General features: G+C 36.6%; 1 protein-coding gene across 1 annotated transcript; it reads left to right on the top strand.

Annotated features, from left to right (window-relative positions):
- The first annotated feature begins 46388 nt into the window (after window positions 1-46388).
- PCDH10 (protocadherin 10) lies at window positions 46389-86891 on the top strand. Its single transcript, XM_036241976.1, has 5 exons — window positions 46389-49840; window positions 51409-51467; window positions 52029-52135; window positions 59948-60253; window positions 85424-86891. Exons 1-5 carry the CDS (start codon window positions 47210-47212, stop codon window positions 85441-85443), a joined length of 3123 nt encoding a protein of 1040 aa, XP_036097869.1. The 5' UTR covers window positions 46389-47209; the 3' UTR covers window positions 85444-86891.
- The last annotated feature ends 57288 nt before the right edge of the window (window positions 86892-144179 follow it).

The raw sequence follows: 144179 nt of genomic DNA, 5'->3' as shown, positions 1-144179 counted from the left end.
CATCCTCTTTTCTGGCTCCTCTTCCTCCCTCTTCCACATTTAAACAACCCTAATGATCTCATAAGGCCCATCAGAATAATCAGGACAATCGTATTTTAAGGTCAACTGATTAGCAACCTTAATTTCATCTGCAATTTTCATTCCCCTTTGCCACATAACCTAACATATCCAGAGTTTCCAGGGATTTGGACATAGACATCTTGGCGGCTGGGGCGGGGGTGGGGGTGCATTATTTCGCCTACCACAAGCAGTATAGCATTGCTTTCTGGAAACTATTACAAAATTCAGTAATGGACTTAATGCTGGAAGGAGTTATTTGTGCAGACTGTATTTTTTTTTTTTTTATCCTCACCCGAGGATATTTTTCCATTTTTTGTACAGATAGAGTGGGAGGGAGAGAGAGGAAGGGAGAGAGAGAGACAGAAAGATCGACGTGAAGGGACACATCGAGTGACTGCCACCCGCATGACCAACCAGGGCCGACCAACCAGGGCCGGGGACAAACTGCAACCGAGGTACGCGCCCTTAGCGGGAACCGAACCCGGGTCTCTCGGGACCACAGGCCGACGCTCTAACCACTGAGCCAAACTGGGCCAAGGCCAGACTGTATTTTTTATGCCCTCTAACTGTGTTGTAGAAGTAGTATAGCTGAAGTACAAGGAACCTACCTCAGGCCTGCAAAGCCACATGATGCCAAATAACTACTGAAATGAAATTGTACATGAGACTTCCATCAACATGGTATACTGAACTAACCGGAAAAGCCCCTTCCCCAGACCCCCGCAATCTAAATGCAGATATTCTGAATAAAATTTGATATGAAATGTTTTAAAATACATAGGTAAATTAGGGGGAGGGGGAAGGAAAAAGAAAAACAAAAAACACAATTAAAGGATAAAAATTACAAAGAAATAAATTAGCAAGGGTCCAAGTAGGGGGCTCTTCAAAGCATCTACAGTGAGAAGGAACTGACCCCATGGTTGCTAAGGAAGACTTGACTTCACCTAGAAGCCTTAGGAGACACTGAATTGTGCTTTAATTGTTCAGAAAGATGGAGACAGTATCTAGAACAGCCATGAGGCTGCAAACTGAATCTGAAAGATTTACACAAAGGCAATAGTGATGTTCTCCCTATTTAAAAAACAAAATAAAAAACTACTCAGTGCCCTCTTTTGGCTTCTACATAGGCCAGTAGGTATTTAAAAAATATCTGAGTAAAAGTGAGATAAGTCTTGACCCATGCACAAATGTGAGGTCTGCATTTCAATATACTTTGAAGCTAAAATATTAATTCATAAAATTAACATAAAATGGGTCTGGGAAAGGGAGAAACCAAGAACATTGGCAATAAATATAATGCTTTTTACCAAAGGTCTTAGTATCCAAATAAAGTATGTACGACCAGAAACAAGACCCCAAATGAAAAGCATACAAAGAAATCATCAATATTCACTTAAGAAAAATAATTACTCTAAGTATCATTAGACATACCCATCAGTTTATTTAGAAATCTCATAATTGTAAATAAAGAATATGAGACTTGCCCTGGCTTGTTTGGTTCAGCGGTTAGAGCATCAGCCCGCAGACCAGTGAGACCCGGGTTCGGTTCCCGCTAAGGGCGTGTACCTCGGTTGCAGTTTGTCCCCCGCTTTGGTTGGGGTTGTGTGGGTGGCAGCCACTCCTCTCACATCAATGTTTCTCTCTCTTTCTTCCTCCCTCTCTCCCTCCTGCTCTATCTAAAGATAAATGCAAAAATATCTTCAGGTGAGGATAAAAAAAAGAAGAATATGAGACTTTACAAAAAGTAGGTTTTTAGTGATTGGAGAATAAGAAATGAATACCTTATTTTTAAAAAATATATAATTTCTAAAAATAAAAAATAGATTTTGTATTAAAAATATAGCCCAGTCCTGGCCAGTTTGGTTCAGCCGTTAGAGCATCAGCCCATGGCCAATGAGTTGCGGGTCAGATTCCAATCAAGGGCACGTATCTCGGTTACAATAGGACCCCGGACCTGGCTGGGTCATGTGGGAGGCAGCCACTCGATGTGTCCCTTTCACATCAGTGTTTCTCTCCCTCTCCCTCCCACTCTATCTGAACTAAAAAATATATATATATATACACACACACACACACACACATATCTACACACACACACACACACACACACACCCCTCAATAAATAAGTAAAATAAGTTTAACTGTATAAAAGAAAAAAATTGAAGAACTGGTGCTTCCAAAATGATATAATCACCCAGAATGAATTGGGGAAGATTAGGTAGCGTTGAGGAGACAAAGATTTAATGTTAGGGCTCACCAAGAAAAAGGTCCCAAGGAACATTCCAGACGGTTGAAATCCCTGGCTAGGTCCACCCAAGGAGAATGGATGAACAAAGATAAGAAAGCTTTACAAAAACTTCAACCTTGCCTCGAGCCAGCTCCGTCCCTGATACGCTCAAGGCAATGTTTCTTAAAGGGTGTACTACATAGGTGGAAAAGTTTTTCACAGTAACACTCAAGTGCCATCTATTTTTTGCATTGTGTCAGCATTTGCTCCGTGGTGCAAAGGCACGGGTAGTTAGGAGCGTGGGCGCCTCAGCTCCAGTAGGGCAGTAGCGGCCCCAGCACCCATCACACCGCAGTCATTGTCCCCTCGCAGCTTGCCTTCGCCATTAAAATGCAATCACAATTCTTAATTGACATTTTTATTTATGATGAAGCAGTAAAAAGTCATAGAGTTATTAATTGACCCTTAAAACCACATTTCTTTGTGATAATAACATAACTATTCAAAAAGCAATTCTGCTCTCTTTTAAAATATATTAACTCGAGGACAGAAAAACAGCTATGTGATTTGTTTTTCAGTTGTAAGTTGAACGGGCTGATTTTTTCATGGGAAGTCATTTTTAATGGAATCACAAAAATGGAGAGCAGAGAGAAAATGAGAAGCAGCAACGTCGAAAGGAATGATGGCCAAAAATTTTTCAAGACGAATGCAAAAAATAATATAACACTAGAATGCTAATACAGAGAAAATGAATTATTTTAAAAATGCAATTAATCCAAAGAAAGAAATTGAAAAATTTCATAAAAGTAGAATAAGCAAACAACATTTAGTAAAATGATAAATATACACCTAATTATATCACTTCTTACATTTAATATAAAGGGAATAAGAGTTTAAATATTATTTTCAAACAGGGATTAAAAAATCCCATATATGGGATGCTTGAAAAAGACATGATTTATAAGGACACAGAAAGATTGAAGGTAAAATTATCCAATTTATATAACATGCTAAGAAGAGTGTGGTTTTGTATCTTCAGTTTTGGGTCTCCTAATGAAGTTCTTCCTTCTGTACCTGATGTATCCCTTAACTCAGCACCATGTCTATTATTCTTCATGAAAATTTTCATAATTTCTCATTGTTTTCTCTCTCTCCTCTCTCTCTCTCTCTCTCTCTCTCTCTCTCTCTCTCTCTCTCTCTTTCATTCCTTCCTTTTTCTCTCAATTTATTCAAAAACACCAATTTCCTGCACCAGGCTATAATCTATAATCTAAGAATAGGTGTCTGTCTGTCTTTCTTGATTCTCTGAACCCAATTTGGCACATCGTATCAATTAGTAACTTCATGTATGTATATAATGAACTTTTTTATTGTGTTTACTCTGCATGCCAGACACAATTTTTAGTGTTTTAAGAAAAAAATTTTTTTAAAATAACTTCTCTCATTACAACCTAATGATGTTGTATGATTTTTATCCCCATTTTACAGTTGAAGAAATTGAAGCAAAGAGAAATAAAGTAACTTGATCAAAGTCACAGGTAGTAGCCACAGAATTATAAACCTGGGCTATGTGGCTGGAAAAAACCTGCTCGTTTTTGTTTTTTTAATTTAATTTAATTTAATTTAATTTATTTATTTTTGTTACAGATGTTTCTCCTTTTTCCCCCACTGACACCACTGTGCTTCCATTTCTTGCAAACAGATTAACTTCCCAGAACTACTTTGACAGAAACTGTCATTTCAGGAGAGGCTTCTACTTGCTATTTGCTTAATTTAAAGGCTTACTTAAAAGATTTCAGAGAGAGAGAGAGAAGAGTAATTAAGATTGTCCACCATGGTACTTTTACATAGCTACCTGTAGAAAAAATATTTGCTGTGCCTGGTCGGTGTGGCTCAGTGGTTGAGCATCGGTCCATGCACCAAGAGGTCGCTGGTTCGATTCCTGGTCAGGACACATGCCCAGGTTGTGGGCCTGATCCCCAGTGAGGGGTATGCAGGAGGCAGCCAATTGCTGTTCTCTCTATCGATGTTTCTATCTCTCTCTCCCTTTCCCTTCCTCTCTCTCTCTCAAATCAATAAGAAAAATATTTGCTGATTTAAAATGGAAACACATAACGGCAGCCATCTTCTGGACTTGAGGTTTTAAAAATGATTGCTGTTTTCATAGAGCTGAAGACAGTGTAACACAGCTCTAATTGCATTAATTAATGGGAATTTTAATGACTAGCTCACTACACTTTCTGAATATAACATTTATATCTTGAAAAATTTTTACTTGCTAGTGAAATATTTTTCATTCGGAGTAGTTGAGAGACCTGTCTTTTGAATAATAGTAAACACAGCTCACATTTATTTTAGAATGTCAGAAAACAGTCCAGTTGACAATATTAATAGAGTGGAAAATCCATGATCATCAAAGCCTTCCTGTCAAATATGACAACCTTCTAAATTACTTGTCAGAGTTGACCTGCACACAGCTGAGATGCACTAAGTTAGGCAAGTTAACCATGAGCGTGAAAGTGATAAATCTCAGAATCTCAGTGATATCACTGAGCAAATCTGGGAATTGAATAGAGAAAGTAGAGGACAAACTTACCTCCTTTCTTGAACCATCTAAGAATAAAAAGTATATTTATACCAAGTGCAGAAAAAGGAGACTTTTACCACATGTTTAATGTAACCACGCAAACAAAATCAATAGAAATTTATTTTGATTTATCATCAAATGAAAGAAATTGTTAATAAGGATGTCAAATGAATAATGTTATGGTAATATCAAGCTATAAAGATGGCATTTACAATTAGGAATATTGACTTCTTTTCTAAATTCACACTTTAATTTCTGATATCTTGGACTAAAAATAAGTGAGGAGTATCTTCATGAGATAATCCATAATTTTCCAGCACATTTCTAGATACAAGATGAAAGTAATTCTTAAAACTTAAATAATATTTCATACAAGGTATAAGAATACATTCTGAAGAGAGACATAAGAAGTTAATTTATTGTTATGACTAATATTCCATGAACACTTACAATCCGATAGGCATTCTTTGGTCATTTTATATGAATTAGTCACTTTTTAATCACAGTCAATCCATGAAAAGGTCCTATTCCAATTCCGTTTTTTCAGATGTGGAGATGGGGAAATGTAGGAATTTGCTCACATTGTCAAATGTAGAGCAAAGATTAAAATAGAGAAGTTAAATACCACATTCCAAGGCACCAAGGAAGCTTCTCATGGTAAGGATTTTATATTATTGGACTTCTGATTTGACACAATTTTCCAAACATATTCCCGGTCTACAAATCCACCTAATGCCTACAGAAGTTTTATAGTGAATTGTAAATTTCTCTTAAGTCCTTTCTAAAATGTTTATTAAAAAGGTCAGTGCAATTCTCCTTTCATTACATAATGAAGACTAATTTTTAAGCTCTGTTGACGTAAGAAACATCCAAACCTATAGGGTTTGAGCCAAACTGATGACAATTGCTAGGGATGAAAATCTCAACGAATTGAGAAAATGCTCCAGAAAATGGCAGTTTAGCACCTTATTTTATACATTAGAATTAAAATAGAATAAGGGGGTTACATGAAATTCACTGGTGCTGATAAGATTAGGGAGGCGGGAGAAAGTGAAGCAGGAAATGTCTGAGGTTGGATAAAAAGTAAACAGAGAGATATATGCTCCTTTTACACTGGTGAGTACAGGAGAGTTAACAACTAACATTTCCAGCACAGAGAGATGGTATTGGGGAACAAGACTGTGTTCTGAGGCAGATTGTGCCCTGAGGGGTCTGGAAAAGGGGGATTCCTCTGACATTACCAAGGTGTGTTATTGCAGATGCCACAAACGGACAATAGACAGACTGAGTTAAGGTAACCACTGACCTTGTCAAGGAAGAAACTGGCCTAGGGCATGACTACCCGCCACGACCCGTCTTTACTTAGGAAGTTTTCATTTGAGACCATCCTGTGCGGTTCTTTGGGTCTCTGAGCTTGCAAGGCCGCCGTGCAGGCCCCTCGTGAGCATTAGTACCGTGCTCCTGTTCACTGCTGGATAAGATCGTATGCTCTTTGTGAGAATGTACTTTAAGACACTGAGGATCGTGTGTCAAGGGAACACATGCTTCAGGTTTATCAACACTCAGCAAAACTGAGCATGAAATAAATCACAGGAAAAGAAAGAAGTCAGAAAATACATTTCAAATTACTGGTATATTGCGATTTCTCCCCATTGTCTCCTATGAAGCACATTTCTAAGACGTTAGAGAATCATTCTGGCCCTTCATTTTCTGCTACTATAGTAGTTACTTCACTATGCATATGAATTAAGAAAGAAAATTCTAGACTCCCTCTCAGTGCAAAAATAATTCATCGGCAGAAGAAGAAACTCATATTCCTGATCACTGCACGGTAGCTGTGCTGGAGACCCACTAGGTTCTAGTTAGAGAAAAATGAAAAACCAAACAAATACCTGCCATTTACGGAGCAGCACCTAACATCTATGACATAATACACTTGTTGTTTTGTTGTTTTTTTTTGTTTGTTTGTTTTTCTTTATTGATTTTAGAGAGAGAAGAAGGGAGAGGGAGAGAGAGAGAGACACACCAATGAGAGAGAACATTGACTGGCCGCCTCCTGCATGCCCCTCACTGGGGATCGGACCCACAACCTGGGCCTGTGTCCTGACCGAGAATCGAAATGGACCCTGGTGTGTGGGTCTGCGCTCAACCACTGAGCCACACGAACCGGGCAGTACTAGCTGTTTTAAAACATCATTTCATGCAGTGCTCACAGAGCTTCCTGCAGACAAGCAGGTCAGTGTGTGCACTTCAGTGTACTCGATGGCCATTGTCTTCCAGCACTGGAAAGGACATTTTAGTTTAGAAACAATTCTGGGTCATAAGACATATCGTCCAGTTACCGCGCCCTTCCATTCAGTGCATCGGATGGAGTTTTGCATGGCACTGATGTTCAGTAAATATTCTCAGTATACTAGGAACTTGTTTTAGTATTGTAATACCCAAAGAGGGGTTTTGATATTTTACCTGTGGTCTCTTAAAACTGACTCAACAAATACACTTAAATTCCTTATGACCATAAATACATTCATTCATATCATAATTGAAGTAAACATAGCGATCAATTGTTCAAATAATTGTATCATAATAAAAATCTTTCCAGAAAGAAAACTGCAGACTTGGATTTCTTTACGAAAGATTTTTGTTAAAACTTCCCTTTAAGATTGGAAGCAAGGGACGGGAACCCTAAGATGACTTCTAATAGACACTGTACTGGAATCTGCTATCAGTGTAGCAAGGAAAGAAGGAGTAAATTTATACAAATTTTAAACAAGATGATATGATTGCATTAAAAGAAAATGCCCAATAATTGACAGTTTATTTGAATTAACAAGAACTTAGAATTTTGAATCAGCAAGAAAGTCATTTTTAATGTCATTCATATGAGAATAAAATACTGTCAAATTCCTAGTACACCGAAACTGTGTGCAAGAACTTCAAAATATTTATTGCTACATGAAAAAAGTAAGTATATCCAGGCATAGAGTAATTTCATGGACTAGACAAAAACAATACTGTATACATGTCAATTCTTCCCCAAATATGTAAACAAATTTAATGTAATACGAAAACAAAATTTTTTCAAGTGTATGTATGTGTGGAATCTGACAAATTAATTCAAATATTTATGTGGAAATCAAAGAGCCAAGATATTTTAAGATAATAAAAAGATTGTGCCGGCCAGTTTGGCTCAGCGGTTAGAGTGTCGGCCTGAGGACCAGAGAGACCCGGGTTCGGTTCCCGCTAAGGGCACGTACCTCGGTTGCGGTTTGTTCCCGGTCCTTGTTGAGGTCATGTGGATGGCAGCCAGGCAATGTGTCTCTCTCAAGTCAATATTTCTCTCTTTCTCTCTTCCTTCCTCTCTCCCTCCCACTCTATCTGAAGATGAATGCAAAAATAAAAATAAAAATGTCCTCAGGTGAGGATTAAAAAAAAAGGTTGAGCAATTTCTCTACCAGATATTAAGGTGTATAAGAAAGCCACACTAATTAAGACAGTTTGGTTCTGGCAAAGAAATAGACAAGGACTGGAAACAGAATGGAGAGCCCAGAAATAGACCCATGCATAGATGAATATTTTACTTATGTAAAAGACTCATTGTGGATTTGTGGGAAAGGATTATAGAGAAACATCAGACTTTTCAAGAAATAGGATAACTAGGTATCTACATGGGAAAAAAAAAATGGACCATACTTACCACACTAGGTAAACTATAACACTAGGTAGATTATAGACATATGTTAAAACAAAACAAATCACACACACACACAAACTACAAAGCATTAAGAAATTAATGTAGTAACCTAAAAGAGTATCTTTACTATCTTAGAAAATACTTTAAACACACACACACACACACACACACACACACACACACACACAAAACCACTACCCCTAAAGGAAAAATAAGCTCATCCATTAAAAGTGGTCATCAAAGACAACGTGGAGAAAGTGAAGGGGCATTAAAGAATAGTAAAGGCTTTTGCAATATGTACAACTGATAAAGGGCTTATATGTAGAATATAAAATAAACCCGATATGTCAATAAGAAAACCACAGCCAATACAATTTTTAAAAATGGTCAAAACACATCACAGACACTTCACAGCAGAGAAAATGCAAATGGCCTATAAATACACAGTGTTCAAACTCATTAGGAAGGAACACCAAACTGAAATCACAATGCCACTAGACAGCTGTAAGTTCTACAACAATCATAGAGTGTGGAACTATCACCTAGCTCTGCTGTGTGGGCAACCAGAATCATCCTAACTAGTGATGGACGTGTACATTTCTGCAAAAACTTTTTAAATGTGTTTTCCTTTACCGATGTTAGAGAGAAAGGGAGAGAGAGAGAGATAGAAAACACCGATTAGAGAGAACATGGGTTGGCCGCCTCCTGCTGGCCCCGCACTGAAAATCAGGCCCACAACCTGGGCATGTGCCCTGACTGGGTTGACGCTCATCCACTGAGCCACACTGGCCGGGCAGCAATCACTTTTGAATGATGCACTGTGACTCAGCAATCGAACTTCTGTGAATACACAGTGGAGAATAGTTTGCAAATGTGCCCTAGAAGACCCTGGGAGAGAGGACCAAGCAACACTGCTACAACCTCCACCCAGCAACTGTCAAACTAAAAATCTTTAACTTCCATGACTAAAGTTTTGTGGTTTTTTAATTAAGATTTTACTGAACCAAAATGCTAGCCAAAAAACTGGTATTGGGGTATGGAGTCTAAATCCCCAGTAGCATGGCGAGGTAAAAGACAGCATGCCCATTGTCCCAGAGTTTGCAAGCATTTTTATACGTCAAGTAGGGGTCAGGGGACAATGCAATGTACAGATCATGTATCATGGAAATGTACACTTGAAACCTATACGATCTTATTAACCAATGTCACCCCAATAAATTTAACAAAAAATACAATAAAAATAAATAAATACATACACTTAAAAAATGTAGGGGAACGAGGTAGTCTGAAAGAATTTACTTGAGCTCTGGGCAAAGGGGTGGGAGAAGATAAGGTGAGGCCAGCTCTGTTATAGCAGAGTCCCCCTACAGAGTGTCCCCAGCTGTGGACTGGTTGAGGGCAACAGTGGGAAAGCCCTCATGGAGAGTGGAGCCCCCTGAAGTTAGGTGGCCCCTGGCTAACATAATCTGCGGAAATAGCTACTTGGAAATTAATCTGATGTTGCAAAGGCAAACAGGGATGTGAGAAGTCCTTTGTTAGCCTTGTCCCTACGTCTGCAGGGCTACAAGTCCACCAGCCGACATGGACGCAGGGCCTGATACGTGGTGTTTAGTTCATAGAAAAAAGTCATGTCCCTTTGCTGTCGTCAACCCGGAACAAGGCCCACAGCTCAGTCTGGGAACCTTCATATTAATCTCCCTTTCCTTATGCTCACATGTATCATTTATTGTTTGCAGGGGTAACCGTTTGCCTGCTTCACCAGTGGGAAGTTTATGTTTCGTGACGTATGGACTGAATGCTGATTTGAAAGCTCAAAAAATTGACTCTTCAAAAATAAAAGAAAAATTACCCTGAAAATAACCTTGTAAATGCACTTCAAACCTTTCTTTTAGTTGACAAACAAAACAAAACAGAATGTATTTTTCTTTCTTCCTCTGTACTCAGTCAGATCATAGAAAAAAATAAATATAGCAAGGAAAGAAAAATTACCAAAAGTGATATTTTTCTTTTTTGGCAGCTAAGAAAATCGGAAGTCTCTAGGTGTTTCTCTCCTCTCTCTCCTTGGTTGCTTCTGTCATATTTTATAATAAAATATGTCACAAAAGTGGAAAAAAAAATACATCCTGTTTCTTCTGAATTTTGAGAAAAGAAATACCTAAACAAGGTGATGCTTCAAGAGTTACTTAGCATATATAATTTAATTGCTATTTAAAGAAAATCTGGTACAAGACTACACTGAATAGAGATGGTTCATAATTGCAGAGATTTTGACTTAATTTGATTTTACATTTTGTTCAAGGATGCTTAGTAACCAAGAAAAACCTACCAATCACCAGGAGTAAAGGCTTTGACCCCAAAAACAAAAGTCTCAAAGGCTGCGTTACATCTTCTTTCTTGCTATTCAATGTAGTTAGATTGTCTATTTGAACTCCTTGATTTTCCTGTATTTACACAAGATCTTCCCACTTTGTTTTCCCTTTGAAAACATTATTTTTTATTTCCATTTGCCTTCATTTCACATGGGGAGCATTTGTGGAAAAAAAAAAAAAAGAATCTGAAAAACCAAAGATTAGGACTCAAAAAGCATTCAAGCATTTTTCCTTTATTTTTTTATATGAAAACTAAAGTACTTCTTTAAAAGCACTACTTTGACACACAATTGATTTTTCTTTCCTTATAATAATATATGCTTGTCCATAAATTTCATTATATGAAAACTCATTCCAAAATTGACCTTTAATTTTGGCATTCTGTTGGTAAACCTACACTTGCAAAAAATGAGTATTTTCCTGTTGGTTGAACTCTATGTGTTTTAATACACTCTTTAGCCACACTGTTTTTTTAGAGCTTAATAGTATACTCAGGCTTGCCATGAGAGTACCATTAGCCTGAGAATGGCAGAAAAAATACATGATGCAAAATTTAGGACAATCCAAACACATGTCATTTGTGGGCAAAACTGTTCTAGAATATTTTCCTTGATAGAAATAATGCACACATTTTTGATGAAATACTATTTTTTATGACCATGTGTATTCAATTACTTGTGTAAATTTCCTTTAAAATATTGAAAGTGCTTATTATTCTGTATCTTCAAGTATAGTAAATAGTCTACATATATTCCATTGGCTTAAGGATATACTACAATTAAGGGATAAAGACTAAACTAATCAGACACAGTTCACATCCAAAAAGAAACCATAAAGGGCACATTTTGGAACCACAAAATGCATTTTAAATGCTTGGACAGAATGTTTTATTTCCAAAAGAATTATTTTATTCATTTAAGATATTTAATCACGGACATGTTAAAGAGGAGTGGGTGTCTATTATATGGGAAGGGTGTCCACAAAAGAAAGCTCTCTTGATTTAACAAGAAAATAATCTCTGTCCCCAAAATTATAGAGCAAATCCTATAATCTGATATATATTCTCAGTAGCTACAGTTCCATGTTCGAATTCACTGTTTTTAAAATTAGCAAAGATGCACCTTATGAGCTGACTGCATTGACAATGTAGTAAGTGTGACAAAATTATATTACTAAGCTACTAAACTGGAGGAATGTGCCACAAAGGTTGCATTCCATATAGGAGAGGATCCTTAGCCCTTACCTACCAAAGATGAGTGGAAGACTTCTAATCCCTTAGGGATGATCTAGAAAATGTACTATTAAACCACCCTCAGTGTAAATGCTTACAGCCATTCCTCAGGATTTCATTGGGAAAATAAAGCCATAATGCAATTAAAATGATTTCATGCTATTTTGCAACAGACAAAAAGACATTAGGGGGTTTGTGTATGTGTGTGTGATGTCACAATGCTGAAAATACATTTTACAGTATCAGGAAACTAAAATTTAGAAGATATCTACATGTAGAAATCATTGCAAATAAGTTTCTGAATGATAAATCAGATAGATTCTGCAAATGTAAAGAGAAAAACAAATGGTTCATTTAAAACATCAACGAAATTCCGAACAAAGGTAGAATAAATGCAATAGGTTTTTAAAAATTCTTAAGAGTTTCAAGACTTCCTCATTTGAATCTCTTCCAGTAGGTCCTCACTTAACATGGTCAATAAGTTCTGCAACTTCACGTAAACCAACATATAGGAAACCAATTTTAGCACAATCTAATTAATATAAACAAGAGTTAAGTTCCTATGGCACCTCATGAACATTATAGCAAAACAGTGTTGAATGAAACATTTTGAGAGGACCTGCTGTACTAAGAAAAATCAGTCCGAAATAGGACAACAGTAAAAGCCAGAAAACCAGGGTTCTACTTGCCATTTTTACCACTGATTCACTTTGTCGCTTCAAACAAATCAGTTAACCTCTCTACATCTTACCTACCTCCTCCTTAAAATTGGCAAATAGATGAGATGATTTCTATAGTAGCCTCTAGCTCTGTGATTCTGATCACATTCTGGCTGGAGACCAAAAATCTTTAGAGCAAGATAAGATCTACCACTTAAAGACACTGTGAGCTTTATAAATGATATTCCCACAGATGGAAGAGGGCCAAAGCTTAAAGGCAGTAGAATGAAAGGCTCTACCTCCCCACAGAGCTGCACGGTTCATGTCCTCACTTCGGTCAGGGCTCTGTGAAATATCCCCTCATCAATAAGACCTTTCCTGGAACAATCCCTGTAACCACTCACTCATCTCTCTCTGCACGTTATGATTTAAATTTTTTCCCTAGGACTCTTGCCACCAAATATTTTAAATTTTTTAAATATTTTGGATGTTTATCAACCCCCCCATGAATATTAACTCCATTAACAGCAGTCTTGCCTTGTTTTAATTCATGGAAGTGCTTCCAACAGAATGGAGCCTGCATCCAGAAGGAGCTCAGTGCAAGGCTGTTGACTGAACGACCCATGCTTTTGACAAGTCGGTCCCGTGACGGGACCACAGAGGTGTGTTGACACTGTGTAGAAGAAAATGAGGCTAGAAAAGTCAGCAGGAACGTGGTCGTGGAAGGGTTGCTGTAGCATTCGAGGTAGAGTTGTCCAATAGAACTTTCTGTGATGATGGATATATGCTTGATTGGTACCGTCCAATTTTGTAGGCAGGCACTAGCCTTAGAATGAGGCTGTGATTGAGGAACCCGATTTTTTTTATTTACTTTTAATTAATTTTATATGTAAGTGTAAAGGGCCTCATATGGCTAGTGGCTGCTGTATTTAGTTGTGTAGTGTTTAAGGAATTTGAAATGTATTCCAAAAACAAGAAGCCATGGAATTTTTGTTGCCAAAAATAAATAAATAAATAAATACATAAATACATAAATAAATAAATAAAGACATAAAAACTATATTTTTTTTAAATGATGCTGCAAGTAATTTTTAGAATGAATTGGAGTAGAGAAAATCCAGAAAGCAAAATGGCTAGATAGAAGCTTATAAGAACTTAGATATTCGGAACTGAGGGCCTTACTGAAGACAGTGACAGTCTGGCTGGAAGGAGGAGAAATCATTGGGAAACATCAGAGGCAAAATCCACGGGATTTTGATGTTTTTAACTGTGAACGACCCCACGTTTGCGGCTGTAGATGGTTTGATAGATATTACCGTGGCTCACCAAAGGCCCAGGTGGTGGAGGAAAGGCACACTCCTGTTAACATTCACTGATAAAAATTCAGCTCATTTGGAATACTTTTTAAATCCAGATACCTAAATCCCGAGTATGATCCAAAAAACAAATGCACATATTTAAAAAAACAAAAACAAAAACACTTCACTTACTTTCCTAGTTGGTTCAAACACAAGTACAAAGAGCGTTTGTATTCAATTGCAAGTCGACATTAAATTGAGACTTTTAACATTGGATATACATATGTGTGTGTGTGTGTGTGTGTGTGTGTGTGTGTAAAAGCATGCACATATATCGTTTGAAAAATAGTTTAAGATTTCAGATGTTATCTAATGAATCCCCTCTCCTCATCTCTCACACCAAGCCCCCGGGACAGGCAGGCACGTGTTTGTTTTGTTTTTTAATGGAGGAATACATATTTATTTTAAGTCCACTTCTAAACAGTGAAACCCTTTCTATCACAACACAAGGAAGACTTCTCCCATACTGGCAACTGTTTTTATATAGTTGGCAGGTTTCCATGGGTCTGAACATGAATAAAATCTAGCTACTCCACTGGATGAAAAGCTCACAAACTTCCTCTTTTAAAGATGCAGTAGAAAATAACTGTCAAATGTAAGAAAGCCAAAGAGTGATTTAATATTTCATCAACAAAGAAGCCTTGACCCTTATTTGCACCATTGAAATCTTAATATAACAAAGTCATATAATGGGACAGTCAGAATTTAGAAGCAAATAAAATTCCTTGGCAGACTAGGGACTTTTGCCATCTGTATCTCAAAGCAGATGGAAACATTCTCTGCGTTCAGACTCCAGAATAAGCATATTAAAGTCAAAGGTGTGTTTATATACCCCAAGCTAAGTAAAAATGAAAAGAAATGTTTGCAGGGCTCATGTCCTGAATAAAACTATCTTTTGAGAAACTCCACTCCCTATGGACTTCTAATGATTACAACAGCAGGAACTGCAGACAGACTCAAAATGAATGGAAAAGCATGATTTTTAAGGGAATCTCCCAACACCCAATAAAATAATAACATAGTTTACACAGATGTTAATGTATATCAACTTGTAGGACTTCCATTTAAACAATAGTGACAAGAAAGAATATAATTCATCTGACAGACTGGCACATAATAGCCACCTTTTCTATTCTTCTTCTGAAAGAGATAGGATTATAACTACAAAGCATGTGAAATTATTTAAGAGAAGTATGTATATTTAGAATTTCAAATTTAAGAACTACTGAAAATTTTCAAAATGAGAAATAATACCAAGAGGCAACCATAGGTCGCAGCCTGTTGCAGACGACGGGTTCTAGTCTGATACGTTCAGTCTTATTTTGAGTAACTAAATTTTCATTACAATTCAGTATTATATGGATAATATTACGATTTCTAAGAATTAATTGAACAATAAATTGTTCATAGCCTTAAGCTAGAAGGTAGATGGGGATCAGAAAAATCTCACAACTGTAGGCTTAGGTATCGGACACTACTATATTAGTCTACACATTAAAGTTTTTAAATTTTCCTCAAAATTTATCAGTTCATTACTACATGTTCCTCTCTTTCTGCAAATAGAATCAAAAGGTCCATGTTGCCACTTTTCCCCCACTTCCCTTGCCCATACCACGGCCTCAGAGATATAGCCTTCATCATTGGTTTGGATTTAGTAGAAGTGTTTGGAACAACCAAGTCTGTTTTTAAAGACTAATTCCTGAGATATAAGATTGGAAGCTATCCCATTATAAACATATACATCTGAATCTCAAGGTTTTAAAGCAATAAAACTTAATGTATTCTAAAACTGTATTAGCTTCACGGAAAATAAATATCTTCTTAGGAATGAATTCTCAAAAGGGCAACCATGGTCTAATCTGTTGCAGACAAATGGTGAATGAACTTCCTCAACTAGATCTTTTTTCTTGTCTTGCTCCTATTGCCCTCTTCTCACTCAAAGACCAAGTTTCAAAACAAACAAGGGAGAAAGTCCACTTGTCCAAGCAATTTGTCCTCCAAAGATCCTGGTGCTGTACCCGAAAGTTCCACAAAGGGACAGAAAATACATTACATTTAACTAACATGTAAAACAACAGGAATAACTTTAGAAAGGATAATAAATGTAAATAATTTTATTTGAATATGAATAAGGCAAGAATACTCATAGGAAGAAATTTAGAATTAGTGTAAAAGAGAGGAGAGCTATTTCACTTATTTTTAAATTGGTACTATCATTGAAAAGAAGTGAATTTGTAACTTGAAAGTCTGAAATTGCATTTAAGGAAAGACATCAAAGGAATATGAAAAAAAATGCTTGAGTACCTATTTTAACTTTTAACTTCCTAGCTTATCCCTGAGCACATTATTTAATGCCCCTGAATCTCATAAGCTTCATCAATAAAATGATCATAGTGATATCTGTATTTATAGCTTTTATGACATACTTGTACTGTCATATGTAAAGTATTTGGTAAAGAGTAAATTTTTCATGTAGTCAGATACCTAACTAATAGAAAGTATGACCAACATTGAATAATTGGAGAGATTCTTCATCCAAAGCATTCAGAGTAAAACTAATTTCAAAGAGAACCCTCTTTTGTCCATATTGTTGGATAGCTAAGACCCAGCATAAATAAATTTCCCAAGAAGATGAAAATGAGACAAATTAAGATTGGTCTGCAAGTTAACCTGGGGGAAAAAAAAAAGAGGGATATTTAAGTAAAAACTACCATAGAATTTGACTGCACACCTATGAAATGATCAGATAACTAAAATTTCAACCAAGTGTGATGAAATATGTGAAAGCAATGGGACCCATAAACTTCTGATGAGAGGTGCATTGCTACAATCATTTTGGAAAACTGTCATCATCTAGCAAGCGTATATCTCACATAAAACTGCAGAGTTATACTCGCATAAATATACAAAAATGCTCATAGCAACAGTGTTTGTAATAGCCAATAAAAAAAGAGTATAACAAACACATGCAATAAAAGGAAAATTTATAACTAGGTTGTAAAGAAAACAAATTAACTACAGCCAACCTCAATGAAATATAAGAATCTTATAAATATAATATTTATTTTAAAAACCATAACAAAATAAAATACATAATAATGTTTAATTTATATGAAATTCAAAAACATGTAAATTTGCATTCTTCTGCTACATGAGTAGCAAATTTTTAAAGAAAAGTAATTCCCCCATAAAGTCAGGATAATTCTAGTGAACAGGGATAGGGGGATGATCATTAATGAAAATGATGCATTTTCAGAATGCCGAGGATGCCTTGATATGGGTGGTGATTACTCAGGTGATCATTTTATAATTATGAACACTACTATACATTATGTATAATGTATTTTCATTACTTTTGTTATATTTCACAGTTTTAACATGTTTTTAAAAATGTGGTTATGCCTATTGCAGTGGGGTGGGTCCTCCCAAAAGATTTGTCCACCCAGAACCTCAGAATGTGAACTTATTTGGAATAAGGGTTTTGCAAATGTAATTAAGATAAGGATCTCTAGAGACCATACTAGATTAAGGCAGCTTCAACTCCAGTGACAAGTTTCTTTATAAGGAGAAGTGACACAGAAGCACAGGGCACAAAGCCATGAGTAGATGGAGGTGGCAGACTGGGGTTATGTTGGCATATGCCAAGAAAAACCATGATAGGCAAGGAAGGATTCTTCCCTTAGAACCTTGGACAGATATCTGATTTTGAACATCTGGTCTCCACGGCTGTGAGAGAACAAATGTATGTTGTTTAAAGCCACCAAGTTTGTGGTGGTTGTTACAGCAGCACTAAGACTCTAATACACACTCCATAGACAATAGTATACAGAGTATATTTTGGGTTGAGGAATTGGCCTTGGTTACAATTCTCACTCAACCCTTTACAAGCCTTGGGTGATGCATAATACTTTTTAATATCAGTTTTCTCATGTGTGGAATGAGAATAATGATATCAACCTGAAAATGTTGCAGTAAAATATAAATAAAAGCATTCAAAGACTGCAATACACTAGTATACGTATATTAAGGGCCTAGAGAATTACACACCTTTATACTTTCTTCTCACAAATGAACTACAAATAACAAACCATTGTTCAGGTAAGACCATCATATACAGAGATAAAGACATTAAATAATTTCAGGGATACTGTAAAATAAAAATAAATTAACTTGCTTTGGTCTCATTTCAGGAATACCAAGAAATTGGACCCCGCAGGGGCTTAACTACATGAAGTAAAGAGACTTCGCTAGTCACACAGGTCTTTACAACTCTGGTATCTGTTAGTTATAATTGTATTTAAACGCATTCTGCTACAACATGTCTTACATTGTTGGTCAATGAGAAATGATACCAGAGAAACAGAAATAATGTCAATATAGTCAAAGAATCAGATTCTTAAAGGAAACTCTGGACCATAATAAAATCCACTTAAATAAAAATGTTGGGGGGGGAACAATCTATTGACTTTTCACCAAGAAGAAATCATATCCTTTTTTCTACTCTTATTTGAACATCTAGTATAATAGCGTGGGTTTAAAAAATTAAATTACCTAAAAATGTAGTCACCAGCTACACAGAAGTCCATGATATCTTTTCCATATAAACAAAATTAACTCTAATTAAAACATATAGTCCTGTCCAGCTGGTGTAGCTCAGTGGTGGAGCATAAACCCATGCATCAAGAGGTCACCAGCTCAATTCCTGGTCAGGACATATGCCCAGGTTGTGGGACCGATCCCCCGTGTGGGGCATGCAGGAAGCGGCCAGTCGATATTCTCTTTCATCAATGTTTCTATCTCTCTCTCTCTCTCTCCCTATCACTTTCTCTTTCTCTAAAATCAATAAAGAAAAAAAATATATATATATCTAGTCCTTACAGTTGTACTTTAGTTAGAGAGAACAAACAAAACTGAAAAGAATAAAATGTAAGACCTAAACACCAATTCCCTCTTTTTTTATTTTAAGCAATATTTATATTTAATGAAGATTAGTAGTATTAATTTTACTTAACATGTGATGATCAGCTTCTGCTTTGGAAACGATTAGAATATGTACCTTAGGCATCTGATCCAGTTTTCCGGTGAAGTTGTTTTGAAATTTTTTATTACTAAAAAGTTCTTTTTTCCACTGAATGCTTACTCACATATTGTTCGTCCTGACTAAAACCTTGCATTCACTTTCAGTGAGATCCTTAAATTCCTAACTAAAAAAGGTAATAAATCGAATGGTCATTAAGAGTTGTGAGTCTTCCTAATTAAGAAGGCCAACAGATATATGAAAAGATGCTCAACTTGCTGGCGGTTTTTGAATGGTTATTATCAACAAGATAAGTATAACAAGTGTTGGCAAGGTTGCAGAGAAAAAGGACTCTCATTTGCTGCTGGTAGGAATGTAAACTGGTACGGCCACTATGAAAAACAGTATGGTGGTTCCTCAAAAAATTAAGAATGTAGTTACCACATGACCCAGCAACCCCTCTTGTGGGTACCTACATGAAAAATGTAAAACATTTATTCACAATGATGTACACACCACTATGTTTCTTGCAGCATTATTCACGGTGGCCAAGACATGAAAAGAACTGAAGTATCCTTCAGTAGATGAGTGGATAGAGATGTGGTACATGTATATAATGGAATACTCCTCAGCCATAAAAAAGATGGCATACTGCCCTTTGCCACAACATGGCTGGATCTTGAGAAAATTATACTAAACAAAATGAGTCAGACAGAAAAAGTCAAAAACCATATGATTTCACTCATGTGTGGGATATAAAACTGAAAGCAACAAATGAACAAGCAAGACAAACAATAAAAAACTCACAGACACAGACAACAGTTATGGTGGTTACCAGAGGGCAGGGAGGTAGGGGTGTAGTAAAGGGGACAGGGGGTCTAATATATGATCATGATGGAAGATTTGACTTTGGGCAGTGAACACACAATACAATATACAAAGCATGTATCATACAACTGTACATTGAAACCTACATAATTTTATTAACCAATGTCACCCCAATAAATTTAATTTTTTAAAAAGAAGAGATAATAAAGTAGATTGTTCAGTTGGCATATGGGTTTAGGGTGAAAGTCTCAGCTCTAATACTTAGCAACTTTGTGTCTCCATTTAAGTTACACGCTTAAGTTTATTCAATTATAAAACAAAGCTAATACCTGCATCAAAGGGTTAGTGCATATAAAATCATTCAGTACAGCATCAATAGATAGTTTCGCAATAAATATTTATTGGTCATCAGCCTTATCATGTCCTCCTTTTTGACTCAACTTTTTCTGAAAAAATTCACTTTACTCTCTCATAAGTGCTACACTTTTGGACTACTGCCCAATCTCTCTCATCTTTCATCAGTGTTTCTTAACTGGTTTCCATTTCTCTTTCATTCCTTGGTTAATTTCATTAACCATTCATTGCTCAATACACAAAAATATGACTAAAATATAAGGATTTTAATAGGCATGTTATGATTCACACACATACACTTTTCAAAATATAACCTGCATGTATATCTGTCTGCCACAGTACCATACAGAACAAAGACCACACTCCCAGGGCTGGACTGTGGTGGACAGTTTACTCCAGAAATTCTGGAGTTTTCTACCCCAGGAAGGAGTGCCATACCTTCAAATGGCAGGGTGGAAATCTAGAAGGAGCTAGAAAAAGTCTGCAGTGCTCACTTCACAGAGCTGCCTTCCACCATGCTTCTTCCACAAGAGTGAAATATTTTCTATCTTGTTTGAGCACCTGTGATATGGAAGTATTTTTGTTCTGTGTAGTTAAGTTAACCTATCACTTCTGTATATTTGACCAGACCTGTCTGATGAGCTACAGGTTTATAGTACAGGTTGCTATTTAATATTTCAAAAGAGCCTTCACGTGAATGTATCCAAAACCAAATTCAATGTTTGTCTCTCCCAAACTTCTTTGCTATGTTTTATATCTCAATTAACCATGTCGGTCCACTTACTCAAAACCTACCTTTTCTTAGATGCTTCCTCTCTCATTTGTAATATAAAATATTCAACACTACTACCACCAAATAGCTCTTGGGTTCATCTCCTCCTTGAATTGCAACTGTATTTTCTTTATATCTCTACTTCAATTAGATAAATTTATTATGTATTAATATCATTACTTTGTTCTAAGACATTAATAGATACATATAGTCTAAAATTGAGAGATCAAGAAATAGAAATACCAAACATTTATTTAGATATATAGGTACAAATACTAAAAGAAAGAGCTTACAAAGTTCAGATCCTATACCTGGGCCCAGTGATGAGATATTTTGGAAGACGAGGCTAAGAGCAGAAGATCTCTGTATTTTACACATTGTACTATTTGCTGAAAATGTATGCTAATTTTATTACATTGAAAAAAAGTAAAAATAGTTATTTTTAAGAAACTATAATCATCTAAAAGATGTTGAGATCTGAAACAACCAAGTATTTCATAGGGAGAGATTCCAAAATGGCGGCAGAGTGAACGGAGCTGCACAGACCATCTCCCAGGACCCAACCGGAATTACAACTAAAATAGAGACAAATCACTGGGAAAAAGCAACAGAAAGCAGCTCACGAGGACCATATAACGAGGGACACTGACTCGATCCCGGTGGGCTTGAGAAGGCGCGAGACGGGGGCTGGGAGCCCACGGTCGGCAGCTCGGCAGCGGCCTCAGCTGGGAGCAGCGCCCTCGGGTCACACTCCCAGGCGGCTCCACAGCGCAGCCGGGACAGAGGCTGGAACAGCCACAGCCACTCACCTTGGGCTCCGGCGGAGGGAGGGCGGACTGGACTGGAGCTGTGTCGGGACACTCGGGGTTTAGAGGGTCTCAGAGCTTTGGCTGAGTGCAGCCACGCAGGACGGTGGCCACATTGCTCCTTCCCAGGGCTCTGAGAAGAGGCATCGGCCCCTCCCTCGGAGATTCAGCCCCACCAGGTGGGCCATTAAAATGCAAATTGAGGCTCATTAACAACCAGCATCTGCCCCCCCTTCGGGAAATCCTCTTATGCAGAACACCTGAGGGAGTTTTTCATTCAACTGAGAACCCAAGCCTCTTCAAGTACAGTAACTGAGATCAATAGCTTCCAGGCAAAAAGCTAGAGGATAACTGAACCATTCCTGAGCTTGCAACTCTGCCCAGGAAAGTAAAACTTGACAGTGGTGTTTAACGTGGTTCCTCCCTCACTCATCCAAACCCAGGAGAGGGAGCCACAAACCGCAAAACACCAACACCCACAGGGAAAATTTGGCAGGCTCCAAAACCCACGGAGATAGCCAAAATGGTGAAACAAAGAAACAAATCCCAAATGAAAGAACAAGACACCTCTACCGAAGATGATAAATGAAATGCAGTTAAGCAAGTTAACAGAACTAGAATTCAGAGCCATGATCTTAAGGAAGCTCAACAGCATGAGTAAGAACATCAACACCATGAGTAAAGACATAGAAACATTGAAAATCAACCAATTGGAAATGAAAAACCACCAAGAAGAAATGAAGAATGACATAGCAGAAATAAAGAACACACTGCAAGGACTAATCAGCAGAGTAGACGAACCTCAGGACCAGATCAGTGAATTAGAAGACAGGGAAGAAAAAATATCAACCAATCATGAAATAAAAATGAAAACACAATTAAAAAACAGGATGACAGCTTAAGAGAACTGTGGGACAACTGGAAACATAATAACATTCACATCATAGGAGTCCCCAAAGAGGAAGAAAATGAACAAGTGTTAGAGAATATATCTGAAGAAATAGTGACAGAGAGCCTCCCTAATTTGGTGAAGGAAGAAGGCATTCAAGTTCAGGAAGCACAGAGAGCTCCAAGGAAGAAGAACCCAAACAGGCCCACACCAAGACACATTGTAATTAAAATGCCAAAAGTTAAAGACAAAGAGAGAATCCTAAAGGCAGCAAGAAATAAGCAACAGGTTACCTACAAAGGAACCCCCATATGGCTATCAGCCTACTTCTCAACAGAAACACTACAGGCCACAAGGGAATGGCATGAAGTAATCAAGGTCATGAAAAACAAGGATCTGAATCCAAGACTACTCTACCCAGCACGGTTATCATTCAAAACAGACGGTCAAATAAAGAGCTTCCCAGACAAAAAAAAAAAAAAGCTAAGGGAATACATAGCACCAAACCAGCACTGCAAGAAATGTTAAAATGACTGCTGTAATTAGTAGAAGAAATAATAAGAAAAATATAGCCATACTTAATAAAAATGGCAATAAATAAGTTCATATTGCCCTGGCCGGTTTGGCTCAGCAGTTGGAGCGTTGGCCTGCAGATCGGAGAGTCCCGGGTTCAGTTTCCACTAAAGGCATGTACCAAAAAAAAAAAAAGTACATATCAATAATCACCTTAAATATAAATGTTTTGAATGCTATGATAAAAAGACACAGAATAGCTGATTAGATAAGAAAACATGAGTCGCCCTGGCCTGTTTGGCTCAGCGGTTGAAGCATCGACCTGCGGTACAGAGAGACCCAGGTTTGGTTCCCTCTAAGTTTGTCCCCGGCCCTGGTTGGTCGTGCGGGTGGCAGCCACTCGATGTGTCCCTTCACATCGATGTTTCTCTCTCTCTCTCTTCCTCTCTCTCCCTCCCACACTATCTGAACAAAAAATGGAAAAATGTCCTCGGGTGAGGATTAAAAAAAAAAAGAAAACATGAGTCATATATATGTTGTTTACAAGAGACCCACCTCACAACAAAAGACTCACATAGGTTGAAAGTGAAGGGATGGAAAAAAATCTTCCAAGCAAACGGAAAGGAAAAAAAAGAGCTGGGGTAGCAATACTCATATCTGATAAAATAGATTTCAAAATGAAGGCCATAAAGAAGAAACAAGGAAGGTCACTACTTAATATTGAAAGGATCTAACCAACAGGAAGATATAACGTTGGTAAACATATATGCACCCAATAGAGGAGCACCAAAATATATCAAATATTTCTTAGAAAGATAAATGCTATAATCAATAAATGAGTTGAAGCTGTGATTGAAAAATAATGCTTTGAAAATTTTCAACTATTTAGAAAATTTTGAACACTGCTTGACCTGTAAGTATGTATAATTTTCCATCTATTTTTTACAATATTTATTTGTTTGCATACTCTCTTTTTCAGTGTCAAAAAGTTTAATAACAAGACTCAACTTTTCAGAAATTCTAAATTAATCCACTGTAAATTAATGTATGCTAGACATTACTATACAATTTGCTAGATAAATCCCAAATGCTGGCGTAAATTCTGCCTTTGAGTCAACCTCAACTAGAAAGCAACAAAACAGAAAATAATCTCCATAAAAGTCTAATATTTTGCATCATAAAAAATATCACTAGTAAGGGAAAGAAAGAAAAACAGCTTCATTATCTGTCTGAGGTTGAGGTAGGACCTACATAAACCAACTGTTCTCCCATTCCATTGCTTGTACGTTATCAGAAGACGACAGTTCTTCAAGTTATACCCCCTGTGGCATGTGAATTTTAAGAACATTTACTCTGCTTTGTTACTGAAGTGAGAGGGAAACGAAAACGTTGCTGGCACTGGCCTGGTATAATGCATTTGTAAAGGTGAGACCTTCAAGTGAAATCAAATGGGGCACAGGAAATCAAATGAGCTTAATGATTTAACTATAACCAGGGAATAAAAGGTTATTCAATTTTGCAAAATCACAACGGTCTCTGAGGAGTCTAATTAAGGAATAAAATTCTTGTTTCTTTTACAATAGACCTTTAAACTATTTCTACTCAGCAGTCTCAAAATGATTTCACTAGGAGGTACCGGAGTTACTGAGCCGAAATGGCAGCTGCTGTTTTTCTTAGTTTCCCTGATTCCGTGGCAGCATCGGTAACTTACATTTGCCTTCAGAATGCTCCTCCACTGGCAACTCCCCTCTGCTCTGTTTCTCCCCAAAACGGGTAATCTAATTTAGAGTATTCGAAAGGGAAAGAATCAGGTTCTTCTTAAAAAGTAATTAAAAGCACGATGCCTTTTATTCAGTCGCTTCTAAATTAGGAATGCCCTTTCAAAGAAATATTAAGCTGAAACAGAGAAAGTTCATCTTAGTAAATACTACAATTATCTGGGGAAGGAAGGATCTATATGGAAGTCAAGCTCTCCATGCCTGTGGTTTAGCAATATCCACAGGAAAGGGAGATTAAGCAGATCTCAAACTGCACTTTGAACTGTTCAATCGATGTCAACATAATAAATCCCTTGCTCTTAAAGATCAATGAGACATTTTCATATTTGAATAGTTTTTTATCATAAAAATATATTCAGTGCCTTCCTGGTAACAAAACAGGATTGATATTGACCGTAGACTTACAGGCTTTAACAAAATATTACCTAGACCAAAGTACATAGTTGGGAGTTTTTTTAGTGAGTTATTTTAGAGTGAACAAAATTAAGGCAAATGAGGGAGTGGGAAGAAATATAAAAAGATGAAGAATCCTTTTATTCAACTAACTGAGGACAAGCTTTCTTGGACTTTTTTTTTTTTTTTTTTATCCTCATCCGAGGATATTTTTCCATTTATCTTCAAATACAGTGGGAGGGAGGGGGAGGGAGATGGAGAGAGAGAGCAAGAGAGTCAATGTTGAGAGAGACACACTGACTGGTTGCCTCTCGCACGACCCCAACCAGGGCTGAGGATGAATCGCAACCACCGCAACTGTACGTGCCTTTGACCAGAATCAAACCCGTGACTCTTTGGTCTGTGGGCCGATGCTCTAACCACTGAACCAAACCGTTCAGGGCCTTAGACTTTTTTAACTAACGATTCTTCTGAGGATACAAGTAGGCTAATTAAATAGGCATTTTGTGCTTCTTAATTACTCTATTTTTTTTCCAGAAAGATATGATATGAATATGAAATTTAGCAATCATTCTATAGAAGCTAAGATATAAAACTAAAAAAATAAAGCAAAACATACTTCCAACTTTATGTGATAAAATTAACATAGAAAAAAGACATCCACTGGTAAATACACATAAGATAATTTTATATATATTATACTAAAGTGGAGCTCATTGTATGTGGGTGGGAGAATGGTTGAAATATGATTTTTAAACATTTAGAAAGATTATAAATATATTTATTAATTATACTGCAAATCTATAAAGTACAGGAAATTCTGCCCTGGCCAGTTTGGTTCAGCGGTTAGAACGTCCACCCATGAACCAATGAGTCATGGGTTCGATTCCAGTCAAATGTATGTACCTCTGTTGTGGTTTGTTTCCAACCCTCTTTCTTTCCTTCTGTCTCGCTCCTTCCCACTCTATCTGAAGATAAATAGAAAAATATCCTTGGGTGAGGATTAAAAATAATAATAATAAAAAAGTATAAGAAATTCTTTACAGAAAAAACAGATTTGCAGCACATTGGGCGTAGCAAATCAGTAAGCTGAATATATATGGAGCAATTTAAAAAATAGATTGAGTCCAATCTGCAGTGGTGTCATTTATCCATTGAATACTAAAAATAAGCCCAACAAAATAGTTTTCATACAACAACTTTAAAAATAACTAATCAAGAAATTCACGAACTTCTTAAATACAGGGTGAGGCAAAAGTAGGTGTACAGTTATAATACTCAAAACAGTTTATTCTTGTATTATTATTCAAATGTCGTCGTAGGAAACACCAAACCTGTAAGAATTTCTATGAGTTTATTTGAGCCAAATTTGACAAAAATTGCCGGGAAGCCAAATCTCAGTGGATTGAGAAAATGACATTTCCAGAGAATGGCAGTTTTGCGCCTTATTTTATAACATTACAATCCAAGGTGGAACCCTAAGGGGGTGACATGAAACCCACTAGTGATAGATTAGGGAGGCAGGAGAAAGCAAGGGGGGGAATCTCTGAGACTGGGTAAAGAGTGAAACAGAGAGACACATACTTCTTTCACATTGGTGGGCAGTGAACAGTGAACATGTACAGCACATAGAGATGGTACGTGCGGAACCAGATAACAACAGGGGTGGTGTCTCCTGGTGTTCTGGTGGGAGATTGTGCCCTGAGGGGTCTGGAAGAGAAATGACCCTGACTTTTCAAAGATACGTTAGGGTAGATGCAAAAAGACAGCAGAAGGCTCAGTTAGAGCCAAGACTGATCTTTGTCAAGAAAGATACCTGTCTAGGACAAGACTAACAACCATGACTTGTGTTTAGCTAGACGTTTTCATTTCAAACCATCCTGTTGTGGTTCCTGCACTCTGAGTGTGTGAGCCTGGCCATGCAGGGCTTCCCTGAGCTTGTCAGGTTTAGTCTGTACCCTCCTTTTGTCCACAAAGTCATTGTATTATTTTCCATACCAACAACTGTAAACCTACTTTTGCCATACCCTGTATATAAATGTAAAGAGTTATTATCGTTAAAGTAATTTATTAACTTTATATAAATGTGGACTACTCTGTTGAAATAATTCTGAAATGTACTTAAATGTCTCTAAGTTTAGGCAACCACATACAACCTTTCCTCTGCCGTTGTGAGTATCACATGCACAGCAGGTAGCGGAAGTCACCAAGATTTCTCTGCCTCCAAACCTAGTGAACCTTCTACCTACGTCCTCACTATCATCCACCGCTCTGTTTCTACTCTGTGTGTGACCATAACCTAAGAAGTAGATCATGATTCTCAAACTGGGTACTGAGACTAGCCCTATCACCTTATCCCTTTTCATATGCCAACTTTCCATCCAGAAAAACTTTCTCTAAGTCCCTACCACAATGTTCCAAACATGTAAGAGTTCATTTCGTCATTTCAATCAGTGAATAAACAAATGTGTGAAGCTACTAACCAGATTAATAAATGAGCTTGGGAGATGGGCATGCTGGTAAAAGAAAACAATACCGTTTTAGCAGGAGAAAATCTTCCAGAGCACACGAGTGAGCTTTTGTAATGACAGATTTTACAGGCAGAGAGGACCCGACTGGAAAACCACTGCTTGTCTAATTATATAACTAAATGAGTTGAGAAAAGTCATATAAAGTCTGTGTGGGCTACCCATCTATACTATTGGCTGATAACACATTCCGGAAGTGCCCATCACATTGGCGTTTAGAATGTTGAAGCATCATCATTACAACTTGAATACAAACTACATTGTTTCAAGGCCAACGGAGGCAGGCTCTTAGGGTAGGAGATTTGACTGAGACCTCCGTCGTCAGTGTCCATGTGCAAATAACGGGAACTTAAATACATTTTTCTTTGCTTTTCATTTTTTTTTAATCGTTTAGCTCTTTCCCATGAAAGATAAAGGTTCTGTTAAAGCAAACAAGACATTCCTCTGAAGTCTGCTGAGGAATTCAACGTCCTAAACCAGAGTTTTGCCTCCGCTGATGGATTCTTAAACACGACCTTATGTTCCTGCACCCCTCCCCAAAGACAACTATCAAAACATGAAAAAACTACTCTCCATTCAGACACCCCTTTACTTTAAAAACCTTGCCATTGGAATGACAGTTATTTTAGTGGTTCTCCCACTAATTTAGTGTTTGGGGGCAAATTTCCTAATGGGAAAACATTCCATGTAGTGGCTAATGAGAAAATCTACTTTAAAGCAATTCCTGAAGGAAAAGTTAAGAAAGAACAGCTAAAGTGGTGTTTGTTTTCTCTTCCCGTAGCAAAACAAGCACAGTCATTAATAACTGACTCCACCTGCGCCTGAGTTCCAAACCCTCACAGGTTCAGAGGGGAGCAGGTATTTAATTTTCAATTAAGCAAGTCTCGCAACCTGTGCCTCCTCTCCTATGCTCCACAGTACTGTCACCTTCGGACAGATTAGATTATTTTTTATTTAAGACATTCATTTGTTGCTCTCTGTACACACATAACACTAAAGCAAAGGTGAGGACGTTTGTCGATTTTATTCATTAGCATATCCCAAGTTCCTTGGCACGTGTTAGGGGCTCAGCATGTATTTCTTGAATTAATCAACCAAAACCTCTTGCCATTTTTTTATTTCAAATGGAAGTTACATAGGGCATTAACAAGTTATTAGCTTCTGGAGGCCCTATATTTAATAAATGTGAGTTTATAACAGTAAAGGGTCTGAAATCGAGATTATCCTATAGGTCCATGCAAGCACTGCCTAAATAAAGTATTTTTCCCCTAGGCGATAGCCAAATTTGCAAAATAAGTCAGCCATTCTTATATTGAAATATCCACATATTGAAGATGTTTATTTGTTATTAAACTGAAGCATCAGTAGTGGAAAGAACTGAGATTTCAACTAACGTATTTTTAATTTTTTTTTTTTTTAGAGAAACATATCCAGTGGGAATTAGGTCACCGTTAGCATAATAACTATTTCAGGTTAAAGCATACTCATTCTTAACTTGCTATTGGACTCAGAAGCTATCCAGGAGAGTAAATTATTCAAAAATAGGAGGATTCAACCTGGGGTCCATTGCATTATTCCAACCCAAACAGGAGATTTGGGGCTAGTCTCCCATTTTAACAGATTTCCATGGCTTCACTGTACATTTAGTTAATGCCTCCTTTGCTTTCTCCGGGTTTATGCCTATTTTAAACTCCCAGTGCTTAAAGGTGTTCAGGCTTCTGGATGCTGGAGAACTGTATCATATCAAAAAACAATACAATGTATTGGAAAATACTTAAGAAACATTCAAGTTTAGAGAGCTAATATTCCTGACCTTGGAAAAGAGCAGAACAAACTTCTCTGAAGAAGTAGTTTCTCTCTAAATTTCTTTGCCTGCTTATTTCCTTTCAGAATTAATAACGCTTATATATCAGCTTCAGTGAATCAAACGGTCCTAAAACAATTGGCCAGAGGTAGTGTGAGCATTTACAAGCAAGAAGATCTATTTGAAAATTAGAGGCTACCTATGGACCAAGAATTGAAAAGTAATTGAATGCATTAAAATGAATCAACAAATTATGGTGATGAACAGGACAAGCAAAGCAAACAAATTAAAAAAAAAACCCACACTGGAGAAAACAGAATACAAAGGACGTACTGCTTAATGATCAGTGGTTGTATTCTGTAACGTCAGCCCTGCCCTGGTAATTATTGACTTGACCCTGGGAAAGTGTCTGCATCTGCTCAGTTCTCAATTTCTGCTTTATGCGTGAGGAATTTGGATCAGATACAAGCATTTCAGGTTAAAAGCTCAATATGTAAAATAAAACAACAGGAAAGCTGTAGGGCACCAGAGTGGAACCTACTTACCTTTTCTTTTTATAAATACTTATTTTATTGGTTGATTTTAGAGAGAGAGGAAAGGAGAGGGAGAGAAAGAGATAGAAACATCAATAAGAGAGAACATGGATTGGCCGCCCCCTGCCAGGCCTCCACTGGGGATTTGGCCCACAACCTGGGCGTGTGCCCCAGTGGGAATCAAACCAGTGACCTCTTGCTGCGTGGGTCGACGCTCAACCACTGAGCCACACCAGCCGGGCCTACTTGCCTTTTTGACTCTTGCTTCTACTGTCCCTGACCCCCAGCCCCTGCTCCCTCATGGGTTTCTCTGAGTAACCCTTCAACAAAATGCACTTAGTGAACGTCTCTGGGAGGACTGGTGTCACTGGACCGCCAACATGCCTAATGTTCTCCTTCTCCACGACATGTCACGGGAAGGCTATCGAGCGTCAGTTTAAGGTTTATTCTGTTCTCTGCATCATTTATAATTCTATTAGCATGCTTTCACAGTGGATATTAGGCATAAAGAATAGCAATTTTGTACTTAACATTCTTTAAGACAGATATCACCCCTCAGGATAGTAAATCAGGAATGTACTGCAGTTTTACAACCTAGCAACCAAAGCACATTTGCTTGTAACTTTTAAAAAAGAAAATCTAAACAGACAAAATAAAAAATTCTCTGTCACTGGCTTGCGATGTAGTTCTAAGAATCCTTTTAGCTTTACAATTCTGATTTTAATATTAAATCAGCTGTTTGGTCAATATTATAGTCTTTCCAAGGCATCTTTATTTTAAAATACTTAAATATCTTTCAGAATAAACCTGAGATTCAAACTACTTCCCAAGAAAACTCTCTTACCTGAGGGAGTTTATTTGATGTTTTTAGATTAAAAATTAAGAGGAGGGGTTAGTTTAGGATTGAGGGTGTAGAATGACAAAAAGCTTAAATGTGAAAATGTTAACCAATTGAAATATCTTCTTTATACCTGTAATAAAACATGGAATTAGCTGTGTACACTGCCACCTATAATTCACAGTAATATAACATATTCTTCTCAGGTAAAAGAAAAAATTCACAAAGTTCCCAAACATGACAAAAATTCAGCGGAAACTTTGTGACCACCAACAACTGAAGACAATAGCACCATATTTTTTAATATGTCCTTAAATTCTATAATTTAATTTTTTTCTTTATCCATTTTATTCATAATTATTAGAGTTCAAATAAAACCCTAACACCAGTAACATTTCTGCCTGTGTATCTAACACTCTTGTTCATATGTAGGTCAAATTTAAGAGCAGAGAAATGAATAGAGGAGTTGGTGTTACCATCTCCGATCTGTGAATCAGGTCTCATGCTCCATGCATGTCCTTACTTTCAACAAAAAATATTACATAAATTATGACAGTCCTAGCTACACCTAAACTACTAGCTTTAAAAGGGAAGAAGAGAACATTTTTTTTAAAAGGTCATTCATTTTACAATTGTAAACAAAATTTCCTTCTCACCTGAATTCTGACATACCATTAGAAGAATCAAGATAAAAATCAATACGTGGTAGGCAGTTAGACATGAGCAGAGCAAGGGTGATGGGCCAGGTACAGGTCACGGGGCGGGGGGGCGGGGGAGGGCAGGTGCCTAGCAAAGGACAATTGTCGGGTGGTATCTGGTCCCCAAGGGACCCTTCCTCCCCTAGCATATGGCAGGTCATGTGGTTTGGACCCCTGACCTTTCCTCCTTAGAGATAACATCTAGGCCTCAGCTGTGTTTCAGCTCCAGGCCCAGAGAAGAAGCAAAACCCCGACCAAGGCTGACCTCAAGACCAGCTGCATTGCCTAATGACCCCTGCCCTGGTACCAACCAATCTATCAATGGAGACCCAATTCTGAAAGGACACACCTGGACAGCTGCTGAATATTCTACTGAGATCTTCCCCTGAGAGCTCCCCTAAAATCTATACCCTGAAAACCCAAAGAATGGGGGTCCCAGCCTGTTCTCCCTCCTGGGAGCATGCCCACACCTTTCCCTTCCTCCACCTCCTCCCCATCACCCCAGGACCCCACCTTACCCTCCTCACTTCTAAGCTCCAAGGGCCCTTCCTTTAACTCTATAACTTGTTTCCTCATCCCATTTCTTCAACAAATACTTCTACTGTTGTGATATTCTAAATAAACATCCCCTTATAGTTTGAGTCTTGGCTCTGAATTCTTTCCTAGCCAGAACTCAAGTACTGAGGCTGCTGAACGCAGTTAGTTCTGACCCCACTGGTCTAACCCCTGGTGCTGTTCCTGCTCCCCCCAACAAATAGATTCTTAAAATAAATAAATCATGTGCCCTAGATTGAAATCTACTCATTTTTTGCCTTTCATAGGTAAATACAATCTTTTATATTTTAATTCTAGAGAAAAATTTAGTTACTCAGATAAGGGGAAATATACCAAAACAGAAATAAATGATGAAACAAAAAACTTAAAAAAAAATTCTGCTGAAAAACTTGAATAGACGAATAACAAATAAGAAAATTGAAGATGAAATCAAGACTCTCCCAACAAACAAAAGCCCAGGCCTGGGTGGCTTCATGAGGGAGATTTACCAAACATCCAAACAAGAACTAACACCCATTCTCCTCAAGCTATTTCAAAAAATTCAAGAAGAAGGAAGACTTCCAAACTCATTTCATGAGGCCAGCATAATTCTAATTCCAAAACCAGAAAAAAAAAAACAAAAAAAAACACTACAAAGAAAGAAAACTACAGGCCAATACCTCTGATGAATATAGATGCCAAAATCTTAACAAAATACTAGCAAATCGGATCCAGCAATACATCAAAAAAATTATTCACCATGACCAAGTGGGATTCATCCCAGGGATGCAAGGCTGGTACAATATTTGCAAGTCAACAAATGTGATACACCACGTAATCAAAATGAAAGATAAAAACCACATGATCATATCAATAGATGCTGAAAAACATTCAACAGAATTCAGCACCCATTTCTAATAAAAATGCTCAGCAATGTGGGAATAGAGGGATCATATCTCAACATAATAAAGGCCATATATGAAAGACCTACAGCCAACATCATACTCAGTGGACAAAAACTCAAAGCATTTCCCTTAAGAACAGGGATGTCCACTTTTGCCACTCATATTTAACATAGTACTGGAAGTCTTAGCCACAGCAATTAGACATAAAGAAAAAATAAAAGGGATCCAAATTGGAAAGGAGGAAGTGAAACTGTCATTATTTGCAGATGACATGATATTATACATAGAAAACCCTAAAGACTTCAGCAAAAATCTACTAGACTTAATAAATGAATTTGGCAAAGTAGCAGGATACAAAATTAATGTCAAGAAATCGACGACATTCTTTTTTTTTTTTTTTTTTTTTTTGGTGGTACATGCCCCTAGCGGAACTGAAGCCAGGACTCTCTGGTCTGCAGGCTGACACTCAACCACTGAGCCAAACTGGCCAGGGCTTGACAGTATTCTTATACACCAATGATGGACTCACAGAAAGAGAAACTTAAAAAATCCCATTTACCATTGTGGCAAAAAAATTAAGATACCTAGGAATAAACTTAACCAAAGAAGTAAAAAACCTATTTGCAGAAAACTACAGGACATTGAAAAAAGAAATAGAAAAAGATATAAAAAAGTGAAACCACAGCCCTGGCCAGTGTGGCTCAGAGGTTGGAGCGTCTGCCTGCAGACCAGAGAGTCCCAGGTTTGGTTCCCGCTAGGGGCAATTACAAAAAAAAAAGTTAAAGCACATACCTTGTTCATGAATTGGAAGAATTAACATCATTAAAATGTCCATATTACCCAAAGCACTCAATAGATTCAATGCAATCCCCATCAAAATACCAATGACATACTTCACAGAACTAGAACAAATACTTCAAACGTTCATATAGAACCAAAAAAGACCCCAAATAGCCACAACAATCTTGAAAAAGAAGGACAAAGTAGGTGGGATCACAATACCAGATATCAGGTTATACTACAAAGATACTGTAATCAAAACAGCCTGGTACTGGCACAAGAACAGGCATATAGACAACTGAAACAGAATAGAGAACCCAGAAACGGACCCAAGGCAATATGCTCAATTAATATTTGACAAAGGGGGCAAGAGCATACAGTGGAGTAAAGACAGCCTCTTTAATAAATGGTGTTGGGAAAATTGGACAGCTACATGCAAAACAATAAAATTAGACCATCAACTTACACCATACACAAAAATAAACTCAAAATGGATAAAAGACTTAAATGTGACCTGTGAATCCATAAAAATCCTAGAAGAAAATGTAGGCAACAAAATTTCGGATATCATACGCAGCAGAATTTTCACTGATACATCACCTAAGGCAACAGAAACAAACAAACAAAATGAACACATGGGACTACATCAAACTCAAAAGCTTCTGCACAGAAAAAGAAATAACCATCAAAATGGAAAGGTAACCCACTGTATGGGAGAGCATAATTGCCAATGATACATCAGATAAGAGGTTAATGTCCAAAATATATAGAGTACTCATATAACTCAAGAAAAGGAAGACAAATAACCCAATTTAAAAAAATGGGCAGAGGAGCTAAATAGACACCTCTCCAAACAGGACATACAAATGGCCAAGAGACATATAAAGAAATGCTCAACATCACTAATCATCAGAGAGATGCAAAGTAAAACAACAATGAGAAATCACCTCACACCTGTCAGAATGGCCGCCATCAACAAATCATCAAATAACAAGTGTTGGCAAGGGTGTGGAGAAAAGGGGACTCTAGTACACTGCTGGTGGGGATGCAGATTGGTGCAGCCACTATGGAAAACACTATAGTGTTACCTCAAAAAATTAAAAATTGAACTTCCATTTGACCCAGTAATCCCACTTCTAGGAATATACCCTAAGAAGCCTGAAACACCAATCAGAAAGAATATATGTACCCCCATGTTCGTAGCAGCACTATTTACAATAGCTAAGATGTGGAAACAGCCCAAGTGTCCATCAGTAGATGAGTGGATTAAAAAGCCGTGGTACATATACACAGTGGAGTACTACGCAGCTGTAAGAAAAAAAGATTTCTTATCCTTTGCAACAACATGGAGAGACCTGGAGAGTATTATCCTAAGCGAAACAAGCCAAGCAGAGAAAGACAAATATCACATGATCTCACTTATTTGTGGAATAAAATGAACATAACAGTCTGAGGAACAGGGTAGACCCAGAGACCTGGAAGTAGGGTACAGACTGACAACCCTAAGAAGAGGGAGTTGGGGTGGAAGGAAGAGATAAACCATAGAACATACATGCATGTACGCATAACTGATGGACATGGACAACAAAGCTGGTGATGGGGGGGAAGGGGAGGAGGATGTCAATGGGGAAAAAAGGAGAAACATCTATAACAAAAAAAAATTAATAAAAAAAAAATTTGAAAGTACTTGTTTTAAACAATATGATTCAATTTTTATTTAAAACAATACATGGCAACTATCCATTGTCCCATGTGTGTTTGCTCTACATATTTTTCAAACTAAGAACTTAGAAGGCTTTATACTCAAACATGTACCTATGGGTTGGCTCCAGATCTGTCCCCCTAATTAGATTTGAGAAAGTCACTTCTGGGATTGGCCCATCTCCCTCAATGATCTGGAAAAATTCACACACACAAAAAAAATTCTACTGAAAATTTTAGTAAGAAATAAATAACCATAAAACAACCAGCAACCGAGTTTTCCAATCAAAAGAGATTGCATAGCTATCCATGCATGTTAGATATAAATCTCATTATTCCAAAAAACACTCCAATTCAAATCTGAAAAACAGGTTACTATTTAAGGACTCTCCAACTAAAATAAGTCTCTTCCTAGAGGTTCTGGGATCTCAACACCAAAAATTGGATTTTTAAAAATCCAGTTAATGAGTATATGGAAAGGCTAACCATCTTAATTGTACCTTTTTCCTTTGTCAAAGAGGACAAAATGGTAAAACTTTAGGCCTCGTTTTCCCCTTCCAGAATCTCTGTTGTCATCACCAGAGGTTTTGGTTGACATGGGCTACTGAGGAGTAGTCCCATGAGCAGGTACCTGTGTCATGGGAAGAGCTTGCCAGTTCTCCTGTTCCTCCAACACTTGTTTGGAGTTGCTCCTGTTGTGGTTGTTTTTCCCAGCCTTGGGAATACACCCAACAGCACGATGTTAAGCCCTTTTAAGAAATATACCTGGAATGACAAAATATTGGATACATAAAAGGATCTCAATCTAAAATAAAACCAGAGGCTAAGAAATGAAGACTCTCCCACATTTGCCCTCAGGAAAACAACGGAGAGGTTGATTTCCCTCAGTTGCCTGATTTGGGGATGATGGGAAGTTTTCTCCTGACCGATGAACATCGGCCAAGAACCTCTCCCCGTTCTCAAGACAATGAAATTATGCTAGGACTCTGGCTGGACTCCCCCCTTTTTGCACTCATTGCCCAGTAAACACAGCCCACCCCAAACTCTCAATAGACTCACCTGTAGCTTGCTTCAGTTTGCATTTCTGAATTGCAAGTCCTCTCTCTATTGCATCTGTGGATTTTGGTATCTGTGGGGGTCCTGCAACCACGCCCTCATGGATCCACAGGGACAACTGTGCTCACTTTATTTGTATTTATGCAGTCAACAGAGTATACATGATAAAAAATAAAAATTAGGAAACAAAATCATGAGATCATTGATCGCTATTGAGTATGTAGAGAGAGAAGGGATGCATTTCATTAGTTGTAAGAGATAAAGTGTTTTTTAACACATTTGTAATGTACGGTGAATTTTCTGTCTTAGGTAAGGTTTCTTTGAAATAACCAACTTAAAAAGATCTTTTCTCAAATACAGATTACTAAAAACATAGCTTGTGGAATGGACTATAATAGAAATAACTTTTCAGATGAATAACAGTAGAAAGTTAAAAAGGTCAAGCATTCATTCATTTAGTCAGTACATCTTTGTTAAGCACGGGTTATACAGCCAACAAATTCATCAGAAATGTGACCATTCAGCTGACTGTTCATTAGATTCTTTGTGCTTAAGCAATACTTCTCCCTCTAATCCTATCCGGCAGAATAAAACTATGTTCTTGTTAAATTATATACTTGTCTAGGTGTCTGACTAGACCAAGTTAAAAAGAAAATGTTTTGAGAAAATCAGCGATCAGAATTCCACCATTAAATTAGCAGCCGCAGCCAAGGTTCTCAAATAGATATGCTAATGAATAGGCCATAATATCAGGTTTTATCATAATTCTAAGGCTGGATATTGGCTACTACCCAAGCCATAGCAAAAGCATTACTCAGGTGTGAAGGCTGAATGAGGACCTCACCCATCTGAGCTGACCTTCAATTTGGCCACATTCTTGTGGGTGGGCATGGGGAGATACAAATTAAATGAAACAAATTTGAGTCCACCTGGCATCACAGATTTAAGAAAATGGATCCAAAGTCAGTATATTGGCCCATAATTGAAAAGATAAATTTGCTGTTTTTATGATCCCTGTTTGATAGCCTTTTGTGATCATTGTCTTAACTTCTTTACTGGACAATTCCCTCTGACCTGGTTCACACATTTCCTTCGACTAATCTGTGTCTGTGTTGCCTTTGAAGTCATCATAGAAACGGCCCTTCTCCAGAAATTAATTAATTAATTAATGTTATTCTGGTCTCTACTCCCCATGCACTTTCAGAGTCACTATGTTTTGTCATTTTTTCACACTGCTTAATGAAGTTCTTTAAACGTTTCTATGCACAGTCTTTATCAGTCTGACTGTGAATCTTTGGAAGCAATGCATGGTTTGCATTGACCCTCCTTTCTCCGGGGATGCCGGCGCGAGCTCCATCACGCAGCACCAAGGCATGCCTTTTCTTCTAAAATTCCGTTACTGGTCTGACCGGTGTGGCTCAGTGGTTGAGCATCGACCCCTGCACCAAGAGGTCGCCGGTTTGATTCCCGGTTAGGACACATGCCTAGGTTGTGGGCCCGATCCCCAGTGGGGGCATGCAGGAGGCGGCCAATCACTGTTCTCTCTCACTGATGTTTCTCTCTCTCCCTCTTACTTCCTCTCTCTCTAAAAGCAAGAAAGGGAAAATTTTAAAAAAATAAATAAATAAATAAAATTCCGTTACTGAACAGCATGTTTACGAACAGCAATGTTAGGCGGGAAAATGGCACGGTGGGAGTGCTGGAGAGAAAAGCTCCGATTGGTCATTGTAATAAATTCATTTTATTGTAAGTGGCTGATTTTTACCGATTTGCTTTTCATTTTGAGAATTTTAGTACGCATTTGCATGAATCGATACTAGGTGTTAAGACTTTCATCACGGAATTAAAATAAATATAAGTGAATCTATCAAATAAGAATTCTTTAATCCTGAAGTTTTCAGATGGAAATAGGAAAAACAGTATTTTACAATGAAAGAGCCATGTTCTTAGGAAAATGATCTCTTAAATCTATCTACATATCGGTATATTCATATTAATTTAAACTCATTTGGATGAAAGCAAATAAAAGTGTAAAAATAAAACATGAAAGCTTAATATAAATTTAGTTTAGTCGTCATCTACATTTATTATTTGCACCTTGTCTTCAAAATTTTAATTTCCTGTAAAACAGAAACAACATAAAATATTTTTTTTTGCACCTCAACCTAAATACTTTAGTTTGTGTTTCATAAAGAAAACAAAACCAGCAGGAAAATTGAAGTCAGTGATTCTCTATATATATCTTATTGAAGGGCTACCTCATTCAAATGCTATAGTAATAGTTAACATCTACTAAAAGTCTTCTATGAACCAAGAATTTCACATACATTATGTCCGTTTAAGTTCCACAATGACTCAACAAGGTCAATATATCATGATACTTATCAGATACTTGGAATGCTTGACCAACTTTGACAGTTTCAAAGGAGTTCAATAATTCGGCCAAGTTCAAATATTTGAAGAAGCAGGGATTTGAACCTGATTTGCTGTTCTTTTTCTGTATCATTGCCTGAACAATAGGTTGCCCTTGGAAAGAAATGAGATATAGAACCTACCCTAGAGGACCACATTACACATACTCTGAATTGATGGGTAAACTATACCAATAAAAGAAATATGATGTTTTTCTTTTGTTAATACTAATTACCAAAATAATAATACATATTTTACTTACATTGGTAATAAGATTACATAATCATCTTTCTTTGACTATTTCTTTGCATATTTAAAATTATTTTTAAGTTGTTTCTTTCCATTTTCTCCTGGCACAAGATTGTCAAGTAAATTTAACTGTTTAATTTTCACAGACATTTCTAATTACAACAAAAGTTTCTGAGCAACATTGAAGAAATTAGCATAGAGTCATAGCTGAAATGTTCTTTGACAAAATTCAGCTTCCCTTTTAAATTAAAGGCCAGTTCAGAAATATATCCAAAATAAACACTAATATTCGCACTGTGTAAAATGGGTACACTTCTTGATTTTTCCTAGCTTTTAACCTCTGGTAAACTAAGCAAACAAGCAATCCTGCCAGGAACACTGATCAACATGGTGTTTTTGTGAATGGATGAAGCAGAGAGAGGCACCTTCCTTTGGGACATGTTTGTTTTATCAGTTTCCATTTTCAGTCATTAAAATCGATGATTGCCGTGTCGGGCACTTCTGCTCGAGAGAGAGATAGCTGCTATAATCTTATTCACTTATAAGCGGACAGATTCAGCCTTGGTTTCCTGACAAAACCTAAAACAAACAAACAAAAGCACACGTCCAATGTATTTATGAGTTTCTTCATGGTTCAACTCAGTGATGTTTTGACCAGGATAAAATCAGAACTCTTGTCAGTCCATAAGCTAGATGAAACCTATCTCTAAATTAAATTTTTTTTTAATCCTCACCTGAGGATATTTTTCCATTCATTTTCAGATAGAGTGGGAGGGAGGGGTAGAGAGAAAAAGAGAGAAACACCAATGTGAGAGAGACGCACCAATTAGTTATCTCCCACACGACCCTGACCAGGGCCAGGGACGAACTGCAATCAAGGTACGTGCCCATGACTGGAATCGAACCTGTGACTCTTTGGTCCACAGGCCAATGCTCTAACTGCTAAGCCAAACCGGCCAGGGCTAAATTAATTATTTTTCATTGTTGCTGTTTTACCTCCTAAGTAAATCCAACTCTGACTAGTTAAACATCACAGTGTAGTACACTGAGCTTCAGCATGAGCATCAAAATGCCTGGATTTGAATTTTTCATTAATTTGGTGAGTTATTTAAATTCTGAAAAACCTTAGTGTGTATCCTTATCTATAATGTTGGGATGATAATGCCTATAAAATATAGGAGAAAATATTATAACTTATGTAAAAATGCTTGGGGTACACTGGCTATTTAGAAAACATTAGTCACATTTTCCTTAAAAATCAACCAACAAACAAAAAATTTAAATAAAATAAATATTTTACAGTATAGAATTTTCAAGTCATTTTAATAAGGCATGAAAATCAAGTTTCTTATACAAAGAGTTATATTAACCAGGCAGTCAAACTTAGAGAACACTAGCATTATGCTAATACTAGTAAGAAACATATCCACTATCAAGTAAGAAACAAACCCACTGGGGATGAAAAAAGAGAGTTTTAGACACCTTTTCTCTTACTTGTATAAACTTAATCAGGGCTTACAATTAATTTTTGTAATTTTTCTATATGAACTTCAATGTTTAAAGCTTCATTTCTATCTCATCATTAAATGCCACACATCATCCCTGTTAGCAAAGCCACTGTCTTTTTTTTTTTTTTTTTTTTTAATGTGATGTCTGGTAGTTCTTATATACAGTCCTAATCACATCATTGATTTCAGTAAACTTTCAGTAAGAATAATTATTAATGCTGTTAAAAGCAGAATCTGGCATTCAATATTCTTTCTTTCTTTCTTTCTTTTTTAAATAAACCTGGATACTTAAGATTAAGCCTAATAGTGTGACTCAAGGGGCCTCTAGGTAATTAGAAGTTTCCTGTGGTTTAGTATTAATACAGTAAAGACACTGTCTTCACTTAAAATTCTACACACACCCCAAAATACTTATACAAGCCACAAATGGTTAAATAAAAGTGCTAGAAGTATTCACTCATCCTAACACAGAGGTAAGTAGATATTTTTAATTGTTCAGACTGTAAAAACAACCATATAAAATTGTATCTGATTGATTTTTTTTTCTGTAATTTAACAGCCGTAAGATATATTTTGTCTACAAAGGTCAAAAAAAGTAAGGCTATCACCTTTCTACTAACTCAGGTGTGTCTTTAATACACTAAAAAATTGAACAATGTGCTAGAAAAAAAAAGCAGGATACAACAATTATGAAAAAGATGAAGACATCTTGAAGAAATCAAGATATTTCAATATCCAAAGCAATGAAAGAAAAGGGTAAGATGAGATAATGCATTTTGATATACAGAAAAAGAGGTCATGATGTAATAAAGACTCATTCTTAATCAGATCTGTTTATTTGACTCTGAAGGAAGGCGTGGAACAAGACATAAATCCAAAGGACTATTTATTTATCACTCAAAGACAATATGTGAAGGAGCTCACAAGAATGTTAGTATGATCCCTGTTCACCTCCACCACCTACCCATTCTCAAGAAAAATTTGGAAGCAGTATCAAACACCATTGCCTAATTTCAAAATATTCCTGGACCTCTTATTGATCAATATCTCTTAGAGAAAGAATGAGAGTATAGCATCTGAACTGCAACAGTACTATTAGAAAATGATACCGTGAGCATTAAGATATATAATTCATGTAGCTTTCATTTGCTCAGACCATTGTAAAAATCCATAAATCATTTTCTTGTTCATGTATTGCTTAAGTGCAATTTGTCATTTTGCATTAGAGGGCTGCTTCAGCTCATCAGTGCTTTTAATTCACTGTTTAGAGTTTAACAAAATGCTGGCCCTGTCTGATCACTTGAAATGTGAAGCCACACCAATGTTAACTAGGTTAAACAAAATAGAGAACATTTCTACCTTGAATAGCAAGTAAAACTTAATGGAATATCTAGCATTTTCCCCAAAAAGCATGCATTGGTTTGGGTTCAAAGCATTAGAACACACTAAAGAATTACCTGAATGCTTATTAATAGCATAGTCTATATCCCCCCCTCCCCCCCCCCCCCCCCATCGCCAGCCCACATTCACTCTTTACTGTGGATGAACAAAAGCTAACACAGTGCCGGTGGCATTGGCTCCAAAGCCTTGCCTTCTCACCTCTTAAGTTAGGTTACAGCGCTACAAATAAACCTCTTGCTTGGTTACCCTTCAGAGTTGCAATGCAGTCCAGGTCCTTTGCGTTTGCTCTCTGCACTCTCTTTGCTGGAAATGCCCTGGGCCATCTGGCTCAATTCTGGACGAACCTGACGTTTGAAAGACTCCTTATCGACAATTTTAATGTTTTGTCTTCCATTTCTTTAAAAAAAAAAAAGTCTTCTCTCAAAGCTCTGGGTACACTGCAATAACAAGAGGATTTAGAAACAAATTGCTTTCGAGTCAAGTTAAATCACTGCAAACACTCATTTATCCAAACACTGGTTAACAAACGCGTTTCCCTCCCGCCTTTTCTAGAAAAGGGTAGGGAAGAAAGCAACCCGGTTACCTAGTTTCAGAGTTTGGAACTACAAATATAAAACGCATTTGTGGGAGCCTTGGCGCCCCCTATTTCTGCTGCACTTCGCGCCCAATGTACACTGTCATTCTCATTCACCGACCAAGACTTTCATGAGTTGATTTTGATAACCTCCCTCCAAAAAATAACTACTTCCCCCTTCCGTTTCAGCCTGCAATTTGGCCCAGATGGTTGACACTTCTGAAGGGGACTTGGAGATTGGGGGGCAGGGTTATGTTAGCCAGGGATTGTTTTCCCTTGTCTCCCAGTGATGGGGTGTTCAGGGTTACAGTATTACATGAGATCCTGCATTTCAAAGAGGTCCTCAACCCACCACCGAGGCTATTTATATACCGGCCTCGCTGAATTCTCGTTCCACCAAAGGGAAAGTGAGAAAGAAAAAGGAAAAAGGGGGGGGGGGGCGTGCTTAATGGACACAGCAAGGGAGAAAATAAACCAGTTACACTGAAGAGACATTTCAAAGGGCAAATTTAAAGTGTTGTTTTGTTTTGTGGGTGACAGGGTAAGGCTGTTTCATGGTTTCAGGTTTAGGAGGCAGAGAAGACTATCAATGCCACTATCTGAATCTTGGTCCCTAGCAAAATGCTCTTGCAATTGCCCTTGGCTGGGTTACCCAGAGGGAGGCGGTTGGCCCCGACAGAAGACCTCGTCGTCACCCCGCCGGTTCCCGGGCGCCTCAGAGACTGTAAGTCAGAGAGGCGAGACCTCTAGAGGACCCCAGCCGGCGTCGCCGGCTCGGACACAGGCCTTTGCGACCCAAGAAATCCGGCAGAGCCCCCAACAGGCGAGCCCTGTCTAGAGAGAGCTCCGAGCAAATTTCTCTGGCTTGCCTTATGCTGCTTTTGCCGCTAGGAGGCGCTTGTAACCCACGTTTGCAGAGAGAGAGAGCCGGTTCAAACACAACTGCTACCGAAAAAAAAAAAAAAAAAAGAGCAGCTCAAGCGTTACAGTGGATGTAGTGATTATTTACAGGCAAATCTGGCCATCTCTCCACGTCCTCATCTCCACCTCTGGAAGCTCTCTGCCTCTCAGCGAACGCCCCAAATCTGCTCAAACTTCATCTGCATCTTGAGAACAAAAACCTCTTCCCCCGTTTCTGAATCTGCATTGTCATTCAGCCGCATGGCTCTCACACGCCAACACGCACGCACACGCGCGCACACACACAAGTGTTTTCATACGTGCAAATGAAAACATTAGAAAATTACCGTCACTTAAAAATAAATGCTCCTGGATTCTGATGAGTCAGCTTGAAGAGCTCAAAATATGTCATTTCAATCCTGCAGATCTAAAGAAAACGAAGGGGAGGGTGGGTAAAAGTACGGATGCACTGCCGTAATAATATTCAGATAAACTATAATCTCCTTTTCATTGATCCACAGGTCCTTTTGTAAAGTGCCGCTCCGTTCTCGGTCGCAAGACCTGACGCTAAAACCGTTTTAACTGCAGCGGTTTTCGCTTGGCTTTGGTCGGTCATCAATTTACTGCAGCTGGAAAAGGATTAGCCATTTTTGCTGGCATCTTTTCCTTCTAACCGCTCAAAGGCAGAACCCATCACCGCGAAAGAGCTGGGGGCGGGGGCGGGGGCGGGGGGCAGGGCAGGAGGCACGCACCCGCGGGACTGGCAGGGGCATGGCTCAGTCTGCAATCAATCCCATGGACACTCGCCCCCCTGAATTCCCTGCCAGGAGGGAATGGCAGCGTAGCTTGGGGTTGAGGAAATGAATCTCCTTTTCCCGCAGGTCGTGGCGGTGTTACTCTGGGGTCGTTCATTACCAGGAAGCCACAAGGGACCTTCGTATCCCCGGGCTTAAGAAGGAGACTGAACAGGGGCTGCTGTAGTGAATCAACAACCCCCTACCGCCCATTAATTAATATGAAACTGTGTTTTTAAAATATTTTCTTGGAGAATTGATACACAATCCTCTCTCTAGCACGGATGAGTTCGCGCTATATTTTAACTTCACGGAAGCTGGGCGCGTAGACGCGCCGCTTTGCCCCCGCACCTGGCGAGTGGACACTCGGAGCTGGCCAAGCGCATCCTTCGGGACCCAGGGTGGGGGTGGGGGTCCGGGGGGACTCTCGCAGGGCTGTGCGCGGTGGCCAGTGAGGACGGATGCGAGCCCCGGGAATGTGCCAGCGCGTTGGCTGATACCCGCAAAGGCACACACACGGGCCCCGCGTGTTCACCGCCCTGGTCCACCTCCCGCCCCCACCCACGCCTGAGTTCGCAGCCACCCTGCTGTCCTCATCCAGCGAGCGTGCAAAAATCGCGTGGCAAGAATTGGCGCCCGGGTCTAGCACGGAGGTGGGGGGCGGGGGAATCTTCAATTGTCAGAAATAAGGCAGAAAATAAATAGCCTGTGCGCGCCGCCGCCGCGTCGCACTTGGCGGGGAGAGGCGCTGGGCTATCGCAGGCGCCTGCAGCGCTCGGCGGTGCTCGTCTCTCGGAGCCCGATGCCACCAGTCGAGCGTTCGGCGGGATGGAGGCAGAGCTCAAATGAAACAGGATCCTCAGTCATTGCTCAAGCGCTCACAGATCAAACTAGGTCCCCGGGAGAATAATTTATTTGGTAAGAATACTGTGGGTCTGCAAGGAACACGGCAAGTGGTGAGTCTATGGAGTCTGCACGTCTAGAGGAGCGGCCAGCCCCGAACCCTTGGCGTGAATCCCACCTCCGACTGACACTCAACTGCTCTCCCACTGTTCCACGCGGCCCCTGCAGACCCTCACGCTCAGTTTGACACAGGCCACATTATATCCGGTTTTTAAATGTCCTGCCATCTCCGCCAGGGCTCCCTAATTAGGTAGCCGCCGGCGATGAATGGCCCACTGCAACTTTTCCCCGTTCTCGGTGATTTATTTCCACGATCAGTAGCAAGGAAAATACCTTAAAGGAAAAAGAATGTTAGCGTCATTGGAAACCCCGCTCCGGAGAGAGGATACTGCCACTGTTGTTGCTATTACGGTTTCGCAATTGCTGATGCAAACGGGGAAACCTCGCTATTCCCTCTCCATTACCTGCAGCTGGGGACCGGGAACTTTCCGCGGCACAGTCCCCTGCAAGCGCCTCGGGACCTGCCGGGCGGTTCTCTCTCTCACACTCACACTCACCGCGACCGCCTGGGCGCGGGTTCTATCCCGCCCCGCCCGGCTGCCAGGTGACGCGCCCACTTGACGGCCAGTGCAGCCAATTAGCAGCGGCTCGGTGGGTGGTGCTCCTCAGAGATTGGTTGGCAGAATGAGGGCGCTGCGCAAAAACACAGAAGCGTTGCGCTCGGAGCTCAGAAACTGCCAGCCGAGATCACAGGCTCTAAGGCTGAGGCAGGAGGAGGAAGAACTGGAAGAGGAGACAGGTTAGAGGGAAAGAGGCTTGGGAAGGAAACAGCAGAAAAGAAACTACTCATCACTCTTACAGAGAGGCAAATGACGGTGGAGATGAGGACGGAGAGAGACAAGACCATGAAAGCCAAAAAATACAAATAGAGCGAAAGAGGGGGAAAAAAAGATGCCAAGAACATCCATCCGGAGAAATGAAGAGAATGAAAGTTTTATGCTGCAGAGCCGTTATGTGCTTTTCCGGCACAAAATTCTCTCGCTGTTTTTAAGCCCTTTTGCATTTGCCCGCCGTTGACGTTAAGAGGCATGTTCAGCGGTGCCGGCAGCATCTCCTCTTCCTTCTCCTCTTCCTCTTCATCTTCCTCCTCCTCCTTTCCCTCCTCCTTCTCCTCCCATCAGCAGGAAGACAAACCGAGGACAGTGTTGAAATATCGAAATTTCCTCCTTGGGATTTGCCAGCGTCGCGTTGCGCCAAGACTGTCGGAATAAAGGACGCTGACTATTGTATTATTATTTTATTAATTGGTCAGTGGGAAGATTACAGATGAGGAAAGGGGACGCCTGTCACCCTTCCTGCGCTAAGATTGAAAAATGAGGCTGAATTGGGGGGAGCCCTAAAATGAAGCAAAAGGAATAAGATTTTTAAGGACAGAAAGCCACAGGAGCCCCCCACAAAGAGCACTTTTATTTGTATTTAAATTTTTTCTCGTGGTGGTGGGGGAGGTGGTTGGGTGGCTGGCTGGCTGCGGGAAGCTGCTTCCTTTCCCTTTGGAGATGATTGTGCTATTATTCTTTGCCTTGCTCTGGATGGTGGAAGGAGTGTTTTCCCAGCTTCACTACACGGTGCAGGAGGAGCAGGAACATGGCACTTTCGTGGGGAATATCGCGGAAGATCTGGGCCTGGACATTACAAAACTTTCGGCTCGCAGGTTTCAGACGGTGCCCAACTCGCGGACCCCATACTTGGACCTCAACCTGGAGACCGGGGTGCTGTATGTGAACGAGAAGATCGACCGCGAGCAAATCTGCAAGCAGAGCCCCTCCTGCGTCCTGCACCTGGAGGTGTTCCTGGAGAACCCCTTGGAGCTGTTCCGGGTGGAGATCGAAGTACTGGACATTAATGACAACCCCCCCTCCTTTCCGGAGCCGGACCTGACGGTGGAGATCTCTGAGAGCGCCACGCCGGGCACCCGCTTCCCCTTGGAGAGCGCATTCGACCCAGACGTGGGCACCAACTCCTTGCGCGACTACGAGATCACCCCCAACAGCTACTTCTCCCTGGACGTGCAGACCCAGGGAGATGGCAACCGATTCGCCGAGCTGGTGCTGGAGAAGCCGCTGGACCGAGAGCAGCAAGCGGTGCACCGCTACGTGCTGACCGCGGTGGACGGGGGAGGAGGGGGAGGAGGAGGTGAAGGCGGGGGAGGCGACGGGGGAGGGGGCCTGCCCCCCCAGCAGCAGCGCACCGGCACGGCCCTACTCACCATCCGAGTATTAGACTCCAACGACAATGTGCCCGCCTTCGACCAACCTGTCTACACTGTGTCCCTACCAGAGAACTCTCCGCCGGGCACGCTGGTGATCCAGCTCAACGCCACAGACCCAGATGAGGGCCAGAACGGCGAGGTCGTGTACTCCTTCAGCAGCCACATTTCGCCCCGGGCGCGGGAGCTCTTCGGACTCTCCCCGCGCACAGGCCGGCTGGAGGTGAGCGGCGAGCTGGACTATGAAGAGAGCCCAGTGTACCAAGTGTACGTACAAGCCAAGGACCTGGGCCCCAACGCCGTGCCGGCACACTGCAAGGTGCTCGTGCGAGTGCTGGATGCTAATGACAACGCGCCAGAGATCAGCTTCAGCACCGTGAAGGAGGCGGTGAGCGAGGGCGCGGCGCCGGGCACAGTGGTGGCTCTGTTCAGCGTGACCGACCGCGACTCAGAGGAGAATGGGCAGGTGCAGTGTGAGCTGCTAGGGGACGTGCCGTTCCGCCTCAAGTCTTCCTTCAAGAACTACTACACCATCGTGACTGAGGCCCCCCTGGACCGAGAGGCGGGGGACTCCTACACCCTGACCGTGGTGGCTCGGGACCGGGGCGAACCTTCGCTCTCCACCAGTAAATCGATCCAGGTGCAAGTGTCAGATGTGAATGACAACGCACCGCGGTTCAACCAGCCGGTCTACGACGTGTATGTGACCGAGAACAACGTTCCAGGCGCCTACATCTACGCCGTGAGCGCCACGGACCGCGACGAGGGCGCCAACGCCCAGCTAGCCTACTCGATCCTCGAGTGCCAGATCCAGGGCATGAGTGTCTTCACTTACGTCTCCATCAACTCCGAGAACGGCTACTTGTACGCCCTGCGCTCCTTCGACTACGAGCAGCTCAAGGACTTCAGCTTTCAGGTGGAAGCCCGGGACGCCGGCAGCCCCCAGGCGCTGGCTGGCAACGCCACGGTCAACATCCTCATCGTGGATCAGAACGACAACGCCCCTGCCATCGTGGCGCCCCTGCCAGGGCGCAACGGGACGCCAGCGCGGGAAGTGCTGCCCCGCTCGGCAGAGCCAGGTTACTTGCTGACTCGCGTGGCCGCGGTGGACGCGGACGACGGCGAGAACGCCCGGCTCACCTACAGCATTGTGCGGGGCAACGAAATGAACCTCTTCCGCATGGACTGGCGCACCGGGGAGCTCCGCACGGCGCGCCGGGTGCCGGCCAAGCGCGACCCCCAGCGGCCTTACGAGCTGGTGATCGAGGTGCGCGACCACGGGCAGCCGCCCCTGTCCTCCACCGCCACCCTGATGGTGCAGCTAGTGGATGGCGCTGCTGAGCCCCAGGGCGGGGGCGGGGGCGGGGGCGGGGGGTCCGGGGAGCACCAGCGCCCTAGCCGCTCTGGCGGCGGGGAGACCTCGCTGGACCTAACCCTCATCCTCATCATCGCTCTGGGCTCGGTGTCCTTCATCTTCCTGCTGGCCATGATCGTGCTGGCCGTGCGTTGCCAAAAGGAGAAGAAGCTCAACATCTACACGTGTCTGGCCAGCGACTGCTGCCTCTGCTGCTGCTGCTGTGGCGGCGGGGGCTCGACCTGCTGCGGCCGCCAAGCCAGGGCGCGCAAAAAGAAACTCAGCAAGTCGGACATCATGCTGGTGCAGAGCTCCAACGTACCCAGCAACCCGGCCCAGGTGCCGGTGGAGGAGTCCGGGGGCTTTGGCTCCCACCACCACAACCAGAATTACTGCTACCAGGTCTGCCTGACCCCTGAGTCCGCCAAGACCGACCTGATGTTCCTTAAGCCCTGCAGCCCTTCTCGGAGTACGGACACTGAGCACAACCCCTGCGGGGCCATCGTCACTGGCTACACAGACCAGCAGCCCGACATCATCTCCAACGGAAGCATTTTGTCCAACGAGGTAAGACTGAAGCGAAAGGACCACCATCTCTCATCTCCTCCATCTGAGAGCCTCCTCTAGCCCGGCCCTTGACCTCTCTGGTGCACTGTGTATTTAATTTTAGGATATTAGCTTATTTGTATCTTTGTGGGAGTAAGAAGCGTGGCGAGGGTGGTCACCCTCTTCCACCTCTTTGTGTGTAACCTAAACTTCGTGTGGTCCCTTATTTTCTGCCCTCCACCTCTTCACGTTTATTTTCATTTTCTACCCTGGGTGCTTTGCCACCTTGGACTTTCTTTCTTCCCTCTGGCATCTTTGCTTTAAAATTCTAACCCCCTCTCAGTCGTTTCCCTTCTCAGAAATCTGGGAGAGAAGGGGCAAGTGGGCGGGGACAGAGGGAAACGGGGCGGAGAAACTTGCTGGCACTGGCAAAGGTCTTTCTCTCTTTGCGTTTACCGCAGGCGTTAATAAAGTTAATTGTTTTGCCCTGTTTATCGATGCTTCCAGTCGCGTGTAAAAGTAAGCTATAGATTGTTTCACTTTGCACAGCTGTCTAAACTCGAATGCATGTTGTAGTGAATGAGTTATCAGATCACTGTCCCCTGAACTCGGGTTGCAGAGAAGCCTTCCGCTCTGTTCTGGACAGCATTTACAGACGCTCTTGAAGCCCAAGGCCCACACAGTGTGAATTTGAATGAAGTTGCTTTGGCACAAACCCCTGTAAGCGTAAACTAAGCGGAAGGCTTAAACAATTGTTGTCTTAAATATATCTTTTAGCTAATAATCACCTTCTTGCCACTGTTTTTGATAAATCACTGCTGTTGGCTTTCTTCATCAAAGAATTTGGCTTGTCAATTCTCATTTCTTCATAAAAGATGGAGAATTGGCAACGTTGGAAGGAGGGAGGGGAGAGGGAGAACAGAGTTGATTGATGTAAAAGAAAGTTGGGACCATAAGAGGTGTGTGGGTGGTGGAGGTGGGAGGAGGTTGCAGAGGGCCTTTGGAAGGGGGGCGATTTTGACGGAAGGGAGGGTTATGAACTCCTTTCTTGACAGGTTCTTTTATTTATTGAGTCTTAGATATTATTAACTGACTTTCATGAATATTTGTACAGCTCATTTGTATCTTAAGCACATTTTGAAAATAAACAACAAAATAATTCCATAAAACATCCAAACTTTTGCTTATTGAGCGTGCTGTTTTTCTTGTGTCAACCAGTATGCACCTAAACACTTTTTTAGGCCACTGGAAGAAAGACCACAGAGTATAACTAGGTTGACTCAATTAGAGACAGTAGTTTATGAGCCCTAGCTATAAGGTCAATTGCATTCTCTCCCTAAAAACACCCACACATTTAAAATTGGCCTTTGATATCTGCATTTTTTTAAACCTTTACTGAAAATCTAGAATGAAGTGTCTTTTCATATCTCCCCTCCCTTACCCAGCAATTGGTCTGAGATCTTAGGACAGCATGAAAATTCATAAACCTGTACACAATTAACTTAAGCTACAATTAGTTCCTAACCTCAGAAGCAGACTACTTAACCCTTAGCATTCAAAGGCTCTTGATTTATTTATTTTTTTCCTAGACTAAACACCAGAGAGCAGAGCTCAGCTATCTAGTTGACAGACCTCGCCGAGTTAACAGGTATGGACTCCTTTTTTTTTTCCCTTAGCTTGTGTATGGACAATCTACTACCTACTACAAGTAGGAATTAGTTACATTATTCAATATTAAAATATAAAGTATTTCCAGTTAGAGCAGGGCATAAATACTACTTACGTTGGATTTCCTACATAATACATTAAAATACGGGTATATTTTATTTATATACAAGTTACTAAATATATTTGAATATTTTGTCAGTTTCTCTCCTACACTGCTTCTAATGGCCTTCCTAATTGTTCCAGATGTATATACATATATATATATATATACCTGCTGTATAAAAATGATATAAACATAAACTAAGCTCCAATCCTAGAATATTGCCTAAACCTTACGTGCCTTAAAGGGCTCAAACTGACTGCTAATGCTCAATTTTAAAGGGTTAGACTTAAGCTTATGAAAACAAGCATTTTGCAGAAATAAAGCCAACTGAGAGGTCTATGAATCTGCAGCGCCACCGGTGACCATGTGGTGGCAGAAGAATGTTTTGTGTGTACCTTCACCTTTTTTATTCTAATATTCACATTTTTGTACTTCTAGTTCTGCATTCCAGGAAGCCGACATAGTAAGCTCTAAGGACAGTGGTCATGGAGACAGTGAGCAGGGAGATAGTGATCACGATGCCACCAACCGTGGCCAGTCAGCTGGTAAGTGTGATCAAAGGGCAATCTCAATGCTGACTTTTGTAGTTTTTTTTTTTTTTTAATCTAGAAAGGATGATGTTCTAGGTAGCTTTTTTTTTGGTAAATTTAATGTTGCTACCTCTACAGTAAAAGACTGTGTCATCCTATGTTGATAACTGTATACTCAAAGAAGATGATAAAAACTCATTGTTCCTGTAAAGAGTTCAAGTGAAATATGCATTGTGAAATATGATAGAATATGAAATATTTCTTCCTTATGGAATGTGCTTTAATGGAATTATATTGCATGCAAAGCGCCATAGATCTCACCTGGCCAGTCCCCAGTCTTCCGTCAATTAAGTTATTATTAGACTTGTTTGTGGATGAGGTAACTGAAGATGAATGAAATGGATTGACCTGTACAAGGTCACAAAAGGGTGAATGGATGACTGGGGACTAGAATCCACATCTCTTGCTTTCGAGACAGTGCATTTTGAATGCCACCAAGTAAAGAATGGGAGAATGAATGGTGATTCAAAGTCACAAGTAGGTTGAAAGCAGGATTTCCAACCCTGGGTTCTTAGGCCTCAAGACATTAGCAAACATGTGATAGTGTGTATTTTCTGAGGTGCATTAGGTTTCCTCGTATTTTCAACAGGGTCCATGAATAACCTGTCAAAAAGTTGGACTCTGTATATTTACTTATATGTGGGCTTAATGGTAGTCACAGATGGGGTTATAATAAGATACATATTTTTTGTTTTTATTTCATACATTTTACTTTAGTGTTTCTATATAAATTTAGCCTTTACTTGTCATAGATCCCTGATAACTCTAATTACTAATTAGTAAAGGAAACAATTAAGAGCAATAAAATACGTCCCTTAACAGAATGAAAATAATTTCAAGAAGTTTGGTTTTCTTTCCGTTTCATATGCACTTCCACTAAAAGGGTGCTTGTTAAATTTTTTGTTGTTGCTTTTTCTAGGTTTTGTGTTTCTCTGACACATACGAAAATGAAAAGTACAGTCAACTTTTGTAACTCCTAAAAGTGTCCATCATTGGACTGTCTCTGGGTTCAACTCTTGCTGGCGATTTGAGCTTTATTTTGGTTAATGACAGAAGCATAGAGTGATAGGGTCCTGGTTTCCAAGGTCACGTTGGTCCTCGAGAGCACCCATTCCTCAACACACTTGGTGGAACTCTGAATGGGGCTGAGGCAGTGTGTCAAAGGGCATACACGCCCCATGGTCGCCTGGCAGCAGCGGTCTTTGCAAGCCTAAGACTGGGCTAATGTGTGCTGTGTCTGAGGCTGCCTGAGCCTTGGGAAACACAGGCAGGAGGAGGGGGAAAGGCTGCTCAAGGGTCTCTTTATATTGCTGCAAGTCATTAATATGCAGACCTAATGAGACTTGAGAACTGCCAAGAATCCCCGGAGGTCCTTGCCCCTTGCGGGCCTTCACGCTAAGTGAACAGAGCTTCTATTTAGTGTCTGGGAACCTGACAACAAACCAGATCTTGCCAGAAGTTTATATTAGAGTACAAAGTCCCTTTCATTTTTGGCCTATATATGGCATATGACTTATTGTTATCTTTAAGAAGCTGCACATTTAGAATTGTGCATTCCTATTCTTTTCTCTGGGTGTCTAACTTAGCAGTTGGCCTTTCGAAACTTTTAAAACAAAATCTGTAATGTACAAAACAGAGTATCTGCTGCTGCATGCTTCCTGGCATGCATTTTATTCCTGTCTCACTCTGCCACTCTGGTTTTTTAGGTGGCACTCCGATCTCAATGAACATTTCAATTAGTTTAGTCCCTCAGACATAATGAGCTATAATAACCTAACTGAAGACAGAGACATGAATAAACATCTGCAAAAAGTACTAAATTTGGAAGATGGATGGGAATATGTTCCTGCCCATGTGCCTTCCCAGTAGCTATTTTATTTCGCAGGCACTCGCTGTTGCCATTTCGGCAATGTTTCTTTCAAATTGTTTGAGATGTCAAAGCATGGAAAGGGAAATTAAAATGCTAATTTGTGTTCTGGAAAACATTTTTACAAAGTAAGGCAGTTTTTCTTTTATTTTATTTTTTTATCAAAATGGCAATTTCCACCCCACCCCCCATCATTATGCCTTTAAACTTGTCAAAGTAGTACAGAATTTATAATCGGTGCATTTCATTAGCAGTTACAGGGTAGCCCCTACATACTGGGCACAAGAATCGCTGTTTGAGAATCAGAATAGCACACTTTTATTAAGAAGTAATCGCACCTTTGTGTGCTGAATTGCAGTCAGTTTCAATATGTCTAATTTTATTGTAAGAATGATTTTGAATGTTTTCTTTTTATGTATAAAACCCTAAGTGCATAGAATTAAAATGCATTTACTTAATGCTTTTTTCCAGTCAGACTAATGTTCTGTCCTATGAATCCCACACGAAACAGCTAAAATATTTTCTAAAAGTTAAGCCCATTTCAAGTAAATATGTACACCTGTTTCCTTTCCTTGAAAAGCCAGGGATTACTGATCTCCCAAAGTTGCAATATTTAAGAAGTATTCATAGCACATTTATTTTCAGGCTTAGGATATGAACACATTTCATACTAATAAGCAAATCTCACTCAGCTGGATTTTAAGGGGAAAAGGTTAAATTAGCAGGAAAAATAACTCTGGAAAGGTATAGATTCTGAATTCTCTCCTTTAGTTGCATTCCATATTGCTTTCCATGCACTATTTGGCTTACTGCTTCGCCTGTTTGGACTTCCTTACTTTTTCTTTATCCCCACTTTATTTTTCTCTGTTAACATTATTTAGATATGCCTTCTATTTCTTGTTCGATGAATAGTTTTCCTTTTTGTTCTTTCTCCCCGCCCCCCGCTTCTTGTCCCCTTTCTACGCCATTTGCAGTCACCAATCTTGTTCATAGAAGGGCTTTAAATACGGAGGCAGCTGCGCAGAGAACCACATAAGCTTTCTCAGTGCCCACTGCACCTGGCTCCATGTGTCAACCTCTTCGGCTTGACCACTGCCCCGGGGCACTCTTCTCTATAGCCTTGTCAAGGTGCTTTCGGGCTGTTTTCAGTGCGCTGTTGATGTATGGGTTGGATATGGCCAAAGTCCAAGGAGATGTGGTAAAGTCATGCATAAATCATCACGAGAAGCAAAACTGATTAATCACAGCTGAAATAGCCAAAGAAAGTCAAGGTGGATGTTAAAATAAATGTATTTTCAATTTTGTTTATTTGATCATTCGATTAAACGATAGGCTTTTTTTTTCTTATTTAGAATACTGATGCAACATTTTTTTGTTGTGTATTCTTAAACGTTTTGATATCATTGGAGGTACATCTAAGGAGATCCATTAAGTTGTAAGAAGTTTTCTTTTCTCATTTAAAATACTTATAATGTGCATACTAGGATTAATTATAAATTTATTTTCATAGTGGCTTCTTAAAAAATATATTGAAGAAGAGAAACCTAATCAGTGATTCTGTTATTGTTACTTGTTGTAGTTTATCTCAAAACGTCAAATTGCTCTTGTTAATTTTTTCAGTTATAAGGGGATTAGCTTCTAAATGTATTTGTTTCTTAACTAATTATTGTGATATTGATACATGTTGCATAGTCAAAATTTGGCTACACATTTAAAAATAAAGTGATTTGAATTATCAATATATTCAAACCAGTAGATAAATTATATCATGAAATGTGTTAAGTCATTGAATAACAACATCAACAAGAGAATCTTTGACTTACCATAAATATAAATTTTCCTTTTCAAACTCCAAGAACTTAGACACTGGCAAAGTTTTTGTCTTTATAAGTAAAATGAATTTATACTATTGTTTGCAAAATGTAATTAAGGTTTCTGGTGAAAATCTGAGCTACGACTTAATGTGGGGAGCTTTATATTTAGAAAAACATATAAGACATAATATTACGAGAAAATAGAGAAAAACATAAACCTTCTTAAAAATAGGTAGGGAAATTATAATAGACATGTTTTGAATTTATATGATTGAGTTATGTTGATAAATATATGACTCCAAACCACATTCTCCTAAAAATTATAACAAATATTATGATTATAGTTGATATCTCTCAGTTTTCCAATGTTACGTGGTTAAAGAAAGACTGGAAATTTCCTCAAAAAATTAAGTGTTGATTTTATTTAAAATGAACTTATCATGTTTTGGAACAAAAAAAAATACATTTTTTATGAAGGTTTGGTGCATGAGAAAGAAATGTACACACAATTTTGTATTATTACATTCATCAGAAAACAGTACAAATTAAATACATAAAATATTTTTTGAAATTACAATTTGTTCTCAGTGGTAATATCACTGTCACTGATTTTAAGGGACATGTTACTTGCAAATTACAAAAGACATATTTTAAAATTTGTCTAAATATATCCGTGCATAACAGGCAGTCTATCACGTCAGCTGTCATGCCTTGTAGAACAGATTCATTCTGAGAAGTGGAGAAAATAAATAAGTAGGAGACGAAATTGCAAGTAAAAATATATATATCAAGATATTTCTTAGAAACTACCATATTTTCAAAACTGAAGTTTGTTCTGTATTTTTCTCCAATACAACTCCTACAGGTATTGTAGTAAGGGCATTTGAATGAGGACAAAAATCAAATTACATTTATTTTCTTTTGGAACTTCAATTTGAGCCATTAAAAATTTTTCAGAGCAATGTGAATTTTAATATGTCATTTTACTATGTCACATGCTAAAATACCTGGCATTCCTGTGCATCATGTAATCATTTATCATAGCAAAACTTAAATATACCTCTGTTTATTTGGTCATTAAAATATATATTTAATAGAGCTAGTGATAAATGAAAAAAGATAAAATAATGTTAGTCTTTCAATGGACCAGTAATGGGAAAATTTTACTTGGTTCTCAAACTATATATTTAAAAAACAAAAACAAAAACAAAAAAACTCATTTTCAATAAGTGTTTCATTAGTTATTTTCTATTTATTGATGTACTATTCATATTATTTAAAAATTTATATTTCCCTTATGAGAAATGTATACGCTTGCTTTATCAGTAAAATATTTTCATGCATAATTTGTGACACCTTATCTTTCCTTCTAGTTATATAAAGCTGTGTGTGATTACCATAGGAATTCCACTTTAAAGGATAAGTTCATAAATTTCTCGAGAACATTATTTAAAAGTGTTGTTTTTTTTTCCCCCTCCTGTCAAGTAACATTCTTTCAACAGAAAAACTGTATCTTATTGTACCATTTTTCTTCTGATGCATGTGCTGTATGATCTGCTCAGGTTCTCAACTCATGAGGACTTGATTATATCATCTCAGGGAATTTTCACTGGCTGCTAATAATTTAAAGCGGCAGAACACTATACACTTCAAGAGAAGAAAATGGGCACAACTGAGTAAAAACTACCCATAAAAACAAGTTCTACTAAAAGTACCTCCTAACACAATCAGATAACATCTCCCTAACAAGGTTGAAAGACTACTTTATTAAAATTCTTCTGTGTGAGATGATCATATTCATAATTATAGGAATCCCTGAGTACAGGTCCTCAAAAGATGTGAAGTGTTGTTCATAGTCTTGTGGTATATTTAAGATAATATTTTTCAGTTATGCAATAAAAATTATATTAATTCTAAATTTTGTATTAGGTGCCCATCTTTATCAGGATACAATAATACAGTTGTATCTTAATAGTTCCATCAACTTCAAATTCAATATAACTTTAAATTCAATATAACTTAAATTTTTAAAAATGCTGAAAATAATTATACTTTTAATAATAGTTTCATCTATTTTTTTTTAAATCTCCCCCCCATTATAAATAGGGAGCATTTATAGTATAGTGTGTCAAAACGCAAATTTCTCTGGTTCTCTAGCTTCTACCTACCTGGAATATCAATAGGCATCAGGGCCATTCTTTTCCTGTGTGTTTGTTGTTTTTTTCCCTCTACATAGCTCCTTGTGGAAAGAGGATAAAGAACTGACCTCTGATGTCTAGGGAAACTCTACATGTTTTACATGCGGTTCTTAGCCTGGACCTTATCCGGGCTTCAGCTCACGTTTCTGTTCCTCAACAGTTCACTGATCAGTAATTTATTTGCAGGCTTATGCATGACAACTGTCAATGGAATGTTATAATCGAAGTTAGACTTTGCATGAGACACAGTTTAATTTAAATTTAAAAAGTCATTAGAAAGTGAGATTAATACGATAAGAAGCTTGGTGTTATTTCTTTAAACATACTGTACGTAATCCATGGGTCTTAATTCATGAATAACCTAGAGGATTAGTAATTTTAAAAAATTATTATTTTATTTTATATATACAGATGTTAACATATACATGCAAACAAGTAAATCAACATGTAATAAAATGCCATCAGGAATTTAAAAACTAAAACTTGCTCAAGAGCTTGATTCACTTATGATATTTATGGAAGAAATGATCAAGTGTGTTCATTAAATAAATATTACTCTGTTGGTTAAACAAACAAGAAAAATCCCATATAGACTAAGCATGCCTTCAAATTTCTTACATACAGACCAATCCTACTTCGCTTATTTCAAATTGACTGTGTTTAAAAATGTATTCAATAAGTGTGTTACTATGTTAAATGCAATTAACATTAAAATGCAATCTTGTCTTATGACTTGTTTTTCTGCATTAGTACTAATTACCAAAAAAGAATATCAAATTTTGATAGTATATAAAAATTGTTATGCTTTGTTTAAGAAACTGAATGAGCTTTCTTGAGCCATGACCAGATAATATGTGATAGTCTTGTCAATCTATGGGACACAATGAAACTTGAAGTTGGCATTTGAAATCTTGATACAGCAAATCCTCACATCAAGTCATTGATAGGTTCTGTGACAAGAATTATGGTAAACCAGTTATAGCATAGGCCAATTGAATAAAAAAGAGTTAAGTTCTTATGACACCTCATCAACATTACCATGAAATGATGAAACATTATTCGAGGATCTGCTGTATACTAGGATTAGTAAGCAAAGAGTTTGTGCCGACTAGGACCAGTGTTTTCCAATATAGAACAAGTAATAAGGTGTTTGTCAATAGTATCTGCTGCTGACTCCCTTTGCACTTGGTTACCTAGGTTTCACTAATTACAGTCATTTGTTCTGAATTTGTCTAAGGTGGTAAGTGATAAGTGGTTTGTAGAATATGGGCGACCAGAGTGTCACTGAGAATTGCCTTTTCGGAAGTAATTTCCTAGGGACCTAGGGAAGCATGTCCTTGGCCACTCATAAAATCTTACTTCATTCCTGTTACTTACGGGTTTATCAATACGTATGCCAGTTTTCTGTTGAATTTCACTTTTTGTTTCATGTTCAGATTTCATCATCCGAACACCAACTTTAGTGCTTCGCATATTTTTTCCAATTTTTGCTTCTAAGAAAGAAAACGTCAGATGATGTATCATCATTAGAGATTATGGAGCATGAAAACTTGACACTTGAGTGTTTTCTGGGATAAACTTCACCTGAGATTTTTTTTTAAAAAGCATTCTTTTTCTACTCACCATTTTCAAATCATTTTTTTTAAAACTTGAGAGCCAATCCATTGTCCCCAGTACCCCGAAGGGTTTAGAAACATCTATCTCAGAGGCCTCTTTGCCAGAAAGTCTCATCCCGACGAAATGATACACAGGGAGTTTCGGTCGCTGGCAGGTTGAGGCAGGAAAGCTGTGAAGCTGGGGGTCCCCCTTGGGCTGCCCGGCATCTGTCGCTGCCCCGCAGCTGGCCACGCCGGGAGTCCCACGTGTGCGGTCTCTTTCCTGCTCACAGGTATGGATCTCTTCTCCAACTGCACCGAGGAATGTAAAGCCCTGGGCCACTCAGATCGGTGCTGGATGCCTTCTTTCGTCCCTGCGGATGGCCGCCAGGCTGCCGATTACCGCAGCAACCTGCACGTGCCCGGCATGGACTCGGTGCCAGACGCCGAGGTGTTTGAAACGCCCGAGGCGCAGCCCGGGGCCGAGCGCTCCTTCTCCACCTTCGGCAAAGAGAAGGCCCTGCACAGCACTTTGGAGAGGAAGGAGCTGGACGGACTGCTGTCTACTACACGAGCGCCTTACAAACCACCATATTTGAGTAAGTATTCCATAAAAGGCTGCATCAAAGTGTTCCCTTTGCGGGAATAAAGTTGGACGTGTCGTTCGCAGTAAAAACAGAGTCAGGGTGTTTTCAGAAACAAGGGTGACGGCGACTCGGGCGCAGGCGGCGCTTGGCTGTGGAGAAGGATGAATAATACACTGAACAGGAAGACAGGTTTCTGTTAGGACATGGCTGTCGCCAGCCATCGAAAACACTGCTTTTGATGTTACTGAAAACATTTTTCAAAGGCTCTCCATATTCCCTTTGAATATTGCTCTCTTGCTTGCTTGAGGCCCATGCTTTCTGAAGGGCGTAATCAAGGTAGAAAAAGATCTTTTGACTTGAGTCGCTGAGAGATCTGATTTTCTTATCGATGTCAGCATTATTGCTTAATCACCCTCTGGCCATAGAGACAGCAAACACGTCATGCTAACTTCAGCCTTTACCTTGACCACTCAACATGGTTTAATAATAGGCTGGTGTAGATTCAAGTCTGATTCGAACCAAGGAACTGTGTAATGAAAGCCTGTCGATACAGCGCTATTTTTCATTCATTTAAAATAAGAGATTCTTCTAACGCTGCAACCTTGATAATTTCACTCATCTCTTTTCATTTGGGGACCATATTCTCTAAGTGGATTATTTGATACAAGCCCTGTGAAACATAAAAATGCTTTGAGATTCACTGTAGTATAGTTCCTCTGAGGATATTAGAAATGAAATTATAGTACTTATTGTCTACTACATAAGAATCTTTTTCCTTTTAGTTAATGGATAATTGCTACTGATAATTCAATATTTTGGTCAAACCATATAAACTAATATTTGATGAAGATAAAACTCATAACAACTCAAAAATTGATTTTTTTCTTATATAGCAAATCCATCATACATGATGTTTTTTTACTTTTATCTTCTAGTACAGAAAGAAAAAAAAACAAACAAACCTGGAGCCATAAGCTAGAAACAAAATGAGATAGATTGCAGATGAATCCTTTCTTTTATGACTTATGAAATGGGAGGAAAGTAGAAAAAGTACTTAAAGATAGAAGAACACTTATGTTAATCTTTGTGAATGTAAATGTGAAAGGAATGGATTAATGCATTGAGGACATGGCTACTACTCTGGCCGTTGATAATAAGAATAGACAAGTGTCATATAAAGGGTGGATCTGCCCTTGGTTACATACATTGTAATGGCAACAATGATCAAATCTTGGTTAATGAAGGATTAAGTTCAGCTCTTCAGATTATTTAGAAACACCATTATCCTAGCATGATAGGATTTTAGCATTTCAGAACCAAAGATTTGTGCCTTCCTATAAAAAACTTGTTTTTGATTTATTTTTTAAAGTTATAAAATATAAGGAAAACACAAATACTTAAGAAAAAGAAGTATTAAAATGTCTAACATAATAATGATGTAATTTGAATGCTAAATTCCTAAAGTTTAACTTGCACATCTACATACACCAGTGATTTAAAGTAGCCTAAAATCAAACTGAACAGACGAGGACTATGATGCAGTCTTTGCCCCTTAAACTGAATTCTAAATTTTAAATTTGTTTTGTTATCAAAAACCGAGCTTTTCCTAATTTTAAACAACATTCTCACTTTAAATTAAGAATATACATTATAGAGATACATTATCAATGATTTAAACACAAAAAGTCAAAGAGCATATGATTCAAAGTAATATAATTTCTAGTTCTAAATAAATACAAATATTTACTGTTGCTATATATGAATTGGTAAGTAAATTACATATAGTGAAAATAACCCGGTTCACTTTCTTTTACTCTTAGCACAAATTTTGAAGTTTTATTTATGTATAGAAGTGAACATTTAAACTTTTTCAAATGTCTTTCTCCACTTTCTAGTTTTTTCTTTTTAAAGTATCATAGTAGCAATTTTATTAATACAGATGTTAATGCTACATTTTTTAATGAAAATTTTTCTCATTCCTAAGAATATAGTGTTTCCATTTAGAAAGCTGATTTCAGGGATTATGAAATATGTCAGCAGTTATGTGTTTGCTACACATCATCAATGAATACATTTATTATTTTATCAAGAAAATCAGATTTGTTTGCATATTATCCAGATGTGTATTAGAATAAATTAGTTTTTAATAATTTATTTTTTCTGTTTAGCCAGTTCACATTGCTCAAAATTTAGGGTTTAGAATGAATTGTGACCTCAGTGAAAAACAAGTAAAACACTAGCTATTTTGTTTTTACTTATAGTGTCCTTGGTTTTTCCTATAGTTTTAGTCATGTCTGAATACTTGTTTAACTTCTACTGTTTCATGTCATTTTAGACTCACACAATTATCTTTAAAATTATATCATGACTCTGATGTAATAGGCATAGTCAATTTTATGGTTAACCTACTAGTGCAAACTGTGATCCAAAACCATTCCTGACCATTTTGCCTTCAAAATGCATGGTGATAGCTGTTAATAGTTGTATCATTTATCACTGGCAATGAAAATATCTTCATATTTTATATTGAAAAGCACATCCCTTATGTAATTTAAGAAGCTACAAATTAATACTACTTGCTTTTAATCAGAATGTTTAAATAATTATTGAGGTAGCAGTTTTTCTTTTGCTAAACATTCATTTAGTTATATAATGAGCATAATATATATTTTGATGTTCTGAACACTAGCTGTATATTTAGTTATTTTAGTAAAGTTCTAAAAAAAAAAAAAAAAGCCTAATGAGGCTACCACTGTCATTTATGAAATAACAGGGAAATAATGATATCCTTAATAATACAAGTGAGGTCATTGTCCATACCCCGAACTTTTCATTTCTATACCTCTGATTGCTAATGTTAAAGTGGAAAATTGCAAGAAACCAACTTTTACACAGAAGTACATGTATGCACATGTTAAAAAATTATATTTTGTGTTTTTAACAACATACCTAAATTCAGTCATTTTTTTTTTTTTTTTTTTTTAAAGAAAAGATTTATGAAGAGTATATGATACACTTAATGAAATGGAACTTATTTCCTTAATCAGGAGTAATTTTGAAACACATCTATTAATACTTCCTATGTTAGTTATGAGCTCTTTGTGATCATGCTCTGTCTTGTATTTGTTACAATGTTTTCATTTGCTAATACTCTGGTAAGGACCAAAGGACACAGAAAAACTGAGGGAAGAAACTTGAACATGTAGAATATGTTTATCATAAAATAAAATTGACACAGTGTTTAAATTTATCTTAAAATGGTAGTGAATTTTAGCTTAACCTCACCTTTCATTTTTATTAGAGTAATAAAAATACTAAAATGTTACTTTAACTTTTAGTAAAAGTTAATCATTGTTTTCAACATTTATTAAAATGAAACAAGAAAATATAGTCTCTGAAGTTTAGAAATAACCTATTTTTGTCATGATGAATTGAAGAATTTAGAATTAGTCATCTTATTTAAAATAATTTAGTCTCTCAAATGACACAGTAAGTTATGCATAAAACAATCTGGACTGTCTCCGCAAACGAAGAACAAAAATAATTAAAGAATATACTTGATAAAAGTTATTAGTATAATTTAGAAAAATCCAATAGTTAAAACAATATCTTTAATACTGTTTTTCAATCATTCTTGCTTAGGATTTTGGCTCCCATTTTGCACATAATCTCCTACGATTTTTGTCATTTAATAAGCATGTCTTTCAGTGAATAATCAGCCTAAACAATATAAAACTAAAGGTATAAGTATTGGAAAGTTGATTTTTTTTTTTTGTCAGTAAACATAGTCCCTAAGAACTGAAGACAATCATAAGATAATCAAAGAAACTTCATTTCAAATATATTTGTGAAAATCTTTCGTGTATTGAAGTCATACATTTATAAATTATCTAAAATAGAGTGAAAAGAACCCTACATTACATAATGTTAAAAATCTTAAATCCATGCCATGTCCTAGAATCACAGGACTCAGGTAACCACATATTAAAAGGCATCATGGTCCATCCTGCCTTCTTGTCATCCCCCACGTAGGCTAGTCCATGTTGGCCAAAATATCACGCCGGCTGTCTCCTGACCTAACTTTATTTCTGCCTACTTTTGAGCCTTTTTGAAATTTCAACCCTATTTATCTATGTCATAACATAAGAAAAGGTGTCAGGACTTCAAAGCATTGCATGGAAAATGGCTGACATTTCACCTAGACCCTGTTTTTAGTAAACTACATTGTGGGAAATTCATTGTGGGCATCTATATTAATCCTACAGAGCCCTTAAAGTTTTTATTTGATTGAAATTGTAGAGCACGTTTTGTGTAGTGACATCTCTTCTAATCCCTCATGATCTCAGTCGGTCTTTTGTATGTTCTTATAATATGTTAAACTCAATAGTGTGCCAAGACCCTATATATAATTCAAAATAAAACTTTCCTATTTATACACATTATCCTCATATTTAAAAACCCCTTTGTAGTGTTTTCTGTGAGATTTGTATATTCCTCTAATGTCATAAACATAACATCACTTTATCAAATATTGAAGTCCAAAAATAAGTATTTTTATACATGACCTCTTTATCATTCCTGTCTCATAGGTCCATACATCACTAAATGCTGTACATCTTATCCAGGTTTTTGTTCTTGTCCAGTAGATCCATTTATTTCTGTTCACTTGTTCTACAAGTTGTGCTACTTTTTTATAATTATCTATTTTGGAGATTTTTGTTCTCTCACTCTCCTTTATAGGTATATATCTAGATTTGTAAACTTAATTAATTTTCACTTTTTTAGTGTATCTCTTTGTGACCAATCTCTGGTCTTTGAATCACTCTAAACTTACTATTTTTCCGCTAAATTCTTTTTCTCAGGAATTAACAAATCATCTCTCATAATAAAAATAGTTTACTCTCCTCATCTCTGTAAGCAGGAACAAATAACTCAAGATCAAGAAAGTACCAACGCTAGTTCATATTTTCTCTATATCTACTGTAGAGTTTAATGTGCACTGAATTTTGATATTTTACTCTTTTGAAATAGGTAATCTTTTTACAAGGTGTACACTTACTCCAAATAATGATGCAGCAGCTGACTGGATCCTCCCTGTAACTCTAGATAAATGAGATATAACAATGTGATCTCATTTCTTATTCTTTAGTTGTTGGTTAATGGTTCACCTCAACTAATATGGTTGAAAGTGAAAGCTATAAAAATGTTCTGAGGTGCAGATATGAAACAGAAAACTCGCACATCTGGCGATTTCTGTAGGCAACTTTTTACATATTTAGACATCAGTGTTTTGTGACATCATGTGTCACTTAAAATGTGTGCCTTTGGGTGCTTTGGAGCTAGGAGTATCCCATACTCCCTTGGGGTATTGAGACTGATTACTCGGTTCTCTCTATATATTATAAATGCTAATATTAGTGATGAGAAATGAATGAACGGATACACGAGTGCTGTTAGAGCACCCACATTTTCTTCAACGCCGTCGTCACACTTGCTTAGACACACACACCTGCGTGCACACTTTGGATATGTCTAGGCAACCTTTCTTCTTTCCTCCCAATTAAAAAAAAAAATGTTTTAGTTGTATTTCTCTCTAGCTAATGCTTGGTTATTTATTTTTTTTGTGAGAGGAAATAGGTTTTGAACTTATTCAAAACATTAAAATGCACCTAATTGTGGTGTTTTGTAAAATATGAAGTTTTGCGATACTTTGAGATTTTAAATTTCTTTTGATTTGTTCTAAGAACTTACTTCATATTCTAAGGAAGGGTTAAATTTGTTCTGTATTTCTTGACTCTCTTAGAATTTTAACTACTCCTTTTCTTACATAGTCTGTGAGAATCTTTTATTCATTTTCTTACATATTTTATTTACAAGGAGCTTTCATATTTTAGCTTCTATTTTTCATTAAACTAATAAGTGTAGACTTTCCCCTGGTTTAGTCACTTACTTTTTTTATTTAATCCTCATACAGGTGTTATTTCTTTACATGTTATTAATTACATCGTTGAGTTCACATTGAGGTATTTATGGTTAAATAAACTATTGTACATTTTTAAGGGCATATATAGGAGACCATTGATAAAGGTAATTTATGTCTGTATTCAATAGTTTACACGCCTTGGTATGGGAGTCTTCATCTATTATTTACAGCAGTTTATTTTATGCATACTTTGCATATTCTTGAGTTAACATTTCACATATTAATATTATTTATATACCTCATTTTATATTACAGATCATTTCCATCCTCTTTCTTATTTTGTACATTGGAAGTAAATTCATTTATGCATTTGTCCATCATGTGAGCCTAACAAAGGAAGATTACCAATTAAAATAAAAATAGAATTATTCACTGAAAAGGAATATCTACTTGGGAATTTTTCCTGCCTCATCAAACTGAAGATTTATGGGTCTAAATTTAAATGCATTAAGTTATAAAGATATTGTAAATAGTCTGGAATATACAAATTCAATTGCTTATAAATGTCATTAAACATCATTTAATACTCAATGTGCCAGACTGTTTTTGGATGAGTATGCGTCTCCTGAAATTCTTTTAATAGGAATTAGATAGTGTCATTTAGACAAGATAGCTTGGAAACTGCTTTGGTCTGTGAGGTTTAAGATTGAACAATACCACTGAATCAAGACTAAACTTAGCATAATGAGTCAACTTAATGTTTCCCAAAGTATAATAAAAACCAGGGCAGTTTTGTATGGAGATCCAATAAGAGTCCCTAATTACTACATTAGTGATTTCTAATTATCTCCATCAGTTTAGGTAGGGAGAATAGAGGAGATTTGAAAAAAATCAAATAAAAAAATGAACCCCCAATTGTAATTACATACAAATGGATGAGGATAAAAAAGAAATTGTAAGCTAGAAAATTTTCGAATAGAAATCAGGGGTTTGTTTCTGATTCTTTAATTGGTACATTACATTCGACATAGTATCACATCATATTTATACATTATCCCTGGGCACATAACCATATGCTTTCACCTAGAATTACATTATTTAAACTCTAAGACTTGAAAAGATTATTTGTGAACTTCATTTCAGTAAAATTTCTGTAATCTGTGCATAGACTTATCTAAATTATCAGTGATAGTTCAACAAGTGATTATAAATGTTTTCTGTGTTCTACTTTTCTGATTTCATTGTATTAGATACATTTGCACATATATGCATCTTATATAGAGGCATCATACTTTTAATTTAATTTAATGTTAATTATATCTATTCATTACCAGAGAAAGGGCAGTGATTAAGTTTAACACAAGAGTAAGTTTATTGAACTAATAGCTATTTCATTATCAGAAGCAGTTAACATAACAATGTGCTTGCTGACAAACAGATAAGAGATACAATCAATTTTAATCTGCGCCTTTAATTTTTAGGGTACTGGCTGAACTTTTTCAGGACCAGTTTGTAGTGCATAGGTAGCAAAATTAACCATGGTGCTTATTAGTAATAGATTTTTAGTGTCAGTGTTTAGTATTAGGAGGAAGGCTTATTTTTACTACATGTATAAATGTTGTAATCGCTAGGGCTTTTTTCTCCTTTTAATGTTGGCATTAGTCAGAATTCTGCACTAGATCCCAGTATCACAGGCAATAGTGTTGGATATTTGATTGTATATTAAACACATACTAGAAATTTGACTTTAGTTTGTTATCACGTGTTTCAAGGCCAATGTATATACCAATATTATATTGCAGCTGAAAATTAGATAATTACTACCTTATTCCATAAAAAGAATATTTTCAAATGTTTTTGAAATATTCTAAGTACATGTCTTAAAAAAGAGAAAAGACCTTAACATAGAAGTAATACATTAATAAAATTAATATCAAACATATATTTCCTGGATTAAATTTTTAATTACCTCAATTAAAGAAACAGTCAGGGTAGAGGGAGTCTCATATCCAACTAAACACATCATTGGGTTTTGACTCAAAGTGCAGTACACAGTAGAAAGAAAATATTGAGTCAAAAACAGCAACAGTAGGCAAAGTGTATATAATAGGTTGTTTTGATGATGAACATTTGATGGTGTATGTAAGATAAAATATTTTACATGTAGGCTTAATCAAAATGGTGGTATTAATAGACATGACAGTGGCTATCATTTTATTCTTAGAAAATGTGTAAAACCTTGGAGTCTGACCTTTAAAATTAGTTTAAAATTCTTGCCCTAGCTGGTGTGGCTCAGTTGGTTGGACATCATCCCAGGCACCAAAGCGTTGCTGGTTGGATTCTCTGTCAGGGCACATGCCTGGGTTTCAATCCCCAGTAGGGGGCATGCAGGAGGCAGCCAACCCATGTTGCCCTTTCACATGGATGTTTCTCTCTCTTCTCTCCCTAAAAATCAATAAAAATATTTAAAAATAATAAAATTAGTATAAAAGTCTTATACATTTTTTTTACCATTAATAAACTTAATGCCAGAACTAATTCCTTGCTAGTCATACAAATAGTGTGATTTTAAGGTTTATTTGCCATAGAATTAATTACCCATCAAATGATTACAATGACATCATGGAATCTAGATGTGTTTGGGTAGATATAGCTTGATTTTTTACTTATCTCACCTTTTTTTTTTTTTTTAAGAACAATGGCAATATTACATACAATAATATTTAGTTCTACTCAATTACATATTTTTAAAATAATGAAAAATCTTAATTATATACAAAAACAGAGAGAATAGTGTGATGAACTCTCCATTTTCTCTAGTTTAACAGTGATCAATTTTTTGTCAAATTTGCTCCATACAAACACTAACACAATTGCCCCTTCCTGAAATTTTAAATTAAATCCAGAGATCCTACTGTTTAATTCATTAATATTTCAGCATATGTTTATTAAAGATAACGTTTAGTTTCAGCATAACCACAATAACAGTACTCTTTTTAAAATGTTAGTTTTTATTCACATTATCACTATTAGTTATTATTCACATTACAATAGTTTTCACATAAATATTATAGTTACAGTTAAGTTAATCCATGATTAAAATAACATTCATATATAGCTACTAAATTTTATTTTTAAATGTTTTGTTAAAGTAAAGTATGTATGTATGTAGAAAAGCACAAAAATATAAATGTATAACTCAAGAAATTTTCACAAAATGAGAATACCTGAATAATCAGTGACCAAAACATCAACTAGCTACGTACTGTGTTCAGTACTAGTACTGTTATTAGTATCTCATAAAGTCCAGAATTCTGCACCCTTCCAGTTACTATCACCCCAAAAATTACCACTATCCTGCCTTCTAACCAAACATAGCTCTAAGAGTTTTAAATTTTACATCATTGGAATAATGAAATACTGAGTATATTTGAGTTTCTAAAATAAAATTGATCAGCCAGTTCTTCTCTCGATCATACAAAGAAGCAATCAGCAGAGCCCAAATATACCAACATTTAAACTAAAAAGACAATTTAGTACAGATGTATTCTCTTTGGATATAATTTTTTCTTACTATCTTTGGAGTTTTCACATCTAGTCTTTTAGAAATGTTTGATACTTGTCTTTAAATCTTACTCTTTGAAACATAATCTTATCTTCAGTGTTGTTGTATAGAAACAAGTATTTCAATATGTTCACTTGAATACCAGATTATAACAAAAGAGCAGAGAAATCCAAATGTCTGTACTTCACATTTCTTTCAACCTAGATTAGAGGATTGGGCAACTTGAAGATGCTGGTGTCTAAAAGAGACTGAATAAAGTAAAGAGATTAACACTTTAGAAAAGAACTTCTCTGAAGAGAGTTTAAAAGGGTGGACAAACTGTAAATTGAAAAGCAAAGGGGGAGGGGACACAAATGTGAAGTATTTAAACAAATACTGCACAGATAAATAGTGATCAGTTCATCTGTCTTTATGGAGAGCAAAGGAAGAGAAAATGGATCTGTATGGCATCCTGAGATATTTAAATTACACATCGAAGCAAATATACTGCCCCCGCATCGGCATTGGCTCCTGAGAAATGGGGAAACATTTCCCCAGAAGTGTAGCTCGACCAGGTACAAACGGGGCACATGCCCTGTGATGTGGGGGAGTCCGCTGTGGAGCCCTGGGATGTATTTCCCGCAGGACCATCTTCGCCACCCGGGCTGATAAAGGAGTGAGGAGGCTGAGGCTGCATTTTACCAGAGGACGCAGGCAAGGCAATGGAGAAAGCCTTGTCTTCTTGTTTTGTTTTTACAGTTTGCACTCTGCACTTTTTTGGTATTGGTTTCAGGGGTGCAGCACTGTGGATAGACATTCATGTAGGTTACAAAGGGAGCCCTCGAAAATGGAAGTGCCCAGCTGGCACCACAGAGGGGGCATCCAGGCAGAGCTGACTGTAGGCTGTTCTTCACGTTGCACAAGCCTGGTTTGGAACTAACACCTAGTGCTTCTTCATTCCATCACCGAAGAAGCCTTGTTTTTGTTTTTAATATTTTCTTCCCATCTTGTTTCTACCTGGATGACTTCTTATCTTTCTCACTTTGGAATTTGGAAAATTAAAAAATGTGGGTTCTGCAGAGGATGATGTAAAATCCTGGAACAAAAATTAAGAAATCAGAGTTCTAGAACACAGTTTAGGGAAATGTGCAGAGCACAAAAGCTACGTATGAAGTCACCTATTATAAGTATAAATAACGGGTTTTGTCTGTTAAAAGCATTGATTACAAGTGGAAGGTTTAAGACTTCTTTTATATGCTAATATTTATCAAAGAAAGATAGATGATTATAGATTTAAAAAGTCTGATTTTGTTTGTCCAATATTGACTCTTCTCTTTACTGAGTTGGCTTATTTCTCTTATAATAAGAATTTTCTGCTTCTGTTATTATATTATCCTCTGTGAAATTAAAGGAGAATTTTTTTTTTTCAGTTACTGTGAAATGGCTCACAATTAAGTAAAAATGAAACAGCTTATTATTAATAATTCAAGGTTGATTTGCTTACTCTCCTTAAACCTAAAGTAATACATGCTTTCTTAATTATTTTGGAGGATACAAGAAGCATGCTATATATGATTACTATGTTTTGGTTGAAATTTTGGAGAATAAATTAAAACATAGTCCTACCTTGATAATATGGAGTTTGAATTAATTGCACAGCTAAAAATATAATGAAAGGGAAAATAATTATTTAGCTAAATCTTAATACTAAATTTAATAATAATAGCATTATACTACTGCTTGCCATTTTATAAGCATGAGAAAATAAAATAAGACATAACAAAGGCATCAATTTCATAAATACACAACCAGTGTTACAAAGTGATCATTATTCTCATCAATCAAAGATCATGAAATAAGCCCTATGAATCTCAGGCTATAGTAAATAATTGTAGAATCAGATATATTAATATTTTATGATTATATAAATATACTTAATTTTATATAGGTGAAGGGGTTGTTTAGTACTAGACCAGTAGTGAATTCTAACTTTTTTGAACTTGAATTATGCTCAGGATTTAGAAAATCTACATTTTCAAATTATGTTTAATTTATATTATGGAGTGGAGATAATTATTTCTCAAACTATAACAGCAAAATATTGTCTCTTTTTATTTTATTTTTTTCAGTGCCTAATTTGCAATAAAAAGCAAGCTAGTATATTTTAGTTCCATAAAAATCCATCATTATCAAGCACTGTGTATAGTGTTAATATAGAAGTATATTTTTAAATGCTTACCTACAAATATCTTGTTTAACTGATTCAAACATATTATCTCTTATGGAAATTGTTGGGAAAGGTAATTTTTTAAAAATCCAGGTTTACATTATAATTTTCCTTAGGAAATACCTGACATTGAAAATTTTAATTTTTGTCTCTCACACTTAAACTTGAGCTTGAATTCTGAAACAAAATCTTTGAGAACTTAAATTGTTTTCTTTGTAAGAATTCCTCATAGAATTTATGTGTCTATAATACCTATAAAATGTGTGCTAATATATCTAACATGAAGGAATATTATTTTGCCTTTAAGTAAAAACATGTAAGGTAGTTCATAAAGGGAATATTATAGTGCCTTAATGTTAGTTTTAAAATTATGTTCTTTTTTTAATCTTTAAAGTTTTACACATTTCAGTAACTTTCTAATTTTAGAAGGATATCAACAGGTCCTGTTACCGGTAGTACTATTATTTATTGCAAGCAGTGATGGCCATGTAGAACTGTAATAAGGTTTTAACCAGCTGCTTTGGCAGGTCCTCCCAAGCTGCTGATGAAAACAGTGTGATCCACATTCAGGGACACTCACTGTTGAGCATGCGCAGTGGTCTTCAGTGTCGTTTGCCTTAGAACTTGGTGATGTAAATGTTCTCAAGGCTTACTATGCAGGAAAATTATGGCTCATGGACACATCACAGACTGATGTGAAAATAAGACCAATACCTTAATTTACAATACATACAGTAACTGAATCAAATAAAATACTCCTGAGAGCTATCCACAAGAACATAAGAAATACTAGGAGAACACTGATTGAGCATATAAAGGGCATATAACAATGAGATCAACTTCACTGTTAGTGATCACCAATAGCCTCATGCATCCTCCTTTAAATGTGAGGATATTGTGCCTCCTGCAGAGATCAAAATACTCAGATCAGGCCATCTTAGTGCAATCTGCCCTGGGTCCTCATGGAAACATGCAAAAGCATTTTTAATTCTCCATACCCTCCTTCCTCAAGCCTCATGCAAACCACCAATCCTCCTTTGAGGTAATTGTGAAAATACGAATATATCACTCTCAGGCATGTTACAGTCCTAGTGAAAAGGTTCCAACTCCCTGTATGCCTGCTTCATTGGATTCTGGTGTCCTTAGCAGAGACTTGAAAAATACTCCAGTCATTATTTTCCAGATGAGTTTTTTCTAAGCATCACTCATTTTATTTATTTTGACTTTACCATAACTTGAGACTTTTAATTTCCGAAGAAAGTATCACGTACTTCCTTTTGGACTTGTAACCTTCTATAGCATTACAGGCGAGGTCCTTATTACCATCCTCATGTTGGAGAAGTGATGTGTCCGTTAGGACCTTCCCTTCGGGTGCCAGTCTGCCAGGATTGAAAACTGACCCGTTCGGTTACCAGCGTGTGACCTCGGTGGTTCTCTTAACCTTCCTGTAACTCATTTTCCTCATCTGGGGCGTACATCCTCAAAGCTCATTGTGGAGATTAAATTATTTAATGTACTTCAGCCTGTGAGTGTCAGGACCAAAGGGAGCACTCATTAAGTGCTCAAGGCAACATATATTCAGTTAAAATTGGAACAATGACATCAGGCTGATATGGAGAAAATTAAAATTCCGGGCTTAAATAGAACTAATCATACGCTCTTTTATTCCTAGAAGAAGAAAAAAAAAATCAGACTCCAAATGTTGTTTTCAAAATATATCACTATTTTACATCTGCAGGATATATTTTTTCACCTAATCCATATTCTTTAAAAGAATGGTATCTCCCTTTTCCTTTTTCGTTTGTAAATATATTGGAATGGATAGAATATAACCAAAGGTATAATGCCCAGAGAGATTGTTTCATTTCTTTTATGACGATGTCAGTCACAAAGCATGATGGTAATTTTTTAAATTTTACATTCTCATTATTTTACTTCTGCATTTAGAATGAGTTATGATATATATATTTCTTCAGATCAAAAATTTTTAAGTGATACAAATGATCATATCCAATTTGACTTAATCTATATTTTGTTAATTGTACTAGCCTCTTTGTGTCAATCCTGGCCTTAGACAGGACGTTGTTACTCCAAGAATTCTGATATCCCCAAGTACAGAATGCTGATGCCCTCAAGTCACACACAATAAATAAAAGCAGTCTGTTAGTGTAGAAAATTGGGTCTTTCTATAAGATATACCAAAGAAATCTGTCAACCATGTATCAGTATTTGAACAGAAGCTCAGGTATTTTCTTGCCTATTTTTCCTTCAGTAAAACCCTATTATCTGATAAACCTGATGGTCTCAGTCAGCCTTATATTTATATTCTTGGACCTTTGTCTTTCAAAGGCAGATAAAACTAGCAAGTGATGTCACAAGACCACTTAAGCAATGCCCCCCAAAAACTGCCAAATTGACTTTCTGTTGATATTTATTCACTAGGTTCTCTGTGCAATTCTCATGATTTTTTGATTCTGTGTGTTTTCTATTCTACCTTTCACATCAGTTGTATATATCTCACTATTTTTCTTGAAAAACAAGAGACCCAGCAACTAAGTTCCGGTGCCCAAATGCATTTAAGTGGCACATGTTCTTATTTCTGTTTATGTGTATGTCTCTTATGAAAACAAAAATTCTTATATTTTATAAAATGATAAAATATCCTGTTACTAATCATACTATTTTCCAACTATGGCAAAAATACAATTTTAAAACAGATTAGTTTTCTTATTTAACATATCTGTGAATGAAATACCAATGTATTTTTTTTTTTTTTTTAGGTTATTTTTATTGAGTCCCTATTGTATCCCAGGCATATTTTTTACATTTAATTTTCACAACAATTTTTCCAGGCAGTTATTTGTATCCCCACTTTATAGATGAGGGAATTTAGGATAAACAGCCAGAAAGTGGTGAAATTAAGATACAAACCCATTTTGTTTTTCTTCCATCAGTCTGCCTATTGCAACATAGCTATTAAAGTGGTGACTATATTATTTTATATTCTTCTATCGCAAATGAATACTGTGATAGAATTATCATTTTATTTTATTTATTATTAAATTTATTGGGGTAACATTGGCTAATAAGATTATATAGGTTTCAAATGTACACTTCTATGTACATGATCTGCATATCACATTGTGTGCCCACCGCCCACAGTCACGTCATCTTCTGTCATGGTACGTCAACTGTATGAAGCGTTTTCTCTGTTCTCAAAATATACTGCTTTTTCATGATTCCATGTTGTTTTAAGTTTCTTATCTCAGTCAGTGAACAAGATATTTATTAGAATAAACTATCTTTGCTTATCTTTGGGAGAGATCCTCTAGAGGGCAGGATTTATGGAATTCTACTTAGGAGCCAATATGGGAGCAGTACCGCATGGTTCTGGCTGACAGAGAAGACGGTACCCTGAGAGCACAGCACCGCGTGTACGAAAGTGCAGAATCAGAGACGAAAGTAACATGGAGAAGTGGATATTCTAGGCTGCCAAGTCTATAAAGCAAATCCAAGAGGGACAGTGGAACATCAGGTTTGAAAATCATGTTTTGGACAGGTTGAGACATGTTTTGGATAATAATATCAACAGTAATCATAGTTAACAACTGTTAAGAACTTGTTATAAATCTGGCAATATTTAAGAAATTGTCAGATACTGTACTAATTCATTTAAAGCTTACAATAACCAAAGGAATTAAGTATTTTTACTATCTGCATTTTATAGATTATAGAATTAAGGAAAGAAGACTTCCGTAACTTGGCCATGGTCTCATGGTGAGTGAGGGAGAGCTAGGCTTTCTATTTGAGGCCATGAGATTCTGGAGAAAGCATTCTGGACCAGTTCACTCTACTCAGATGCCAGGCTTAAGAAACCGGACCCTTCTCAGAAGGAAGTCCCTAAGAATTAGTTGTCTGGGGGTATATTTTTGTTTTTGTTTTATTAACAGAGAATTCTTGCATTTATCAAGCTTTGTGGTCATAAAGGCCTGATATAGAAATAAAATGAAAGGATTATTAGTAGAGAAATTTTGCAAAAAAATCTATGGTATTAGGATTCTAAATGTAGCATTAAAAGGTAAAAAAAAGCAGTTACTAAGAATGATTCTCAGATCTTGAGACTGGATGATTGGGAGAACATTGCTTCTAATATTATTGCTGCTACTACTACTAATAATAATAAAGTTTATGTGCTGGGAGGGAATCAGTTTTGAAAGGAAAAAATGTGCTTTCTTTTTTAAATCAAGAATGTTGGAAGTAAAAGGAAAGATAACTACAAATATTAATAGATTGAGATAACTGGATAGATAATAGGGGTTCTTTATTTTGGGATGGGAAAGTCTTGAACAAATGTACCTGACCCTTGTACACGTAAAATATGTTATTTGTTTTATTTTATTTGTTGAAATCCTCACCTGGGGATATTTTTACATTGGTTTTTAGATAGAGTGGGAGAGAGGAGAAGATGGGGGTAGAGAGAGAGAGACATCGATATGAGACAACCCGTTGCCTCCCGCTTGACCCTGATGGAGTGGACTGACCCCACAGTGAGGTTCGTGACCTTGAGCGGGGATCAAACCTGAGACTCTTTAGTCCAAGGGCCTATGGTCTAACCGCTTAGTCAGCCAGCCGGGGCTTAAAATGTGTTATTTTAAGTGCCAGCATTAAAATTGTCCCTATGTCTTAACCATTTCTGTGAGTTGCAGACCCGATGTTCCTAGGCTGAGATTTACTTGTGAGTGTCTCTCTATGAAAGAATGAACACAAAAGCAATGTTTTTTGTTTGTTTTTTTAAGTTTCAGTTTCAGTTATAAAATGAATTTAATATTAGTCTGTGATCATTATCTGCCTTATTTTTCCTTTGTTAAAATTTGCGGGGGAGCTGTCCCATGCTTTTCTCTAGGTTGCTAACGTTTATTGCTGCTGCTACTACGAGGCTTGAGATAATGGGAAATAATCACTTCCCTGAGCAGCTCATTTCTCCACTTTTTCTTCTTTCACAGTTATCCTTAGAATTGGGTTTCGGTCACAAACACCCAGGCAGTCATTGTGACTGCAAAATGTTTCATTATATTTGGGAGATTTAGGGTGATGAAATGCAAACTATTTCCAGATGTGACAAGTAGAAACCCTGGAGCCACTCCTGGGCTCTGTGACACACGGATCGTTTCTCTCATGTGCCCCTGGCCCAGTCCTTTCTGCCCAGCTCACCAAAAGGAGTGAAGACCCCTCTCCTTTGCATCGGGCTTTTCTGGCAAATAATTAGAGTGTTTATCTGTATTGATGGACATTTGACTTCACTATTCCCTTTAAAATGCTTGAGAGGTGTTCTGTTACAGCTGCAATGGTGTTTATATTTTTATTAAAGTTTTTTTTTTTTAATTAAAAATCTGCCTACAGCTTTTGCTTTATGTCACTCAGTGATGGCCAGCTTCTCGGTACACTATCTTCCCAGGCCCTCCCACTTTGACACATTCCAGCCTCCCTGGGGAATGTCTCTCCTTTACAAAACCACTCCCCACCGCATCTGCTTGGCCATCTCTCACTCATCAATCAAGACGTCAAGTCTTTTACCTTTGAGCATCCTTCCCAGACAAAGAGATTATATGCATTCTTCCAGTAACGTCTTATAGATTTTTATACAGGATTGTTGTTTTAAAATACCTTGTCAAACAGCCGTGTGTCTATTGGACTGTTAAATCTTTTAGAGCCTGCATATTCATTTTAGAGTCTCAAGTCCCAGAACTTCGTCTGGAGCAAAGTGAACACCCATAAATGCTTAGAGACAACATCAGTGAATGAGTAAATGAAACCTGAAACCAAGGAAGCAAGGGCATTTTTTTCTCTTTAGTAATTTAGGCATCTTCCTGATTTATATAAATGAATATAATTATAGTAATTGTTGAATGACACGACAAAACTCCTAACCGTTTCTGCTAACACACTCTCCCGATTTCATCATCTTTCAGCCTTCATGATTTTCACCTTCTCCTTATTCTGCCTTAGTTATACTAGTTCTTTTATTCTTTTTTTTCTAATCAATCATTCTCTCTATCACAACTCCTTAAGCCTCATGTTTCACCATCACCAACTGCTAATTTCATTAATCTAATTCTTTTCAACTGTCTGTCACATATAATTTACAAGCATATATGTAGCCCGGCCGGTGTGGCTCAGTGGCTGAGTGTCGGCCCATGTACCAAGAGGTCGCCAGTTCGATTCCCTGGCAGGACACATGCCCGGGTTGTGGGCCTGATCCCCAGTGTGGGGCATGCAGGAGGCGGCCAATAGATGTTCTCTCTCATCGATGTTTCTCTCTCCCTCTCCCTTCCTCTCTCTCTAAAATCAATAAAGAAAAAAATATATATGTAAACATTAAGTCAATATAAGGTCATCTTAACCACGAACATAAAGGGGATCCATTGCAGATACTGATTATGGGCAGGAAGTTGTTGATAAGGATACTAATGGCTAGAGGTGGTTTATCGGATTTTTCTTTAGGTCTCTGGGATTTCCATGTCACAGTTTTTAAGTGTCAGACATTTTTACTCATAATGGTTATTCAATAAGTGATTTTGAATTTTTTTTCTTAAATATTGTGTGTATGTGTTTTTGTGGCCTTATTGGCATCTAATAAGTATCTTAGATGCTTTTTAAAAAAAATAATGATATAAAATTTTGATTTTTGTTGGCGAGAACTTTATTATGAGATATGTAGGTGGGTTTGTGTTTTGTCATATGTTAATAATGATATAGACATTTTATATATCATAATACACTGCCAATCTATTTAACCAGAATCTCTTACTGGCCCCAACAAAGATTGATTAACATGATTAATACTTTTATTTTATATGTGGTTAAATATTTACATTAAATCAGATGAACCCCAATCAAACACAAAGTTTAAATTTCTGGAATGTAATAGAACTATTTAAGGACCTAATCTTGCCACTTAAATAGAACATAACTAAAATGATTTTAAACCTTAACAAGCATGACATAATCTTATTTCAATAATTTAGCATTTTTGTGATGGCATTTAAAGCCAAATTAGATTCACTGCCTATCAGTTTTCAAATCTTTAATTACCTGATGATAGATTAAATAGAAAGGATAAGAGGTCCCTAGGATATAAATAAAATTAAAATGTTTATGAAGGGTTAGATTTTAAAATAAATAATTTAAAATTATGTTTATTATGCAAAGAAAAAAGAACATTTTATCTAGTATGTTATATTTATCTCACAAAAGCAAAGATTTCACTCCAAAGTTAAAATTTTAAAAAGAATGTAAATAACAATTAAGAATGCATTTATGTGTGATAACTAAGTAATTAGTCACTGGATATAAATTTATATTTTAGATAACAATTTTATTTCTCTATCTTCTTTTGAATTCTGACATTTTATTTTAATATATATTCTTTGGTGGAAATATGTATAACATTTAGTACATGAACTATAGTGTTACAAAATAACTAGAAAATATAGTGCAATGTTTTTCTACAAAACAGTGTAACCTTTGCCTCGGTGGTACTAGCATGTCACCTGTGGTATTAGGAAACAGCTGTCTTGAGGATAGGTATGCCAGTTTTGGCAAAAATAATGCATTTGTTATTATATTGCAAGGGGCATATGTATGCTAGCAAATCATTCCTTGTTTATCTGAAATTCAAATGTAACTGGGCATCCTGTATTTTATCTGGCAACCTTTCTCTAGGTGTTACTGAAGCCTATGCAGTCCGGGCTGCAAACCTGCTTTCGTGAGGGAGTTTTTTCTCAGTACAGAAAAACAGTGGTCAGCTTTTACTTCTCAGTGAGTCAGCACATTAACTCCCCTCTGAGCCGGCAATTCCTGTTTCAAATCTGCTGTTTGTTTTGACATAGAAGTGACGGTGGTATGTTAGGGGAAATCGATCAAGTACCTTAAATAAATACCCATGCTTTTACACAGTTTCTAAATCGTGTGTGGTGTGTGTGTGTGTGTGTCTTTTTTGAAATTAAACTTATGTAACTTGTGTGATAACTATTTTATTTACCAACCAAGAAGATTTTTCCATTTGTTTTCATGGCTTTATTATTTAAGGTTTCAGTTAAATTATTTTGAAACATTATCCTTGTTTAAGTAAGCTTTTTGAAATGAGTGTCTTATATCTTTATTCTTAAGTTTTCCATCTTTGATTGCTAGGATGTATGCTTGATTTCCATATAAAAGATGAAATTGCACACACCATTAGTAGTTGGTCCAATATTGTGATTCAATGATGTCATTTGTTGAAAATAGATCTAACCAGGTGCAACATCCTTGTACTTATAGAAATAACCAGTTCTATCCATGCATCTACCATGCTTTCTGCTTTGAAAATTAATGCTGATTTCAACCTTACAGGAAGTAAAACTAATTTGGACTCTCATAATGTTGTTTTGAAGTAAACTACTTCAAACACAAGTATCTAAATGTCAGTAAATATTATCAGCTCCATAATTTTCAAAAAAGAAAAAAAACAATTTATTCTTTAAAGGAACACATGGATATCTTGTTAGAGTCTTAGATACTAACTTGAAAGTATTTTGTCATTATTAAAGAAATATATAACTAAATGAATTATCCTCAAAAGAAATTTCAAGGGTACTTCCTTGACAATGTGAATATGATTTTCAGATGGTTCTGAACCAAATCAGAGTGTCCATATTTTAGTGGATTGTGATGCAGAATCTCAGAAAAATTTTCAATATCCTAAGCATGAAAAGCAATATATAGTAGAGTTTCATTTCTTAAATATATGCCAATGTAGGATAAAAGCATCTCTGAAATTTAATCCAGTCTCCAAACTTGACTTTAAGATACCATGAGGCAAGAGGGTTTTGTTTATCAAAGAGAACCTGGTATAGTGGCCAAAGTGTTCCAGGTAAGGTTACGTCCTATTATTTATTTTCCCCCTCAGGAAAAATTGTTAAGCTTCTAAAGCATAATTTTTTAACATTTCTAGAAACATTTGGAATAGATTCCTTCAATATATAAAATTATATGAAAGTACAATATCATAATAAACTTTCTAAAACAAATATTTGAGTTTCATGTTTTCAGTATTTAAGAAAGATATTTAGGATATTGCCAATTCTTGCATCTAGATGGGAAAGTTATACATGATTACTGTGTGTTTGGAGATATTTTGCTCAAATCAATTCAGATAAAGATAATAAAGTATATTGTCTCATTAAAGGAGTTGATACACTATTACTGTTTTTCTGTTGTAGGGTTCAAAGCTCTCTTAGTCAATGTAGTTAATTAGAGAGAAAGGTTTTTAAACAGAACAAAATTGAATTACTATCATTACACTACCCTGTTAAAATATTGGTGGCAGTCGACACGGTCACGGCAACTCGGAGTAGATACCTCCTTTTGAACCAGTTGTAAATGTACTACTGCCTTTGTGGGGGCAGTTTACATTACAGATACACACACCCACAAACACACCCGATGTATGGAAATGTATAAAAGCCGGTAGGTAGATCCTCTGTTTAGAGGGAACACCATGATGTTTCTGTCTTTCAGTTTATGATCTGCTTTTACAGAGGGAACAGAGAACAGGTGTTTCTGACTTCTCCAAGGGGTAATGGGCTTAAACTCCTGTATGCCAGCCTCGCCTTCGATATAAAGGAGCGTCCTGATGTGAGCCTCATTAAAATCTGGATGAGCTCTGGAGTAGGTCACTGATCTCAGCCCCTGAAGTGTTTCGCAGTAGAGGAGAGTCTCAGTCACCTAGGATGTTTGAAGGCTGTCCTTTCTTTCAGTTGCAGCAATAGATTAGATCACTTCACAAGCTGTATTTATTACTTTAGCTTCTGCGGTTTATCCTGCCATACAGTGTAAAGGGCATTTGCTTCCTGCTATGCAAGGAGCAGAATGTGGATATTCAAATTATTAAATTGTCATTGCAGTATATTACACCAAGTTGTGTTTTACCAGGCTATTATGATGTTATTATACATGATAGAAAGAGGAAATCAGAACTGATGATTTTACAATTGTTTTTGCAACACACATGTTAACAGCATTTCTTCTTAAGTCAAGAATGTTTAAAAGTTCCCTAATTTAATATCATACCTTATAAACTATAAAAGGCAATAACAGGATTCCACAATATGAGGAAAATATGCATTATAAAACTTTCATTAAAATTATATATGTTGGATATATATATACATATATGTAATATATGTGCCCTACACACACACACACACACACACACACACACGCTAAATTATAAGAAGGTAGGTATTTGAATATCTGTTTTCCATCGAGAGTGATTTTTCTCATCTGTATTTAAGTTAGTGAGATAAATATCTTATATGTAACATTTCTGTGACTCACTAGGAGAATAGACACAGTGACTGAATAAACAGAGGCGAAACGGACTCTGCAGGCTTTTTCCTATTACTTTGGATTTGACTGCAAAGAAAGTCTTTCAGCCACGTCAAGTGAACAGTTCCCCACATATGATGATGAATAGCTAGGGGAAAAAATGCATTTGTGAAATTCTCCAAGTATGCTTTTATAATTCCAAAACACACAGAATAGATCCGAAAGCAGAGAGATTCAGTGCATTTGACCCAGTCTCTCCAGCCTGAAATGCTTCAGCAAATGCGTAGTCAGAACAGTTACTACAGTGGAATAACTCTCGTCGGCCCTGCCTCTAAAATGTAATGACATTGATTTTTTAAAAATAATCTTTGTGTGCTATTTGTCCACTATAAACTCATACAGTCTCAAAATAATAATGATTACTCTATATTTTACACTCGCACCTTAAAAGCCTTGAAACAAAATGTTTGTGACTACGACTTTAGTAATAATATAATATTTCATTTTCTCCACTTGGTCTGCCTGGGCTTCCCATTTGGCAGATCAGCTTCTGTGGTGGAGGAATCACCCTCCCATTCTAATTTGTGCTGACCTTCAAGCTCGGCTCTTATACCTGTCCTATTTAGATTTGCATTCCTGAATTAACAGAGAGGTTGGAGGAGGTCAGTTGAATAAAAGGTGATTATATTATTCAGACAACTACTGGAATAGGTGCACTTTTAATAAAAGTGGCAGCACATAGTAACCCTAGCAGTAATGAGTATACGCCCTGTAAGCTCCTGTTTATATTTAAGATACTGAGTATGATGTGCTAAACTTCTGTGTTCTTATGAGTGTGAACCACTTAACACAATTTTTTTTTTGTATTCTAAGTCAAATGAACATATAATATGAATGCTAGTAGCTTTTCTCATAAGTAATCTTTTAACCTAATAAGAAATATTTTACAGATTTAAAGATGTGTTAGGTTGACTAATTTCTGCATTAAGACATAGCTTTTCAGTATATTCATTTTCTTCTTGAGTTCCTTTTTTCTTGAACTACTAGAATGATGTTTCCTATAAATTAGTATTTTTTTACATACCATTTAAAGAAAACACTTCAACCTGTAATTAATAACTCTAACTTAAGTTGAAAAGAGTAATATTCTTTGTAGGGTGATCATATTTTTTTAGTTATCCGGGAAAGCATAGGATTATATCTTGGGTAATTATTAGGAGTGCTCATTTTCATTCACACAACTGCTCAATTTGGAGTGTAAGTTATTTGGACACTGTAATTATTTGTTCCAATTTAATTTATAAACCCGAATGTCTATGGTGGCTTACTATTCTAATTTACTGAAGAATTTTACATTCTGATTGGTATAAACAAAATATATTTGAATCATTTATAATCAAGTTTATCATAAAACGGGATAGAATTCAAAGTCAAAGAAAAATAGGATTTGATTCTTTTAAAAGATTCTCTTTAAAAAGTTTCTATTTGCTAATAGAATATTCTCTATAGCAATATGACCAGGTAAGTTATAATAGCTACCACATGGTCCCATGTTGTAGCTAACTCATTTTACAATTCATATTATATGATATAAAACAAAATCTGTTTTGATTCTTTTCGATCCTGGTTACTATACAGTATCTGCATCTCTTCATTTGCACTTTAATTTCTGGCTATGCCGGTGACTGACCCCTACAATTTTAATGCTGTGATTCTGCTAAAAGGTGAACCAGTGAAGAAATGTTTGATGGTTTGGTCAGAAACACGGTTCGTGAGTAAAAATAAATGAGAAAAGCAGACAAAAACAAATCAGGAAAAAGATACAATTAGATATTCTACTTGAAATAAGTGGAAACACCCAAGGAGAGGAATTGCTCTGATCGGCATATTATTACATGTTTTTTTTTTTTAAAAGCCAGCCCTTCACCAGATTGAAACAATTCAGTTATGCTATGTAGTTTAGCTCCCAATTTTTAATGAGATACACACCTACGTGATTTTTATCACAACTGAACAATCTTGATTTTCAACACTTTTTTTAATGTTTTTATCGATTTGAGAGAGAGAGAGAGAAACATCGATGAGAAACACGTTGATTGTTTGCCTCCCACACAATCTGAACGAGGGTGGGGATTGAACCCGCAACCTAGGTATGTGCCCTTGACTGGAATTGAACCCTCTACCCTTTGGTCTGCAGGCCAATACTCTAACCACTGAGCAAACTAGCCAGGGCAATTTTCAACATATTTTTATATACATCTATTATGTGCCCGATACCTACCTAAGGGATGCAAGTTTCTGTTCCCACTGTGCTCATGGTCAAATATTACAGACATTATGGATAGATGAAAAGAAATAGCCTTTATCATCATAAATGTATACAATATTTAAAAGCATCAAATATGAATGATTGAGTCTGGACATAATTTAATACATTTTTAAGACTAGACCAAATTTGATAGTATATTTTCCTCTCCTTTGCCTTTACCCTCATTATGAGAATACTGATTTCTCTCAGGGAATTAATTTATGTATTTAAAAAAATTGTAGACCATAAAATGGTTTAGTTTTCATATAATTTAAAAAGTGAGATACAATAAATCCAGTAACTATGAATCATTCTTCTTTAACTACATAAACACTTTCTGGTACAGTATTTTCTATTATATGTTGATTTACTATATATAATTTAGAGTTTATTAAATTAAATATATAACAAGTTGTTTATAGATATTCTAAAGACTTGTTCTAGAAAGTGAGAGCTGCACATTTTTTAATGCCCTGATTGTGTGTGAAAAGAGAAGTAGGGACTGGCTTAAACATAATTTTTAAAAATTGAGCTCACAGAATTGTTGATTGGTATATGAAGGGTACATTTCCCATGCAAAACTGATTTGCAAACATGTCAAAACTGTCATCTTCAGAAAGCCCAACAACAGAATGACCGTGACCATTAGAAACCAAGGTAACACTCACTGAACTATTTGGACACTACAGGGGTCTCTGATGGGGGGTAAAACGCGTTTCCATTGTTGTTGCATCTGTTACAATTATGTTCAATTTTAAACACCAAAAACCAGACTCATTTTCTTAGAGCATTTTTTTTTTTCTTTTTCGCAGCACGGAAAAGGATATGCTAGTCAATTCTACAGGACTTCCCCGAAGCAGCATGATTTGCACAAAGTCGACCAACAAAAGCATCAACTTTTCAACTTCATTATCTTGGCCATCCAGTTAGTTGTGTGTAACTGAGTATCAGATTGCCTCTGCAGTCATCACGGCCAAGTTAGGACCTACTTGCTCTCAGCAGGTCTGAGAAATGAGTTGAAATGTGCAGAACTGTAGAAACTTTAGGCAACTGATTTTGCCTCTTCGATCAGTGTGTGCCTGTTTACAGCACTATATATCTTACTCTTTCCAAATGTCACTGAGCCCTTTAGATGTTTATATTCACCACGAGAAGCCAGTCATAAGGATAAAGAAAATCTGTGCATTATAAATGCAATATCACTGTTTTAAACTTGACTGTTTTATATTATTTTTGTGTGATCAAGTGTTCCCCAAACTATTCCAACTTTACAAGAAAGATTGTGATTATGTTCTTTTCACCTGTGGGTTATAAAAAAAAAAAAATGTTGTATTCTGACGACCCACAAAATATCAAAGACATTCTGTAGTTTATACACCGTGTTGCAAAGTGTTTACTGTACTATTTCAAAGCTTCTAAATAAATATAAAATATATATATTATATTATATAATTTTCCTAAAATGTGGTACAACTCAGTTGGTTTTTAAATGGATTCATACAGTCCACATCATACAATAAAGTAAAAGGTAATTCAGGGTCCCAAAGATAAACTTACTAAGAAAAAAAATAAGCATTAATTGTTTCCTCCCAGTTTTCATATCTTAGTCAACCCTGTTTTTCCTTGTTTAAAAGAAAATGAAGCTCTAAGCTACAAAATTTTGTCAAGAACTTGTACTGAATTTTCAATGCCAAAGATCTAGCTGTCGATTTATCCGAGCACTGAACATGTACTATCAAAATACCTAACAATCTACATTATTTCGATTCTATTTCTATGGCTTTGAATTGAGGATCATTTAAAGCTTTTATAAAGAATCTATTCAGTCATCTGTACTTGTTGTTAGAAAAACAAACACTGGGTGTCGGTACATTTTGTGGTGTAAAATATGTAATTGAAGATTACTATTTTAAGAAGTCCTCAATCATATAACTCAGAATTTTATTTTACATAGTTTTGCATAGTTTTGTGACTTCGAATAACACATGCATATAAAATCTATTTATAACTCTATGAATATAGAGAGATATATAAATCTCTGAACTGGTAATGAATAAGTATAAGATATAAAGAATCTCTAAATTTAAAACAAATCTAATAAATTTGGAGATAGAAACATGGTACATTCTTGTTTCAGTATTACCTTATGTGTGAAAGTTTTATAGCTTAAATGTAGTCAGTGCTGTATTAATGAGGAAATTCTACATGAGTCAGCCTTGAAAACTGAAGCTTTTCTTTTACTTTATGTCAACAGGTTAATGACTAAATTCTGTAGGATGCCTTTTTTCCTTTTATATATATATCACTTTTTTCTACTGCTGTTTATTGCTTTTTGAAATACAGTTAAGAGAGAAAAATCAGAGAATGTGACATAATCTTCTAAACAAAAAATCGAATTGTCACAGATTTCCATTTAAGAAACCTCCCACAGTACAACTAAAGCTTTGCCCAATCCAAATTACAGACCTACTTTAAAACATTTCCCTTAATTTTTAACTGATATTATTTTCAATGATAGTTTGAGCTTTGCTATGCTATTAAAGTACAGGCTAAAAACACATAACAAATGTTTTCCACCTAACTTTATGTCATTGAAATGGGACTATTTTCCTTAGATTTAGCATTAAAATGCATACATATGTTCATTAGTCCTTGATGTGTATCTTTGAGTGATATCGTGGTATCTATTTGACTGTTATCGAATTAGATAGTTATATCATAATCACAATCAGTTTCTATAACAAAGTAATGTGTATAATGTTCCAGTCTTTTGGGGACCCTTGAAAAATATATCAATTTATTTCATCAACTATGACACAAAAAGCACACACATGCACTAAGTGCAGCCGTAACCATTTCTCAAACTCTTGGCATTACTACATTAATATTTTGGATGATGGACTATTTTAGTAAGAAAATGTTTCTATATAATTTAACTAGAAAATGTGTGTTTGTTGTAATTGCTTTTTAAAGAAGAAAATGATTTTCTTGTCGCATCACACTGCTTTAATTAAACCCTTTCATTCATCATTTTACAATCGTGGGGGAGACCCACATCCATCTGCCTTATTATGTGCATTGAAAATAAGGTTGTACTCACTTTATATATAACAGCTATATGAATTCATTTGACATAAAAAATTTTCTTTAATTATTTAGCCCTTTATATCATTGTATATAATCTCCCTTCTTAGATCATATATTTGTGTATTCGTTTTTTAATGTTTTGTAGTAACCAGTTATACTAATTTGCATTTTTAGCTCCTAAATTTTATTATCAATCTGCAGAAACAAAAATCAACAAAACTTTTACCTAAGTAGTGGGACAAACAGAATTATTTAAACATGAAATACTAAACAATTAGTTTTTTAAACAACGACTACATCCAGAATAAATCAGAAGCTACAGCAGAATAAGGGTATGACTTTAGTACATTGGCTAAAATGTTATATATTAATAAATTAATTAAATAGAAAATGCCGCCAACCAATAATTGAAGGTTTCCAAATAAACATTTATTAGATTCATATACAAAGAATTGTAGAATAGTTTTTCTATTTACTCTAGTCATCCTAGCGTCCAATTTTCACAGTTTTATATATATATATAAATCAAAGAAATAATATTCAAATTATAAGACAGTATTTCATCAATAAATTACCTGAGAAAAGAATAATCATGATATTTACTCCTTGTTAACATAGTTTTAGAGTAGTAAACAGTCAAAATATTTTCCTGTGGAAACAGTGTCTTAATGTTTCGAAGGTATGTCAAATGACAATTTTTAGAAATATTTCAGCCACATGTAAAATTCTAATTTTTAACTGTGAATATGATTATGTGAACTCATTTTAAGTCAAATATTTAAATATTGCAACAAAATTACTTTACAGATATAGTGATACCTGTTTCATTATAAGTGAATCACCTTTTGGGGACAGTATTAAGAAAATATATGTATTTTATTTTATGAAGATATTAAATGCAATGCCTTTATCAAACATTGCAAATTAAGTAATATAGGAGACGTAGATGTCATTTGCTTGTTTCATTTCTTAATAGTGTATAATTTGCTGTGAGATCTTTCATCATGGAGATGCTTTTCTGCTTCTCCAATAAGAGGATAAAAAACCATCCTCCCCATTCTCAACATAAACTTTGATAACTGCGCATTATATTGAGTCATTTTACCTTCCACAAGTTACTTACTGGAGTAAAGTTCATTCTCAATACAATTACTCGGTCAAAATGTTGCAAATATTAATCAGGATAAAAAAAATCATTCAAGTTACTGACTGAAAATAACACTGTCATTTGTCATTGCACGTGGTGTTCTCCTACCCCCACCCCCATTTCTATATGTGCTTTTAATACCCAAGGAACGAAAAACTACTTACAACATTGGTATACTTGATAATTTTTTCTGAAAATCATATTTTTCATATTGCAATTTCTTGGGTTCTTTACCCTTTTCAACTCTAATTTTGTAGTAGTAAAGGCTTTGCACTTAACATCCTTTTTACGTTCTTTTTTTATCAGGGAAAAACAGAAAATGACAAAATTCCGTATTTTTTATGCCATAGAGTAGCAGAATTATTTTATATATCGTTAGCACTTCAAGGACCATCCCTCTGCCGAGTCAAACAAAACCCTTCTACAGTAACCTGTGAAACTACTGTTCAGTAGAATATTCTTTTCTTTCTGAAGCTTGGGGTCCGTTTTAGACAATAGCGTTCTGTGGGAAGACAGGTAGATGGCTGCCGTCAGAGTATTGCAGGCAATAATATGATGGAATTTAATACCTTCCGTGTGCATGCTTGTATTTCTAATCATTGTCAATTTTCAGTATTTGTAAAGTTAGAAAACTGGCTTTTATTTCTTGAAAACTTGTCACATCCGTAGTTTGAAGTTTTACACTCCAGATGTTTTTGAGTTACGTGAAAATATTGCATTGATGATGCAATTTTTTAAAGAAAATTTTCACACGAGACTCAAAAGCTTCTAAATGCTAGAACTCAAACTTCCAATTCATCCATACATCCTTGAGCTGAAAGTAAGCAGGGAATTTCTGCGCGAAACACATTTTTGAGACAGTTATCTGTGAGTGAAAACAGGGTATTACAACAAAAGATAAGTTTAAATCTTAACTATAGTGTTTGTTACTGTGAATGCTATAATAATACATAAGTAAAATGAGTGTAAATGTAATATATTATTTTATACTGCTGTATACATATGAAATAAATAAAACTAGGATACATATTATGCCATTTTTCCATGCATGGATCTTCCACTGACGTCGGTGGGATCTTTGAATAAAAATCAGTGGCAAAATATGGCCAAAAGTGTAAAAACAACTTGCTGATTTAGTAATTCTAGTTTTAATAAAACAGGTCTAGGGGGACAGCTGTTCAAAACTGAAGCAGCATATGCTAGGTTTAAAGGATTTCACTATATTTATAGTTTTGAAAGTATGCATTTAGTCCCATATGGTTCTCATGATACCCACAATGAATATTTTAAACATACATGTTGCACTTGATGTTTTATTTTCTTCTTAACTCTTTTGACTTGTAGTAATGCGAAGGCTCTGCAAGGGTTGAGACAGAGGTTGCACCTAGAATATGAGTGCCTTCAAGCATTAATAGAAAGTAATTTCATGTAAAATTTTAGAAACAAATTAGTTCATACTTAGTTGATGGAAACATAAGAAAAAATAAAATTTATATGGGTATCATTTTCCAATAAAAATATAAATTAAGTATAGATTTTTTAATAATGTAAAATGTAACAATGATCTAAATGAATTTATATTAATTTACATTCTGAAATAGCTGAAGGGTGGCGGAAGGAATGTCGTGCTTCTTAATCACGTGTGGTTTGTAAAATTGATTTTCTTAAGTTCAAAGTACACATATCTAGATAGGGGTTAATTTTCTGAAGCAACAAGAGAGAGGACCAGGTATTTCTCTTGCTTTGAACATCTAATAAAGCCAACATTATGGTGGAAAAAATGATGTAAACTATTCAGGAATGGTAGTTCTCAATGAAACCCTAATAGTCATAGTTTCAAGTTGCTTCGGTTCTTCTGTTGATCTGTGTCTCTGGTCCCTTACATTGACCATTTTGGGGGACCATGTCATGAACTCTTCTAATTAACCAAGATTATGAATTTTCAGAGGTAAAATTTATCAGATTATGAATGTATTCAAGTCAGACAATGAGGGGATGCAACAATGCATGGCAATATCTTCCTTCAAGAAAATTCTAGTTTGCTTTGGGAACCAATAAAATTATAGAAAAAAATATTAAACAATCAAATGATCAAATAATTAACTGATCAAAATTTGTGGAGTCATGAGAGGAAATTAGTATATTAAGAAAATAACATAAAAGGATGTAAATAAAGTAGAAAAGTATTAAAATCTCATTTATAGTAAAAAGCAAATAGTTCTTTGTGAAGTATTTTTTCAGATTCATGTGTGAAATAGGTCACAACATGAAATACATTTTGTACTGTGAATTATTTCCTCAAATTTTTGAAAAGCACAGTACCATATGATTTCTATTTCAAATTTAAACTTATTTAATACTGTGGAAGGACAAGAACGATCTTTTCCAAAAGTCATTTCTCATCTGAATCTGAATCTTTACTTTTGTAAACTATGGAGAAGTACACTTAGGTGTAGAATTTTCGTGAGAATTAGGTGAACTGGTTCATGTACAATGTGTCACACAAAGCCAACACACAATATACAATATGTGGAGTATATGATTAATATTCTTTGCTATGACTTTACTACTATTCTTCATTATTAAAAGTAGGCAGAACAGTCTACAAATAGAAAATATTATTTTTCCAAATTGCAGGCTGCTTTAGAGTTGTATTTATGCAGTGCTGATTTGAAAACCACAGACCTGACTTTGGTATTTACCCATCAGCTCGGTTCACCTTTGCCTCTCTATTTGTTGGTGGTGTGGAGTCCAGGAAATAAAACTCGCAATTACTGAGTTTTAGTCATCTCCCTCAACTACCCTCTTTTCCTACTGTTAAAAAATATACATGTATGATCACACAAGGATATGTTTATCTGATTTTTCCCTTGAGCCCAATGTGCTTTCTGAACATTTTATTCCCATACAAATAGTTTGTTGAAATTACTGCATATTTGACAGAATCATGTTTTTGCATATGACATTATATTATAAAATTGAATTTGGGCAGTAGTCTGTATCTGCTCAGTAGAACTGAATTTTTTAAATGGTTCTAATTATAGAATTCTTTAACAAAAATTTTTTTTTTCTTTATTGAGTTTAGAGAGAGAGAAGGGGAGAGGGAGAGAGATAGAAACATTGATGAGAGAGAACATGGCTGACCGCCTCCTGCATGCCCCCACTGGAGATTGGGCCCACAACCTGGGCATGTGTCGTGACCAGGAATCGAACTGGTTACCTCTTGGTGCATGGGTCGATGCTCAGTCACTGAGCCACACTGGCTGGGCCAGTTGTAGAACCCTTGAAGTTGTCCTTTATCGGCTCACCAGATTAGACCCTGTTTTCTAGAGCTGTCCCTTTGGCTGTTCAAACATTTCTAATTTTTTTCTCTTTTCTCTTGAATTCATTGAAAATTTTACTTCTTTGTCTTGAAAACAAAATTTTAATTCATTAGCTGAAATTAGGCAGTTCATATTAATCTGTGACTAGGTTAATGTTTCTAGGGAACATTTATATTTTACAGGACATTTATTAATCTATGTAAAAATGTAGAGACTATTGAGTGGATAAAGATACTTTTTGTTTTATTTCTTCTTACTTCTGTTCTTTTCTTTGAGAGCAGCTGATAGTCAATCATTAGGCAACTCCTCAACCAATCTACCTGGGAGAAAGGAACATTTAATCAGCATTGCTATCCCAGAAAATGGAACACAGTTCCTAACCCCTCCTTCCCATTGTCGGTGTGAGTGACTCCTCTCTTAATGGTGACAAAGGAAAAGAAAACAATTGATGTTTTGAAGTACATAAACCTAGAATTCTGAATTGTATTGTAAAAGAGTGAGAGTTCTCTTAGTCTTAGTTGTGTTTTCTAATTAATAATGAAGTGAATGATCGATTTCATCGTTTTCTGGCAATATATTTCTCTCAAAATTGGTATTTATGTGTGTGTGTGTGAGAGAGAGAGAGACATGGTGAGATGGTGACAGGTATTAATTGACACAAGAGAGATTCATGTGGAGAAATAATTGAAGAGAAAGAATATTCTCATAGGTAAACACATTCTGTGCCCTTCTATTAATTAGTGTTTAGAACATTAAAGCGCCTGCTTGAGAGGTAATAATATTTGATCATCAAAAAGCTGGCTTGGTCTTTTCTACACTTGGGCAGCCAATGATCAATTTCTTTCGACAATGTGTAAAAACCACCCTTATTTATTGCTGCGCTCCACAGAGTACGAAGAGACAACGTAATGGCTATAATAAAATATTCCAAGTAAAGTCAAATTAAAGAGATTAAATGAGAAAGAAGACGGAGAAAAGATAGAATACAATCATTACCGTCCTTCATTCTCCATTGCATTTTAAGAGACTGAGAAGAAGTTTTGATTTTTGAGGTCCATGTACATATATCCACGTGTATGTTAAAACAAGGAGAAAAGTAATAAAAATAATAGATTTTTGGTAATTCTTGTTAGACTATGAAAAAGAATGATGTAAAATGTTATGTACGCCCCAGGTAGGAGTAAAAAAAAGAAAAGAGATATATACACTTCATTTAAAAATATACTAAGCCCAAGCTTACTCACCTGGGATGCCTTCACAGAAATGTTCTCTGTTTCTATTATTTCTTTGAAAATGATGTATGAATCCATATGCCAGTGTTTGCAAATATTATTCATTTCCATGGTGTCTCAATAATCCTAAAATAATGTACGTGGAATTATAGGGACCAGAATGAAGGTAAATTGGCAATATCATTAATAGATCATGTGAAATCATGTAAATTGGCATAACATGTCATCAAATGTATGAAAAGGTCATAGCACCGTGATTATTGGTGAAGGGTATTGCTCCTGAGGTGGGAAGAAGTTTCCAACTGCCAATCAGGTAAATGGAGTGGAGAGAGAGAGAGGGGGAGAGAGAAACACCCATGGGAGAGAGACACATCAACTGGTTGCCTCCCTCACGATCCTGACCACGGCTGGGGACAAACAGCAACTGGAATCGAACCCATGACTCTGGTCTGTGGCCAATGTTCTAACCACTGAGCCAAACTGGCCAGGGCAATATATTTTTAATTTTAGACTTTAGCTCAGTTAATTTAAATGTAATATTTCTTTTAACACTCTTTCTAGAAGAGTCTTTTCCAATATTAGACATAATAATTTAAAGATGAAAGTACAGCCCGGCCAGTGTGGCTCAGTGGTTGAGCGATGACCCTGCACCAAGAGGTTGCTGGTTCGATTCCCAGTCAGGGCACATGCCCAGGTTGTGGGCTTAATCCCCAGTGGGGGGCATGTAGGAGGCGGCCAATCGATGTTCTCTCTCATCAATGTTTCTCTCTCTTTCTCTCTCTCTCCCTTCCTCTCTCTCTCAAATCAATAAAGAAAAAAATTAAAAAAAAAAAAAGATGAAAGTACATGTTGCAAATATCTAAGCTCTACCTAGATTTAATAAGATTTAATAAGATAACTCAGAACCTTTAAAAAAGGAGAAAAAGAGAAACTGGGATAAGGAAAGACTCCATGTTTTTGTAACTTTCTAGCTAGGCAGTAAATGAGCCCAATAAACTTAGTAGATTGGACTAGCAAAAATGGAGGGGAAGGGACAGGACTGAGAGACATTTCACTTCCTCTCTGAAAGGGAGAGAGAACTTACCGTGACTGGGATTTTTGGTTTGTGTGCATGGACTCTGTTGCCTTTAATAAGACAACATAAAAAAAGGAAAAGATTTGGGAGGACGGTAACCTTATTTGTAGAAGGGCTTGCTAATTTTCTCTTTGTCACTCAAGTTTTGCTATGCTTGCTGTCCAAGTGGGACATGAACTTCATTATACATATTTTAACATTTACAGAGAATTTTAGATTTTTTTCCCCCTGTGCTCATTGATAGCCTCTCCACTGTATTCCATTTTATTCTCTACAGTGATTGATGATTACTATTACAATTTAAGTTATACTTCAAGTAATTTTTCATCAATTATTATTTATTTGGAACTAATTTTATAAATATGTAATATGTAAATTTAAATATTTTTGAAGTTTTTTCTTCCTGTGAAACTTTTGCTAGTCTGTATGCCCAAATTGGTCTTGACTAATTTAAAAAGGACACATTAAATCAAACCCTGTGGCTCTTTCTGTGACACATACATGATACTACATAATAAATAGGAAGAAATCTAATGAAAATAAATAAAAGATATAACAGTTATAAACATTTTTATCTTCCCTTTCCAACTGAGTTCAAAATATGTTTTCAGCAAGTAATTTTGAAAATGGCCTAACACCTCATGTTGTTGGACCTGTATTTATCAACAATCATTTAAACTCTATTAACAACACACCTTATTTTTATGTTGTTGTTGTTTTGTTAAAGTAGACTCCACAGAAAAATAGAATTTTAGTACAGAACAGGGCTTTGAAAATATTCTGGTCCTAATGTCACCTACAAAGAATTAGACAAATATAGGACGACTGATGGAAGAGCCTAGACATAAACCTAATATTTACCCAAATATTTTCTCTTGACTCTGAATTCTCATCTCATTCCAGGCTCATGTTTCTACTCTCTTTGTCTTATTTTAACTTGAAATCCTAGAAGTAAGTATATTTAAAAATATACAAAGAAGTTAGAGCATCTGGAATGGAACCTTATATTTTCAAATTTCAACACTGTCTGTGTGCCACGTGCTGTCAGTAAGGATGATTCTCATGTATAAGGCATCATGAAATTTTGCCTAAGAAGCTCAAAACAACTCTGAATGTCCTTTCACAATTTTAATTTAGAGAGAAATATTGTTTTAGTATATGCATTTGTATTCCTTTTAACAACATTTTATGTTGGCAGTGAGTAAGCAAAACTAAAGTCAAACAAATATGAGCTCATCTCCAAGAGAAACCGTCTTTAACAAGCTACTGCTTCACCAAGAGTAGCAGTAACCTGACCTTACAAAAATCATCTTATCATCATCCCACCTAAAAAATTCACTGAATTTAGTTCAATGTACTCCAGCCAATTCAGTCAAATACGGAAAGGAAAATAAGAAGGTAAGTAAAGGGTTGTTTTAATTGCCAACTATTCACTGTGTCGGTGAAGTAGAGATGTCCACCCTAAGGTTATGAATGGAGGACCTCACAACATCTGACACTAGAGAGATGAAATCAACAGCAATGTACCAGCTGAATACTTTCTTTGAGAGCCCACCATTGTCTATTTTGAGAAGTGAAATGAATGCCTTGGTCACTATGAATAATTTCTGGAATTCTGATGAGGACAAGGAGTGTTCTGGTGAGGCCTTGAATTGTGGCCCTAGAAGTGATATCTGTTACTTGAACTTATATTTAAGGTTTATGTGAGGCAAGAGATTATTGTCCTTTTCCTCAAATGGGTCAAGTCTTATAGAGCATACCAAGCATTTATAAAAATGTACAAATGGGGCCATCTCCTGGCCAGGGTATCTGGTGCCAACATGACTGCCTAATGTGTGCCGACCCTTGGTTCCTGCCACATATCAGAGATATCCTGAGGAATGAAAAACAGCAACATTCCAGTGAGCTCCATCATATGTAACGGTGGCAATCAATATGGCCCATAAAGTGTATAAACTCCCATCAATGTTCAAAACTCAGTTGCTTCCAAGGGGCTCTCCAGGCTGCCGAGGGATCCGAGAGCTGGGTGACCTCCTCTAGCACTATGGCATCTGTCAAGGGACCAAGGAAAGGCAAGGCAACACCTTTGTTGCAGGTGGGATATGTCAGAAGGTCCAGGTGTAACCCCAGCCTGTAGAAAATGGGACTTGGCAACTGTGCCAAGCTTGTGGAGCATTGCTTCCATGACCCGAGGCATAGTGGCCAACTTGGGAAACAGTTACACAGAAAATGGGCTGGGTAGCTACCCTTGCTGGAACAACTCTCTGTAGGTGACTTGGGTGCCATGTTTAATTCTCTCTTGGGTTGCGATATCCTTCTTTTCCATAAACCTCACGATGAGTCATACCTGGGTTCTTCCTGAGGGTGTGTAATTGCAATAAGGTCCGTATGGCTGCCTGAAGCAGTCAGTGACAGTGTGTGCTCGTAATTAAGAACAGTGCTCTCAAATGCTGAAGGAAAGCCCTGTGCTTATTGAGTCTTTGTCTCTACAGAGATCTGCCTGGACCATTTAACTGAGAAATATTAATACGTTAATATTTATACGTTATGTATATTTATTTATTAATATGTTAGGTATATTTTTCTTTTTGGGTTAGTTAGATACCAAGATAAATATTTTGGGGTCTTCTTCCTGGAAATATAAGCCTGGGCATTTGCATTCTGAGAGCTCATTGGGGAAAGATGACTGGGAGACTCAGGATCTCAAGTTTTTCTCAGTATGTTGATGTCACAGTAGACAATGCCTGCAGTGTGCCCGTCTAGTCATGGCTGTGTTAACCTCCTTGGAAAGAACATCTCCTGTCTTCTAACCACAGAGGATAACTGATCACCTGCATGTACACAGTCAATAAGAGCAACTTGCAAGTCTAATTGCTTCTTAATGACATTTTTGATCCTTCTTTTTACTTTTGTATTTACTGCTACTTCAGAACTAATTTGTCTTATCAGGTCCCGAACCTTTGGAATTTTCTGTGGGATAAATCAGGTCTCTTCTTCACATTCTTAACTTCTATCTAAGGATTAAATATGAAGTCAGTTACAACTTATTGATCTACTTACAGACTTCTAAAATATTGTCACAGTTGTTTTCTTACTTGTTTAGTTGTCTTACAAAGGAGTTTTCCCTTTATCATTTTCTTTTCATTTTAGTGAAGTTAAGAAAAGTGAAGGTTCATATATAAATTTACCTCCTCTCTCTCTTTACTGGAAGCTTGAAATGAGCGTTGAACATAATGAGCAAAGTTTTATAAGTATAATAGAAAATGTCAAGAAGAAATATGCTCTTAGATTATTGAGAGTTTGTGGAATTCTTGCTAGTATGTGTGTGTGTGTGTGTGTGTGTGTGTGTGTGTATATATATATATATACAGCTGCTAGAGCTACATAGAAAGCACTGCTATGTTTGACATTGGGTCATATTTGGGAATTCATAATTTAAATGTAAAATATACATATTCATTTTTATTACATATAGATAAATAAAATTTCAAAAATATGATATTTAGTTTCCATTTCCTCAAGTGCTATTCAATAATTTATTCAATTTTGGCTTCTAACAACTTTATCCTTATCTTGAAATTAACAAAATTTTATTAATTTTTATTATTTTTTATTTGTTTTTTGTTAATCCTCAACTGAGGACAATTTTTCATTGATTTTCAGATAGAGTGGAAGGGAGGGAGAGAGAGAGAGAGAAACACTGATGTGAGAGAGAAACTTCAGTCGATTGCCTCCCATAGGTGCCCCATCCTGGATTAAACCCACAACTTGGGTATGTGCACTGACTGGAAATCGACCTTGCAACCTTTTGGTGTTTGGGATGATGCTCTAACCAACTAAGCCACCTGACAAGGGCAGGACTAACCAAATTTTAGATCAATGATGTTGAAATCAAATATGTGAGATGTACGTTTGTATTTCATATAGATTAGAATTGTGATTATTCAATTGTCTTAAAGGTTATTATTATAAATGAAAATATACTCTAAAACCCGACAAAGCTTTTTCCTCATCGCATTAGTTAATTCATCATAGTACTCTACTTTGAATAGTGCCTGAAATTAGTGTCCAAATAGTATCAGGCAACTTGCAAGCTTTAGTAGTTGAGGTCAATTTAATTACACTGTGCATGACAGAAACTAGGCCATTTGGGTATTGCCTTTGCCACCAGCAATTGACACCTGAGTGTTAATGAGCTGGTAATTAAGAGCTGGCACAGGCAGACAGGTTTTCCTGTTTGGGACCAGGATAACCATATGCTACATAACTTCAGTGCTAAGTATTTTGTTGGCTCCAGAATTTACACAGTTATGTTTGTGAGCCTTTTTTTTTTTAATCTCAATTTTTTATGGTAAAAAATCATAAAAAAATCTGTTAAAGGTTTAAGTAACTAGGCTCATCATGTTCACATTATGAAACTTTCTAAAACGAGTCAGATTATGTCGTTGAAGAACAAATATTTAGAAAAACAAAACTGCAGAATCTGTGTGGTGGCCATGACTTTCAGTGTAAAACCACAATTACATGACTTATCGTTTGAAAGTCTTTTGTCATATAAAAAAGGACCCAAAGCAACTTTACGTGAATGCACATGTGTGGGATAGGCACGGGCTGGGATGGCCCATAACAATTTCCATCTCCTGTTATTGACAACCTTGAGTAACCACCTTCTCGTGAAGGTAAGTGGGCGATACGGTAACCCGCCTCTCAGAAGAGAACGCATAGACGGGAGGGCATGCCACTTCTGAATTAGGTCATAAAGTTTGGTTTCCATCTTGGGGACCTTCTTGTACTTTCACTCATTCTCTCTTGGATTGCTTGCAGTCACGTGGTGGAGGCAACTCTATGGTGAGATGCGTGTGGCCAGAGATGGAGACCCATCGCCAAGCCCGAGGGAGCTTGGAAGCAGCCTGGCGCCCACAAGTCGCATCTTCAAAGCAGACCACAGCTTGGCAACAGCTTAACTGCGATCTCAGGGGAGACTGTAGTCGGAGACACCCAGTGACACTGCACTGAGAGCTGGGAACCACACACATTATGGGATAAATATTTGCGATTTTACGCTGCTATGTTTGGGGGTATTTCATTATGCAGCAATAGATAACTAACACAACGTGTAAATTCGAGTACAGCTACCGGCACCATCATAAAATCAATACGAATTAATGGGCCACGTTCAACTGATGTGGCCGTTTGCACAGACGGTGGGTAAGATGCACACACACTGTCTCTTTGCTTTCCTCTCCGATCTTTGACTCCTTTCCGCTGCTTCACCTCCCCACCTCACACAATAAAGTCCTCAAGATTTTCTGGATTAATCTCCTATTGGCTTGAAAAAATAAAACTGTCCCCATCAGATGAAACATGTATCTAATTCAGCGAGTCTTAGTTGTGGAAATTACTTCTAATTTTCTCCTTTGAAAGTTTGCTTTCCGCGGAACCCTCTGTAGGACATACAGCCTTTTATATGCAGATTCGTACAGTTACGCTTTGAAATAGCTTTGGATTCCCTGTAGCTTAAAGGGAAGCATACAAGGCCAAATGTTATATCTAACTGAAGGATATAGAAGTCTATCTCCATCAATCCAAAATGAGATATAGAAATGGACAGCTCTTTACGCAGCGATGGAGACTTGGACACGTTATTGAAGGATCTTTCTAACTATGGAGACTGCCTTGGGGGGGCACAGAAACTCTGCCTGGGGCGACCTCATCATGTGTCTGTTTTATTTTTCAATCCTAAAAGGTGATTAGATGTTAAGGGAAACAAGATAAATACTCTCCCCAGCAAAAGATTTACTGCTCTTCCCCAAAGATGACACCTGCCCCCACACTGCAGAATGTAGTGCGATCCAGCGATGGAGTCATCTACCCAGCCTGTCTGGCTAGAGAAGGCAGCCTCGGTGAGGAGGTGACATTTTAGGAAGTCACTGAAAACCCACATGGCACTCGTCACCACTAGAGGTCCCCGTGACAGACCAGGGCCTCTCCTGGACAGCAGGGGGGTTCATTGTTCCAGCAAGGGACGTGGCTACAGGATTCAAAGTGCCACATTCTTTCTTATCGACCAGCAGGAAGATAAAAGACACACAAAGGATTTTTGAATATTGACAACCTTGACATTAACACAATTTATATTTAAAAACACATTCTTGCCCTGGTCCCTTGGGCTCAGCGGTTAGAGCATCGGCCTGCGAATCAGAGAGGCCCGGGTTCGATTCCCACTAAGGGCAGGTGCTTTGGTTGTAATTTGTCCTGTCCCTGGTTGGGGTTGTGTGGGTGGCAACCGGTAGATGTGTTTCTCTCACATAGATGTTTCTCTCTCTCTCTTCCCCCCTTTCTCCTTCCCGCTCTATCTGAAGATAAATGCAAAAAATGTCCTCGGGCCCTGGCCAGTTTGGCTCAGCGGTTGGAGCATCGGCCTGCGGTCCGGAGAGACCCGGGTTCGGTTCCCGCTAAGGGCACGTACTGCGGTTGCAGTTTGTCCCCGGCCCTGGTTGGTCGTGTGGGTGGCAGCCACTAGATGTGTCCCTTTCACGTCGATGGTTCTCTCTCTCTCCCTTCCTCTCTCTCTCCTTCCCACTCTACCTGTACAAAAAATGGAAAAATATCCTCGGGTGAGGAAAAAAAATAAAAAAATAAAAAATGTCCTCGGGTGAGGATTAAAAAATAAACAAAACACATTCTTTAAAAAAGTTAACTTTATGTTGAAAGAGTAAGTATTGTTCCCTTAATAACCCAACTGCTTTGAGTTAAGTAAAAGTACATCTTAGAATTGTTCTTTTGTCTCAGCCATGAATAATGAATGTGGGTTTTTTTTCCTATTTAATGGACACATCTTTTCCTGAAATTTCCATAGAAACAAAAGAATAATATATCCACCTCATATGGGTATGTTAAGTAAAGAGAAATATGTCTTAAAATTGAAGACAACAACATCCTAAATTCTGTTGTTTCTAGAATGTGCATATATTAAGTACAACTGAAATCAGAACAAGGGGGAAGGTAAAACTTTTGGAACAAAATATACACTTTGAAACTCTCCCTGATTCAAACAGAACGGAGTAGGTGATGCACAGAATACTTTTGTATTTAATCTAGGCCAGGGAATTTTACCGTGGTTGGCACTTTGCAAAGCTTATCACTTATTAAATGTCAAAGTATATGAGGAAAAACAAAACGACAATAACAAAACAATGAAACTAAATAAATAAATACATGAAAGAAGTATATGAGGAAGGAAATGATAACTCAAGAGGTAGTTGAGGAAAACAGAATTGTTCATTAGCTCTGACACTGCAATTTAAAAATATATACAAATGTTCTGCCTTTTTCCTGAAAGAATTGTCAAGGATTTGGAACAATCGAAAGGCTGTAAACAATAACTCAGTGTATACATTAAGTTAGTACCAGTCTCCATTACCCTACATTCACATGGAATCCCCTGTTCAGGGACAGTTCTGGGTAGAAATCACAAACAAACAAACTCTACAACACTCTTAACCACCGATTAAAATGCTTCCAATTATTAGTGATGGGGAATGGTGACGCTAGGTTATACTGGCAGGTGTTACAAGTAATTTTTTCTTGATAAAGACATTGAAAGAGCAACTGTCATCGGTAACATGATTTTTCTTTATAGCTCCAAACTGTGGCAAACACCCACAGAAGCACATAGGACTCACCTTAAAATCAAAACTAAGACAGTTCAAACATTAGAGTGGAAGCTGATATTCATTGTTCCATCTGTGACAAGTCCTATGCCAGTCATCATAACATTTACAGGTCATGGCTGTGTGAAAGCATACACTTCCTTATAATTTGTCACTAAAGCTTAGACTCTAGCCCCAAATCTCTTTACTATGTCTGTCCTCTTCCTTTCCAATCCATTTAAGCTGATTGAAGCTCTCTTCACTTTTTTGCATAATTTATTGCTATATAGATATATAGATATACAGATATATATTTTTTTACTGGTTACAAAACCTTATCTCTTTCCCGTCTATTACACAAGGCATCAAAATTATCTCACAAAAGTGCATAACTCTTGCATTAGTTGCTTTACTAAATTCAGAGATTCCCAATGTTATAGAAGTGAAGCATAAACTTCCTCCAACAGAACAACACGGTCCAGGCCCATGTGGTACTGCCTCCCTCTGGACACGGTGCTCTACTCAGAGAGAACCGCTTGCCACCTCTTCATGTCTCCTTGTCACGTCCCACGTTAATTTTCCTTACCTAGAACACTGCCTTCCCACATGCACATGGAAATCTTTTCCTCTATCCTCTAGCTGTAGACAGTTCTTACTTGCCTTGTGTTGTCTCTGATGGGTTTAAGTTCTGAGACTAAACGGAAGTACAAAATAATAAAGTCCCTACCCTCGGGGAGATTGCATTCCACCCAGAGTTGCAGACAGACAATAAACAAGTGAACAAGCAAATCAATAAGGAAATCACATGGCATTATACATGCTAGAGAGTAAATAGAAAGGTTGCTACACTTGAACATAGCTGGTTGGGGAAGGAATTTTAGAGAACACACTTTATGTTTGAGCTGAGAAGGTGAGCTGGTGTTTTGTACCAGTCAGTAATGGCATTTAAAGACAGTGGAGTACTATTTGTGGAATATACTGAACATAACAGTCTGAGGAATGGGGTAGTCCCAGAGACATGGGAGTGGGGTACAGACTGACAATCCCCAGAAGAGGGGGTGGTGGGGGAGAGATAAACCACAGAACTTATATGCATGTATGCATGAACAGTGGACATGGACAACAAACTGGGGAAAGGGCAGGGAGGGAGAGGGAGGGGGGAGTCAGTGGGGGAAAAAGGAGAAACATCTGTAACAAAAATTAATGAATAAAGTAAATAAATAAATAAAAAATAAAGACAGTGACATAGAAATAGGCCTTTCTTTTTCTTTTTTTCTTTTTTCTTTTTTTGAGAATTCCAGAAGTAGGTTGCTGTTACAGAGGTTTAACTATTCCACAATAAAAGCATTGACTTCTTATCCTTAGCTGTTGGCTTTCTCCCTCAAGCTTGTTGCCTCATGGTTACACCATGGCTGCTGCATTTCCACTCATCTCACCTCTGTTCAAAGGAGAAATAGGAATAGCCACATAGGTTATCTGTTTCTAGGGAAGCAACAGATATTCCAGAAGTGTTCTACAGATATATGCTTACACTGGGTTGCCACACTGGGACATTTGTATGTGCAATAGCAAAGAGTTCAAGAAACTAAGGACTATTTTTGTTATGTTTGGCTTGGAATAAACATGCTCTCTTCTTTCATACAATGAAAGAGACAGGAGATAGGCATATCGAGTAGGACGCTGTCAGTGACGGCAAAGACTCAAAAGTTGGGAAATAGTTGGTCATATCAAGCATCTCAGGTAGAAGGAACTTCCAGTAGCAGCCCCTGAGGCGGGAAAGTCTTTTGTGTACCTGAGAACTAAAGAAAGGTTCTTGTGGTCTGATAAGAGTGAAAAAGATGTCAGATTCAGAAAAACCAAGTCTAGATTATGATGTCCGTCTCCTGCCTGGCACCCTTAATTACTCAGATTGAGAACCACTTTTTATGCATTTTTTTATTCTAGCCCTTTGCACAGTTCCGGACTCATATAAGCTTCATTTTTTTTAATGAGTGAATTTAGGGTAACACTTTATATCAAAGAGGTGTGATTTCCTTTTTTATAAATAGCTTAAACTGTATTCACAGGAACATATGTTAATAGGTCAAAATCATCTCATGACTAGTAGTCTTCATTTTCAGCATAGATTTTTCTAGCAGTCATCATACAATTTGAAACCATAAAGGCCTACTTTTCATTGCCAATGCCTCAATATCATAATTTCTTCTTACATTTTTGTTTTGTTTTGCAAAAGAAGGCATATAAAAAAACATATTGGTATACTGATGCCAATTATCAAAATAATTTCATAAATGTTCTCTTTATTTTTAACTGTGGGGTTCTGATAATATTTTATTTTTACAGCTGGGAAAGTTTTACTAATTACTTTTTTGATAGTACTTGATTAAAAAATCATATAGACTGATTTTTAAAATAAATTGGGCACTGAAATTTGGGCAAATGATCTATTTGGGCAAATGTTACATTGAATATATAATGCATTAGCCCTAATTTAGGTGGTGTACAAGTTTTATCAAATGAATTGAAAAAAAATGATTGACCTTATTATTTTCAAAAGCAATTTCAAAAGCTACATTACAACGAATGCTATGCCTACATGAAGTAATTTGCACTTTTTTTTCTTTGCAATTATTCTTTTGAATTCTTTTTAAACACAAAGCATACATTCACATGAGGAAAATATTAGCAGTAATTTCCCTTATAGTCATGAGAGAAAGCTATTGTGGACAAGTTTATAATATGCTAGAGTTGATTAAATTCAGTACTACACCGTGCGTTATAATATTCAGAAAGGTTTTTGTGACTTTTTTTTTAACAAGATCTACAAAACTACTGAATGGTTTTCATTTTCTGTTTCACTTCATTGAGACCAAAATATGTTTCAGCACAAAAACATTTTTATTAGGGCTTACATGGATATATCAAATAAAGTATATATACATATATATTAAAGTATATATATATATATTCTTGTATGATTAATAATAAATGTTTACAAAACATGGAATTTTTTTTTTCCAGGTTCTAATTTTGAAAACCAGGTTTTTGTTTCTCATGTTTCCAATCTGGTCTTCCTCTATCCTCATTCTATGATATGTTTCCAAAATAATGCTGCGAAATGGAGTGTTGATTTCTTTTAACTAAAATATATTTTCATTATTTTTGAAGTAATGAAAACATTTCTATTTTTGTTGAGTTAGCTGACAACACCTTTTTCCATTATTTTATTTTTAGCTGGCTAAGTTTAAACTTGACTGTGCCTTTTAAAATTCAAAGTGAAATAATCAGACCATTTTACTTCCATTTGCCTTCAGCTGAAGGATTAGTTACTGCAACTAGAGGACAATATAATCAATAAAGGCTAAATTTATGCCCAAGATGACCATCTTTGAAGGTATCCTTTTCCTGCTTGGAAGCATACTAAAGCCCATCATAAATTTGGCCAAGAAAAGGACCCTCAATTCCTTTTAAGTATCTATCTCTCTCCTATAGTCCACTTTTATGGAACGGACGTAAAATAATAAATCAAAAACCATGAGTCCTGAAAGGTCAATCACATTGTCTTAAAATGTACTATTTCACCACTTAAGGTCTAGAGGTTTTTATATACAACTAACAGGACTATTTCTTCTTTTTATACTAATGAGATCACAAAAAATTGCATAATAAAACTTGGAATTACCAGGATAATTTAGACTTACATTATTTTCTTGAATTACAAAAGTAATTCAGCAGGCTTATAGGTTCCTCAGGTACTAAAGTATAGTTTCAACTTAATATGCTTCCAGAGTACAGAAGTTACAGTACCTAATAAATACTAAATAATGTTTCTAATGCTTACAATACTTTCCAGGTTCAGCAGCATTTAAAGATGAAAAGCAAGATTTTACTGTGCTTACCATAGGCTAGAAGCATGAGGCTGCCTGAACAATTGATGTTTAAAGGAAATAGGAGATATAATATTACTCTCTTATAACTGGATGCAAAACCTGTGTAAACTCTACATGTTGATAGTCTGCAAACAAAAGCATGGGTATTTATTTTTTCTGAAAATTAAGCCTCTGATAATACTTCAGTAAAAGCATTATTTTCCTCATTTAAACACTGGAGTTTCCCTAGGTACCTTCATATGCATCTTTATAACTTTTCTGTCTCCCATTCAATTTCAAAAAAAAATTAAAGACACATTTGTCTTCATTAGTTACAAAATTGTTCTATTCTTCCAAACTAGAATATAGCATTTCCCAGTGAAATATTACTCTGGTTTTAACTTTGCAACTCCCAAAGGTATGACCAGAGGGGATGCTTCTTGAAGAGTCCTTCATGTAAGTGAGGGTTACTCGAAGAGCTGCAGGAAACCATTTTGTTTATAGACTGAAGATGTCTGCAAGTTTTAATCTTCTGTTGCTGTGCCAAGTCTTCCACTGTTTTAACTGTCATTTAGCCCTTCTCCAAAGGGTTTCCTCTTGAATTGAATTCTTCAAAACGCTACATTCTCCCCTGGCAAAGTGCTGACCATGGCCCATGATGACAAGAACTGAGAAGAATTGCTGTATTCTTTTCCTTCATCTGGCATCACTATGTCAAAATTTATTTAAATATTATGCTTTTTAACTTACAAGGGTCTCATCTGGCACTGTTACCTCCTCCCCTGAAAACACTCTCCTCTCTTGGTGTTCATGATGCTGCCTCCTATTGTTTCCATATGTGCATCACTGTCCACGTGCACTGTTTCCTAGTATATCTATTTATGTGTATACTCTTTCTCCTCTGTCTGCACACTTTCTTTTTGGGGGCTCTGCCTCTGGCGTTATTCTCTCTTTATTCTTGCTGGGGTATCCGTTCACACTCATGGACAAACTATCCCTGATATACCTCCGCTTTGTGGACTAAATGTCCACCTTTCCCCAGAGCACCTGTGCTATTAGACATCCCCACGTGGACGCTCCGAGCTCTCGCATCTTTCGCTCAGCACCTTCGCGTGAATGTTACCTGCCTGGAAATGTCAAAGTCTGCAGCTTGGAAGCTGCTCTTTACCTCAGTGACTGCCTCAGTTCAGGGAGTTCACTCGGATTACTCAAAGAGCTTTCTGATCCTTTTCTCTATTTTTAGCTCCCTGCCTTCTTCTCTTCCCTGCCACTCACCTGTTCCGTTTATCTTTAAAGGTATTGCCACAATATTTCTATAATATGCCAACTGGAGAGAATGCTGTTCCCCTTGCCTGGATTACTCTTTCTAACTCTCTGTTATTAGTGTCATGTAAAATAGTACAAAACATTTTCTAACTTCCAGGGAGCCTCCAGAACACCCCACCTCCTGTTTGCATTAGACGTTGTGTGATTGACGCTCTCTGGAATGCATAGTGGTGGTTGTACCCTCTGGAGAATGACTCGACCTCACGGTGGACACCTTGCCTTTCCTGGGAATGCCCTCAGTGCCTCGTGGGGTACATGGGCAGGGCAAAGACTCAGTAAGAATTTTTTAAATATATATATTTTTTAATTTGTTTTTTAGAGTATAGTTAGTATAGACTCTTATATGGGTTATATTAGTTTCAGGTGTACAATATAATGATTCAACATTTCTATACCTTACAATGTAATCATGGCACGCAATAGTTATTTTTTAATTTTTTCTTTATTGATTTTAGAGAGAGGGGAAGGGTGAGGGAGAGAGAAATATTGATAAGAGAGAACATCCATTGTCTCCCCCATCAGGGACCCAGCCCATAACCCAGACATGTGCCCTGACCGGGAATCAAACCGGCAATCTTATGGTACATGGGTTGGCATGCAACCACTGAGCCACACCGAACAGGCTACATAGGTATTTTCCAAAAATAAATGAAAAAAATGAATGAGTAAATGAAGATATAAATGAATACGAGTGTTCTTTATAAGCAGAATCTATTATGGTAAACATCTATGATGGGTAGATATAGTATCAGAAATTTAAATCTTCTAGGCTCTTCCTGAGATTTTCATGTGGTGGGTAAGTGTTAATGCTGTCTAAACTTACGTAAAATATTCCCATTTAAAAATCAATTTAATGAGCTTTCCTTTCAGAAAGTAAAATGCTCAGATTTCCTGTTTATATTATCACTTTTCTTCATATGAAGTAAGCTTGGAAGATAATTAATAATGAATGAATTAATTAGAAGATTACATGAAGATTAAAATTAAGAGTAAGGGAAGTAGATGTTCCATCCATTTCTTTGCTCAGTAAATACTTAGTGAGTGTGCATAATCAGCCAGGCACTGTGAGTGCTGGTACACAGCATGGGCAATCCAGCCCCCCAAGTTTCCCTCCAGCTACACCCTCGTCAATCAGACCACACCTGCTGAGCATTTGTATTTGGATGTTTAATATGCAACTCAAACATAACACGTCCAAAAACAAGGTCTTGACATTTCTTCCCAACCCTGTTATTATTTGTAAGTCTCTCTCATCTCAGTTAGTGAAACCAATATCTGCAGTTTCTCAGGTTGAATTTAGAGATCATCCTTTGTTTTAATTTTTCTTCATATACCAAATTCAATACAACAGTCAATCTATCAGCTCTATTTTCAAAATATATTCTTTGGGATGACTTATTTCCACTCGGTTTACTCCTAGACTTTTTTAGTAGTTCACTTATTTTTCTCCTACTAAATTTCACCCTCCTTACAGAAACTGGAAACCTCTGAGAATTTAATTTTGACCATATCACTACCTTCGAAACCTCCTCTTACTCAGCCCCACTTAAAACTCCCATTGATTTGTCCTTGTATCTAATTAAAATCAGTTTTTATTTTTGTAATCCTTACCCGAGGACATTTTTAAATTTTTTTTTGTTCAGACAGAGCAGGAGGGAAAGAGGGAGAAACATCAAAGTGAAAGGGACACATCGGCCCTGGCCGGTTTGGCTCAGCGGTTGGAGCGTCGGCCTGCGGTCTGGAGAGACCCGGGTTCGGTTCCCGCTAAGGGCATGTACCTCGGTTGCAGTTTGTCCCCGGCCCTGGTTGGTTGTGCGGGTGGCAGCCACTCGATGTGTCTCTTTCATCGATGTTCCGAGGTACGCGCCCTTAGCGGGAACCGAACCCGGGTCTCTCTGGACCGCAGGCCGACGCTCTAACCGCTGAGCCAAACCGGCCAGGGCTAAAATCAGTTTTAAGTAGTATCAACACCCTCAGTAATGCAGCCTTTGCTAACGTTTCTGATGACTTTCTGCTGCTTCACAGCGCAGCAGCTGTCTGGCCTCTAGAACATCAGGCCCGTCCCTTCCCCGGGCTTGCCCTCCTGTGACCTCTGCTTTTCTCTGGAGTCTTCACATGACTGGCTTTTTCTGTCATTCAAGTTTCCGTTCAAAATTCAGCCCAAGGAGACCTTCCTTTACCCACTTAAATTCGAATGTTTACTCACTAGTCCTTTTCTACTTATTTATTTTTTCACAGCACATCACAATCTGAGCCCATCACCTTTATTTTGTTTACCTGTTCGGTCTCTGCAGCCAACCAAGAGTATGTAAGTTCCAGGAGAGCAGAAATCCTCAGTATCTTATTTATGCTGTCTTCAGGGTGTAGAACACTCGTAAAATTTAAAATTCGGAAAAGGTTTCCCCTAAATCCTGGAGAAGACACCCTGATGTCCGTACTGTGAGACACATGGCGAACTTGTGGCTCTAGATTTCCAGGTCTGTGCTCTCCCACGAGCGCTCAGCTCCTGCTGACACCCAGTTCGCCTCTGGGCAAAATTACTTCAATTGCTTTTATAGAACTGCATCTGGTTGAATGTGCCATATATATTTGTGTATATATTTGTATATAGTATGGGTTCTCAAGTATTTTGATCAGAAATTCTTGCACACTCCTCAAAATTATTGAGGATGCTACTGAGCTTTTGTTTACATATGTTTTATCTATAGATATTTCTAATACATGTTAAAATAATTGCATTTTGAAAAATAAATTTATTTAGAAGTTAAGTTTTTTTTTCTTTATTGATTTTTTTTTTTTTTTTAAGAGAAAGAGGAAGGGAGAGGGAGGTAGAAACATTGATGAGAGAGAATATCAATTGGCCGCCTCCTGCATGCCCCCCACTGGGGATTTGGTCCACAACCTGGGCATGTGCCCTGACTAAGAATTGAACCAGAGACCCCTTGACACATGGGTTGATGCTCAACCACTGAGCCACACCATCTGGGCTATTTAGAAATTTTTAGACACTACTTCACTCATACTGCAAGAAGAAATGAGCTTTATTATATAGACAACATTTTTATGTATCACACAAGGGAAAAACCTTATCTGTCCATACTTTGGTTATCACTGCTTTCAATCCAATTTACAATGACTAGCACCAAATTTTATAATAGTTATATATCAACAAAACACTTTATGCTTCTTTTTACCTCGCATGAATTTAGATAGAAATGTTAAAGTTCTTTCATTCATAGACTGATTTTAATTTTATAAATGCTCGAGTTTATAATATTTTTTAAAATAAATATGTTCACTTTAAAATATTTCTTAAATTAAATTTATTGGGATGAAAATAGTTAATAAGATTATATGTTTCAAAAAGGTGAAGGGATTAAGAAGCACAAATTCATTGCTAGACTGACAAACCTCAAAGGGAAAGGGGTTGGGGGGTGGGAAGAAATAAACCAAAGAACTTATATGCATAACCAATGGACACAGACAATAGTGTGGGAAAAGGTGGGAGGGGGGCAGGAGTGGGGAGGAGGGGGTCAATGGGGGAAAAATGTGGAACATCTGTAATACATTTTACATCCAACAATAAAGATTTGGGGAAAAAAATTATATGTTTCAAATGTGCAACTCTATGATCCATCATCTATGTATTGCATGGTGTGCCCACAACCCACAGTGAAATCTTCTTCCATCACCCTTTCCCACCCCTCACTCCCCTTCTCTTTGATGACCACCATACTGTTGTCTGTGTCTGTGAGTTTTTGTTTGTTTGTTTTTCTTGTTCAATCATTTGTTGCTTTTAGTTTTATATCCCACATACAAATGAAATCATATGTCTGACTGATTTTGCTTAGCATGATACTCTCAAGATGCATTCATGTTGTCACAAATGGCAGTATTTCATCTTTTCTTATGGCTGAGTAGTATTCCATTATATACATTTACTACATCTTCTACATCCAGTCATCTATCAAAGGACACTGCAGTTGTTTCCATGCCTTGGCCACTTTGAATAATGCTGCAATGAACATATGGGTTCATATATTTTTGCGAATAAACATCTTTAACATTTTCAGTTAGATTCCCAGAAGAGAGGTTGCTGGGTCATATGGTAACTCTTTTCTTACTTTTTTGAGCTGCCTCCATACTGTGTTTCATAGTGCCTGCACCAGTTTACACGCAAATGGCCAACAGGTATATGAAAGGATGCTCAGCTTCACTATCTATGAAGGAAGTGCAAATCACTGTATACTATTACTACACATCGCTGTATAACATTACTACAAATCGCTCTATAACATTACTGCAAATCGCTATATAACATTACTGCAAATCGCTATATAACATTACTGCAAATCACTGTACAATATTACTGAAAATCACTGTATAGCATTACTTCAAATCACTGTATAATATTACTGCAAATCACCGTATAATATTAAATTTCATCAATTAGCTTGTGAGGTGTACTTTCTGTTAGTAGTTCTTTACTAGTGTTACTTCAGAGGGTACAGCTGTCCCCTTGACTTAGTGAAGTCTAATGTAACAGTATATTCTTTACTTCCCAGACAATGAAGCAACTTAGAACACTTGATCTACATTTAACAATGTAACTGTATATTTCCTGACATCTTTTGAGAACTTCTGGAGTGTGTATAGTGTTAGCATGTGAAGTGAACTGTGAATTTCAGAGTAGAAAACTGATAATACACTCATTAACTTTGATAATCACTCAGACAAGTGTTTTCACCAATGTAATATTTTAAGTGTTAGTTTATTAAATTTATTTCCACTATTGATTCATGCAATATTCTAAGTGTTAATTTATTAGATTTGTTTCTACAATTGATTCTATGTATTCTTGATTTCATACCCATAATACTCTATTAGGAAATTTTAAAAACAGATCAACTAAAGTACTACAACTTATTAGGAAACATAAAGAGATTTTAAAAATTTTAAATTAGCCTCAAGGTAAACTGCAACAAACTTTAAATTTTTATTCTTTTGATCAAATAAAATTATTTGTGTTAGGTCAAAAGTCAATATTATAAAATAAAAATTAATTCTTGTTAAGTGGCTTTTATTCACTTTGCAAAAAATTTTTCAATACCTGCAATATTTTTTAAAGATGGAATTAGCAAATAGCACCCTGAAGCCATTTCTAAAATTTTTTATTGAAAAATTATCTATCTGATTAGAACACTAAATTCTTGTTGTTTTTTAAGAAAACTAAATAATTCAAAGCATGGGGGTTGCTTTAATCTATTTTGATATAATGATATAAAACTAAATTTAGTATTTGAACTTGTGTTTTCTAAAAAGCCAACATACAATATAATATAAGTAGAAAAATTTAACAACAAATCCATAATTTATGAATTAATTAATTTTAATTCATAAGAATCTGACATTATTAAATATAAAATCATCAATATTAGTAGTTATATATTATGAATATTGGTTAATACTTTATAAAATGAACTTTATAATGCATCTGTTACCAAAACATTGATATGAAATACATTTGTATAGTAAAGATTCTTTTCACATAATTCCTGATACTTTTCACAAATTTTTTTCAAACACATGAATAAATGTATTTTTGATAATGAGGAAAAGAGAAAAATAACACGAAACCTTTTGAAAAGTAATAAATGTAACTGAAAGCAAAAATAACTTAGAAAATAAGTTGCCACTAGTACCTAAAAAAAATTAAAGAATGACTAGAAATTCCCAATAGAATATGAAACAGGAATATAATATCCTGCAAAGGCAAAATAATCTACCATTAAAATTAACAAGATACGTACAATTAACAAGTGTTCTGTTATGCAAAAGTGAGTCACACTTTTATATATCATTTTCAGTGATATAAATTTACTGTACAGTTACCCAAAAGAAAATGACATTGTTTTATGTGTGTGTGTGTGTCTATATATAACATGATTGCATTATATTAATATATGTATATATAAATACTATTATGTGTATCTACATATATTCCTAGTTATTAGCTAATTGTTTGATCAAGATAATCAAAGAATCTTCAGAGTACTTTATCTTCATAAGAAATTACAAATTATGTGAATTATGTATTTAAAGTTGGTGAAAAAGATCCAGCCCAAAGGGTTACCACTGGAATTTAGAGCAGAAAGTAATAACTGGGTATGGTGCCAGGTGAGTACTAAAAATATCAGGGGATCACTTTGTAATATATATGATTGTCTAACCAATGTGCTGTACACCTGACACTAATAACAAATAATTTTGAATGTAAACTATAATTGACAAAAAAGAAAATTAGAGCAGAAAAAAAGAAGAAACATAGATGCATTTGTGAATAGACTTAGGGCCATAACAATGCTCAAAGTATACGTACGGTCAGGAGTGTTTCAACAACACACACCGACCCATGCGAATCAGTGGATTGCTGCCTACTTTCCCACAGGACAAAGGAGAGAGGCAGATCCTTCAATTCACAAAGCAATTCAGAATATTTAAATTTGTTCAAATAATCTAGGTGAATAATGCCTTCCTCTTTCTGGGTAATATTTGTAGTAAAAAAGATTGGTATACAAAAGAAGAGGAACATTTTAGGAAGCTATGTAATGATCAAACTGGCAAGGTGGTATTATACAAATACTGAATTACAGGTGAGGTGACTTGCAGAAAAGGACCTCAAGCAAGCCCGGAGTCTGCTTCTTCTGCCCTGGTGAAATTGCCTTTATTTTCTTCTGAGTAAACGTGAAACGTGAACACGCATAGCACGTGCCGGAGTTTAGGGGCACTGATGTGTCCTCTGCTTCGTCTGTACAGCTTTCTTTGTACAGAAAGTTTTTAAAAAGTCTTTACATTAAAAGTATTCATAACCTTTCATTTTTGTTGTTGTTGGTTTCCTACAATCAAGTACTGTCATTCTTAAAACAAAATTGCAATAAACAAATAAAACACAATGATGACTGGCATTGCAAAGTAGGATAGACTCGTGGTAGGACAGTCAAAGGAAAGCTCTTGTGGAGAGTGTCACTGGAGCTAAGCCCGATACAGTCCATTCCCCGCACAAGGGTCAAGGGGAGAATTCCAGGGAGATTCCAGACTAAGGAGAAAGGTCAGAGATGGCAGAAAAGGGTGGGTGGAGCCAAGTGCAATGCAGATAAGGGGGAGGGAAGAAAGAGACCAGACTGTGAGCAAACTTTAAACCACAGTAAAGATCTGGGGTTTAACTTTACATACTTTGAGTTTAATGTAGTGAAATGTACCCCTCAGGGGGCCGCGTGGACAAAGCCCCGGAGGGGAATTGTGGTAGGAGTTTGAATTGACTCTCTCAAGACTGTGCTACTCTACCGTCTGTTTGCCAGGGTAGAAAAGCTAAGCTCACTTTCCTTGCAGATTTACTTGAGAGTAAGATACTGGATACAAAGAAGCTTCGGTCCACTAGACACTTGACCTGGAAGGAGGAGATGGAATGCACGCTATTCCCTGTGGCTCCTGATCGGCTCATCCAACAAATTGTGGACTTTTTGCAGAAGGTTCTCAACTTGAAGTCTTCTGAGTTTCAAGAAGAGTAAAAGCAGAGAGAACGTCCTGACCTGATATCAAATCCCTGAGTCAGAGTCCAGCGCCTGCAGCTCTGGTGTCAGAGGCTTGGGAGGGGGCAGGGCCCTTCCCAGGCCTCTAAAAGCAAAGCTGCACCCGCGTGACCTCAGCAATCCTCGCTCCAGTCGCAGGGAAGTTTAGTATCATCCTGGTGAGCTCGCGAGAGGCACAAGTTAATGTCTGCTTGCAGCGTAAACACAGTGAAAGATTGAACCGAGTCCCAGTCTCAGATAAAGTTTAATCCTGGCCTGATCCACAGAGGTAAGACTCTAGGGTATAAATCAGTTCACAGAGGTTCGCCCCGTGGAGATCAGTGGGCCAGACAGTTCTGCCTCCTCTCAGTCAGGCTTAGCTGTGGTTGCTCCTACCAGAGGGAGCTCATTCTTAGGGTCACTAATTTTGCTGTCAGAGTAGAACAGTTCTTTAGAGAAGTGGGAGACAATAGGGGGGCTATTGAATTGTTAATAGCCAAAGCTCAGAGCAACAGAGGAATAAATGTGCCAGCCAGGTAAGTTATCTGGGAACTATATCATCTACTATACACAGCAGTGTGGAGTGAATGACACAGTGTAGAATTTATACAGTAAGTTTGTTTCTATTTATATAAAGCTAAAAGTAATCATACTGGGAACACATCTGGATCAGAGGTCATCCATGACTCATACATCTGTAGAGAAAGAGGCTACTTAACCCAACATTTACATTAGTTATTACCTCTTGTTTGTTGCTAGTGAGAAGGGCAGTTCTGAAAATACTCACGTTCTTATCCTCTGTGGGGGATACAAAGATGTTTATTTTGTTATAATCCTTTAAGCTGTATAAATACTTTACATACAGGAGCCCATCCTTACTCCCCTGGACTGCAATTCAGGCCTGGCAAGTGTCAGGAGAAATCGATCCACTCTGATGTGTTGACAAATGTGACTGAGATATGAGGAGTAGAACTCATTGAACTTTCAACAGAGACACAGGGCACTAACATTCACCCCTAGGTAGGAATGCAGATTCAAAGACAAGGAATTAAGGATTTCATTCCGAGACTTAAAAGGCAACAAAACCAACGTCAACATCAAAAACGATTGCCCCAATTCCCTCAGTGAGTTGGAAGGCAGAGTGCATGTAATATTTTTTAAAGCATAGATATGATATGTAAAAATTTGTTTAAAACAAGTTGTTAGCTAGCTAGCATAGCTATAGTTGTAAACGATTTTCTGAGTGAACTGTATTTTTTGTTTATCTCATGGTCATGTATCACAGTTGTCTGTTGTGACAAATGAACGTTTCTACTTTGAATGCACATATACGTGAGGGGCTTTAAATAACTCATTTGTGTTTCTCTTTTTCCTACAGCTCCAATCACAGCTCAATATTCTCTGTTCAAATCCACATGAATTTTGATATATACAATTCAGTGAATGCTAAACCTTCAGCTTATCTTCAATAATTAGAAATGTGAAATTAATGTGTATTCCTGAAAATCAGACATTATTTCCTATTGATCTTTTAGACTGTTTCATTTAATGTTATAATTCATTGTCTTCAAAGTAAAAAAAAAACAAAAAAAAACTTTAAAAAATGCAATTTACACCGTGACCTAGGACATATAAATACATAGAGAGACACAAATAAACATAGTAGAAACACAAGCTTCATAAAGCACTTCTTGGCTTTAGTACATGAGATACACTGTGGTATTTATTAGTGCACTTTCTGTTTTATAATCTTTTATACTCAGGAAAAACTAAATTATGAACGTCAAATTTACTGTTTCTAAAACATTAATTTGCCCTGGCCAGTTTGGCTTAGCGGTTGGAGCGTCGGCCTGCGGTACAGAGAGACCCGGGTTCGGTACGAGGGCACATACCTCGGTTGCAGTTTGTTCCCGGCCCTGGTTGGTCGTGAGGGAGGCAGCCACTCGATGTGTCCCTTCACATCGATGTTTCTCTCTCTCTCTCTTCCTCTCTCTCCCTCCCGCTCTATCTGAACAAAAAATGGAAAAATGTCCTCGGGTGAGGATAAAAAAAAAATAAAATAAAATAAAACATTAATTTAATAAATACCAAAAATGAGAATATTTCTAAGTGAAATAGACTTATCAACTGTGTTCGCAGTTTTATTATCAACTGCAATTGTTCATCCAAAGGGTGGACAGATGGCTATTTCTTTGAAGAAAGAGGCCTTTGTCTTTCTTTGTAAAGCATATCATTGCCCTTCTGAGTAGGTTGACATACTGGGCCCTAATTAACGAATGGGTAATGGTTAGTCTACATACATAGTAGCAGGCTTTAGTGAAATTCCTATGTAACAGTAAACAAAGATTATACAAAAAATATTTCTTATTCCTTTCAGAATAACAAAAACAAAACGTGTCTTCTGGATCAACTTGCAGAACATAGAAGCACATTCTGTGTCATTATTTGAGAATCCTATCCTTGTCTGCAGATAGGAGCCCCTTCTACCGACCATGGTCATCTTATTTAACATGTCCAATTCTACCTTTTGCATTAATTTATACTTAACGTTAAGGATATTAAGCAAAGAAGATGGGGGCTCCCAAATGAGTTAGAAAAAATAGTTTTACAGCTGTATTAAAATAAGTGCATTATCTTTCAATGGGTTTATGAGTCATTATATTGGCTTAACTATCACACACTGATACACACCATACTCAGCATATACAAACACATTACAACAAACATTCCTTCTGATCTGTGACATCTTTGCCTTCTTACCTTAGCAACTAGACCTGTGCCTGGAATGTACCATGTACTTGATAAATAGTTTAAACAAACTGAATCACCTTATATAATCATATTTTTATAAAGTATAACATGTATTAAATGTTATATTGACCAAGAGGAAGTCGCTTTGCAAGAAAGCAAAAGTTTGAGAAAGAAGCAATGCTATTTGAATGAGTTATTGATGAATTGCTCCAAGATAGCAGAAAAGCATTTATATATTGTAGCTAGTTTAAAGACAGGTGACCTTTTAAGAGATTAGTTAACCTTTCGGCAATTTTGGAGAGTTACTGTTTGGAAAGATAAAGGTCAGAGTAGCACTCAGAATGCAGTTATTGTCTTTTGTTTGTTGCTTTGCCTTTAATTTCCAATAAATTAATTCAAACTGTAGAGTCTGTTCAGAAGTAGATTTCCCTTTTAAAATAAAAGGATGATATTGGTTGAAATTATTTTTCAGGTATTGGATATGAATAATCAAAACATTAAAACCCGAACTCATAAATTATTTGTAAATTTCACCTTTCATCTCATTCCGTGCTAAAAGTTACTAAAACCAAAATGTGGTTAAAGAAAAATGTGATATTTATTTTTTTCTCTTAAGTAAAGTTCATTTCATTTTTTATTTCTCACCCCCAATTTTTTTAGACTTGGTCATTCTAATTACCTTCCCCTAAGGCCCTGCAGTCATAAACTCAGTGTTTACATATTTCCTTGGATGTGTTAACACCTAAAGGAAAATTGAATTGAGTGTTTAGAAAACAGTAGTATAAAACAGCATTTTGTTCCAGGCTTTCAAATACTCGAAATTTGTTCAGAGGAAATAACCTAAAAATACGTTAACATTTATAGATTTTGGTCAGGTTGTGATAAGCAAAGGATCATTAACCTGACCTACATACTCTCTTTCTTCTTTGTAGTTTCCTACATTCATATTTTAAAATGCATACAAATCGCTTTTTGACCTGTTCATTTAGAAAGAAACTACCCTCTAGTTTGGAAATAAAGAAAATGGGTTTTTCTGCTAGATTTGATGATATTTACAAAGAGGTCAAGCCAATTTTATATTACCTGGACATATAACTTAGTTTCTAATGTTTTATTCATATTTGACCATGAAACAAATATAGATAATACAGTGCCCAGACTTAGGAGAACATAAAAAACAAAGGATAAAATTATATTGTAGCAACCATGGTTCTATTTGAATGAACTAGCACTATTTTGATGATGGCGGTGAATAAACAGATAGAATTTTGATTTATTAAAAAATATATCAGGCCCTGGCCGGTTTGGCTCAGCGGTTAGAGCGTCCACCTGCGGTCCGGAGAGACCCGGGTTCGGTTCCCGCTAAGGGCATGTACCTCGGTTGCAGTTTGTCCCCGGCCCTGGTTGGTCGTGCGGGTGGCAGCCACTCGATGTGTCCCTTTCACATCGATGTCTCCCTCTCTCTCTCTTCCTCTCTCTCCCTCCCACTCTGTCTGTACAAAAAATGGAAAAATGTCCTCGGATGAGGATAAAAAAAATAAAATAAAATAAAAAATATATCAGTATTTTTACAATAAATTTTACTTTAAATGATAATTATTCTCTACCAGCTCTCACCATTTCAACATCAGTATAATCTTTTTTTTTTTATCCTCATCCGAGGACATTTTTCCATTTTTTGTTCAGATAGAGTGGGAGGGGGAGAGAGAGAGAAACATCGACATGAAAGAGACATATTGCGTGACTGCCACCTGCACAACCCAACCAGGACCAGGGACAAACTGCAACCCAGGTATGTGCCCTTAGCAGGAACCGAACCCGGGTCTGTCTGGACCGCAGGCCGACGCTCTAACCGCTGAGCCAAACCGGTCAGGGCCATCAGTATAATCTTAAAAATAAAGTTTAATCTTATTAACTTTATTGCTTTGGATGGTGGAACGGCATTAGAAATATGGGCACAATCCTCATTGCTACCAAATTCTCTAAGAGGACTCTATTGAGGGCAACCACCAAATGCAAACTCTCTCTCATGCTAAAGTCAGAAGATAGCTTCCGGCTTGGCAACCAGATTCCCTCATCTCACTATTGTCCCCTTTCTGAGTGAGTGCATTTGTGCTACGGGTCAAGCTGACTGGTGGAGTTCCTGAAATGACATCACATTCTAGGCCATTGAATAGAAGAACGGACAGAGGAAAATGGCGAGTGGAGCCCACCATATACTATGCGTGTGCATTGAACTTAATTTGTTGTTTTGTTTCTGGTTTTGAATATTTCTAACTATTTGTAATGTTAAAAATATTTTATAATTTTCTTCAGAGTCTTCTGAAGAATAAAAAAACCTCTTTTTTTAAGTTTAGTATAAAATTCATTGTATCTTGCTATTACTTTATGGGTCCACTGGACCCTCTATCTTCAGATACCTTATGGGTTCATAACTTAGTTTTACTGTCTTGAAATGTTTTGCTGTTATCATAGGAATTATCTCATCATTTATCAGTTATTTCAAACCATGCTAAGAAAAGACTATAAAGATGTGAAAAAAAATGCTTACTAATATCGACAAACTTCAGTGTTCTTATTCAATTGCTCCAGGTATCACACTATTTCTAGAAGGTACAAAGGTAGCTGATAATCCGCTTTTCACTTTCACTGAACACAATTGGGAATTCAGAGGTTTTTGTTTTCCATCTATAATGACAGAGCAATGAAAGTTGGTAAGGTTAGATGTTTTGCAATTACCTGTATTTGAAGATGAATGCAAAGGAGGTGTAATTGTGCTACCGTGTCTGCTAATCATCACATGGGGCAAATGAGCATCTGAAATGGTATAATGGAAGTTGAGGATATTTTTACCCCAGAAGATGTCACTGAACAATTTATATATTTCCTTGTCCAGAACTTAGTTACATCTCCACGTGAGAGGGTTGCCCGGAATTGTGATTTTATTTTGAATTACTAGCTTAGCTAAAATACTTAAGGTTTTTATTTCTAAAGCAGGATGGGAGAGTAGATACTGGGGTAGACATACACAAGTTTCCGCCAAATGGTCTGTTCACATTTTTTCCCTTTAATTTTGGATTAGCACCTTTGACAAAAATGCTTCAATACTTATTCTTTATCGCTATGATTTAAACAGAAATCCAAAATTTAGTACTCTTATATGGGGAAGAAAAAACTGCTTTTTAGTTTTTATACATTCTCTAAATACTTACTCTAAAATACTCCCTCTTCCTCCTAGTTTTTGGAGTAGGGCATTCTTAAACTTTTCAGTTAAGGCATCTTGAGCTATGATGATTTGAGGAAGTTTTTCTCTATTTTAATTAGTCTCTATATAACCAGTCTCCTTTTTCTTTTCCCTGTCCCAGAAGGCACTTGGGTTGAGATACAGTTTCTGGAACCCCTGGATGCAGGTATAGACTCCATAATATAACAGTGTTTTTTTTGTCCTTGAGTTGGTTGGACTCAACTGCATGATTGTTGGCTTCAGTGGTCTCCAAATCACTTACACTTGTATCTGTCAAGATGACCACTGATGAAATTTTCCATCCTTCTGTTGGGTGAGCGCCCAGTGCTTCTCCCTGCCAAACCTCGTTTTAATCGCACAAACTCAGCAGATTCTTCTTGAGTTTCAGCCATGTCCTCTACCTGGATCCTGGCTTAGGCTGTTCATCCATCATCACCCTCTAAGGCAAGGTCATCTCTCCCTTGCATGATAAACCTATGGACCTCAGCTTAGCCTAAGGCATGCTGGGAATTTGAGGATCATTTTCCTGATGAATAGAATTTGCAAGAGCCTCTGAAATATTACTCTGGTCTTCTTTCAGCCTGATACACCATGCTGTCATTTTTAGTTTATTTTAACCCCTCTGTCTTATTGTGGGAATGCCTGCTTAGTGAGCACCTCCCAAAATTTCAAAAATGGATCAGGGCACAATCCCTAGCCTTTCTATTCAAATTACATAATATCTCACTTTCTAAGATTTTTGTCATAGAGGATAGGAATCAGAACACAATTGTTTTAATTATATGACTTCCCTACAACTATCCCCCCTCTCTCCCTCTCCTAGAAATAAAATTGCTCTAATTTACTTTTTCTTTGTATCTACTACAGACATTCTCTGTTCATCGTAGCCTTCTCCTTCCTCCAGTTGAATTTGTCTTTCTCATTCCTTGTAATTAAAAAAATACGTATATTGAGAGGCATGTGGTAAAACCATGACTAGAAAACTGAAATGAATACTTGAGAATACTTAAACCTCATTATGAAATTACCTATAATTTTACTCATCAGATTCCAAACAACTAAGGGAAAATAAGATTTTTATTGGAGGATCTATATTCTAAGTAATTGCTAGATGCTCTTCAATGTACAAAAGTTTAAGACACGGTCTCTGACCCCAAGTCTCAAATGGCCCAATAGTCACAGAAAGAATAAATAGGCAATCACAGATGGCATGTGGCATGTCAACTGAATTTCACAGGAGCTGAACAGAAGAGCTAATGATGTCTGACTGACAGGGAGCAGGTAGCCCAAAGATGTTGAGATTCAAAAAAAGTCTTAAATACGTGTTCATTTAGTTAAATATAGAGTAGTATCGAGGGTTATTTGGATGGGATTGTGATTGTAATGAACAACCAGTGTTTATTCTATTAAAAGTCTCTCATCAGGCACATACGAGAAAATGGTATTTAAATGATCTCATTTGGTCCTGAAGGTTTTGAGACTGGGTGACACTGGATCCTGGCTTAGGCTGTTCATCCATCATCACCCTCTAAGGCAAGGTCATCTCTCCCTTGCATGATAAACCTATGGACCTCAGCTTAGCCTAAGGCATGCTGGGAATTTGAGGATCATTTTCCTGATGAATAGAATTTGCAAGAACCTCTGAAATACTACTCTGGTCCTCTCTCAGCCTGAGACACCATGCTGTCAGTGGTTCTTCAACAGTGGTGTTGAAGAACACTGTGATGGCAGGGATCTGAAGGGTGGACGGAAATAAGGAGTGATGTGACATACACACTTAAAAGGAATATCTAAGCATGGGTAGCAAGGACTGGAATTGGAGCAGAGCAGAAGTCTCTGGATGCTGTGACTGATGAAGTGCATGGAGAAGGGTGACAGCATCCATCAAAGCTGTAACTGAAACTCATGCACTTGTTCTAGTTATCTGACCCTGGGGAATTTCTTTAATCTTTCTTTTTTTCTTCAAAAATAGAGAATCTAAATAACCAACTAACAGATCCATTGGAATGATTAAGAAATATTTAATGATGCTGTATAAGCACAGCACCAAGAAAATTACAGAATGTTTCAAGTATTGATACCATGAGGGGATTCAATGGAAATAGAAAAAGGAATAAATTTGTGGATCTAAATTGAGGCACCATGAGAAGACCAATATTATCATGAGTCATGAAGTGTAAACCAACTTTCTTTTTTTCTACTTTATTGATTTCAGAGAGAGAAAAAGGGAGAAGGAGAGAGAAACATCAAAGAGAGAACATTGATTAGCCGCCTCCTGCATGCCCCCCACTGGGGATTGGGCCCACAACCTGGGCATGTGTCCTGACCAGGAATAGAACCAGTGACCTCCTGGTGCATGGATCGACATTCAGCCACTGAGGCACACTGTCCGGGTCCAACTTCTGAGACAGAAGTGGGCACACTGACAGCCCAAATATCTATTCCTCTACTCCGGGCTAAATCCCAGAGCAGTGATGGATGAGGGAGGCACTGAGACCTGGCAAGCCTGCCACTGGCCCTCACGCTCCTCGAGAACCCCCGTGGCTGTGGGCTGTCTGACTGTGGAACTCCACCGAGTGCCAGAAGTTCAGTTCGCCCAAGGATGACAGTAGGCTGCCAGACGACGGGAGCTCGGACAGCAGGAGAGTAAGAAGAACGTAGCTTTAATAAAAAGCTTTAAGTGGATATATTGACTAATTCTACTTCATTCTAGATCACTTCACACTGAAATAGCCTTGGTTCCTCCCTGGCTATATTGACATTGTTATGCACCTTTACAAAATACCCCTAGAAAAATGTTATAAGTTTATCTTTGCCTTTATATGTTATAAGTTACTATAAAATCCAGAAACCCTTGCGAAAGGCCATCTGCAGTTTCTATTTGATAGAAACAGCACTCCCCCTGAAGCTGGAAGTTTCTCCCAAACATGTGGTTCAAACAGGAGTTTTCCTTTCTTAGAATCCTCTGTCTTGGAAGTAAGGACTTGATCTAAACTGAGGGAGTCATTATGCCCTCCCTGATCTGCATCTGACTCAAACTGGGCAAATCGGATCCCTTTCCTAGGAGAGTGGTCTGTACTCCTTTCTGGTAGCAGAGACAGGAGGTGCTGCAGCTTGTGGTGGTCAGGTCCCTGCCCTCTTGAAGAACCTGGTTTGCGTACAAAGAAGGAGCATCCAGAAATGACAGACAAAGGAGAGTAGAGAAAGGAAAAGGAGATGGAAGAGAGGGAGAGAGATGAGGAAGAGGAAGAAAGATGACCGGAGGGAGGGAGGGAGAGAGGAAAAGAGAAAATAAGAGATGGGGGATGATTCTGCAAAATTTCCGATTTGCTTAAGAATGCATCGAGTTAGTTTTATCCTACTTGTAGTTGAATCAAAGAGTTTTCACAATTACATCTCAGTTTTCCGGAATTTATATTGATATTCCCATAGTGCTCATGATGAGTTTTAAGTGGCAGTTTAGCTGTGAGAGATTTATATACCATTTTTCCTTTACAAATTAAAGTCATACTTTAGTCACAAAGAGTTACTAAGCATGGGTATCACATGTTTTTACTTTTATAAAAATTCAGTTTTGTGTGAATAAAGAACTCTTCACCTCATGTCATTGACCTGGGATCTGCATTGGAAAACAAATCGGAATAAAGATATTCCTGAGATTTTTTTCTCTTGCTTTATAAATCACAACCTATGTAGATATTTTCTAACTGTAGTTTTTACATGCTTGTGCCTTATATTCTAACTTCTCAATTGCACGTTAGCAAGGTAATTTAGCTTATGTGTTTATACAGACTATCCTCATTTCATTTCTAAGATTTTCAAATTAAACAGTGTTCTGTTCTAATGAATCATGCAGTAAAATAAAATATTAACCTGCATATCAACCACACTGAATTAGTAAATGTAACAGAAAAATTAGCACACATATTGCTTGTTGTAATATTTTGTCAGCTCTGTTCAATTAAATACTTGATTACAACACTTAAAATAACAAAGTTTTAAAATGGTAAAATGCTGCAGTATAACCAGGGAAAAGATATCAAATCAGGTGTTTCCTATTTTTCTACTATAATTGTAATTTCATCGCATGGGATGTCTTTTCTTCCAGTGACTTGTGTCTAGTTTAACACTTATTAAGAACCAACAATAGAAAAAAAGAAAAAGTGAAAACCTGCCTTTAACTTTCACATATTAAAAAATGTCATTGGTGGTGCCTCCTAGCGTGAGGAAGGTGAAAATATGTTTATTTCATCAAAAGGGATACTCTTGTTATTAAGGATGAATTAACCTTACAAATGAAGCACAAGTTGATAACTCAGCTAAGTACTTCTTGTTTGATTCAGACATCGCTTTCTTACTTCGTGCCCCAGCTACATTCCCCCTATCCTCACCCCCTCTGCTGTCTCCATCCCCTCCTCCTTCTGAGTGGTGTTGGCGGTGTCCACTCTGCAGGAGAAGGGGAAAAGTAAATAAAAAAATGCAAAACAAGGCAAGTTCTCTCATAGGAATATGGACTTGGTCCTAAGATTGCATATATTTACATATGAAATGTTCCAAATTGAGTGTCTTGGAGGTCAGCAAAGATGACCCCAAGGAATAAAATCTTAAACGGATGGGTGGTTACCGTATATCGAGAAAAGGACGTGAGGATGAGGAGAAAATATTTCCAGGAAAGAAAACAGCCTTCTCGAGGTAAAGAGGTCAGCTAGAAATCACAAGGCACTTTATTCGTACCAAAAATAATTCGGAAATGTGCATAAGCTGGTTCTTGATCATGAAACACTTGTAAATCCATGTTAAGAATTTTGACTTAAATCAGAACAATGTAAGGGTTTAAAGAAGAGATTGGTATGGTCAGACTTGACGTTTATAAAAACTCTGGCAACTAAGTAAAAGGATGGATTGAAAGTGGGTTTGAGATAACTAGTAGGTCCAGGGAGACCAGTATGGGGCTGTTGCTATAATGCAGGTGAGATAGTGACAAGAGACGCTGAGAAAATTAGATAACATCGGGAGAAATTGGAGAGGTAAAACTGATAGAAATTAATAGCTGTGCTAGGAGTTAAGCGCATAGAGACAAGCCTTCCAAATTTTATACCTTAAACAGCAACACTCTGTTCTGTCGCAAGGAACATAGGCTTTGAAGGTAAAACGATCCATAAATGAAATGTGTATGGGGACTGACAGTAGACATCTGGACATTTAGACAGAAAATAAACATTTTGTAGAGTATAGAGAAACCAAACACCCAATGTATGCATAATACTATAGGGCCGATATTAAGACAAAATAGGAGGGTTCAGAAATACCCTCACTAACGATTTCATCACATTCTGTTTCTCTCTATATATGAAAAATTTACATTGATTTGATTCTAGAGTTAAGTTTGAAATTCAATGCCTATTATTAATTCGTGTCAAGTTAACAAGTGGAATTCAAAGCCACTTTAGGACATGAGTAGGAAAACAAAGGAATTGTAGAGCTAAGCACTCAAATTGAAGTCTTATCATGGAACAAGTGAAGCAATCACTGCAGGTCTGTCTGAGTACACAATAAATCCGACCAATGGCACTGGAAAGAAATGTGGTCAGAGAATGTTCGAGTTAAAGGAGGCACGCTGGGGACTCCGTCGACCTTTCTATCCGCTCCCACAATCCCCACAGAATCCTGACAAATGGCTGGCCAGTTTGTATTCTATTTCTGGGAAATAAGATCTACTACAACCAAGACTGTCTCTTGATTGTAAAGTAGAAATCCCATCTAAAAACAAAGTGAAAGCAAATTTGGTGAAACTAGTTTTTGAGAAGCTCATGTTGACTAATGAATCAACTAGAGGGAAGCACTAAAATTACTATGAAATAGGGAAGAGAGAAAATACAAATTCCCAACACTTAATATGGACTCCTCTTGAGAATACAAATGTGGTTCCAACAATATTATTTGAGATGAATAGTGCAATACTAGATTTCATGATTACATTTAACCTAGTCCATGAAGAATTTTGAATATTTGTTATGTAATATAATATAGAGTATTAAATATTGGGTCATCATAGAACTCAATGTAATAAGTAAGAACTCCATAATATGCCTAAATTTGTGTTAATATATGCATGTTTAAATAAATTCACAAATTGGAAACTTTCAATAAACTGTTTTGGTAATTAATTTAATATAAAATGATATCATTGGACAATATTTAAGAGAATTTGCTTATTAAATTACAAAATCATTATAAAATATGCCTTCCTTAGAAGGCAATTTTTGTAACCATTAGATGGTATTATAATGCTTTTTCATAAACAAATATATGTTAGTGTAACTATTTAAAGAAAAATGATTTGACCTGTTTCCTGCTGCTATATTTTATATGCATCTGGCTTTGAGAGGGCTGGGAATATACAGTCATGCACCACATAAGGATGTTTTAGTCAACCTTGCTACATACATCCAGTGGTCCCTTAAGATTATAATGGAGTTAAAAAATTCCTACTGTCTAGTGACCTCAGAGGTGACATGAAGTCATAGCCATTGTGAAGCCATAGCTGTCCTGAATTTATGGCTGGCCTGACATGGTAGACACTGTGATGTTGTAGCCCCCGTGAAGTCATAGCCATTGTGAAGTCCTAGTTGTCCTGATGTTGCAGTCATGCTGAAGTCAGAGATGCCATTGTGATGTCATAACCCTCACGAAGCCGAAGTTGTTGTGAAGGCAGATCTGTCCTGATGTCGCAGTTGTTTTAACATCATTGTATTTCTCTCATGCGTGTGGTGATACTGGGTAAACAAACCTACTGGGCTGCCGGGAGTGAGCAAGTATAGCTCACACACTGGTGGTCAGTTGCACCATCCAGGGTTATGGAAGTGCACTCTGCGATGTTTCACCAGTGATGAAGTTGCCTAAGGACACGTTTCTCAAATGTAGCCCTGTCCAACGGTGCACCTGCTGCACAACTGAAGTGTTGAAATCCATAACTTTACATATTTTATAATGTGTTGGCCATAAACACAAAGGTTTAAAAGCCTTGCATATTTATATTAAAGTGGTAAACTGTGTAAAAACAGAAGTAGTTTTTTTTTTACAACACACATAATTTGTTCATGGTTTTCAGTTTAGATATACACTATAATTTATTGGTCACTATAAACAATACTATACATGAAAAGAAAATATAATTAAAATTTTTCACTTGCTCTACATTACCTTCTTATCTGTCTGGCATCAATATTTCAACTTCCCTTCTCACATCTAGACAATACAGACAGTAGAATACACTTGTTGGGGTGGAGAACAGGGAACTGTATGGGTTCAGTACATAATTTAAATAATGACAGTGAATAAAGCATTTTGTTCAGGTAATGCTGGAAAATGTTCAGCTATTAAAAAATTTAAACCAAAATAACTTCTCATTTTGGTAGGGAGCCATGCTTCATGGCCACTTTGGCAATGACTGTGAGTATGTCTTTAATTAGCTTTTAAAAGTTGGATCAGCAATATATAATTAAAAATTTATGGCATATGGAGGTTGTTAGAAAAATAAATTATTTTTACATATTATATATTTCATATTTAATAGAAATGAGAGCAATATCCTTAATAGGAGGCTGTCCTGCTTTTACCGTTTATATGGTTGGACTCTTATTAATCCAATAGATTTTTAGTTTTTCAGTTTTAATATACTCATAGGTTACAGAATTTTTACTTAACACATATCTATTTCCTGGCCTAGGTTAATCCACCTAGTTTAACCTTATAAAATAGATGCTACTTTTGCATCTTCATTTTACATGTGAAGGAACTAGAAATCAGAGAGTTTAAGTATTTTGTCCAAGGCCACAGAGCTATAAAATGAAACACAAGACTTCAAGCATAGTTTTTTAAAAATTTATATCCAGTACTATTTCCATAATAAGTTTACTCCTTTGGTGAGTAATCAATTTTTGTGAAAGTCATATTAAAATAAGAATGCAAAATTATTAATTTGATAAATTATAATATAAATATATTGGTAGCTAATTAGTTTTTTATTTCCCTAGTAAAGACTTGCTTTTTTTTAATAAATATAAAGACTCTGGAGTATTAAGTTTCAAGTGATGTTTCATGAGACTGTTAGTAAGGTGAATGTTCATTTATTCATTACAGTGTTGTTAGTGCCAAGTCAGGCCCATGTATTGTGCACTGTAGTAAATAAATTGCTATAATGTTTCAGGTGGCTTGAATTTCTTTTCAACTTACAATTTTTACAGTAATAATTTAAATGCATATTGGTCAAAATTCATCATTCTCTTAACCTCTGTAGAACTCTAAAACACATGGTTGAATGGTTGAGAACATTCCCCCAGTTGTGATAGTTATTTGCATGTCAACTTGATGAGCTAAGAGATGTCCCAATAGCTGGTAAAACACTATTTCCGGGTGTGTTTCTGAAGGTGTTTTCAGAAACATTATCGTTTGAATCAACAGACTGAGTAAAAGAATCACTTTACCAATGCAGGTTGACATTTTCCAATCCCTTGATGGCCTGAAAAGAACAAAAAGATAGAGGAAGGGCAAATTTTTTTTCTGGTTGACCTGGAACATTCTTCTTCTGCCCTTGGATATAGACTGCCCTGATTCTTAAGCCTTCTGATTTAGGCTGACTTTACAACACTGGTTTTCCAGTTTGCAGATGGTAAATCATGGAAGTTCTCAACCTCCATAACTGTGAGTCAATTTCTATAATAATTTTTCTATCTAGCATCTATCTATCCATCTATCTATCCATCTATCTACCTACCTACCTACCTACCTATCAATCTATCATCTATCTATCTATGAGCTACCTATCCTGTTGATTATGTTTCTCTGGAGAACCCTGGCTGATATACCAACCCTTACAATCTTGTTTTTCTTTTGTGCTTTTAAACTTCTTATTGTTCACAAAATTATTTATTGGTGCATAATACTTGATTGGGTTATTAATCTTCCATGAATTAGATTTCATTGTTTAGCTCTCCATTTTGGATTTAAAGACAATTAAAATTTCCCAAATATTTATTATATTTATAAAATATTTATTAGTAGTTATTTAATAAAGAAGTCCAAAGAGTTGCTTAAAAAATTTTGTATCCCTCTTGTAGAAACTAAATACAATCTTCATCATAATATATATTAAAATAGAGCTCAAGAATATTGAGGTTCCCTTCTTTTCTTTAATTTTACAATGTTTTATAAGTCTTAATAGTTTATAGTTAAACATTGCAGAACAAATATCCCACAAACAAAATGTTCTAAAATAATTTTTATTTAGCATGTTTTGAATATTTTGTATAGTTTCCATTATTGAAATCAGTACATTTTAAATTTTTATTTATTGATTGATTTGAGAGAGAGTGAGAGAAACATCAATGTTTTGTTCCAGTTATTTATACATTCACTGGTTGATTCTTGTATGTGCCTTGACTGGGGATCGAACCTGCAACCTTGGCGTATTGGGACAATACTCTAACCAAGTGAGCTATCCAGCCAGGGCTCAATAATATTTTGAATTAGTAAAACTTACATAGAAATTATACTAAACTTGCTAAAATATTTCATAAGAGTACATTACCTTGACATATTTTGTTTGAATATTCCAATTTGATATTATATAAAATTATATAAAATTCCTAATTAATCAGAAGTTAGATTCATTACCATTTTTAGATTCCATCATGTACTCATTAAAATCTATTCTAAATTGCATCTCCAGATCAAACATTTTCCTTGAAATCTAGACAAGAAAAAGATTAAGCAAGTACAAGTGAAAAGTCTAATTAGTGTATTTTACCTTCATCACCAAACATCAGTAGAGAAGTGATCAAAACCTTTTAATGGTCAGAAGTGGGCAAATTTGTGGGCATTAGTTTTCATCTAAAATAACTCTTTTTTGCATTATTTCTGAAGGTCAGTTTTTTGGCCTTGTTTGAAAGAGGTTCAAAACTGTTAGAGTTAAAAGGAAATTATGGAATGATATTTTTAAAGCCCTATTTTATTCATACATTTTTCATAATTTGAAGTATAAGAAATAACTTCAAAAATGGGAAAAATTCTACAAAATTATTAGAAAGAAATAATCTGAACTCAACTGCAAAATTAATCGAGAATATGTCTATATGATTATTTTTTATGTTAACACATTGTTTTTTAAAGCAGAATAATTTAAATTAATATTGATTAAAAGAGAATTCAGGCGTTTCCTTTATATAAATTTGCTCACATAATTATCATAGTACTCATATTTTTTAAATTTATAAATGAGAAAATTGAGGCAAAGTATAGTTACAGCACTGTCAACGCCAGGATTTAAACATATGTTGGTGTAAAGTCGTTCTATCACTACATTGTCAGGTGGCTACCTCATGTTGAACTTGATTGCACAGAAAAGAGAAACACTATAACAGTTACAAGGAGTGAATGAATTTATAAGATTTACTCACCATTTGTGACTGGTCAAACAAGTCTATTTCTTTGGAGTCAATAAGTACATGAAACCATTACTCTTGCACACACACACACACACACACACACTCCACATATCTACCTTTGGTCCATTAATTTATATCAGGTTTATGTTTACATGTGTGTGTGTATAAGTAAATATATATAGTTTATATATGTTTTATTTATATTTATTTACATATATATATATAGTGTGTGTGTGTGTGTGTGTAAAATTTACAAGTATAAAAAATGGTTTATACCTAGGAGTTGCTTAGGCATGTCCGAGCAGACACCTTAAAAGCATTTTCTAAAAGAATTGTACCAATTCACACTCTCACAACAGTGTATATGTTGCTTTATATGTCACCAACACTTGATATTTTTCACCTTGTTCATTTTAGTGACTTTGGTAAAGAGAGTTGTGTCATCTGTGGTTTTCACTTGTATTCCCCAAAGACTAATTTGGCTGAGTATCTCGTGTTTATTGACAGTACAGTTATCTTCTGTTATTAAGAAGCTTTTGTCCATTTATTTCTATTAGGCCTGTTCCTTTTTCATGAGTGTTTTCTTCATATTCTTTATACAAGTTTTTAAGTAAATATATAAATAGTAAATTATGGACTGATTTCTAAGTATTTTTAGGAAAAGTGCCATGAGTCTAGGTAGGTGTTCCAACTGGCACCTTAACTGTAGTGGCACAAAGCAAGCCTTTTCTTATGCTGGCAGGAATTATGTGGGTCAAGGGTCCAGGGATAGCACAGGGTGGGTAGGTAGCTTCTCTTTGCTTGCACAGCTGGGACCTGGAACATCAGTCTCATCTTCGTAAGTGAGTCATCTTCCCTAAAATGTCTAAGGCCAGGCTCAGCTTGAACAGCTGAGGGAGCAGATTCAAGGGGAAAGGTATTCAGTTTCTTCTTTTGATAGGAGAGGTACATTACAGAAAAGCATTTGAAATACAGGACATTGTTGCAATCATCTTTGTAAAAATGCAATCTTTCATAGTACAAAAATTTTTTTAATGTGTTCTGTTTAAAATGTGCTTTGAGTTGTTCTCTAAATAAGAAGACTCATGTTTTGTGTTTTGTTTTATTTTGTTTTAAATTTATTTTATTGATTCCAGAGAGGAAGGGGGGAAGAGAGAGAGAAACACTGATGTGAGAGAGATACATAGATTGGTTGCCTCCCCTATGCGCCCGACTGAGGATTGAACCCCCACCCCAGGTATGTGCCCTGACTGGGAATCAACCCCATCACCTTCCAGTGCATTGGACAATGCTCCAACCAACTGAGCCATACCAGCCAGGGCTCATGTATTTGTTTTGTTTTAATCAATTCTGGGTCATTCTCAGTTATATTTTTTAACATAGCCTCTCAAATTTCTTCTTTTTAAAATCCAATAAGGCAAATTTAGGATCCTCTCATTTTATCATTTATTATTTGGATCACCTATTATTTGTGCTTCTTGTAAAATTATGTTGCAAATCGGAGTAATTCTCTCTTCACCCATTATCTACTTGACTGTTTAACTTAGTTCTGGATTTTTATTACTAATGATTGTATTTGTCAAGAATAGAAAGCACATTTTATTCGTTATCAAATATATTTAGATTTGTTTGATAATATCTTATTCCTAAGCCATGGGTATGACCCTACTATCTGAAGAAGTCCTGTGTAGTCTTTAAAGTTTTAATATTGTGTCTCTTCAGAGAAAAGTTCTGTTTTTAGGTGCTACTAACTTAATTCCATTTTAGGTTAATTCCTCAGTTTGGGGTTTCCCATAATATACTCCTACTTTAAAGTCGAACTCCAAAGCCACAAGTTAGGTTAGAGGTTTGAGGTTTCAGGGGCTATATTTTTTTCCCATCCAGTGTCAGTACAAACAGAAGAATTTCTAGTCATACCTATATGTGGGACTATTTTTCCGATAAATCTTCTGACTCATATCTTTGTTGTGTGTGGGTCTCAGTTTTAACCTCATAATTTTTGTAGACCCAGACATTGCTTCCAGTTCTTGGAAAAGCAGTTAAACTGTAAGCCACTTGGTTCTGATATTAGAAAATGTTTCCAAGTTAGTTGTAGTTCAGTTAGCTACACTTTACTACTCTGTTTTCCACCAGTCTCTCCTTTTGAATGCCCAGATGATGTTTTGTTTTGTTTTTGTTTGTTTTTTTGTATTTTGAATCGGGATCATTTTCAAGATGTCAAATCTGCTTAATATCAGAAGTGGAAATCCATCTGAGCCACGTTTTCCTGAATCCTTTGTAATCACACAATTTACCTGCATCATCTATGTGGGATCAAGGTGGAGCGATTTTATAAATACTATTCAAATGTCAGTGGCACAAGATTTTCTTTGAAACTTAATTTTGTATGCAAACTTTACTCACTAATTTGAGCATTTTTGAGATAAAAAAATCTTTAAAATATAAGTGTTGTTTGAATTTCTCTGAGGACTGTTTAAACATACTCCAATATGAGTCATTATGTAGTTAATGATATTATTTATTAAGAAAGATGGAATTCCATTTTAATAATCTTCATGCCTCTTATGGAACTGGTACAGCTGACATGGCTTTGTTACCATGTGTGTGGCCCACCCAGGTGACCTTCAGCAGGTCCTTTCCAGGGATGATAGCTTGTATTTAAACACCCTAGCCCTGACCCTTTCATAAATGATTGATCAATATTGCCTTGTGAGCAGCCTGCAAATTTGGTTTCTGCGCACCTGAGAGGGCATTTTTGATGGTGGAGACTTGATTCCTTCTTTAATAAACCCATTGACCTTTAGACCTGGGGCAGTACTCATTCTTTTGGTCTGATATTTCTTAGCGGGAGTTCACTAGAATTTCTTCTTTCTGTAAAATTTGAATAGATATAAATAACAGCCATTCTGAACTTGTGCTTTGTATGTGTATGAAGACATCACAGTAGTATGTCTACTAAAAACCTCTAACCATTTGCTTCTCATACGTGTGAGAGGGTGTCCTAATCTTCCTACTGCCATGACCCTTTAATACAGTTCCTCATGTCGTGGTGACCCCCAACCATAAAATTATTTTTGTTGCTACTTCAAAACCGTGATTGTGCTACTGTTATGTCTTAGGCGACCCCTGTGAAAGGGTCGTTCGACCCCCAAAGGGGTCGCGACCCACAGGTTGAGAACCGGTGTTAGGAGACCGTTACCTTTTCTGAAATGATTAGGAAAAATAAGTGAAAATTATGGAGCTTACTTTGCAAGAGAAGGATCATATTTTAATAACTATGATTATTAAAAATGGAGTAAGTAGTGAGAGAATAAGATCCCTGGCATTCAGTATATTAAACATGTTTAATAACAGTTGTTCTTTGTAAATGAGATCTATGCATTTAGCCAGAGTTAGACTTAAAAATAGTTCTATTCTGAGTCAGGGCCTAACCTTGTAATATGTGGTGAGCCGGCTACCGGCCCTAACAGAAAGCCATAGTCCTTAGCCGCTGAAAACCATACGCATGCATTGTCTCACACAGAAATGTTCGCCCTTTCTCTGCTACTCTCGCACTTCCGAAAGTAAACCTTCTCTGACTTTTAACTTCATCTTATTTTTAATATTGAAATGGAATCATATAGTACGTTACTCTTTTATGTGTGTCTCTAACCATTTGAGTTATTTGCTCCCAGATTTTGCCATAATTTACATGTAACACTGGTTCATTCATTTTAATTTTAAGCAGCAATGAGTATGGGGATATACTGCAATTCATTTATTAGTTCTGTGCTGATGGACATTTGGGTTCTTTAGTTCCCATTTTACGCTATTGGAGTTGTGCTGCTTTGAATATTCTTGGACTTTTGATATACATATATATGTACAGTTTTTGTGTGTGCTCAGCTTTAGTATGTACCATTAAATGAAGTTTCTTATAGCTAATAATGTTTCTAATCATAAACTGCATTTTGTCTGTTATTAGTATAATGCACCACATTTTTTACTTTGATTAATGTCAGCATAATATATACTTTAAACTTCTTTTCAAGTGTTTGCATATATATACATACATATATATATACACACAAACATACATATACATATAATTTGATATATGCCCAGTACAGTCGTCCCTTGGTATTCTTGAGATATTGGTCCCAGGACCCTTAAGGATATCAAAATCCACAGATGCTCACATCTCTTATATACAATAGCATAGTATTTGCATATAACTCATACACTTCCTTCCATATAATTTAAAGCATCGATAGATTACTAATAATTCCTACTACAAATGATTTAAAATTTTTCAATTAAAAATATTAAATAATTGTATGTAGATACACATGGATTTTAAACTAAGTGTTATAGAGCAGATCCGTCTCTCTCTCTCAAACTCCTCATTTTACCGACAAAGATAATTTTTCAAATGAGACCTAGCAAATAGATTATGTTGTGTAGTATTTATCATTGATATACACAGTACTAGATTTCAGCTCATTTTTATATAAATAATTAATTATTTACACTATAAAAAAGTCAGAATTCACCCCAAGTTGTTTTCGTGCCTCAGTCGGACCCTAGGTTTCTCTGTCATAAAGTGGGGATGTTGTTACTTATCCCATTGCTTTGTTGTAAGTTAATATATGTAAAGGGACCTAGTGATTATGGAAAATGTCTAGTTAGCAATATTATTGTAACTAGTATCATTAAAATGTGTATAGATATATTCATAGAAATAGAAATACAACTCTAACTTTATAGAAATACAAAAATACAGAAATATCACTTTATAGAAATATAATAAGAGCTTTATTTTGTGTGATATAAATGCCTCAGAAGTTGTACAGAAACTTGTGAAGACTTTCAAATTTTTTATTCGGGACCTAGGTGAAGCACTCATGTAACCTAATACACTATGTTCTAATCGCCTGTCTAGTATTTGTCTTAGGAAGGCATGGCTGTGAATTTCTTTTGGAAGTACAGTAAAATATGCTACAACAACAAGAAATATCTAGTACAAACCTGAAATTATATTTGGCAGACACCACAGCTAAACCCACAAATAGAGCTCTCTGGAAGGATCAAAGGTAACAATTAACATGCATTCTATTGCCTGGGTCATATACAAAGACTTTTACAGTTAATTTGAGGTTGTGCATACTGATTTCAAAAGGGGAGAATTAGAGCTTAGTCATTTTCTTTCTGAGAGTTTGACTTTCTTGTGTGTTCCATTGCATGGGAGGGGAACCTCTCTTTTAAAAGACGTTATAATTCATGCCCATTTCCATTGTGGATTCAAAAGTAATATTTTTATGACTAAGGTTAAAAAAACCTAAGCTCTGATGTATTTTAGTATAATAGTTTATCTGGTGAGTATTCTTAATGTTTATAAAGGGCAATTTACCTGTCACTCCAACACTACACTGGCATTCAAATTACTGCCTGTAAAGAAAATATTTAAGTATAGAAACAGCAGGAAAATGAAAGAAAAGTATGTCGTTTCCAGGTATGGTGCCATTACATTTTCTTATTAAATGGACACATATTTTTCAGAGTCAAAGGGTGTCATAATATATAATATTCCTGTTTCTTGAAGTATTTACTAAAATATTTGTAGCCCATAGATGTTGAGTTCAGTGATATGGTACAGAATGCTATCCAGATGATTACATTTAAAGCAATAGTCTTTAAGTTCATGAACATAACTGAATTTTGTAAATGTTGGTGACTCATCTTCCCCTCGATTTTGCCAACTTACTAACTTTGAAATGTAAACACAAGTACAATTATATATATTCAGTCCTTCTTCCTTCCAATTCTGTACCAAGGTGCTACTCTTTTTTATACTGGTGTTATAAATGTATCCCAACTTTATTCTGAAGCCAATCTCAGTGTAGTCTAGCTACCACGCAAGTAGAAACTTAGAATAAATAGAAGACCATTTCAGGCTGCATCTAATAACTGAAAGTGCTATGTAATCACTCAGTTGTAATTACATATAGCTCTAGAACATTTCGGGTAAGATTGAAGTAAGGTTTGATTAAGACGAAACTTCTATTTCAAATGAGTTTTGCTCATTTCTTTTGTTGAGAATTCCAATAAAGTAGTAATATTTCAAAATCAAATACATTTCTACAAGAATTCATTTGTGATATATTAGGTCATTGGAAGTTGGTGGTGGACATAACTATGCATAGTATCCATATGAAGTAATAAAAAAAAAAGGACAACATCTAAATATCTAACAACCAAAATATCGAGTAGTGTTTATTTTGGTCTATTCAGTTCGTACGTGTGCATGGTACATGTAAACCATCATTCTTTTGCAATATATAGTCCAATTTACTGAAGGCATATTTTCTTTACTATATTGTATGAATTTTACAGTTGTGTTAGTTTTGGCAACAACATCTGTGTTTTCACAGGTCAACCCATGAACAACACACTGTGATCTTAATACCTCTAGGAGGGAGCTCCTTTCCCCACTGTATAATCACTAGCATTTTGGAAGGTTGAGCAGACATTCATCCAGTGTGCAGAGCTAAGCATTTCAGGAATTTACTTGCAGCTGAAACAATTACACAGTACCATGGGGAGATGTGACAATAGAAATAATCAGTCTCTCAAGGCTATAAAGCGTTCTTTGTATGCATGGTTACAAGTCAGGGCACCAGAGAGGAACACCAGGGCGAACACACAGGGCACCTGCCATTACAGACACATAAAAGGATATGGCAATGTTTCAGCGTGATCTAGTAAATGGATGGTACAGCTATTTCATCAAGTTTAAATCTAATTGCTCTAGCCTTTGTCAGACTAATGGCAACACTGTTCCTGTTATTGCTGATTTAGAAACAAGGCTGTTGTGTCCATTATGGCAGTGCCTCAATCAAAAAGGAAATCCTGGGCTTTTATAAGATGGGTATGCAAAGTGCAGCCTGTTAGAAGACACCCAGGGATCTTCCTCCCCATTTTAATGCGTATTTGAAGCCTTTAAACTCAATGCAACACACAAGCAATGTATCGAAGCAGGAAGGTAACAAACATGTCAAAGAAAATGACACTGAACATGTAGCATTATTTTGGGAAAAGTTGGTGACATTTCATTTTTAACGAATACAGCATTCTGTCTGTGGTCCTTTCTTTTTTATATCAAATAATAGGCTCTGGAGAAATGTATCGACTTAAGGAAATTAGTAAATAAGTTTCTGATTTAATAATAGTCGACTATCTATCAAAAGGAACATAGTTTTGTAATTTGTCCCCTACTCTTTTCAATTACTTATTAATTGAACCAAACATGTATGTGTCCAACATACACCTATTGAATGAAAATTCTGTGCTGGGCAATATGATAGATGCTGTGTTCATAGTTGGGGGGGTCATACTACCACCATCATTACTGCCCTTATATGGGTTGCAATTAATTAGAAATTATTGTCAACTACTTTTTTGCAAAACATGGGGCAGGGATCGCCACAAATACATCCTTTCTTTTGTAGATGTGTGTAGAAATATCAAGAACCATTTTTGTTGTGAAAATAAGTGAGTTAATATGTTACTATTGATTAGAACTGCTTAACACAAAACATGAATCTCTGTCTATTGTTGCTGGGAAAACTGATTCCTGGAATGAAAATGGGGTGGGGAGATGTATTCCTAACATTTAAATAGGATCATCAAATTTCCCTCCCCCTTCATGCTCATGGAGAGAATCTATAAATGTGTACAGGTATGATTGCATTTATACTATTAGTATTTATTGGACATTAATAAGATTTTGTGAGTTGGCATCAATATACAATCATTTCTGCAAATTTAAGCTTCCTCAGATCTAAATAACTAACTGACTCTCGCAAGGACTCTTGGGACGTAATTCCATCTTTAAGTTGAATACTATCTGCTTTATTACTAATGGTGAAATGATCCTTAAAAAATCATGAAATTTTGTGGAAGAGGATTCAACTCTTCTGTAGAAAGATTATCGGCTCCTATGCCACATCTTATGAGTGATATTTTATTAATTAATAATAAAGCAGATAATAACTTTATAGAGAACTAATAAAATGACCATAAAGAATCATATTATAATGTATTAAATTAAAAAGTAATGCAGGCATTCTGAAATAGAAAGATATCACCATCCATTTACACATAAATATATGTTTTGTGACAGATTCAATAGTCATAGATAATATTTTCTATAATAAAATATTTTTATTATATTTGAATTCTGAGTAAGGCATTATAAGGAGTGGTTTATAAATCTTCTCTTTGTTTCATTATCTGAGACTTGGTTTCAGTATAACAAAGAATTCTTTGAAAAGCTTTATTTCATAAAATATTGCTTTTCAATAATTAATTTAATATAATATATAATAAATATATTTTGAATCTCTCATTTGTGAAATGCGAATACTAACAATGGTGGTACAAAGAAGGCGGCTCAATCAGAAGTAAATCATAATTTTAAAGAATTTACAATGTACTAAATGAGAAAAGACAAAAAGTGATAAGTATTTACCTCTTACAAAATTCTAGGTATCAAATTGTCTTGTCATCTGAAGTCTCTTGATTTTATCCAAAAGTCACCATCTTGATAAACTAACACACCATGGCTTATCTCTCTGGGATTTCTCCCTTGCATCTTTGCCTTCTAGAAATTCTGCTTCTATATCCCAACTAATGATGATAATTGTCTCTCTCCACCATTCAACATACTTAAGTTCAGTTCATTTTTAACATTATTCTAGTTCTGGCCTACACTTTTCCGACCGACTGAATCCGTATGTACTCTGGTTGTACACCATCTTCTCCAAGTTGTCTCCTCTACATCCTTTATTCTAGAAACCAGTACTTTTCACTCAGGTAATTATGTCTGTTGAGACTTTGGTGACTTCACTCACATTTGATTAAAATAACCTGTCAACAATGACCTGACAAGGAGTTCCATTTTTGTCTAAAACTTTGTCCAACCTTCTTACAGTGCTTATTTCCAGTTGGGTACCTCTTGATTTCAGAATGTATTGTGACTGATAAATTATGATTATAGGTTATGAAACCAAACAAAAGGTCTAGATGATGTGATATTAGGATTCAGAGGAAGAAAAACTTCCTTCTACTTGACAGCTTATGGAGGAGTTGACATCAGTTACATCTTGAGAGATAGTGAGGTTTGAATGTGTATAATTGGAGAATATTTCTTCATATATAAAGGCAAATATTCATTTACTGCAAACAAGATTAAATAGTGCTTTCAATGGCAGTTTTGTAAAGCAGCAGAGAAGATATTCTTGATGATAAATGGATATGAACTACACAGATTTGCTTCACACACTTGAACATATAAATAGAGCATCAACTTATATTTTTCAAGCAACAGATGAGTGTCTGCCCATCAGTTTTATTTTCAGAGAACACAGTATGCTTCCTTTTGAAATTCCTTTCTTCCTATTTGCCCAAATCTTTCTGGTTTAACTATAGAGGGGGCAAGAAAACCTAACCCAGTGGTCTCTAAGCATAATACCCATAAGTTTATGTGGAATTCTTGCTAAAAATTACCAGGCCCTTCACCAGAGTCTGATTCAGCTGCCGGTTCTGATGCCGATAGCTACTGGGTCACACATGACAATATGCTGAACTCTCTGGTGCCCTACAATTGCTGTTGAAGCTCAGTCCTGCACTGTCCCAAGGAGTTTTTCACATCAGTGCCTTTATAATAATACCAGGTTCAGGTATTATCACTGAGGTGTGGGGGTTTTCTCTTGGAGTCTAAAGCATTGCTAACATGCATGTATGTACCTACATGTTCAACATATTCCCAATTACTCCTCAAAGCACTCCATAGCTGGGGTGTGAGGGGCACCCAGACATGTTCTTTCATAGAATTCCATCCTCTTGTATACCCTGAAATATTTCTCAGGGCTTCTGCTGCCTCAAATTTCAGAACACCTCACCCGGTGAAGGCCTTTTCAGGGACCCGTCTCACTCATGCAATTTCTTCCTCTTTTTACCCAGTGACCTGTTCTGTATCTTAACACAGTGAGGAGGGTTTGGGTAGATCACAGAAAACAACAATTAAATGCTAAAACTGCTGTTAACAACCATAACCACAACCACAAAGTTCGTCTTACAAACGTTCAGGCTAACAGATGCCTACTGAGCTCTATGACCCTAATGAAGAAGGTCATTCAAGTAGCTGCAGGACCAAGAACATCAGCTGCAGACTTTTTAAAACTTGAAGTGTGTGTGTGTGTGTGTGTGTACATATTAGGAATTCTTTTCTCATTAGGCTCATTTTATTCTGGGAAGAAAATAGTAGAAAAATAAGTAAGAGGGAGACTTCTTCCTTCTTTATCGCATTGTTTTTCCTGACAGAATTTTATTATAGGTATTAATGATGATTTAGGAAAACTATAAGCTTGGAATGTAATTTCTAGATATAAGGTTTTATTTTGTTTCTGATCATTACCAGTTATTTTACCATTAGAAATTATGATAGAGTAAAAATGATGCAACCAGGCCCTACCCATCCATAGAGGATGCTAGGATTCACGTGGCATCAAAGAGGGTTTTCTTCAAGCTACTGTATAGAGCTGTGTCCCTGAAATAAAGTCTGTATTACATAAAATGTAATTTTATCATCATAATTCTTATCTCATTCTGAGGGGGATAAAAGGATCCAATTTTATTCCTGAAGTACAGTGGCTGCTATACTGTAGTTTAGCTTTGTAGTGTGTAGTTCAACTGCAAATTTTTTTTTTTTTTTTATCCTCACCCGAGGACATTTTTCCATTTTTTGTACAGATAGAGTGGGAGGGAGAGAGAGGAAGAGACAGAGAGAGAGAAACATCGACGTGAAGGGACACATCGAGTGGCTGCCACTGCACGACCAACCAGGGCCGGGGACAAACTGCAATCGAAGTACGTGCCCTTAGCGGGAACCGAACTCGGGTCTCTCCGGACCGCAGGCCGATGCTCTAACTGCTGAGCCAAACCAGCCAGGGCTCAACTGCAAATTTTGAAGTGAAATTTTCAGAACATTTTGGGAGTGTTGTAGTCCTTAAGGGACAAGATGGAAGATTATGGATATTTGCGGAGGGGGTGGGTAATATTTGTGATTCACTTCTCAAATACAGTTCTTTTCATCACTTGTTTTCTAGTAAGTAAACAAGGGACTACATTTCTGTAAAAGCTTTTAAGGCAATTTCATGCTAGTTTCATGATTTTCAATAAATAAAATACCAAGTTTGGCTTTTACATGCTATAAATGATGTGTTCATTTGTGAACATATCCCATAGCTACCCTTTGGTGGAAGGTAAGTTATTTAAGAATTCAGAGTTACTTTCTCAGGAAAAGACATTCTAAAGCCCTAGTGCATTGTTTCTTTAAGAAAAACCACACTTTTATTCATGTCTAAAACAGCATCTTAGGATTTATATAGAACATATAAAAAATATATGGCTTCAAACACCAGTTGAATTTGACTCTTTTCTTTTGTCCTTGAGGAGGTTTTCTACCTTAACAAAGCGGTTGTGATCTTAAAGAATGTGGTAAAAAAGAGTCCTTTTTTCACTGCAAGTCATATATTTCATTATTTCCACTTTCATCTCTTTATTACACTCCAGAATTGAAATTGTTCTAGACCACAAGATTTTCCCCTTCTCTTCTTCTTCTCCTTCTTTTTTTTTTTGAGAAAGTATTACAACCCAAAATAAAGCAAGAAAAACCTACATTAAAAAAAATATTTTGGAAATTTAAAAAATAAAAAAAAAAACTTTATTTTTTAAAAGTTAAAGCAAGTAGATGATAATTTTCATGCAACAGCTTTACCACTTTCATTCATGATAAACATGATTAAATAATTCACTGCAAGTTCAGTAAAAACACCTTGTATCACCAGAAATTGTATTTATTCAAAATAAAATAATTACCAAGGAAAGGCAGTTGCATGAGTTCATTACCTGATCAAGTAACTATAGAACTCCGAAGTATTTATGACAGATAAACAAACATGTAATAGCATCTCTGATAGAGCTCATTGTTACCCACTGAAATATCTATCAACAACAGCAAACAAAAATATAATCCTTCGAGTAGTTCTAACAATAAAACTGATAAGAAACCCATTGAAAGATTGTCGTATGTTGCTCACTGCCTCAGAGAACAGAGTTTCTGCCGATCAAAACTTGTAGCATAACCCATGGACACAGACAACAGTGTGGTGAGAGTCTGATGTGGCAGCAGGAGCCGGATGGAGGGGGTCAATGGGGAAAAAGGAAGGACATCTGTAATACTTTAAACAATACAGATAACTTTAAAAAAATTCTAGTTACTATTCCTTTACAGTCAAGATATTGTCTTTTGAAGTACACAGAAAATAATTGAACAATTTGAAGAAACCCTCATATAATGGAATGAAGAAGCATTTGGTGAGGTCTGCATAATTAAAGCTTTGAGCGTAGAGGGGAAAAACGTTTGGAAAATAGCACATTAGACATTGTAAATTTTAGTTTATCCCTTTTTAATAATAAAAATAAACAGTGAGGAATAGGAGCAGGTCCTATGTTATTTAAGATAGACGGAATTTTTCTATGGCCATGGGCACAAGAAATCTATTAGAAAGTATAACTCAACCAGTATAGGGGGATCAATGGTGGTGGAAGGAGACTTCACTTGGGGTAGTGAACACACAATGCAGTATACAAATGATGTATTATAGAATTATATACCTGAAACCTGCATAATTGTATTAACCAAAGTCACCTCAATAAATTCAATAAAAAAGTAAAGTAAATAAAGACAGCTCAGCCCCACCCCCAGAAATTCTGCTTCAGTTGGTCTAGAGGATGGGGGCCCAAGAA

The sequence above is a fragment of the Molossus molossus genome, unplaced genomic scaffold (genome assembly GCF_014108415.1).
Source record: "Molossus molossus isolate mMolMol1 unplaced genomic scaffold, mMolMol1.p scaffold_m16_p_4, whole genome shotgun sequence".
Taxonomy (NCBI): Eukaryota; Metazoa; Chordata; class Mammalia; order Chiroptera; family Molossidae; genus Molossus; species Molossus molossus.
The sequence above is the reverse complement of the archived record's forward strand: the minus strand, read 5'-3'. Positions and strand labels throughout refer to the sequence as shown.

Excerpts from the sequence above, each read along its gene's own strand:
- PCDH10 (XM_036241976.1), top strand. The coding sequence starts at position 47,210 with ATGATTGTGCTATTATTCTTTGCCTTGCTCTGGATGGTGGAAGGAGTG. Across the intron at positions 51,468-52,028 it reads AGACCTCGCCGAGTTAACAG|TTCTGCATTCCAGGAAGCCG; the intron begins GTATGGACTCCT and ends TTGTACTTCTAG. Across the intron at positions 60,254-85,423 it reads TTACAAACCACCATATTTGA|CACGGAAAAGGATATGCTAG; the intron begins GTAAGTATTCCA and ends TCTTTTTCGCAG.